The sequence below is a fragment of the Amblyomma maculatum genome, chromosome 9 (genome assembly GCF_055883805.1).
Source record: "Amblyomma maculatum isolate TAMU_Amacu chromosome 9, ASM5588380v1, whole genome shotgun sequence".
In the NCBI taxonomy this organism is placed as follows: Eukaryota; Metazoa; Arthropoda; class Arachnida; order Ixodida; family Ixodidae; genus Amblyomma; species Amblyomma maculatum.
This window is the reverse complement of record NC_139352.1, coordinates 68,849,464-68,993,642: the sequence shown is the minus strand read 5'-3', so window position 1 is coordinate 68,993,642 and position 144,179 is coordinate 68,849,464. Positions and strand designations below refer to the sequence as shown.

Genomic DNA, 144,179 nt, shown 5'->3' with positions numbered 1-144,179 from the left:
ACAAAAACACGCCGCCACCAAGGAATTCGAGTTTGTGAAACTGCGGATGCCATAGAAGATGGCTTCTATTGAGACTATAACGTTAACTAGTTATAATATTCTCACTGTGTAGCTCGTGTGAACATCCAAAATCAGGTAAATGGCAAAGTAGCAAATTAACACGCTCGTAGCTATGTAATTACGTGACGCGATTAGCTGTATTCGATACACAATTCCAGTTCCGTTTAGAGACGAAGAAAAGAACTAAAATAAATATATAACTACGTAAGATAAATTTAAATAGCGACACCTAGCGTTTCTTCTTGCATTTTAACCCAGAACAAAACATTATTTGTTTAAAAAAGATTCACAAGGAGGAGATTTGGCACTCTCTGTAGCCCACATTAAAATGAAACGCACCTGGGCGCCGCTGGCCTGGTCCGGTTACATAAGGCCCGCAACTGCGTCGACGAAGTGGCAAGTGAATGCTTGACAGCTCCTGCCATGCTTGTTGCTGATACCAACACGAACTGCACATGCGCAGTAGACACCGGTGGTTTCTTTTTAACCAACGGAATAAACGGAGACGAGGCATCCGTATACACAAAGATCCCTGGGAAGAAGTGTTAGAGGGGACCTAGTCTTGACAATCGAGTACTATGCGAACATCATAGTCAACAAAAATACGAAGAAAAAGATCAGGAAGCGCAAAAGAAAACGAAGGAAAAAGTTTGGGCAAGAAAGTTCAAAACAGTTTTCTTTTGTGTTTGTGTGAAAACGGAGGACGCGATAGAATCAAACTGCTCTTGCGTCCACGTTTTTGAGGGCAAAAGAAAAACTGCGGAGATGGCTAAGGCTTGAGGATTATTGTCGATGCAGGCACACGACACTTTAACCCCCCCCCCTCTCCCCTGGCCTAAATTTAGTCTATCAGCGCTTCACCCTGAGGAAAACATGAAAAAAGTACCAGTCTGTGAGATAAGCCACTGCTTGGTACGAGCCAACATAAGACAGGACTTCACCAATACGGTGGTATTTTATTCACACAACCTGGCGTCCTCCTATAAAAGGATGAAAGATAAATGAAGAATGAAGTTTAGATGGAAACTTCCTGGAGAGCTTCCTCTACGAACTGAGGACAAGTAGTAGAGATACATATGCCACCGAAGGTGAAACTATAGGCAGTAGTGCGGGCTTCTATCCGTGTTTACCTAAAACTGCACAGGCGGCGCGCAGTCAAGCTAACGTTTGCGCGTCCTGTGTTGAGCAAACACTTCCGGCTTCGCGTACTTCCGCATCTGCTATGGAAGCGCTGCCATAACAAAAATGTACAAACACGTGCGTATGTATTGACGTATTTGGTTTTTCCTTTCTGTCCTCCGTGACAAAAACATACGACCACAGGTACAATAAAGGGTAGCGGCTGACGTGATCTCTGCAATGGTGCGCCCTCCAAGTAAATGTTGGGCGTCGTCGGCACTTGCCCTCATTTCACATTCATTCTATTCCTAGACAAAGGCCGCGGAGAAACAGTGGCCCTCAGCCAGACTGGACCGCAGGCTTGGCTTCGATGGCCGCAGGAGCATCGCTTTATATACATTTTCAAGAGAACCGAAGACTGTAGTCACTCTATTTCAGGGCAATTACAATAAAAGATACTAATATGTTGAACGCCTTACAGTTAGAAGCTGGAGCAGAGGTCTCACTATTTATTATTGCATGCTTTGTCAACAGTTGTACATACAATAGGTTTTTAAAAACTACTGGACTGCGCTTAAGTCTACATAAAAGCAGAAATAGCGTAAGCCACTTTACAAGACTGGTTTGTCATTGTCAAGACTGTCATTGTCATCCCTACAATAATCATCATTGACAACACTATACTACTACTACTGGTATCAACTAAATGCGCCGTCATTGGCATCGCTACTGCCATCATTATCATTATTATTTAATACAACGTTATCATCAATAACCCTAACCGTATCGTCATTTTCATCGCTGCTATATGATCCTCACGCCAAACAAGGAGAATTACAATCGCTTCACCACGAGCCTGGCGCGGAGTAATAGTTATGATGGCGACCAAGTTTCCTTGTGTGAACATTTGATGCGAATATTTTTGCACTTCATTAACTTAAAAAGACTTTCGCCTTACAAAACATCAAAGATCGTTTCTGCTTGTGAATGTACAGCTCGATGTATCGACGTAATGTTCGGAGGCGAATGCAATATTCATTGCCTTGCAGAGTTCGGGTGCTCTTCGTTCTCAATATTTTACCTACTCAGTGGAGCGCATTACTTCTGTAACCTAAGTTCTTTGATTGTACTTTGAAAACTCGCCATGTGGCAAAGAATGGAGCTGCTAATATATTACAAAAGATCATAGAGCCTGCTTTCGTCCGGCACCCCATTCACACTCAGGTTCTCAGTGTTATCGGTCAAGTTATGCTTCCTTTACTCACGTTGTTCACGAAATGTGTTTTCCAGGAATTGTCCACAGAAAATGGCAGTTCTTTTATAATTAGTGAGTACTCAAAATCCTGACATCTGCAGAAAAAGGGAACTTAATCTGGACAGTATTGTAGAGAAATGTTTTAATGCTTATCCTGTCGAACCCGCAAAAATGTTTCCACGCAAAGTTTTTCATAAAAAATTGTCTGTTGACGTTTTCAACAGTATTTTAGTTTATTTGTTTTTGCTACGCCATAAAAGGCGCGTTTTAACATCAATCGAGCCTTAGACGGGCGCAAATATGTCTGCACAAACTAGCTTCAGTTATCTCCCAGTGTGCTCCCAATGAATTCGCCGCGTTTGTTGCTACAACTGACAGCTAGCGTTATTTAGTCGTATTATGAAAATATGCGCCATCACTTATGATATGCACTAGCGTGTACCGTACCTTTATCGTGGTCGCGTTTTAACGTGGAAAAGTTAAGTATATTTAAGTATATTTCACCAACTCGCCGGTTTGGCTAGAATGTTAAAAAAAAAGAACATCTCATCCTCAAAAAATGCCGGATAGGCAAAGACGTCCGCTATTACTTCTCATTTCCGAGACGTCCCCAGGCTTCACACCGTTCTAAGATGTGCACTTTTGAGCGCGTGCAAGTAGAATCCTGAGAGGTTCAGGCTGAGGTTGTGTCAAGCTGCTAGTGCGACGAAACTTGCGGAATCTCCCTGCAGTTGTTCCACCGCAGCAGCGACACTGAGATGGCGCACTAGTATCATCATCATTAGAGTTACTGTTTATGCTACCAAAGGTATACAGTAAATCTAATAGTCATCATCACCAGCTGCAGCAGCAGAAGTCGGACTAACTATACTCACTGCAGGGCAAAGATTTCTTTCTCATACTCTTCAATTAACTGGGTTCTAGGCCAGCTACATTCACTTGACCCCTGTGAACTTAACCTCATCCGTTCACATAACAAGAATATGCAAGGAATATTCGGAGCTTAACTGCTAGAGTTACAATGTAATATTCTGGAACACTGTGAATAAAGTGGTCCGTAACACCGGTCAGCGAGAGGGTCTTTTGTTTAGAGCAAGAGGTGGGAGAGTATTTTCACTTGTACCAGAAACAGGAAACGTGCCTAGCAGACTACAATACGGACAAAGTTTTCTCTGTTTCTCCTCCGCACATGGGGTCCAGCCTTTCACACGCCCCAAAGACTCGTCTGCCTGCACCGGCCGAGCAGCAGCGCACGAAGGTGCCAAGGGGGACCGTGTATTTTGAGAATTCACCCTATTCAGGCAGCCATCGTGACGCACTGGCGCCGCCTGGAAACTCCATTGTCCCATTGTGTATCTTCCGCCTGCGCGGAAGCAATTAGGCTAACGACTTTCCCGCCTTCGGGGGAGCGGTCTTGTGGAATCGCCCATAAAAGGAGCGAATGGCTGTGCACTTCTTCTGGGGGACTGGCGAGGGAAAATGCGGCTGAACTTACGTGCACCGATTGCCTGAAAGCGTTTCTTCTTGTTATTCAGCTTGAAACAGGGTAAGGTCATAGTATAGTTCACGCCTGCGAACAATGTCCCTTCGTACTCCGTTATGTTAAACGTTGTGCTTGTATTTCACTTTTATTGCGTAAGGTCGCGTAACCCTGGCAGGTAGCCACGTTTGACCTATAGGGCGACAGCAGATCGGGCCCCTTTTCAAGCCGATGGGTAAACGCGGTCGGTAGCCACGCCGTGAAGAAGAAGAAGAAGAAGAAGAAGAAGAAGAAGAAGAAGAAGAAGAAGAAGAAGAAGAAGAAGAAGAAGAAGAAGAAGAAGAAGAAGAAGAAGAAGAAGAAGAAGAAGAAGAAGAAGAAGAAGAAGAAGAAGAAGAAGAAGATGAAGAAGAAGAAGAAGAAGAAGATGAAGAAGAAGAAGAAGAAGAAGAAGAAGAAGAAGAAGAAGAAGAAGAAGAAGAAGAAGAAGAAGAAGAAGAAGAAGAAGAAGAAGAAGAAGAAGAAGAAGAAGAAGAAGAAGAAGAAGAAGAAGAAGAAGAAGAACAACAAGAAGAAGAAGAACAAGAAGAAGAAGAAGAAGAAGAAGAAGAAGAAGAAGAAGAAGAAGAAGAAGAAGAAGAAGAAGAAGAAGAAGAAGAAGAAGAAGAAGAAGAAGAAGAAGAAGAAGAGCTACGTCGGCTTTGCTTACGCTACCTACCGGATTTAACTAAAGCTACACCCCGACTAATTTTTAATTCTCCTCTATATCTGCAATAAAGTAGATTTCAACGTCTTATTGGTATTTATGTTCATTGGAAATTTACGCGTGTAATTACGAGTAGGCACGTGCGTAAACTGGGATACCCAGCATACATGCCACTATATCTCGAACGAAATCTAAAATAGGAAAAACAATTTCTTTGAGATGCAATAATTAGACCCACGAGCCAGTGTACAAACAATAAATGCGTAGTCTCTGCTTAGTAACATTCAACTTCTTCGTTACTGGTGAATAATTATTTATTTCAAATGTCTGCACTCAAGCGGGAAGTACGATCAATTTTCGGAGTTGAATTCCCTAGAAAAGTTTTTTCAGGTATTGCGCTCATTCTTTCAGGGGTTAAGTTGTTAATTAATAAAAATTATATTTTACTTCATTACGATCCCGACAGTACAGTAAATAAGGTGCCTATAATACGTTATTATAAAGGGGACGACTCTGTCGCTGCTGTGTCAGCAACCCTTATTATACAAATATAAAATAAATATAGTCTACGACTCGACTTAATTTAGTTAGTGAAGCATTTAGTAGAAAGAACAGTAAACTAACACTGACCACGTCAGCAAAACAAATGAAATTTCGGAGCTTCGGAACCCGTACGAGTTCCCTGTTTACAGCAAGGCGATGCAGAAAAACTCGAAAGAACTTAAGTGTGAAACGTATGACGTAGATGTAGATGGCATGTCGATAGATGGCATCTTTCCTCTTTTCGGTTCTTCGCATTGAGAGTCGTCTGGATGAATGACGATTTCAACAAAAGATGTGTCCTAAAGTTACGTTCATTGAATAAAATGGCTGAGTTGTTCCAATCAATGATGTCCTGGAGCTCGTGCGCCTGCTAGCCCGTAGCGTTCGAGGCCACTTTTTGTTTTGTGAAATTGCGTTCACAGACAAGTATTACCCACTTGCTAATCACGTTTCTTCTAGGCAGAGACACAGGAAGTAAGCAATTATGGCCAAGAAGTATCATCAAACAGCGTGGTGAGATGCGGTGCCCCCCTGTCTTTCTGCGAATTCCAGATACAAATAGCGGGACGGGAAATTTTCAATTTGTCTAGCAGAAGACAAAGACACAATGTTACCCTCAGCGCAGCAGAGGAGAAACAAGACGGAACCCAAACTTTTTCTCAACAAATGCCAAATAAGAAAAGATAAAGACCTATGCATCTTATATTTGGTCTCGCAAATGAATCTGAGATAAAACGAGCGACTTGAAGTAAGAAAACCTCAAAACTCAACACGAGGAATCAACTAGAAAACAAAAACCGTGCGCTCTTATTTCGCATCAGACCCGGCAAGCCCCAAAATCAACCGGCTGATTGTTTGCGACAAGAAAAAGAAGGAAAATTGAGTACAGCCGCGGGATGTGTACTCAAGATGAGCCAGAGTAAAGTAAACAGAACAGGCTCATCACAAGGCCCGCCGAACTCTGTTCACGTAGACAGAATTTACTTTGCTAGAAGGGTGGGAGAGGTACGCAGAGGAGAGCTGTCTTTCACAGCTGCGCCTGTGATGTACAGCTGACGTTCATTTTGCAAACAGAAAACGAGATGACATGGAACTTGTCTGCGGTAAACAAAAAGCAGGAAACCAACTACCTAAGAACAGGGATAGCATAAATCTCAAAGTAAACGTCTATCCTGTTTTGTAACGAGACCTCCAAAATATTTAAACATGAAACCACATTTCAAGAGCTTTCGCAGCTATTTTGGATTTGAAATTTACTGCATTAAATGCGTCATCATGAGAGACGTCTGACAAAGACAGAAGAACTCTAAACCCATGGAGGTGCAGCGCGAATAAAACCCACAGGCTGCTCCCTGGAAAAGGCAATAATACGTCAGAAACAGGGGATTTCTTGTTGCTTACACAACTAGGCCAAAAATAAATAAAATACTGGAACACAAACCTATGAACATTTCTCGCACAAAATAGACACAGTGTGATCTCAGCAAGAATATATTGCGATAAATAAGCATTAGCACAGCTCTACGATTTTTGTAGGTTGGAAACAAGAGATCACGAAAAAGCGCGATATCTGGTGACAATTATCTTAGATCAAGAAGATGTATTTTAGCCTTTATACCAAGCTGTGACTACAGCTGTTGCCCTTTTTACATAAGCATTCTGTTAATTTAGTCCGTGCTCACAGGCACCCTGAATGCTGGCACGATGAACAACCTGTATAGGAGATTTCGCTTATTTGTAGCGGCACAGGCAACGTAACTAAAATCTTGAAAAGTGAAAGTGCGACAGCGTACTGAAAAACGATCTCGTCTTATTTAATTAGTGTTCAAGGCACGTTGCAAAATCTAATCAGTTATCGCCGCTTCTCTTTCGCTTTCAACATCACCCACTCTTGCTTTAGCGCAGAGATCCGCTCTTTCTGCATGTCCTGAATATAACATACAAATTCCTGCTGCATGGAGACTAAAACTTTCCTGTTCCGTGTTTAGCATAAACAAATGATAGCGTTCTCAAAGTTCGCCTTTGGATTGCTATGCGGCGCTCAAGAGCTCTGACGTTGTACATTCCTAGTTAGAGCTATATAAAATATTACGCCAGACGCTTTGAACTCCCTTATTATGTTACGGCGAAAGACTAGTTGGCGTTTCGTTAAAATTCTTGCATCTTTTATTGACACTCTGTGACATCCAACTCTCCCAGTACACACTTCAATCAGCCCAGTACATATCTTACACATCTAGTCCCTGAATCCGGTTAAAACGAGCGGCCTTTGAAGCTGTGTTAGGCTCTTCCGCCGTTACGTACTTTCTCGGTCTTCCCTGCTCGCAACTAGGGTCTGATGCGTCGTCACCCAAAGCGACATGAAATGAAGCTCTGAGCCTACGGGACGAGCTATACAAAGCGGGCGAGCGCACTGCCGCCGCTTCAGAACGCTCTATGCCAGTATTGACATTTCTCTCCAGTGGTAATACCTTCCCGCGCCATCACTGACATCTCACCTCCTCCTTCTCGGCGCCGCTCTTGTCATTTCCCTCAATACCGCGCTTGGAACTAGAATCAGAACCCGTGCGAAAGTACTACAGTACCTCACAATGCCAACTTCTTCGCTACTGCATCAAACGGTAGCTGCTTTCGCTACGTCATTTGCTCCTGTATTTTATCATCTGACTGAGCCCAGTCCCACTATTCAGCCAGTTAGCGGCAATTTCCGGGACAAAGACAACCCGTCGTTTTCAGCTAAAAGTGAATTTTAATCTAAGAACTTGGCGTGCCCCTGTAGTCTTGTTTCTTTTTTTTAACCTAAAGTTCCGAACACTTCAGATCTGAAATGTATCTGCCCACGCACCCCTCGACGACGAAAAATACAGGGCCCAATGCCAATGCGAAGCTGCATGGAACGCTGTAAAAGCTTCCGGGGAAAGGAACACGCCTTTTGGCTGAACTAAGTGCTGCTTCCAAGCCCGCTAGAAAAAAATTACATTTAATAGTCCCGTTTTTTGTTGTTGTCGTGTTTGTTGTTGTCGTCGTCGTCGTCGTTGTCGTTGTTGTTGTTGCTGTTGTTGTTGTTGTTGTTGTTGTCGTTGTCGTTGTCGTTGTTGTCGTTGTTGTTGTTGTTGTTGTTGTTGTTGTTGTTGTCGTTGTCGTTGTCGTTGTCGTTGTTGTCGTTGTTGTTGTTGTTGTTGTTGTTGTTGTTGTTGTTGTTGTTGTTGTTGTTGTTGTTGTTGTTGTTGTTGTTGTTGTTGTTGTTGTTGTTGTTGTTGTTGTTGTTGTTGTTGTTGTTGTTGTTGTTGTTGTTGTTGTTGTCTGAAGGCTTAACTGAAAGCGACACTGTAATCGTTTTTATACCAAATACAGGTAATATCGATTTTGGTGGAGGACTTCAACGTTGGCTTCCTTACTGTTAGAGTATATATGTGGCAAAGTATAATTTACAGGGCGGAACTGTAACGGCGGGTACGGACAGCATAGCCGTAGCGCAAGTTCAAGTAGATGTCTGAGAATAATAAGTTCCGCCCTGTAAAGGGTATTTTGCCACATATATACTCTAGCAGTAAGGAAGCCAACGTTGATGTTCTCCACCAAAATCAAAATTACCTGTATTTGGTATAGCAACGGTTACAGTGTCACTTTCAGTTAAGCCTTCAGACAAGTGCAAGAAAATCTAAAGAAAACAGGACTATTAAACTGTGTATTTTTTTTTCAGCGAGCTTGGAAGCAGCGCTTTGTTCAGCCAAAAGGCTGTATACAGGGCAGAACCATAACGGCAGGTATGGATAACATAACCGTAACGCAAGTTCTAGATATGCGAGAATAAGTTCCGTCCTGTAAAGGGTACTTTGCCACATATACACTCTAACAGTAAGGAAGCCAGCGTTGATGTGCTCCACCAAAATCAATATTACCTGCACTTGGTATAGAAACGATTACAGCGTCGCTTTCAGTTAATCCTTCAGACTACAACAAAAGCTAGAGAAAACAGGACTATTAAATTGCGTAATTCTTTTTTTCTAGCGGGCTTGGAAGCAGCACTTTGATCAGCCAAAAGGTTGTATACAGGGCGGAACCATAACGGCAGGTACGAACAACATAGCCGTAGCGAAAGTTCAAGTAGTCTGAGAATAAGTTCCGCCCTGTAAAGGGTACTTTGCCACATAAATTTTCTAACAGTAAGGAAGCCAACGCTGATGTCCTCCACAAAAATCAATATTACCTGTATTTGGTATAGAAACGATTACCGTGTAGCTTTCAGTTAAACCTTCAGACAACAACTACAACAAAAAAAACTACAGAAACAGGACTATTAAATTGTTTAATTTTTCTTTTCTAGCGGGCTTGGAAGCAGCACTTAGTTCAGCCAAAAGGCTGTATACAGGGCGGAACCATAACGGCAGGTACGAACAACATAGCCGTAGCGCAAGTTCAAGTAAGCATGTCTGAGAACTGACTGAATACAAAAACTTGCTCCAGCCAGAGTTGCCCCCGCGTATGCAGCAATTAGGCGCATACAATTCCCTCTACCATCAGTGCTTTTTTCGGAGTCCACAACGTTGGCACGCAACCCCTCATGTGACAAGGCTGCCGATATAAAACTCCTAAACGATATTGTCAAGCCTTCCTAGAAGACAGCTACAATATACATCATCTATAACAACGCAGTAATGTTCTCGGTTCTCGGTGCAGTTTCTCCAGTTTCAGTTTCAAATTGAAGGACATCTAAAGTTCTGTAGAACTAACAATGTCCTAATAGTTGGTTTGTGGTTGGTTTGCGGGTTTTAACTTCCCAAAGCGACTTAGGCTATGAGAGACGCCGTAGTGGAGGACTCTGGAAATTTCGACCACCCGAGGTTCTTTAACGTGCACTGACATTGTACAGCACACGGGCGCCTTGCTTCTCGCCTTCATGGAAAAGCTGCCGCCGAGGCCGGGATTTGATCCCGCGTCCTTGGGAACAGTAGTCGAGCGCCGTAACCACTGCGCCACCCCGGCGGGTTACACAATGTCCTAAATGTGTCGTCTAGCTCGCGGATTGCTCAACGGCTATACCAACGTGCAGAGATGATTACATTAGACATTTGAAATCAGTATCTTATATATGCAGTGTATTTGCATTTTCCTATATAAATGGCGAATTATCGACGTTTCTTGCATTTTTTCACCGTCGAAATGCACCCGAAGCGTCGGCATGGAACGCTCGAACCAAGGCACAGGAAAATGTAAATATCCATTACGTACCATGCATTCGCAACAAAACCCACAAGAAAAACAAGACATGGAACAAATCTACAAAGAGCAAAGCCTAACTATCAAGAAGCAGGGCGGAATTAGTTCTGACTGTTTAGAACGCCCTGCTTGGATTTGAAAGAGAAATTTTCAGATTTTCTTGCTTTGAAGATATGTTTCGAAAGAATGACATGGCATTACATGGGAACTAGAAACTGTGCCGCTATGGTATTTAAGCAAGAAAAATTATTAGAAACGTGAGAAAGGTACTCTAGTAGAGAATATCTTCTCTCTGTGTTTATAATTGTGTATGTCGTATATATTGGTTTCATTCGTTTTGTGAGGTTTAACGTCCCAAAGAGACTCAGGCTATGAAAGACGCCGTAGTGGAGGGATCCAGAAATTTTGACCCCTTGGGGTTCTTCATGCTCTGACATCGCGCATAACACGGGCACCTTGCTTTTCGCGTCTCCAGCGAAAAAGCACTCGACGCGGCCGGAATTCGATCCCGCGTCCTTGGACGCAGTAGTCGAGCGCCCAGACCACTGCACCACCACGGCGGGTCCTGTCGTATATTTGGCCGCATTAGAAACACATGATGACAATGTTTTTCTGAGTCAATAAACTTGGAATAAATAAAGTGACCTAATTCAGGACTTAAAAAGCAGTATAAGTCACTGTCTTGAAGCTAAGGAAGCGAAAGCGGCTATATTTGAACTGGATGCATTTTCAGGTGCATTGTACCCCGCAGAAGTTGATATATCTGCTGAAAGTTAAAAACACACTGAATCTTTTCTCTGCAATCAATGATAATATTACTTCATGATTATTACAATGCCTCTTCCGAAAGACAAATATTATATTATCTTCATTGCTACTTTTTCGCAGCCATAAAACGTGAGAAAACCACCGTACTGTGCGAAAACGTCTTCTCAATGTGTTTAGTTATGTCTGTCATATATATGTCAGCATTACAATCAGAGGACAGAAATGTATTTCTGTGTCATTAAATTTGGAATGAATAAAATGACCTGTCTGATTGCTTCAAAAGGACGATCAGTCACCACCTAATAGCTGATGCAATGAAAGTCACTATGTTTGCACTGAAAGTCTTTCGGGTGCATTGTATTCCAAAAAAAAAAAGATAATATATTTGCTGAATAAAGTTAAAAACTTGCATATTTTTTCTCAGTAATTAACTTTTTATTGGCTGAAGTTAGCGTGCATATTTATATTGAGAACTTGGATGCAAATGCTTTTTAGGCCTATTCCATATTGTAGAATTTCAGTAACGCGGCTGCGTCCTGAGATGCGCACGTCTAAAGTTTTGACCCAGTTTGTCTAATTACGCATGCGAGACGGCGGTTCTCGGCGTGAAGTACCTCCCACGTGTGACGCAGCTGACGGCAGAGTGTCTTAACTATTTTAATCTTTGGTACTTTCAAATTGCGCGCCAATCGCAGTATCTGTCACTTGCGGAATCCCGCTATCATCCTCACGGCAGACATGCGGAATTATGAAGAGCGCTTCACGGCCCGTGGCGTGGCACAGCGGTAAAGCGCTTGGCTGGGGATCCAAGGGATGGAGGTTGGATTTCCGGATAGAAACTTTTTTTTATTTAATGAGGAGGAGTCACACACCTCTTAAGACTTGCTAGGCAATGCCGGCAGAGCTTGGCGAGGGGGCTGCGCAGTTGGTCTTGGCTGTGACGTCACGGCACACGGCATACGGCATACGCGAGGCTCGGCTCTGACCCTCGTAGTGAAGCTTTTCTCTTCAATGCACTCCACGCGAGAAGGACAAAGACCTGTCCCCTACCCTCTTCTGCCTACCACTCGCTGCACAGCCACAGATATCTGTCTCCAAGAATAAGACGAGCTCGCGGGCACGAGCACCTTCGAATGCTTTAGAACAAGAACTTTGCTTTCTTTCTTTCGGCAAGCCTGTCACAAACTCCCACAAAAACCAGAGCAGCCTTGAACAGACTGCCCTGCACGTCCGTCGTTTCATCGCTGAAGGTAAAATTATTGTTATGTAGATTATGCGGAATGATTGGCTCATGGAAGCCTGCTTGATTTATTTTAGATGCAAACCCCGCAGAAGCTAAGGTAAGGAGGTGTCTAGCCAAGGAAGAAGCTATGGAGGTGTCTAGCCAAAGACACCTCCATCTCCTGAAAGGCGTCGGGGGGGTTTTGACGAAAATAGCATAGAGGCAGCGGACATTTTACACGTGTTGATGCTAATACATAGCTAAGCACTGGATAGCCCGAGCGATCGTCACAGAATCTTGTTTTACCAACTGTCACCCGTTAATAATTATGAGGGTATTATTAACGATGCGCCCTTAACGATGTACACACTCCCAGACACCCTTAGAGGGAGGGGGGGTAGCTGTTCCGGTCGCAAAGGAGATGCCCTCGACCTGCGTGGCAAGCTCAGCCGGAATTCAGCTACATAGTAGTGACAGAAGGGGGTGGACGTTTGGTGCCCAGCTGTCGCCAGTTCAAACCAGAGTCAGAAGTAACAAATGAAACACAATTTATGTACAGCAAGAGATGATACAAAGGAACACACAAGATCACTTGAAATACGCAGACGAGAGGTTCACAGAATACAAACGCCAATCATGCGATTACAGAGGTATTCAATAACATAGAGGCTTTACAACACAGATGAAACACGAGACAGTTACATAAACAAACACCAAATTGTTCACCGGGCAGTGTTGCAGTCCGACGCCTCAAGATTCACGATGTGGCCGCCATACAAGACGAGCGCCGCTCCCTTGCAGGTCCGTTGGCTTGCCAGCAGCGGGTGATCCCCGGAAGTCCAGCCGAAGCACAAGCGAACACGTCGCAAACACTGACTAACTGACTGACCGACTGCACAAGCGGCGCGGTCTCTTTAAATAGGACGCGCCGCGTCTGTCTGTTAACACGCGCCAAAGCTAGCGCGTAAACACACTTAGCTTCGCTGGTTAGAGCGCTCCCTTCTCCTCCCATCGAGCCGCGCGTCGTCATTGGTTAGGTCCCATGGAAAGTTCCCGAAAGGTCTGGCACATTCCAGGCCGATGAACCACCGTCCTCCCCGGGCAATGGGAAAGAGGGCGACGGTGACGCGTACAAGGCTACGCGCTCTCTCGCACGGGGAAGGAGGTTTTTCTCTAGCCTTCCACGCGACGCCGCGCGGGCCATGCGCCGTGCCGGCTTGATGAAAATGTGCGCCGATTTCGTGACACCAACCACATGGAAATCGTGACAACCGCCGACAACTGAGCTAAACTTATTTAACCATGCACCTGGTTCCATGAACATGGGAATACGTTGCACAAATCTGCACATCACTGCTGAGAACGATTCCAAGTTTTACTCTTAAATCAGGACGCATATAAAACTTCCGCTGAGTTCTAAGAAAGCCCTATGCGTGCATCCCTTGAAACAATTTTGTGGAAACAAGGCGAGACATAAAAGGTGTTCACTGTGGCTCGCAGGCCTCCTTGGCAGCTGCTGGTAATGCCACTTTTGCAGAGTGTCCAATCACAGACACACACGACTGCAAATGTTTTCCTCTGTCTTCACACAGGTGGAAAACCTGCCGCTGCATGGTCTGTCGCTTCTAATCCAGACTCCCGAATCTCAGTCGACGTAAATACAGAAAGACGCAGCCGCTGATTACGCGTTTTCGTGAGTGCATTTGTGATTCGATAGAAGCGCGCCCGTTCATAATCGCATTTGCGAGCGTAACAACGAAGCCAGCGCCGGAACGGGACTCGCGGACTGCCAAACAGGTTGTTCTGGGTGGTCGAGTTAAAAGTACCGTAATTTCCTAGTGCTGCCATGGAACGGATTCTCATTCTCTGTTCCCTACGCCGGCAAACTTCTACAGCCTACAAAAGAGAGAAATAGCACCAGCACGTGCGCTCTTTGCATGCCTGCATCCCAAGTTCTTTTTCGGGAGATTAGAAACTGCGTTTCGGAGACACGCAAAAGCTGGTGTGCTCAGCCAGGCATGGCGAGCGGTTCTCGCTGCCTCTGCACGCTCGGAAATGATGATAAATTCCGGACAACTCTCTTCGCATCTACCTTCTGGCGTGAAATTTTCAAATTTAGGCGCGCAAACAGAATTATCTCGCATTAACCCGGTTCAAGGACTCAAAAGTGGAAAAAAGGTTAAATATGAATGTAAAGTGATATTCAAGAGCTCTTGAAACACCAGAAGTAAATAGAGCTCAAGGCTTCCTTGCTATTCTTTCCTCCCACTTTTTCGTTCGAATTTCTCCTGTAGAGAAAGCATTGCCGTAGCGGCGGTATTGTAACTGAGCTTGCATAATTACATAAAATCTCGCGGTAACAAAACCAAAGGGCTCTGATACATTCGTGAACAGTCATTTGCGCATGCATCTAAAGAGCATCTGGGTGAAACAACTATCGGCAGAAAAGTCGGTGTTTTGCGTTCATTACTTAATGATGGAAATAGTACTGAAACGTGTTCGGTAGAAACCCAATTATTGTTACCAACAGGACAGCATAGAGTACCGTGCATTGTTTACTTGAGCAGATTGTGATCAACCAATCCTGGTCAAAACATTCAGGAATTTTCTGGTTTATCATACTTTCAACACGCTCACAAAGATGTGCAATCTCGGTCATATTCTCGGTCTTCTCGCCTCATTTTTTACGTCTACAACATCCCATAGGTTTAATTTCTGGTTTAATTGTTCACAGTTAACTTCAATGAACGTATTGCCGAAGTTGGTTGTAGTACCTGTTGCGGATAGCGGGCAATGTAAAGAAATGTTTTGGTAGTTTGCCCGCTTGCTACACTACTAAGATGACCTCTGTTATTTAAAATTTTACCGTTAGCAATCGTACTGACTCTACTTAGTGATGTTTGGACTATTAGTAAACGGCATCTGCAGCATGCATTTGAAAGAAATTTAAACTTTCTAAATTTAAAGCTGAATAAAATCAGGTTGGCTGTTGCCTAAAAACGGACAACAACAGTTATCCAACTTCAAAACACAGGGAGAATAAAGACCAAAGCATGTATTGTTTTCTAACTAGAAATACCAAGATACTTTGTTGGACGAGTTGATACTTATTCATTATTAATTTAAACAGCGCGAACACGAAGACAAAGGACAAGCGCTTGTACTGTGGCTTTCTTTTATTTTGTCCTTTGTCTTCGTGTTCGCGCTGTTTAAATTAATAATGTCTAACTAGAAAGCAGCGTAATTCTCTTACTCGCAAACATTTGTGTAGGCGGAAGAAATCACATTGGATTATCATGAGAAACTGAAACATGTATGTACGGTCTGCTCACTTCGGGCAAGTATCTTTCACTGCAGTATGAAGCGATTGATCAAATTGTTTACAAACCACATAATATATCCAGATTAAAAAGACCGGTAGAATGTCTGGAAACATTCCTGGAAACAAGATGTCTGAGTGCTTCCCTCGCAATCTAAGAATAAAGTGCAAGCGACAATTATGGTGGCTAAAATTCGCAGTAATGCGGTATACGCGCGGTGCCGTTGTTTGGGGTAAAGCCGCAGGGATCTGCGTGTCACAGGAGTGGAAGTGGCACAAAATAACGGCGCACTCTGCATGTTTTCCGCTTTCCGAGGAGATACGTAGGAGAGAGATCAAAGGCGGTGATAAATTGGACGTTCTTAACTGAAAATGCGTGCCAAGGCGGGTGCAGCGCGTTGCAGCAGCCTAATAGTGCAAGGTTCTGAAGGCGCAGCGCACTGAGGATTTTGGTCTGTAGGGTTTAACGAAGGGAACATGCACCGAATTAAATGGGAGGTTAGCCTACTCTAACTCCGCGACAACTGGGTTCAGCTATAAACATTTATGGGCTAAATACCCACGGGCATTGTATTAAAAAATACCTTGGCTCAATACTACACCAAGTGAATGTGAATCGGATGACAATTGTAGAGAGCTGTAGGGCCTGTTATGATATACATGCAAAAGGAGCCTACGGCCACTTTCTATGAAAGCATAAGGGATACTTTGTGATGTCGGTCAATGTGACATAATGTAATCATGGAGATAATGGGTTAAAATTGAGAAGAACAATAACCGAATCAAATGTAGATGAACCCAACTGGCAGCACTTTTTGTTGTTTTTTCATTTCTACTTTTAATATCATATTTTATCTCCTTCGTTAATTTACTGTTTCACTTTGACCGTCATCACACAAATGCCTATGCTATCCTTGGTGTCAGTGAATGCTGGCTGAATTTTACACAGGTAAGATGTCAATCCTCCACTATTTATTAATACAGCCCGTGCGAGCAGAAAACTAAATATACACAGGACACCTAAGACTGATTGCATGCGGTGAAGGTGAAAGCCTGAATGTCTCGTTGTGTGATTTTATGTCGTCGACTGGAATCTCTCTCGCGAGCTGATATGAAACTTGTGGTAAAAACGTAATCCTGCGGTAAAGACGTAATTATGATTTTATATTTAGAGCTCTCTGTCTTTTTCAAAAAAACATGAATGAAGTAAGCTACTGTAAAGCTCAGTCCTTCTGAGGGCGAACTTTAGCGGAAAATAATGGCATTTTTTACGAGCTAAAAAATAGAGTAAAGAAGGAGAATATTGCGAAAGTCTAGAAGGCCACCGGAAAAAATTGGCTAGGGTGTAAGCGATTTAGGAACGATTGGAGATGTCCGCGTGTTCTCGAGCAGAGCGTGATATCTGGAAGCGAGAAGTTTCTACATTAAGGCATCCGATTCGTCTTAGGCCTTCACATGAAAACCGGTTTAGACGTTACTGTAATGGAAGCACGGAAGTTTAAGGAATGTGAGTATTCAGAAACCGCATTTCCCGGCTCTAAATGTAAACTGCTGCTTGCCGTCACTTTCCTTCCTGTATGTGTAAGTGAGCGGTACACATGTCAAACTTTAAGCAGACAGTTTTTGCAGGCGGGAAATTCTGTAAATGAGGTTTTCCTTCCAATCTTCAACCCCAGCAAGAAGGCGTGATGTGGCGCCTAGCCTCGGCTGAGATTTCTTGCTCTTCCTTTCGACGCACCGCACGGCCATAGAAGCATCGGAAATGCCTCGCCAGACTTTCTCGAAGGCGAGCGTTAAAGCTGCACCGCCATTCGAGCTGAAAGTTTTACAAGCATGCCGATCGCAAGCGGCTTAACGGCGCACGAAAAACTACTTTTCTTTTCCTATTTCAAAAACGCGAAGAGTGCTTTTTTCTTGAATGTCTTTCTTCTCTTCTTTCTTGCAATGTGTATTAAGCGTTGCCACCGTATGATGACGCGGAAGTGATGTTTTCATGTGTGCAGATTTTTATCTTTTTCAACTATCCGTGGCGGTTGGCTCGCGAGTAAGCGCAAAAAAAAGTTAATAAAATGGCGACGCTGCCAAGTCTCGACAGAGGAAGGACTCGTAAGCTGTTTGATGTGTACGTCACGTTCCGATGCCAAATGGCCGCTCACTAATGTCACAGACATTGCCAGCGCGCACTCTCCGCCAGCTGCGGGGATGCGACATATGGCTAACATTGATTGTTCAAACTGTTGAGCTTAGATCAGAGTAAAAAATCGTCGTTTGAATTGGCGCGCTATGGGTAGATTAGAACTTTTCGTGTACTTCTAAATTTTTAGCATAACATCTAATATTGGCTTAAATTGGGAAACCCAGTTTCATAACCAAAGTTAAGACTACAGCAGCAGTGAACTATCATCATTCCTTGCGTCAGGAAGAGGATTCGGTCTCGATGAATGCATAACTCAAAGTTTATAGATCGATCGATCTTATTGTTAAAAAAAAAGACAGTATATTCATGCGTACTGCTACAGCCGCATCCTGCAGAATATCAATGTATTTTAAGTGTGATGTGAGGCTACTTCGTGTACCCTATAGAAGAAAAATTATTTTTAATCAGTGCAATTCGATATGTATAAATTACCTTTTTTTTTTTTGTTAAGTGATAGCGCTAACTTATCTGATTTACTGTTAAATTATGCGCATTTAGTGAGATTGTATTTGTAACTATCTCCTGTGTTTGTTGTTGTTGCCGTCTTTCATAGCATGAGTCGCTTTGCTACGTTAAACCTTACAAACCAAACCGAACCTTTCTATGCGTGCGTTCGTTGCAGTGCTATATATAACTATAATTGGTTTAGAGGAAAGGAAAGGTGCTGTATCTGTCATACTTTCTCTGAAAGTGTGGTTTTGTGGTTTTATGGTGTTTAACGTTTGAAAGCGAATCAGACTATGTAAGAAACCGTAGTGGAGGGCTTCGGAAATTTCGACCACCTGGGGTTCTTTATTGTACGCTGACATCGCACACAGCACACGGGCGCCTAGCTTTTCCACCGAAAAGCGGCCACCGAGGCCGGAATAGAGTGGACTGTACACCGTCGCTCCTGTCGCGTGGCGTTCCTTTGCGCACTTTCGTTGCAGTGCTCATTCAAGTGTGTGATTGGCGGTACGGCGTCGCTCCAATCACGCCGTTTTCTCATAACCACGTGACGTTCTGACGCAAGCCTGAAGTGCCTGAAGCAGAGGCGACGCGCACGAACTTTCTGTTTGATTTTTTTTTCATCGCGCCACCGCTCTTCCGAAGACGTCATCACGCCGCCACCCTCTTCCTTGACGCCACGTTATTGCTATAATGTACTATGACGTCAGTGGCTACAGCGTATAAAGAAATCTTAGAACACTACAGACTTAGCAGAAGGTCCCTGCCACCACCGGACCGAATGCTAACTAACAAGGAGGCCGTCGCTTGGCGGCGCCTGCAAGCTGGGAATTTCCCAAGTCCCGTCTGGCTTTTCCACACGCAAGTGGAGGAAAAATGCGAAACCTGCGGAGAAAGGGGTACTCTGGATCACATAATCTGGCAATGACTTGATTCCCCTGGCGCAAAGGAAAACATAAATAGTAGAGAAGCCTGGGACCTGCTACTGCGGAGGGAGTCCCGCGCCAACCAGCAGCAAGCTATCCGCCTGGCGGCTGAAGCCGCGAAAAAACACTGCCGCTTCGTCTGTCTTTAGTCGCGGAGGCACCAGCCTCCATCCCATAGGCCTGCGTGCCGGCGGGCGGGGAGTAGGGGGCCTCCTATATCAGTGGAGAAATAAAGTTCTTAACAACAACAACTTTCGTGGCAACCGCGCTGGCATGATGTCCCCACGAGCGCCCAACTTTTCAAGGCGAAAGACTTTAACAGCAGAGACGTCATGCTTTATAGTGCGAACGTTATAAATAAATAAAATTAAAAAACACTGCAGAATCTGCATTGGAGTAATGCGAAAGCACGGAGGCTGCTGTTGGTTGCTTCTGGTTGCTTCTAGTTGCTTTATTCACTTCTTTACCCATTTTAGTCTTTGGTACTTTCAAATAGCGCGCCAATCCCTTCATATGTCATCTTTCGGCTCTACTTCCGGTTGTGTGACGTTACATCCTTGGCGTCACATTGATTCATTTCTTGTTTGCCAATTTAATCGTCGGTACTTTCAAATTGCGCGCCAATCGCTTCCTATGCCCATTTTCGGCTCTATTTCCGGTTGCTTGACGTCACATCCTTGACGTCGCCTTAATTGACATTTATTTGACTACTTTAGTATTTGACACATTCAAATGTTATGCCAAGCCATTGGATAATGAGATCATTTTCGCCTTCAACCTTTTTTGCTTGTAAAATATTACCTAATTAACTTATTGGCCTAATTATTTTTTCGGACACAACATTACGTCGCTTTCTATTGATTGACACCACTCATTAACCTCTACCGCTTCTCAATTACTCACAACTGCGTACAACTTTTACATCTTTGCTTGTAAATAATTACCTAATTAACTTATTGACCTAATTACTTTTCCGGCAACAACATTACGTCACCCTCTATTGATTGACACCACTCATTAACCTCTACCACTTCTCAATCACTCACAACTGCTGCCAACACGATATTGCTTACACGGCCTGCGGACATGGCCTACGGACACGGCCTGCGGACGCGATCTGCGGACACGGCCTGCAGGCGCGATCTGCGGACGCGGCCTACGGACACGGCCTACGGACACGGCCTACGGACACGGCCTATGGACATGGCCTACGGACATGGCCTACGGACACGGCCTACGGACACGGCCTGCGGACGCGATCTGCGGACACGGCCTGCGGACGCGGTTTGCGGACAGAAATCTGTGAACATAGCGAAGTAATGCTCTCGCATTTATAGACCATATCTCCGCCGGCAATCGAACCTCCATCCCTTAGATCAACAGCCCACCACTTCTGCGACACGCCCCAGATCGTGAAATGCTCTTCATAATTCCCCTTGTCTACCGTGATGATGATAGCGGGATTCCGCGGGTGATAGATACTGCGCCTTTCCTTTCCCGTAGACGAATTATAGAACGCCAGTGAACTTTGATGCGTTCAATGAAATGCTGGTAGTGTTCGACAAGGGGCGCGCGCTGTACCGCCACGACAGGTCATGACGCCACCAGGCGATTCATGCATATATGAAGCTGACCCCGCCGAGCGTCCGATCCAGGCACACGCCTTTCATCTGCCGCTTCCTCGAACGCCGCACCACACAGCAAACAGACGCAGACCAGAGGTTTAGGAGGCGTTAGTACAGCAGGCATTAGCGGCGTTTGAAAAGAGAAGCAAAATGGTTCAGAGAATAATGTTATCTAGATATTCTAACTGGTATGCATAAGAAACAGGCATGGCAGAGCATGTAGTGTGAAGGTACCATAACTGATAGTCGTTAGAACTGATGGTATAAAGAAAGCTGGAGAAATTAGATTAGGATTTCTGTTCGGATATATTCGGCGAAGCTGGGCGGAGGGCTGAGTTCACTGAGGGTTAGGGATTCTGCGTTTCTTCCTCGTAGTTAGACCGTTTTTTCTGCTGCTGATGATGATGACTTATACTTTTTGTTTTGAACTATCTGCTATTGATTCCGAGTAGTCGTTTACTTCAACACTGCCCTTCCTCTGCACCTCTTTCACTTTCATGTTCAAAGCTTTAATCATTGTTACACATAAAACATATATTTACCATTCTTGTGGCACTCCTATTCAGTATATACTTTTTTTCAATTCGCGTTATTTGGTTTTGCTGTCGTGCTCGTATTTTGTACCGCACATTTTTACTAATCCAGTTCATTTTTTTTTATTATACCACTCGTCACAGGCTCAATGCCTATATAAACAACATTACCTATTGTTGCTGGCCGTCTTTCCTCCCTGCCGCTTCCTGTAACTTCCCCCGTATATAGATATGCTGAGCTAACTAGTTTAGTTATAGGCTTTTCAGGTCAACTGTGTCTAGCCTATATGCCTTCCCATCTGTTGCAGCCTGGACAAGTTTGTGGAGTAGTTCATGCCTGACACCTCATCCCCTTTAAAACTCTACACCCTCCCCATTCTACGCTTCGGCGCGGCCATATTTAACCATTTCCAATAATAAAACCATCTCCCAAATAAAGGTAACACTTTCTTCGAAGCATTGCTTAGCGGCGTGAGGTTCTTCCTGATCATTTGTTCACACTATGTTTTGGGCTGGAAAGAATCTCATCATGCCGTCTCTCTTGTCCAAACAATGTCATCAATTTTCTTGTGACCTAACATTGTTGATATACGCTGAGTTTTTCAAAACATCATAAGAGTTAAGACTGCAACACTCGGGACCTTAAGCCGAAAATCCCATCATACTTCCTCAGGCAGACGAGCAGTCTCGGTGAAAGTGAAATCATGTTCGAAATTGTCGTCTTGAGGACAGTGCACAAGAAAACGAAAGGCACTCATGGGTACCCGATAGTTTTAGGTCACGACATACCTCACCGCCACAGTCGTATTTGGACATGACTCCTGTGCAAATGTGAAGAAAATAGCTTGCCGCGTCTCTGTTGTAAAACAAAAAAAAAAAAAATCTCGCAGCCCCTTTAAGACGAGGAGTTCAGCTTCCTGTGATGTTCAGCAATCAACGGTGAAGCACCCTTTACAGGGTGCTTCAACGATGGTTCAAAATCACCTCAATGTGGCCTTAGCTCACTCTGCACCCCAGGAAATCTAGGCGCCACGCCTCAGCCCGAGAACTGGTTCAATGTGCAAGAGAAATTATTGGGCGATATATGGTGTTATAGTCCAGAGAAAGCATCCAAACTTGGCCAGAAATCAAATCACCAAGAGAACTATCGTGGGTCGTTGATCAAAATTCGAGCGAACGCGTGGCAGCGGTTGCAAAAAACTAGATACCTGCAACCGCTTCTATTCTCCAGTATAAACCCCGATAGATGTACAACATGCAAGCTGGGCTCAAAGCCAGCCACACTTCCCTTCTTTTGGGAATCACCACAGCCGAACAGCACGAGGCAGCTGCGTACCTCGAAACACTTCGCTCAAGAAAGGACTGTCAGGCTGCGCAAGCCGTCGCAGTATTAAAACTTGAGACCGTCTGATCTTCAGAACCCCCTCCCCACTAAAGATATTATTTATGGGACGTCATTTGCACAGAGCGACTATGCTGGCAGCCAGTGCGCGCAACAAGAAAGAGAAGGAAGGATACTACGGCAGCTGCATTAATACAGAGTTGCCACCCCCACCCCCCTCCCTGCCAAATCTGTTAGTGAATAGGGTCTGTAATCTGAAAAGATAAATTCATTACTTGCCTACCTCTGAGCAGCAGCGCATACAGAAAAAAACTGAGCCGAAGAGATCGGTTATTGTGACTAATTAGTTTTTAGAGAGCACGCACTTTATTTTCAACATGTTTCGGTTTTCACGAACCTGGTTACAACAAATTATCACTTACCGCGGAATATATATTTGTAGCAAAATTCGGCCCTGCACGTCTGCAACAACTATTTATGTTTTCTCCCCCCTCAGCAATGCTTCATAATTACGAAACTGCCGATCATGGAGCCCGAATAGATCACCCCACCAGTTTTGAGGATCCTACCATTATAAGGAGTGATGCCTCCAGCTTCCACCCTTCCCAATCTCAGCTTTGGTACGTGAAGAGTAGCCGGGCGTGCCAGGCGATTGGAAGTGCGACTAACTGTACACATTCCATCTTCTACAATGTAGCAACAAACGCTGATATTTTACGAAGCCTACACAGCTCGTCCTGTGGAAAAAGCCGTCGCCGTACCCCAGTTTCAGGGCGGGAGTTGCCGGAAGTGTTCGTAACGTGACATAAAAACATGGAGGCCTGTAATTGATCGATAAATGCTGCGTAAGGGATAGGAAATGTAATGGGGTATTGTTGGTTAATACAAACGTCATAACTGGTTATTTAGCAGAAATTAAATACAACACAAATAATCTTGATATGATGAAATAAGAATGAAAAACAAAAATGTTAAGAATGCAAGATAATTAGAAGAAAATAGCAAGAATAACTAATAGAAAGGACTGTGTTCCTGCCTCGCCTTCTATCGTTGCTTAAAAACTGAAAACGCAGTGTCGTCGTGTCGTAGTGCGTCACAACTAAAATATTGAAAACGATTAGTCACTTCGTCGTAGTCGGTCATACTACTTTGCGTGCTCCGCTGGAGTATGGAGAGAAAGTGGTCATAGTTGTGGAGTGAACACGATTCAGTTATCTGCGTTACTTTCTTTCTCACGAAAACACACCTGTCCACACCTCGTGGGGACGCATCCTATCCACGCCACTCAGGAGGCAACTAATGCTGTCGCATTAATAAAGAAAAAAGGAGGGTAAAATCTTGATACCGCTGGGCATGCAAAAAAAAAAACGGGAAAGAGTTAGGTGCTGCGCACAGAGAAAAGCGGGGCCAAGGTAGCGCGGAAAGATCACCATACGTGAGGGGAAATAAAAACGAATAACAGCGAGAGACAACGCAAGTAGTAGTTTTTGAGTATCGTAGGAATTGTACATGTTTTATGGGCGTTGATTATGCACAGGCTTAGTTTTTCCACACATTTTCAATGCCCCTTCAGTTGTGTACCACAGAGACGAAGGTGCAAAGGACGAAGAAATGGGGTAGTGGTAAAAATTCTCATCATGATGCACGTCGCCACGTGATTCAACAACGTTTCGAAACCCCGAGCTTTGTACTGCACATAGAGCAAATAAAGAATGAATTCGCTTGAGGGAAGAAATACTTGATTTTTTTTTTTGTCTGCGCTTTTCACCTATCATATTTCTTTGGCCACCCTTTCTTGGAGCGGCCTTATTTTCTCGTCATAACACAAATACATTCTGTATTCCGCAGAGTGAGAACGAGCGCTTCCAGAAAACCACTCTGCCCAGCATGAACAGTCTGCGAGCGCTTCCGTGTTTCATTACGTCCGGATAGTGGGTCCCGTGAATCAGCCATTGCTTTTCTCGAGAGAAAAAGGGAACTTGAAAGAAATAACTGTAACTAAGACAGATGGTAGTCAGGTGCAAGAACTTTTTGTTTAGATTTGTTTTTCTCTGACAGTGTTGTCCTGAAGCTAGCGATATGGAAGTGCCCAAGGCTTATTCTCCGTAAGAATCACATTCCATTTTTTGCTTACATATTTGAGAAGCCACTGTAGAAATGACGCACGAACGAAAAAGCGGAACATTGAAAAACAATACCTGATCTGTTTTACAAGCAGTAACCATTTATAAAACAGGGAACTAGACTCAATGTTATGGATGATACTCGAAGCGATGGTTGGAAACTAAGCCCAAGACAGCGGCACCCCCTTTTCTTGTATACGTGTCTACAAGCTTCTAATGCGCATCTTATACAAGCGTTGCATACCTCACGCAGAGTAGCATCACCACAGGCTGATGATGAATGGCGTGCCGTGGTTTATATTCCACCAAAATATGCCCCACGTGGAGAAACACACAGCTCTCGTCGTTTTCTGTCGTGTTTTCTAAAAATATATAACCAAAGAAAGACTTAATTCGGTGCACCAAAGTCTCAAGCCTTACGTGAGAGAAAAAAAAGCGTGTTTTACAAAAAATGGATGGCTTTTCTTTCGTTGAGTAAGTTTCGATTTTACATTGCTTCGTGTGTGATTTCTCGTTACACTGAGTCCACAAAACCTGGAAAAAGGGATAAATTAACGAACGAGGAAACAAGGAAAGGGGATTATTATTATTATTATAAAAATGCAATAACAAAGGTTTGCATCATTGTGTGTGCCGTTTGGCAGGCGGTGAAAAAATATATTCTAGCTCTAATACGTTGCTGGCGTGTTCCCAAATAATGAAACAAGAGTCCCATAATTATCTATACAATTTTGTGCATTCAATATTTTTCCAGGTTTTCCGTGATTTCAGGGTTCTCTAGGCGCTGTTTGGAACTACAAGGCGTGAAGAACCCCGACAGGCCTTGTCCTTAAGTCTCGAGGAAAGGGAACGGGGGATTCGGGGAGCGTTCGCTAATGAAGCCTCGGGATTCAGAGCGAGAAAGAGTGAGCATCGTCAACTACCCCGCTCTAAAGAAAGCCGAGGAAAATTTTGTCTTTATTCCCGGTATAAAGGAACTAGCGCCCTCATTTTCTTTACAATGGAAGCTGTAGGGCATAAGTGAAACCAAATATGGGTGTGTTGCTTAATTTTTTTTTTTATTCCAGAGTAAAAAATTTCGCTTCCATTTACGTGCAGAAGCCACTTAAATAAATTGCTCCCACACATTTTAAAGAAAAATTAAGCTTCTTTAGCGGTAGTAGCCGCATTAAATATATGAGAGTTCGTACTTTGAAAATATAAATATAAACCTCGGCTAATTGGCATAGTTATATTAGAAGCAGCAGCGAAACCTGGAATACAAACACTAAAAATATTGCAAGTTTGATTACTAGCTGCAGTAATACAAGCACTGGAATATGAGTGGCTGCGAAACGGTAGTCTAGTACTTTAAAATAAGACGATCTATTATTCATAGTGCTCCAATCCTTTGGTAAAGGTTTTACTCTGTGCACGCATGAGCGCAAGTTGAGATAAGCGTTGGAAGCAAAGAACGTCGTGACTTTTTAACGCGACGTTCACAGGCCATTGTCTGTGGCGGTAAATATATATTTATTGTTAATTACCTGCCTTGTTATCTTTCTTCTAATTTGTATCTTACATTTCTCTATCTGTACTCTGTGCCGTTTCCTCTACTCCGTGGGGTTGCTCAGTTCTACCGACATATCAGCGGAATCGGTTCATTCTCAAGTTCGTCAGCGCGCCCACGGTGGCTGAGCACTTTTCATTCTTCCACCATGGCCTTGAATACGACGGTTAGCATCGCTTGATTTTAGCGCCCATGACCGGGCATGGATAATATAGGAGGCAATGGTAATAAAAACACTGAACTGGAAAGCGGAAGGAGAGGAGAAAAAGGTGAGAACAGCCGATGTGCCAAGCTGACCGAACACCGATCGAATCAACCGAATATAGGTACGTGGCGCCCTCTTTATTCCGCACCGCCAACTGCAAGTTGTTCTGGCTGCCGCTCCACAGCATTGCGGCGTCCCCGGTGCCGAACACGATAGGGAGCCATAGCGCAACATATAGGCTCCCTACGGACACTGGAATGACGCGATGCGGGCGAGATAACGGTTAGGGTGCATCGATGCCGTTCGCCCGAAAGGCATCGAGGCACCCTAATAGCTCTCACTAGTGTGCGCCGCTGGTGGCAGCACATTTTATTGCGAAAGCAATACTGCTAGCACTTCGAGCCTTTGGCGTGTCGTGGCGCTTCCATATATGACATTTCACGTGACCGTGTGACGTCACGCCAGACCGAGAGACGGGGCCCCAGCTCGCACCATCGGATCATCGGATGGTGGCGGTGAGTCCTTACAGGAGCCGCAGCGGTGACGTCACGCCATTTTCACGTGACCGTGTGACGTCCCGCCAGACCAAGAGACGGGGCCCCAGCTCGCGCCATCAGATGGTGGCGGCGAGTCCATACACGGCGCTGTGTCGCAACCGAGGGAGGGCGCTCGCTGTTTGTGACGTCACGGTAGGAGGATAAATGGGGCTGTGGCTCGGCTCCTCACAGTAGTCGGGGCGCAGCCGCCGAACAAGGCGCAGCCAAGGTTATTGCTTTCGCAATCTTCCAGGCTTAATCAAGCTAAGCCTTCAGCCAACTTTTTTTAAGTTGCTATGCTATCCGTCGATTCCGCTGGCCTTCCTATAGGGCAGCAGCACACAGGATATTTCATGACCTCTGTCAGCAGTAAAACTTTGCAACATAAAAAAATGCCTGTTATATTTTTATTTAAACGCCTATCGAGATGCAGTTAGGAACTTTCATGCCGCTTACTGTCCAAATAATCTAATTTCCGAACGCAGATACACACATTGTCTGCTCCAGCAGATATGGAGGCGGCACCACAGGAATCTACTGTGGTAGGCTGCCTCGTCTGACAAAGAACTGTTCATAACTTCTTGTCGCGTACACCGATTTCTGCTTGTACAATGGGCAGCTCAGCTGACTGAGGAATGACTATGTTCAGGGAATCACTTCGCATAATTCCCTTCGATGCAACTCCACTGGACTGGAGACTGGAGCCTTGATCCGTTTTTTTGGATATTTTGTGAATTTGGAAAAGACAAGAACAGTAAAATTAGGCGCTCCATAGAAAAAAAGTGATTTCTACGTTTGTGCAGCCGTGGACAAGCGCCATGCAGAGAAAAGGTATCACTATCCGGCGCTCCTGAGGACGCAATTTGTAGCGCAGGTCTGTAGTCGAGGGTTCGACGGCATACCGTCTGGTCAGGAATCATGGTTTGGTGATCGATTCAGTGGTCACTAACCATGGTCAATTTTAAAAAACAAATGACGTTTCGGGAGCGCTACGGCTCCCTTGTTCACAATGAACAACCGGCCGGACGTCCCGGGCTTTTTGTAGCAGTTAGTACTGTTCTTAGAGATTTCGCGTAGATAGGATGCAGTGTGCCATCATTCTTGTTTATTGTGTTAGATGTTGTCTGGATGATTAGTGACTCGAGATTTCGGCGGGCTGATACGTTCTTTTCCGTTGTCATTATTTCTGCTTCATCCCAGTTAATTTCATGGCCAGTCTCTTGCGCATGCTCTGCGATTGCATTCGTTGTCACTTTTCCTTTACGTACATCGTACTGATGATCTTTCAGGCGTCTTGTGAAATCTTTCGTTTCGCCTACGTAAACTGCTGAACAGTCTGCGCAGGAAATTTTGTAAACCACGCCGGGAAACTTCGCACGTGGGAGCTGATCTTTCACATTTACAAGCTCATTTCGTAGGCTGTGGCACATGTCCCGACAAGCAAGATACGAAATGAGCTTGTAAATGTGAAAGATCAGCTCCCACGTGCGAAGTTTCCCGGCGTGGTTTACAAAATTTCCTGCGCAGACTGTTCAGCAGTTTACGTAGGCGAAACGAAAGATTTCACAAGACGCCTGAAAGATCATCAGTACGATGTACGTAAAGGAAAAGTGACAACGAATGCAATCGCAGAGCATGCGCAAGAGACTGGCCATGAAATTAACTGGGATGAAGCAGAAATAATGACAACGGAAAAGAACGTATCAGCCCGCCGAAATCTCGAGTCACTAATCATCCAGACAACATCTAACACAATAAACAAGAATGATGGCACACTGCATCCTATCTACGCGAAATCTCTAAGAACAGTACTAACTGCTACAAAAAGCCCGGGACGTCCGGCCGGTTGTTCATTGTGAACAAGGGAGCCGTAGCGCTCCCGAAACGTCATTTGTTTTTTAAAATTGACCATGGTCAGTGACCACTGAATCGATCACCTAGCGCAGGTCTATTGAAACGTTCCTCCGACCAAAACAAAATCGTTTCAAGTAGGCGACCAAAATATGTGCATCGAAATAATGCGTCTGTGCGAAGCGCGCCGTAGAAACGCTTGCGAAAATTGCGACAGGAAAAGGACCCCAGTAAGGTGCTACCTCTGGCGGTAGCGATTCGTAAATGTCACACTAATTAACTAGCTGAGCCTCGCGGCTCTGTCGGATCGGCTTGAGCCTGAGTGGGTGGATGGGAAGACGATGTTGGAAGCGTCGTATCACGGCGAATGCCAAAACTAGGGGCTTCGCTGCGTTAAGATTTTCCAAAACGCGGCGCTCGCATGGTGAGGCTTGTAGGATGCCTCGATAGCAGCGCCGCCATTGAACGGAGAGACACGGAACTACCGAGGCAACCTAGAGGCTTGCTCTTTTGTGTGGACAGTGGGGAGTCCTCCTCTATATGATGCATCTATTAGCTGCGCTCCATATTTCACAGCCGTTTATACGTGGGAGCTGAAGAGTGCGCACTAGGTGGTGGTAGAAACATTTTACTGCCATTGAACAAATAGTGGGGGCGAAGCCCCCTGCATGGCACTTGGGTGCTCCCTTACTATGTGGGATACACCCTTATAAAGCAAAAGAAAGTCCTTGAACAGCAATCCTCCTCATAGCACTGGAGATATTGTCACGTAGTGGCGACAAGGTTGGCGACACAAATGAAGGGGGTCGATGATTGCACTAAAGAAACTCTTTATTTGGGCTGACTTGCGCCCGCAAAAGAAATAAGCAACTCGGCGGCGGCGATAGAAACAAACGTGCTCGTCGATCGTCGAACAAAGAACGCTCGTCACACTCGGCAACGCTCAATTTAAAGGCTGCACAGAAGAATCTAGATAACGTCGCAAACAGCTACCAGCACGGGCTGGAACATTGTGGAAAGACTTGCGAGTGGCCGGAACCTTCGAGACAGATCTCGGTGCGTCTTGCGCTACAACAAAACTGATAAAGGTGTGACTCGCGACATCGAGCAGTAACAAACAAAAATTACGGAACTGATACGCGGTCCGGATTCAGAGTGATAAGGCTGTATGCCGGCGGCTGTTAAAAAACAACAAATACTGTTTTGAAGGTTTCGCGGCATTACTCCCCCCTTAAAAAAAACATCGCCTCGATGTTTCAAAACAAATAAACCTAAACATAAACACTGCAAAGTTTAAACACCACAGATTCTTTAACGCGCGTAATATGGCTTCAGTCGTACAACATGTACAATTTCTGGGCGTGCGCGTCGCCGTTGTGATGCTGATGTTCCGTCGGGAATGACTTCATAGTCCAGTGGTCCGACGCGGCGAAGGATTTTGTATGGCCCAAAGTATCGACGCAACAACTTTTCACTTAATCCGCGACGGCGAATTGGTGTCCAAACCCACACTTGGTCTCCTGGATTGTACTCTGCGTGGCGTCGTCGTAAATTGTATCGTCGGCTGTCGGTGCGCTGTTGGTCTTTAATACGGAGCCGTGCGAGTCGTCGGGCTTCCTCTGCACGCTGCAGGTAGGCGGCGACGTCAAGGTTGTCTTCGCTGGTTACGTGCGGCAGCATTGCGTCGAGCGTCGTCGTGGGCTCCCTGCCGTACACAAGCTTAAACGGGGTCGCTCTGGTCGTCTCCTGGACTGCCGTGTTATACGCGAAGATCACGTACGGCAAGATGGCGTCCCAGGTCTTGTGTTCAGCGTCGACGTACATAGCGATCATGTCCGCGATCGTTTTGTTCAGGCGCTCCGTAAGGCCATTGGTCTGGGGATGGTACGCAGTTGTTCGTCGATGGCTTGTGTGACTGTATTCCAGGATGGCTTGCGTCAACTCTACCGTAAACGCTGTTCCCCTGTCCGTGATGAGCACTTCTGGGGCGCCGTGTCACAAGAGAATTTGTTCGACAAAAAATTTGGCGACTTCTGCCGCGGTACCATTTGGTAGTGCTCTTGCTTCGGCGTAACGGGTAAGGTAGTCAGTGGCCACGATGATCCACTTGTTACCCATAGACGAAGATGGAAAGGGGCCGAGGAGATCCATCCCAATTTGTTGAAAGGGCACGATTGGGGGCGGAATAGGGTTTAGTAGTCCTGCTGGTCTGTTCGGCGGCGTCTTGCGTCGTTGGCACTCACGACACGTCTTCACGTAGTGGGCAACTTCGGCAGGCAGTCGCGGCCAGTAATACTTCTCCTGGATTCGACGCAATGTGCGCGCAAATCCGAGGTGGCCTGCTGTGGGCTCATCGTGCAACGCCTGCAGAATTTCTTGCCGAAGGGTTTTAGGCACTACGAGAAGCTGCGTGGTCTTGTTAGGTGCGAAGTTCTTCTTCACGAGGAGGCCATTGTTTAACGTGAAGGATGATAAATGTCGCCTGAACACACCAGGAGGGGAAGCGGTCTTTCCTTCCAAGTAATCGGCTAGCCCTTTCAGCTCAGGGTCTGATCGCTGTTGTTCTGCGAAACTGCTGGCGCTTACCGGTCCCAAAAAGGCGTCGTCGTCATCGTCCTTCGGGGGAGCATCGACCGGAGCGCGGGATAAGCAGTCTGCGTCGGAATGCTTCCGGCCCGACTTATAGACTACAGTCATGTCAAATTCTTGAAGTCGTAGGCTCCACCTGGCAAGGCGGCCGGAAGGATCTTTCAAATTAGCCAGCCAGCAGAGCGCGTGATGGTCGCTTACCACCTTGAATGGTCGGCCGTATAGGTATGGACGAAACTTAGAAGTGGCCCAGATGATTGCAAGGCACTCCTTCTCGGTCGTCGAGTAATTGACTTCGGCTTTTGTGAGGGATCTGCTAGCGTAGGCGATTACTTTCTCCTGTCCGGCACTTTTCTGGACAAGAACGGCTCCTAGGCCCACACTGCTCGCGTCGGTGTGAATTTCGGTCTCGGCGTTTTCATCAAAGTGGCCAAGTACAGGAGGGCATTGCAGGCGGCGCTTAAGTTCGTCGAAGGCTTCTTCTTGCGGCGCTTCCCATTTAAAAGGTACGTCAGCCTTTGTAAGCTGCGTCAACGGTTCGGCGATCCGCGAAAAGTTTCTGACAAATCGTCGATAATAAGCGCACAGCCCAAGGAATCGGCGCACAGCTTTCTTGTCGGCAGGCGGTGGGAATTGTGCGATTGCAGCTGTTTTCTCCGGGTCTGGGCGAATACCGTCCTTGCTAACGATGTGACCTAGGAACCGGAGTTCTTCGTAGGCGAAGTGACACTTCTCTGCTTTTAGCGTTAGTCCCGATGAGTTGATGGCTTCCAGCACTGTTTGTAGTCGTTTTAGGTGGTCTTCAAAGTTTGACGAGAAGACAACAACGTCGTCCAAATATACCAAACAAATTTGCCACTTCAAGCCTGCCAGGACTGTGTCCATTACTCGTTGAAACGTGGCTGGTGCGGAGCAGAGGCCAAATGGCATCACCTTGAACTCATAAAGGCCATCCGGTGTGATGAATGCGGTCTTTTCGCGATCTCTTTCGTCGACCTCAATTTGCCAATATCCGCTCTTCAGGTCCATCGATGAGAAGTACCTTGCATTGCAGAGCCGGTCTAGAGTGTCGTCGATGCGGGGAAGCGGGTAGACATCCTTCTTCGTTATGCTATTCAAGCGGCGGTAATCAACGCAGAAGCGAAGTGTGCTGTCTTTCTTCTCGACCAAAACGACTGGTGCCGCCCAGGGGCTGTTCGAGGGCTGGATTACGTCATCACGTAGCATTTCCTCAACTTGATCGCGAATGGCCTGGCGTTCTCGCGGCGATACACGATAAGGGCTTTGGCGCAGAGGTCGGGCGTGTTCGTCCGTTATAATGCGGTGCTTGGCCAGTGGTGTTTGTCGTACCTTCGATGATGACGAGAAGCACTCCCCGTAGCTTCGAAGAAGACTAAGAATCTGGTCTTTCCTGCTGTGGGTCAATGCCGGGTTGATGTCAAATTTGGGCTGACGGAATTGGTCCGGTAAGTCTTCCAGCGTTTGGTCGTGGAGGGCGAATACATCTTTGAGGTCGGCTAATTCGTCGAGAAAAGCGATCGTCGTGCCCTTGTTGAGATGCCGGTATTCTTCGGTGAAGTTTGTTACCAGCACCTGAGTTTGACCTCTCCGGAATTTCGCGATGCCTCTTGCGATACCGACACCTCGTTCTAAGAGCAATTGGATATTTCCTTCAACGATGCCTTCAGCGGTTTCGATGTTTGCGCTACCTACGCAGACTGCGATGCTTGATCGGGGCGGGACGGTCAATTCTTCATCGAGGACGTTTAGAGCGATGTGTTGCATCGACGTCGTCGTAGCAGGAATTGCTTTGTCTGCAGAGAGCTTGATGAGCTTGGATCGCAGGTCGATGACAGCCCTATGTTCATTTAGGAAGTCCATGCCTAAAATCACGTCGCGGGAGCACTGCTGCAAGACCACAAAGCTGGTGGGGTAAGTACGCCCATTTACGGTTATTCTTGCAGTGCATCGTCCCGATGGAGTAATCAGGTTGCCACCTGCTGTGCGAATCAGCGGGCCATCCCAAGCGGTGGTAACTTTTCTTAGCTGAGAGGCTAACGGTCCACTAATGACTGAATAGTCAGCTCCGGTGTCTACTAGGGCAGTGACTCTGCGACCGTCGACATCAACTTCAAGGTCACTTGTTCGCGTCCTCGCATTGCACGTGGGCCTTAGTGTCCGATCCCGGCTGCGTCGTTTCTTCAGGTCATGGCCGGGGCATACCGTTGTTACTTCGCTGGGCGGCGGTCTCTGCTTGCACTTTGGTCGTGTTGTCGTCGATGACGTCGTGTGGAGCGGTGGTGAAACGGCCGCGTCGTCGTTAGTGGTCGTCGGCGGCGGAGGATCTTCGTCTTTTCGCCGTTGAGCAACCTCACCTCCAAAGGTTGCTGCCTTTAGTTTCCCCTACGGGGGCTTGGGGACCTTCCGCGCACACTATCGTCATAGTTACGTCCTGGCGACGCAAAGCGGGCCCTGTACGGCGATGGAGACCTGAATCGACGGCTTGGTGGCGCAATCTCACCGCTACGCAGATAGTTGTCGATTTCTTGCGGTCGTTCACCAGGGCGTGGTCGTGAAGCGTCGACTGCAAATCCGCGGAGACCGATTCGTCGGTACGGGCAGTGCCGCAGAATGTGGCCGGCCTCACCGCAGTGGAAGCATAATGGCCGGTTGTTTGCAGTCCTCCAGGCGTCGCACTTCCTGGGGTTTGGGGGTCGTTGGTAGGCTTCGCGGGCGGGGGCCAAGGGGCGGTTTTCAGGAACAGGACGGTTGCGGCGAGGGCTCGGAAAGTCATCACGTCGGGGCGGAGGGCGACGTAATGCACCAGCGTAGTTCATCGCTGTTGCCTCGTGTGCTGGAACAGTCGCAGCCGTCGCTTGAGGAACGCCCAGCGCCTGCTGGACTTCTTCACGGACGACGTCCGCGAGCGTCGCCACCTGCGGTTGTTGCGATGATGGCATCAGTCGGCGGAGCTCCTCTCGCACGATCTCCCGGATGAGGTCCCGAAGGTTCTCTCCGCTTGTAGATGCGCTGGGGTAGTGGATTGAGCAGTCCGGCTGAAGTGGTCGCTCGTAGTGGCGCGTTCGGGTGGCCAACGTCTTCTCAATAGTAGACGCCTCCGTTTCAAATTCCGCCACAGTTCTTGGCGGATTTCGCACAAGACCCGCAAAGAGCGACTCTTTAACGCCTCGCAATAGAAGTTTGACTTGCTCACCTTCGGTCATATTAGGGTCGGCGCGGCGAAAGAGGCGCTTCATCTCCTCAACATACGCCAAGACAGGCTCGTTAGGGAGTTGAAGTCTTGACTGAAGGAGAGCCTGGGCTCTTTCCTTTCGGACGGCGCTTGAAAAGGCAGTCAGAAACGCTTCCTTGAAAATCTCCCAATCCTTCATAGCTGCCTCATGATTTTCGAACCAAACTCGGGCATGTCCTTGAAGAACAAAGTAGACTTGCCTGAGTTTCGCGGCGTCGTTCCAGCCATTGAATTCTGCAACACGGTCGAAAAGGTCCATCCAGTCTTCTGCATCTTCGTCCGGTCGTCCATGGAAGCAGGGGGGCTCACGGGGTTGAACGAAAACAACCGGTGCTGTAGGCTAGGCCATTGTCAGCGTCGATGTCTTCCGAAATCGAATGGGGTCAGGTAGCAGACCGTGCTCTGGCTGTAGGCCTTGAAGTCGGCGGCTGGCTCGGTGACCTGTAGGCTGGTCTTCCAGGGCGACAGGAACACGGCTTGGCTCTTCGCTTGAAGGATAAAAGGCAGCACCTCCACCAGATGTCACGTAGTGGCGACAAGGTTGGCGACACAAATGAAGGGGGTCGATGATTGCACTAAAGAAACTCTTTATTTGGGCTGACTTGCGCCCGCAAAAGAAATAAGCAACTCGGCGGCGGCGATAGAAACAAACGTGCTCGTCGATCGTCGAACAAAGAACGCTCGTCACACTCGGCAACGCTCAATTTAAAGGCTGCACAGAAGAATCTAGATAACGTCGCAAACAGCTACCAGCACGGGCTGGAACATTGTGGAAAGACTTGCGAGTGGCCGGAACCTTCGAGACAGATCTCGGTGCGTCTTGCGCTACAACAAAACTGATAAAGGTGTGACTCGCGACATCGAGCAGTAACAAACAAAAATTACGGAACTGATACGCGGTCCGGATTCAGAGTGATAAGGCTGTATGCCGGCGGCTGTTAAAAAACAACAAATACTGTTTTGAAGGTTTCGCGGCAATATACTTCCGCTGTTCTTGACTTGAAGTGCTCTTCATGAGAGACTCTCAGTAGGACTCTGCGACGTTCGGTGATGGGGGATGAGGAAAGGTGGGGCATGTAAGAAGGATGTGTATGAAGTGTCCTCGTTTGCCGTAGAGTCTGCATGATGAGGAAAACTGGTCTGGGTATCGGGCGTGTAGAAGCGGATGGTATGGAGCAGTTCGAGTCTGCAGGCTTCGCCACTGTACGGCCTGCGCTATGGTGAGAGAGGGAGCTGGGGATGTATATTCCCTTCGTTTGTCCCGGTAGAACAAGAGAATATCACGGAAAGAGAGAAGGCGCTCCCCGGCCTGTAAAGAGGGCTCCGTTTTATGTATACGTATATGCATGTATATGCCACGCATGTTTATTTTATTTATGTATATGCGTGGTAATGCCGAAGCATGGGCCGATGAGTTATCTTTACCGACACCAAAGCTTCCTTGTAAAGCAGCCCAACGTGTTGAAGAAAACCAATCATCAGCGTGTTTTCTTGAATTGACATCGGGTATTAAACATTAGTTGCTACTTCCGCAAGCCACTGCATAACATTGCCGTGGATACCAGCTCACTGTGGCATTCTTGCCAACGAAAAAGCAGATGAAGAGGCCCGCAAAGGCCATCGTCATTAAATTTATATATTCGGACATTTTTCACGAAATCTAATTAATCTCAAATGGCTAAAAGTTTCTTTCGAAGAAACGTATAGGCTCTGAATCAGCCGGCACATCATTACCAATTTTTTCACTCAGTCAATTCACATATAATATGAAGACTCCACCCAGAATTCCTTGCCATCTGAAAACTCTTTACCACCGATTTCGTCTCAATGCTACATTCACAACCGACTTACGATATCGTTTCGGTCAAATTAACTGTCCGCATTGTGACAACTGCGTTTCAATAAAAACTGCGGAACATATCCTGCTTGAGTGCCGTGTGCTCATGAGTGTGCATATTACGAGCGTTGAATGGAAGAACTCTCCCCAGTTTTCTAACTAGGGGGAGTGTTTTATGTTCCTTAGCCTGCCTTAGAAAGCAGTGACATGTAATGGTCTTTTTATTTGCATTGTAAGAATGGGGGGTTTATTCAGCAGATCAACAGGACTTGGTCAGCAGGACTGAGCAGATCAGCGGCGAACACAGCGGCAGCGAACACAGTCAGATCCAGCACGCGCAGCGATCACGATGCCACTGACTGGCATGTTCCTTGTGCACTTCTTCCTCTTCACAGTTACCCGCGGGACGAAGAGGATACATCCTGGCGACTTACGGCGTGAGCAAGACGGCAGGGTCGTAATAGGGTTTGAGGCGCTGGACGTGAACAATCTCGCGTTCGCGCCGGCGTAGATCATAGGACGGCGTAACAGGTTCCACCACATAATTAACTGGAGAGGTGCGCTCCAGAACACGGTATGGGCCATGGTACTTAGCAAGAAATTTTGAAGACAGTCCAGGGGCATTGGAAGGTATCCATAGCCACACAAGAGCGCCAGACGAGAAGTGCGGTGTCGAGTGTTGGCTGTCATGGTTGAATTTATGGCGGTACTGGGTGTTAGCCGTGAATGCGCGGGCGATTTGTCGACAGTCTTCCGCATGCTGGGCTGCTTGAGACGCAGGTGTATACTCTGATATGTCTGGCTGGTACGGGAGTATGGTGTCGATTGTTGCAGAGGGGTGACGGCCGTAGAGGAGAAAAAAAGGAGAGAAGCCAGTAGTAGACTGCGTTGCGGTATTGTATGCGTACGTGACACACGGAAGGACGAGGTCCCAGTTTGAGTGGTTGGAGGAGACGTACATAAAGAGCATGCCGCCAAGGGTACGATTGAAACGCTCAGTGAGTCCATTAGTCTGAGGATGATAGGCGGAGGTGGTTCTATGAATAATGTTGCACTTGGTGAGCAAGGCTTTCAAAACGTCACTCAGGAAAACACGTCCTCTGTCGCTGAGCAGCTCTCGAGGTGCGCCATGGCGAAGAACAAATCGCTGCAAAATGAAGGAAGCTACTTCTGACGCTGTGGCAGATGGAAGTGCGGCGGTTTCTGCATACCTCGTAAGATGATCAACGGCTACGATAGCCCAGCGGTTGCCGGCCGCAGTGTAGGGAAGCGGCCCGTACAAATCAATGCCAACGCGGTCGAAAGGACGTGGTGGGCTGGGTAACGGCAGCAACTCTCCAGCAGAACGTTGAGGAGATGGCTTGCGACGTTGACAGGTGAGGCATGAGCGAACGTACTTGAGTACAAAGGTGTACATACCCCGCCAGTAATAACGCAGCCGGAGACGAGTGTATGTCTTGAAGACGCCCGCGTGACCGGATTGTGGGTCAGCGTGGAAATAGTCACAAATTTGCGAACGTAGCTGCCGGGGAATAACTAGCAACCACTTGCGGCCATCTGCGCAGTAGTTGCGGCGGTAGAGGAGGTTATCACGAATGGCGAAGTGGGAAGCATGGCGGCGGAGAGCACGCGATGGAGAAGCAGCTGTAGGATTGGAGATAAAATCGATGATAGAGTTTATTCAAGGATCTTGCCGCCGCGCTGACGGCACGTCATTGATGTGAAGCGATGGCGGGGAATCGTCGGAAGGGGAAAGGCTCGCGACCTCAGCTGTAAGGGGGCAGCGGGAAAGTGCATCGGCGTCGTGATGTTTGCGGCCAGAGCGGTAAAAAACGCGGACATCATATTCCTGAAGGCGAAGAGCCCATCTTGCCAGTCTGCCGGACGGGTCTTTCAGTGAGGAAAGCCAGCAAAGCGCATGGTGGTCCGTCACTACGTCAAAAGGGCGACCATAGAGGTAAGGGCGGAATTTAGTGAGAGCCCAAATAATCGCTAAGCATTCTTTTTCAGTAACAGAGTAATTGGATTCAGCCTTCGTGAGTGTACGGCTAGCATAGGCGACCACGTATTCAGTATAACCTGCTTTGCGCTGAGCGAGCACAGCGCCGAGACCAATACCACTGGCCTCTGTGTGGACCTCAGTAGGCGCTGTGGGATCGAAGTGACGTAGGACAGGCGGTGCCGTGAGGATGTGTCGTAAAGCATTGAAGGCATCGTCGCACGCTGGTGACCACGACGAAAGGTCGGAACCGCCGGACAGAAGTTCTGTCAAGGGGGCAGCAATGGAAGCAAATTCCTAATAAAGCGGCGAAAGTAAGAGCACAGCCCGAGGAAGCTACGTAGATCTTTGATGGAAGTCGGTTTGGGAAAGGCTGTTACGGCACGAAGTTTGGCAGGGTCTGGAGATACACCTTCTTTGGAAACAACATGGCCGAGAATGGTGAGCTGGCGGGCGGCAAAACGACATTTTTTCAAATTCAGCTGCAGTCCGGCATCAGATAGGCAGGTCAAAACGTGCTTCAGACGGTAGAGGTGTGTGTCAAAGTCGCGAGAAAAGACGACAATGTCATCGAGGTAGCAGAGGCATGTCTTCCACTTTAGGCCACGCAAAATGGTGTCCATCATCCGCTCAAATGTTGCCGGAGCATTACGAAGGCCAAACGGCATAACTGTGAATTCGTACAAGCCGTCGGGAGTTACAAAGGCAGTTTCGGGGCGATCAGCTGCTTCCAAGGGGACTTGCCAGTACCCGGAACGTAAATCTAGGGAAGAAAAGAGTTCGGCGCCTTGCAAACAATCGAGAGCGTCGTCAATGCGTGGGAGAGGATAGACGTCCTTTTGCGTAATCTTATTAAGGCGGCGATAATCGACACAGAAGCGGATAGAACCATCTTTCTTTTTTACAAGGACAACAGGTGAGGCCCAAGGGCTGCTTGAGGGCTGAATCACGCCATTCTGGATCATTAGGTCGACTTGCTCTTCAATAGCCTGGCGTTCGGTTGCAGACACACGATAGGGGCGCTGTCGTAGTGGTGCGTGGGCGCCGGTGTCGATGCGATGAGTGACTGTAGAAGTTTGACCCAAAGAACTTTGATGAGAGTCGAACGAGGAGCGAAAGTGATGTAGTAGGTTCAAAAGCTGAGTGCGCTGCTCTGGAGGAAGATCGGCATCGATGGAACGGAGGAACAAGTCTGTAGAGGGGGGAGCGGGCGCAGCTGAAGGGGGGCTGAGCGCACTCACGGCACAGTGCGGCGCGTCGTCAGGTTCTTCAGAGATCAGAAGAGATGCGATTGGCTGGATACTTCCGAGGCATTCACCATGGCGCAAAGCAGTAGGGGAGCTAAATGGGTTAGAGACCCATAACATGGAAAGGCCAGCGGAAATAGCGAGCACTGCGTAGGGCAATGGAAGGCACTTGCGGCGCAGGAAAGTATGGGCTGGTGTGAAGAGAACGGTGTCATCGCTAATAGATGCCCAAGCGACACGAACAAGCACTGAAGAGCAGGGAGGAAGGTCGATATCTTCGGCGACGAGGGCTTTAGCACCGGAATTTGATTGATCAGCGTCTGGTAAGGCATCGGGCACAGTCGAGAACCCCACTTCAGCTCGAGCACAATCGATAATAGCAGCATGACGCGACAGGAAATCCCAGCCTAAAATTACAGCGTGCGAGCAACTTGGCAGCACGACGAACTCAATCGTATAAAGGGAATTCTGGATAACTACTCGAGCGGTGCACGCTGCTAAAGGCTTGATATGCTGAGCGCTGGCCGTTCGCAACGAAAGTCCCGCAATTGGCGTCTTCACTTTCTTTAAAGTGCGACATAGTTTTGCGTCCATAACCGAAATCGCAGCACCAGTGTCAATTAGAACCATGACAGCAACACCCTCGACGAAAACTTCAATTAGGTTTGTCGGCGACAGATGAGGACTTGGGAAGTTCGACTGGGTCGCAGTTCTCGCCTCAGGAACTGCGGCCTCTAGTTTTCCTCATGTGAAGCGTTCTGTCGACGTCGCATCGGAGAGATAGAGCGGCGTCGCGGCGACGGTGAACGGCGGTCGGATGTGGCTGAGCGGTCTGGGGAGAACTGAGGGCGGGCTGGAGGCTCAGTAGGCGCAGAATACTGAGGCGTCGGAGACCAGTATGCAGAACCATGAGTAGGTGGTGCCGACACCGGGAGACGGTTGCGGCAATAACGAGAAATGTGTCCAGCAAGCCCGCAAGTGTAACAGATTGGCCGGTTATCCGTCGTGCGCCAGGGATTACGTGGTCTTGGAGCCGGTCGCATAAACTGCGCAGGTTCTCGCGCAGGCGCAGGAGGCGGCTGAACGTAGGCAGGTGGCGGTGGAGCATATGTAGGTGGCGGTCGGGCCGCAACAGCCGCATATGTTAACGGCGCTGTAACAGGCATGGGTTGAGGGGCTGGAGGAAGAGATTCAGCTACCTGTTCTTGAATAATGTGGCGTAAACTGGGAGCTAGGTGTGAGGAAGGCTCTTGATGGCAGGATATAAGGGAGAGCTGTCGAGCAACTTCTTCCCGAATGAAGCTCTTAATTTGTGGCAGGAGCGCAGAATGTTCGCCTGCATCTGTCAGGCCAGCAAGGGACTCAAAGTGCATGGTTTTCGCGCGCGTTATGACCCTTTGTTTCCGCAGTTCATCATAACTTTGGCACAGTGTGACCACTTCCGCGACGGTGCGGATATCTCGAGCCGACAGCATCTGAAAGGCATCGTCATCGATGCCTTGCAGAATGTGCTTGATCTTCTCGGCCTCTGACATGTGTGGGTTAACGCGCTTGCACAAGTCGACGACGTCCTCGATATAGCTCGTGAAATTTTCGCCAACTTGCTGAGACCGCGTGCGCAAGCGCTGTTCAGCGCGGAGTTTCCTCACAGCTGGTCGGCCGAAAACTTCAGAGAAGCTGGCTTTAAACGCGGACCATGATGGAATGTCCGCTTCATGGTTTCGAAACCATAGATTTGCTACGCCGGTGAGATAGAAAATGACGTTGCTTAACTTTGTTTCCGCGTCCCATTTGTTGTAAACGCTCACATCGTCATAGGATGTGAGCCAGTCCTCGACATCGTGGTCGTCCGTGCCGCTGAAGATGGCGGGGTCTCGCTGGCGGAGGGAGCCGGCACAGATGATGGCCGAGCCAACTTGTACAGCTTGGTGGTTGACGTCCTCAGGCATCGCAGGAGGTGGTAATGTACGGCTGCGGAGTTCCAGGGCGAGAGGATAGATCTTGACCGGCACCTCCACCAAATGTAAGAATGGGGGGTTTATTCAGCAGATCAACAGGACTTGGTCAGCAGGACTGAGCAGATCAGCGGCGAACACAGCGGCAGCGAACAGTCAGATCCAGCACGCGCAGCGATCACGATGCCACTGACTGGCATGTTCCTTGTGCACTTCTTCCTCTTCACAGCATATTTAAACGACATTGAACATCGCTACAAGCTCTGATTTCCCTTTTCATGTTACCCTGATGCCTTCCCCGCACACTCAACCCTGTCAAACAATTTGTCGGAGTATATGCACTTCATGTTAAAACATTACTGGCCGAGGCACCTTAGTACGCATTTCTTTCCCGCATTATATCTTCTTCCCCTTCTTTATTCGCTTTGTTTGCCGCACCGCTATACCGTACCACTTTCTCCAATTACCTTTTAATGTAATCGCATGCCAGAGATTTATAAACAGGCGTACCAACGCAACTTAAGCAAAGCACCACGGAAACAAAATATTTCGGTCGAATGAGCAAATAATCGAATTAATTAATTAGTTATCCTCTGATTGCAAGATTAAAATATCAGAAGGTCACAATTTCGCAACATTATTCACTCATTGCGCAATTTTATCGGAAAGAAATTTAAGCATAGCAAGGTTTCTACATTTGAGTAGATGCTTTGACCATCTATGCGTAGTTCGGAGCTTCATTTTTACAGGCGGGAACCAGAAGGTGCATTCACTGAAAGATGCTCTAAGAAAAGGCCTCCATGAGAGTTTTAGTTCAGATCCCTACCGCTATGGGCACTGTTACTCTGCTGATTCCTCACCCATCCCTATACCCCGCATGGTCATTTGCTCGCTCTGAGAGCGGTGGCTACGCCGCGAAGGCTAGTTCCTCCCCGTGCCGCTCTACCTAATGCTCATTTGCCCTCCGGGTGTTAACCTTTCCTTCTCATGTATTTTATCACACTTCTTCCCTCAGGCCTAAACACTGAGCTGACAGCCAGTTTTCATAGATATGTGAGTCTAAGCTTACGCAGTAAAAACAAATGCAAAAAAAAATCAAATATAAGTGCACGCAAGTTGACTGGCGAAGAAAGCACTTGTCGGCAATAGCAGCTCGGGTGACCGAGCAGCTCGACTGCAACACTCGCATATACATATAAGACGGGTCTCTCATATATAATATCACGGCAGCCGACTAAATAACCCGCATCGATGGATTCATGTGTACCACATCAGCGTCCAGCATACATTTATTGGCAGAGTGCCATGACACGATCAGACCTTCCTGCGGCTGAACCAAACGGCAGATCAATGCTGAACGCGCATAAATACGATGAGGAAATATGTGGTCACAGTCACTTGCAGAAAATGTAACGTGGACGCCTATCCAACGGTGAAATACATATTGTGCGACTTCCCTGGTAGCCACGACGCCGTAAGAAAATAACTTACAGGTCATTTGACAAAATGCAGTGTCTGAACTGCACCGAGCAACGATGTTTGGGCCCAACCCGCACAACTAGCCTTCCGGGATTTCCTTGTACCTATTTCCCCTCTCCTGCGAATACACCTACGTGCATTTTCTATTTAGTAAATATTACTCAATCAATTAAAAAACTGGCATTGGTTTAGCTCCGGTTAAACCTAGATGAGTTGCGAAAGCAATAGCGACATGGCTACGCGCTGAGCAGCGGCCTTGGCTCTCCTTCTCCATAGTTGGTCGATTCTGGCCAAGTGCTCCTAGCTATATATATATATATATATATATATATATATATATATATATATATATATATATATATATATATATATATATATATATATATATATATATATATATATACCACACGCACCTCTCCTCCGCACAACCAACTGAGGGAGTGATGCGCAGCTGGCGCCGGCTGTGGTTATGACGTCACTTGGAGAGCACCGAGCCTTGCGGCGTTCCTTTACTTCCCAGGTGGACAGTGGGGGATTCTAGGTCCTGAAACTTTAGTTTCAACGTCCTGTTTGTCAGGAAATCCATTACGTAATTACATGTCCTCTCGCCGATTCCTAATTTGGCGCTCGACTACTGTTCCCAAGGACGCGGGATCTAATCCCGGCCTCGGCGGCCGCTTTTCGATTGAGGCGAAAAGCAAGGCGCCCGTGTGCTGTGCGATGTCAGTGCACGTTAAAGAACCCCAGGTGGTCGAAATTTCCGGAGTTCTCTACTACAGCGTCTCTCATAGCCTGAGTCGCTTTGGGACGTTAAACCTCAAAAACCAAACCAAACCAAACCAAACCAAACCTAATTCCTGCAGTCCCGCGAGAATTGCCTGCTGTTTTACGTTGTCAAATGCTTTTGTTAGATCTAGTGCTAGAATTACCTTCGCGTCTCTGGATTTCGAGTCAATTATGTCATGTTGTAATCGGAGCATTACGTCCTGTGTGCACAGGCCCGGTCGGAACCCGACCATCTCGTGCGGCCACAGGTCGTTTTTCTCCATGAAATTAGTTAGCCTTGTTTGGATTACGCGTTCCATAAGCTTTCCAATGCATGAGATTAGAGAAATAGGTCTGAGGTTTTCCAATTTCGGGGGCTTGCCAGGTTTTGGAATTAGCACAACGTTTGCAGTTTTCCACTGCTGGGGAAGACGACCGCTACTCCATACTTTTTGCATGTAGTTGGTGAGTGCCGTTATGGAAGCGTCGTCTAGGTTTCGTAGCATTTTATTTGTTATTCTATCGGGGCCGGGAGCTGACCGCGTCTTTAAGCTCAGGATTTCGGCTCTAACTTCCACTTCTGAGATGGGCGCGTCGAGGGCCTCGTTCGAAGGGCCCGCGTATTGCGTAAGAGGAAGGGATGTTGTATCGCCGACATATTTGTCTGCAAGTTTAGTTATTAGTTACGCGTCAGTCCCCTCGAACGCGTGTCTTGCCTTTGCTATTGTGTGTTTGACTGTGTTTTCGAACTGTCGGGATCAAGAATATATCGCAGCAGGCTCCACGTCTTTGAAAGGCCCATGTTGCCCTCCATTTCATCGCACCTGTTACACCAGTTTTGCTCGCAGAGTTTAATTGCATAATCCTCAATTTCCTTATTGTGCCTGGAGGCCTTCCTGCCGCTCTTAAAGTCATAAAAGACCCAAAGTTCAGCATTTACGCGGACGATGTTAATCTCTGGCAGCGATGGCAGCATAGAGGAACGCCTACAGGCGGCGGCGGACACCATTGTGTCCTACCCGGCCGAAAGGGGTCTTGCGTGCTCTCCGCAAAAATCCAAACTTTTCATATAGTATAATCCAAAATCAATGAGCTGCAAGGCCGATTTTAACGTAGAAATTAAGGTCGACGGCAAAACCGTACCAAAAGTCCAGCAAATCAGAATCCTTGCACTTTTTATTCAAGAGGACGGGTATAACGACGGAACGATAAAAAAACTCACTACCTACGCGACGCAAGTAACAAGGATATTTAGGAGGATTGCATTCAAAGGCAGAGGCCTCAAAGAGAGAAGCCTCTTGAGACTGATGCAGGCGTACATAATGTCGAATATGCTATGCCACACCGTTCCTCAACATCAGGGCCAATGAAAAAGATAGATAGAGGCACTCATCAGGTGTTGTGTCAAGAGGGCGCTGGGTCTACCCATCTCCTCTTCTACGGAACGCCTGATAGAAATGGGAGTGCATAATAGCTGGACGGAACTTGCTGAAGCGGTGAGAATCGCCCAACATGATAGATTAAGTAGGTCGAGCACGGGTCGAACCATCTTAGAATGGGTGCGTCGAAAAATAGATAGGGGCACAGCCGACAAGGTTGCCCTGCCGCCACAATGTCGCGAGAACATCATTGTCCGTCCTCTTCCCCGCAACATGCACCCAGAATACCACAAGGAGAGAAGGGAGAAGAGACCAGAAGCACTGGTTAAAAGTGCAAAAGAATTCAGAGTAAAAGAAGTTGCCTACGTAGACGCTGCAAGCGGCCGATCAGGGGCGGCAGTCGCCGCGGTAGTCGATGGTAGCGGCGCACCAGTCGTCTCCGCCACCATCCGAAGCAGAAACATAGACACGGCTGAAGAGGTCGCAATAGCGCTCGCTTGCGTCGGAACGAAAGCTAGATTGATCTTAAGCGATAGTAAAACTGCTATCTGGAATATAGGAAAAGGCAGGGTCTCGCAAGAAGCCGCCCGAATTCTAAAAGCTGCCGCTAAATCCGATCGCTAAATCACCCTAATTTGGGTCCCAGCACACATGTCCGTCCCCGGCAGCAAGGCGGCCCATGATTTAGCCCGAGATCTTTACTTCCGGGCAAACGCGGAGCCGCCCGACTGCCAGGCGATGGACGAACGTTTGCAAACCTATAAAGAAATAATCGAAAATTATAGATTAGAAAGACGTCTGATGCCGCCACCGGGTCCTAGCTTAAATAATAAAGAGGCCATAGCCTGGCGGCGATTACAAGCCGGAAATTTCCCGAACCCTCGACCATATACTTTGGGAATGCCCTAAGTCTCCGGGCGCTAGGGACAACATTAAAAGTAGAGAAGCCTGGGTAACCCTGCTGCGAAGCGACGTCCCCGCTGACCAGCAGAAAGCCGTCCGCCTGGCGGCTGAGGCCGCGAATAACCAATGTATTTTCGCCAGTCCTTAGTCGCGGAGGTTCCAGCCCCCGTTCCTCAGGTCTGCGTGCCAGGAGCGGGGAGTAAGGCGCCTCCTAAATCGGTGGAAATCAAAGTTTTAATCAATCAATCAATCAACCGGCGGAGCGCGCAGCGAAGCGCTGCCAATACGGCAGCTCCGACACACCAGCTGCTGCCTCTGATGTCACGCGGCTCCTCGCGCATGCGCAGCATTGCCCCACGCTGTGCCACGAGAAATGGCTCGACGACAACCGTAGTGTTGCCAATAACCAATGAAATTCTTGCCTCTGCGGTCTGCAATACTAGCAGGGTTTTTTTTTTTTATGTATTCCGAATGGCCATTAAGAATTTGCTCAGCTCTATATTGCACGCATGGTGCCTTTTATGCCAATTAGATACTGCTTAATGTTTTATTCTGCTACCCCTAAATTTTCCATTCAGTCATTTATACATTGCACGATGCCTTATCTTGAATAATCTTGCCAGTTCGGGAAACAATTTTAAGATGAGATTTGAACTCAATGGCACCCTTGTGCCTTACGGCCCCCTACTCTTATAGCACGAGTCATGTTCGTATGGTTTCATTAGAGCGGGGCTTTGTGTCCGTATCGGGTTTTCTATTACATAATATAGTGATTATGAGTATTCGAGCGGAAATCGAGGCAAATACCAAAGTGCCAGCGTGCTTAATTCGCATTTGACCAAACCACACTAAATCAGCCATCGTTTTCTTTTTTAGCCCGCTGTGTCTGGCTCAAGCAATCAAATTTATTGATGCGAACAGCTTCAAGAGCGTATCGAACGTTGAATTTACTGCTCAGTTACGGCCGAATCCCCTTCAATACTCGTTAAGTACAACCCCATCATGATAGATTCTGATTTCATCGAAGATAACCATCACAGTGCTCCCCTCTAACCTTAGCAGAACAGTAAAAAAATTTGGCGCTCTAAACCGTCTTCTTCAAAAAACAACCACCCGCGCCAACGCGGCAGGATTTGAAGCTGATTTGACGCCTTAAAACACGCTATTTGTATAAACAAAGCTTGTTTATTTCTTTTGTTAAATTAAGTTCCGGCCGCTCACGTAGCGTGCGATTCTGTTTACACAAGCGGGCTCGTATAGCTGACTAGTATATTAGCATAACTATTTTTGTCAAAATTAAAATTTTGTTGCGTTCTGTTATTGCAGCGACACAATTTTCTGCTTCTTCTTCGTGGTCGCTGTTGGTGACATATGGTCGCCGACGGTCAACGCCACTTCCTGCTGCGTCGTCACCTCCTGCGTGAAGACGGACGACTCTGAGTCCGCCACTGTCTCCTCCGTGGTTGACTCGTGGTTGGGTAAGACGTCCTCGCGCGCGTCCCTTCCCATGGAGTGCCGCTCAGGTCCGCTATTCTCCGAGACATCGTCATCCTTAGCGTGCTGCTCCTCTTGAATCCCGTCACCGTCACTTCCGGATCCGGTGGGTTTTGTCACCGTGATGACCAGAAAAAAGAGCGACAGTCCTCCGATCACCGTGACAAGCGCGTAGCGACAAAGGGCCACTCGCCAGCGGGCGTCGTCCTGCCATGGCGGAAACCAATTTCCTGCCGCTGCTGCGCTGGGCACACGATGTCTTTTGCGGTCGCGGCGATGGTCCCGCTTCTGGTTGCTACTGGTCCTATCGTCACCGATTTTGTCCACGTTCAGGCTACCCTTGCGGCTATCCTGAGAGACACTGTCTGAGCCCTCGCTACTCCCGTTTCTGTCTAGGCCTCCCTGTCCACCCTGGTTAGGCGGCCCAAGGTAGGGTTTCGAGCTCTTGGAGAACCACGAGAGGCCGGCCTTGTGTTGGACGCCTCGATCTGTGGGACGCAGGGGTCGCTCCTGGCTTTGCGAGCTACTGGCTGTCTGCGAGCGGGACGACAACACGCTGCTCACACTATCCTCGCTGCTCTCCAAAAGCTCGGTGCTGGCGGTCGAGGCTTGGCTGCTGCGTTCCGTTTGCGGCGTCCCCTCTGATCCCTCGATGTGTCTGTGTTCTCCCTGAAACCTCAGTGTCTTCGAGGGTTGCAGTCTCTTCGCATCGAAGAGACTTGCGGGAGTCTTCAAAATCCCGGGCCGTTCGAGCTGTGGAGACGGTGCATCTGACTCACTTTGCGACTCTTCCATAACCGCAGACATTCCTTCTTCCTCTTTGTCTTCTTACTCTGAAATAGCGCGTGCCAATCGCGCGATTCTCGGCAACAGCGAGGGAGGGCCCACTCCATAAATATATGATACCACTGACCACTTATTTCTTTATGTAAAGTCTTCTTTAATTCTCTTCCGCTTGTTCGGCAGCACAAGGCTGTTATGCTGCACAGCAAATACTCAGGAAACCCTACATCCAGAAGCCTCTCAATCTGGCATAAAAAGCTTTCTCTGATACAGTGGTGGCACTTGTTAAGAGCCGACGTCAACGCAGTCCTCGCAACACCTCTTTTTACTGTCTTTGAATGCTCGAATGTATATGGAACGAACTGCTTATTCGCTCTAGGGTGGTAACTCTAACATAAGTGCTCTGGTAAGAATTCGAGACTCAAATCTAGGAAGCGCTAAACACCATCTTTTGGAAGCTCCCAGGTGAATCTTAGATCAGGGCAACTTTCTTCAAGCCCTCCCAGTGCTATGTCTCTTAGTTGATCTGTCGCCTTTCCTTGCTCTAGATCACACAGCACCAAAAAGTCGTCAACATATCGAACAATTTTTACAAAGCCTGTCTTTCATTGCTGTTTGAGTCCTTCTGTAACATGCGGCGATGTACACTTCGCTCAGTGCAGATACAACCCTACTGAAAAACGAAAAGTTCTATGGGGCAATAACCACATAAAATCCCATATAATCGCACAGACTCTCATATGGTGCACATCATTACCATAAAATATCGTACATAATTTATCATAATGTACAAGAAACTACGCGACCTTATGCAATTATATGCGACTGATTTCTTATGTGAATTGAGTGAGATTGTGTGAGAAAATGTGAGGTTATTGCCACATACAATTTTTTCAGTAGGGAACCATCGAACCTATACATACACCCCTCCTTTGAACATGCAATACTCCTTCATGGGAAGCAACAGTTCAGCGTAAGCAAAACACGACCCATACGCGACACCTGGTAGCGCATCCTTCATTCGCTGCTGCCATAAAATTTTGGAAGCGCCCGGAATCGGCCTAATGTATTGACTTCGGAGACTCTTTTATTGTTGTTGTTAAAACCAACGAAGTGTGCAAACGTCCTTTTATTGCTAGGAAGGCAGAATTGCTTGCTTACAGTATAAACAATCAATAACTTATGCGAAGTCTAATCCGCTTCTCTGTCCCTTGTGAAGCACAGTTAGTGTTTTGATCATACCGCACAAAATGCATTTCCGCTCTTAGCACGCACCTCGGTTACACATACAGCAGGGGGAATATTTAAGGTGATCGAAAACGGGAACGGTTATTCACCTGTTGACGCAATGGCTCAATAAGAACACAGGTGCAACCTCGTCCAGGTGTTCATGCATGCCTCCTCTTCATCTTAAAACAAATGTCAATGTCTGCACATCTTATGTGTAGCCAAAATATCCCACGTCTAGACGATCTCGTTCAAAACGGAGACGTAGACATACTCTCATGCCTGCTGGTGCCGAATGCATTTTTCACGTGTCTGTGCTTGATTCGAGACGCCTCGCTGATTCCAGCACCAGGAGTCTGGACTCTTCGTGTATCTTGCCCGAGACTCCAGCGACTTGATCGACAAGCCAGTCGCACTTGTGAAGGAGCCGGAAAGCTTTCAGTAGCTCCGCGTCCCTCGAGCCACTAAGCACGCACTCCACAGCCCGGTTCAGAAGGAATCGGTTCCTGTTGAGAACATTCAAAACAGGCAGCATTTGACTGCCTTCCGGCGCATAATAGAAGTCTAGAGCAAGTAAAACGAAGTTTTCTTCAAGTGCTCGCGACAGCGAACGCGCATAATTGCCCTGCAAGTAATGAGTGAGGAGTTTAAGACGCAACAAAGTTCTATTTTGTCGAAACAAAAAGGCCAGGGCTTTGACGACTTGGACGTTGCTGAGAACACAGCCGATCTCCGCTTCACGAACAGTCTCGTTACGGGCGAGGCCCCGCAGAATGGCAGCCAAAATGCGAGGCTGACTGTCGAACTTCTTCACAACTACTTTTTTTTAACTCTTTGTGGTCTCAAGAAACAGCGCCACTGCTACGTCAGCCGCCGCGCACGTGACTTGCGGAGTGGCAATGACTAGCTTAGTAACGTAAGAGACGCCACAGATAAAAACTTCACAACTCCAGCGGGATCCACAGTATGCGTGAACGCAAAACTCAGTCGACCAGAAGAATGATTTTCTTTAGCCAGGCAGGCAGCCCACTCTTCGAGTCCTCGTGTGTTCCACGCCACCCGCAAGCGGTTGTACACGTCCAATGCGAGTGGCAATGACGATGTCCACTCTTCGGGGACGGACAAGTTTCCAAGGTTCACGCATTCAGCCGTGCAGTTTTTCGCCAGAGCTTCTGAAAAACGTGTCACGGACTGCGCACTGAGCGAACAATTGGAGATGTCCAGGTGGCGCAAAGTAGAATTCCGCTCAAGAGCATCGGCCAAAGCGCCAGCACCGCTGTCGTAGAACGGATTTGAAAAGAGGTACAGTTCTTTGATAGAGTTGTTTTTCATCAAAACTTTCGCGATGACCTCTGCGAGAGGACTGATCAAGAACAGTTTGCAAAGCTTCAGGCATTTCACTCCAGTATTAGTGCTCAGCGCTGAAATTCCGTTTAAAAAACTGGTATCGACAAACCTCTCGCGGAGCTCATTGAAAGCTCTTCAAGGGTATTGTTGTTCTTCAAGGCTCTAAGAATTATTCCAGGCACATGGTCTTCCGGTTTGTCTATGCTGAGCCTTCGTAGAGTTTTATTTTGACGTAGAGCGCCCGCCAGAAGGGGAGCGCGGCTCCGCGAGAACATCATGTCGCCATCAAACTGGAGATCGGTCACGTATCAGGAAACGTTCATGGCGGCGAAAAAGCTCTGCACTAGCCTTACTAACATTCCATTGTAGAGAACAAGGTCACGCACTTTGTTTCCACGCCCTCCATCGATGATGTTCATCGCAGCTTCTTCGTCCAAGACATAGTTCGTTGTGTCCAGAGACTCGAGTCGAACAGACAGTTTCGCAACGGCCGACGACACAACAACAGGCACGCGAGGGCAGCGAATCCCGTCGAAGGCGTCCCATCCGAACCTCTGTGAGGCCGTTACTGTCTTCCGGGGCTTTGCTCAGCCAAGAGGGAAAGCAGGAAGCCAGCAACGCTCCATGTCCCAGATCAAGCCTCGTGACGCACCTGTGCCTTGTAAGTAGCCAGTATGCCAGAATAGCACCGTCCAGCATGTCACCTTCCGGACGATTCTTTTTGGCGTGCCGAGTTGAGCAGCGCAGAGTGAAAGCGCCGCAGCTGTGTTCTGTAATGTGCATACAGACCGTCCACAAGACTTCATTCATTTTGAGCAAGTGCCAAGCCATCCAGCAGCTCCTTGGGGACGCCGGGTCATGTCTGCAGGGCTCCAGTTGGTCCATTTCGCGGCCTGTACACTTTTCCAACACACTTTTGAACCTTGTCGAAAGATGTGCAGTGCTCAATACATGATGTTCATTTTCGATTGTATCCGAAGCAATGCGCTGACACGTCATTTTTCTTCTTTTTTCTGAAACAAAAGACAGTATAATCTTGAAACAACCTCACTGTATTTTGTCATAAGCCAAACGCAGATGACTAAATAGGACAGCGCACGCTGGCTCTTGTATATCAGCGAAAATGTAAAAGATTCAGTGACACCGCAAAGCCCTCAGCGAGATTCAGTTTCAGTTTCAGTTTGTTTATTTTCCAGTTTTGCTGGAAGGTTTCCTGGATAAACGTTGCTAGAGCAGCTTGACTAAGTCCAGGAAACCGTTGCAAGGCATGGCGTACACAGCAAGCGGGTCAACAAAAATGTAACAATGAAATAATACAAACGTAATGAAAACTCGCGATATACAACAGAAAAGAAACATCAGAAAGACTCACGTATATAAAAAAATTTTCATACAAAAATAACAGAGCTGCAAGGTAAATAAGAGAAAATAGAAGATTGCTATATTAATGCAAATCAAGTAAATAAGAGAACCGTACAGCCATCTGCACAAAGATAACACAATACATACGGAAATAATGCATAAATAAACAAATCAAAGCAACATATATTTATTTCATAATTTAACAAATAAGCTCAGTAGATTTTTTTTTTTTCCCAGCAGTCTGACGATGACCATCTGGGTTTGTCTTTCAAAAGAAAATAGCGATATTGTGCGAGTTTTGCTTTTTTCAATCAGCTCGTATTTGAACACGAATTTAGCACACAAAAAAACATTCCGCGTAAGCGTGTGAAGCTTCTACCTTCAGGCAACTTCCTAGTCTGCAAGTTGCATCAACAGAAAACGAGTGCAACTACGCCTTTCCCTTCCTGTGAACCAATTTATTTATTATTATTATTATTACAATGCACATGTGCGATGTGGAAACAGGCATAAGAATTTAGGAGCAGCTCAGGGAGCAGTAAAAAGCAATTTTGGAATAGCTTTGGAGCATCAAACCGAAATATTTAGAGCATTAAAGTGATGTTGCGGAAAATGTTTCCGGGTTTGAAATATTTTAATACCAACACTCCTCTACTGCCGACCAAACAAAAACACAGTTTGGTTCGTTTTTATTCTACATTGAATGATTTGATGACTATGCGTGCTTCTTTGACAAAACAATACAAATTTTAAAAAGTATATGTAGTTCCAATGTTAAGGGAAGCGCCCAAGGTTGAGTAGATTTGTGGTAAGGGAATAGTTACTTATTATCGCATGCTAAAGCGCAGCAAATGGCTACAAAGGAAAGCTATAAATATGTCTCAGAACCGTAGTCACTGAAGTAAAATTCATCCTACAGGAGGTTCGAACCCGGGACCCCTTCCTGTCCAGGGCAGTCGCTGTACCAAATGAGCTAACCAGAGCGGCCAGCAGTGAATCGATCATTAATGCCAAGTGGGAACGCTGTTGGTCCAATGTTTTGCTGAAAAAACTTGTTGATTTATAGGAAGGGAAAGGCGCGGTAACTGTCTCACTTGTTTTCTGTGGAAACCTAAACCGCGCCGTAAGGGAAGGGAGGAAGGTGGGAGTGAAAGTGGAAAGAGAGAAAGAGGAGCCGTAGTGTAGGGCTACGGAGTAATTTCGACCACCTGGGGATCTCTAACGTGCGCAGACATCGCACAGCACACGGACGCCTCTTCGTTTCGCCTCCATCGAAACGCAGCAGCCGAGGTCGGGTTCGAACCCGGGTACTCCGGCACAGTAGTCGGGCGTCTTACCACTGCACCACCCCGGCTGAAAGCCCCCAAGGCGCATTGGATTTGTGATTAGGAAATATTTACTCGTCAGCATTCACGAAAGCGGTGTCATGTTACTATAAGCGAAAGACTTCCTCTGTAGCCGTATAGATGCGTCTGATTCGATGCGAATGAAAAATTCCCTGCCGCTGTGGGCAGTGGTTATGGCGTTCGACTGTTGTGCCCAAGGATACGGAATCTAATGCCGACAGCGGCGGCCGCTTTTCAATGGAGGTGAAAAGCAAGGCGCCCGTGTGCTGTGCGATGTCAGTGCACGTCAAAAAAAACCATTTGGTCGAAATTTCCGGAGCCATCCACTACGGCGTCTCTGAGTCACCATAGGACGTTACTAAATAACCAAACCAAACAAATCGGTTATTGCTCCCTTACTAAAAAAGAAATTGCAGGCTTATCAAGGTTAAGCACAGTGGATGCGAAGCATGTTAAGGCGGGGGTCCCACTCCGGCAGCGCGAATGGGCCATTTTAGGCAATGTTTGCGTGAGCATTCTGCGCGTTGTTCTTTTTCGAACATCACAATGTAGGCATCATTCGAAAGCTTAATATACTCTCTGTCAAATGATGTGCGCTGCTTTAGTGTGTCAACGTTATCAACTGCATGAGAGGTGGTTTTGCAGATGACAAATTCGCTAGCGTCGTTGATATACCCTACTTCGGATTAGTTCGCTGAAGAAACTGCTGCACTTAGAACAGTTTCCTTTGGCCTACACATAGAATGGGTACTTATATTATGAAACCTGAAGCGTAATTAGTTTTAATTTAATCAGTCTTTGATCGGCAGCCTTTTAAACATGGTAAAGTTTGGCTATTTTGGGCACGAATATCTGCGCTTTATCAACGTGCACAGCAGTAAAATTTTTACCACTTCGGGCGCACATTATAATAGTTGAGTGTACGAAGTTTCATCGAAATTTATTCGCTAGTTCGTTTTTAATTACCTTTCCAATTTGAAGATTTCCGTAATACTGCCTCACATCGCATAGCTTGACCAGAAAAACCGCTCATTCTACAGCCTAGGAATCATGCATGGCGAAACTAGAATAGTCGTTATTTGTGAACCCTGATCGCAAATTGCGCTTTATACAATTAGCACGATTACACTGAGCCTTCAAATATAATCAATTTTTCGTACACGACATTCAATGGAGAAGGCCGTCATACTCAACAACGTGAGCCTTGTTTGAGTTGGCTTTTTTTTAATATTGTATTACTGTAAAATAAAGTTAAAATAAGAAGCACAAACCATGGTGATAATTAGTATTTGCACCTGTATTCGGTCATTAAAGGTTTTTCACTGCTAGCGCCATCTAGGTAAAAGCAGCAAAAGTGTGAGTTCATTCAATTGCCAGGAGAGGCGCGCGTGACTACACTCCTTCAAAGTACTGAAGCTAGTCAAGAAACCTAGAAGTCAGCTTCTCTGCAGTGCAAAAACCCCTTCACCATGGCGGCCAAACCTGTTTTGGGGGCACAAAACAGGTGCAGTGCAGGAGACGTCTATTGTGGTAATAATGGCCACGTACATTTCCTGCACCCCTCTTCTTCTTGTCGCAATTATGGGATTAAGAACCCCTCCGTTTGTGAGTGCCATTCATAACACCTCCCCTGCCCCTACCTCCTCCAGGCTCTCAATAGTGAAGGAATTCTGCTCAACACGTTCGCGCATGACATCAGGCTGGACATAGAAGTATTCTGCGCTGCACCCAACTTCTGCCCTCAAAACAGGTTTGGCTGCCATGGTGAAGGGGTTTTGCTCTGCTGACTTCTAGGTTTCAGGAACCCACCTATACTACTTTTGTGCTGTGAAGTGTCTTGCTTGTTGCTATTTGCATTGCTGTTTGTGAGGCGAGTGTCACACTTTTCAAAAATTCATTGCCTGTCGAAACAACTTCTTTCTGCACCAGATCCGGTTTCAAACATCCCATAGAGGAAGAATTTCGACAACTCTCTCACCTGATGCAGAGGCTACAATTCATGGTATAGAGGAAAGCAGGGAGTGTCAGTGGAGTGAAAGGAATGAATGGATACCTGGAGGCACCACTCGATTGAGAACGTGGTGCGAGACACCGCTGGTTCCTAGCACAAGGAGACGCATCTACTCAAAGTGGAAACACAAACAGTTCATTAGGGAAGGACCACAGAGTGAAAGCTTTTTTTAGGTGACAAGACATGACACGCACACTACGTGCGTGCACATGTTTTGCGCGCATACACTGTGGTTTATGCGGGGGCTATTCGCTCGCACGAAGAGCCTGCACATGGTCACCGCATCACCCTTTGCACCCCTGCATTGTGTGCGAACAGTGGACGCTCGCCTGCAGTGCTAAGCCGCTAACCTTCACGCCCAATCGCTGAGGGGCTTTGCGCTATTTTGTGCTTTTCTGAATATGCTTCTGGCCCTGTACTTTTCCCTCACGCATTCATATTTCGCCAGGCGCTTCAGGCTCGGATAGCAAGTGACACGGCTAGCAAAATCCAAACAGAATGCGCAGAATCTTCCGATAAATTTACATGTATCGGGCTTGCTTTTCGGCTGGCGACAAAAGTGCAAATTTATCAAAATTAAGACATGCCTTGACAGATTGCAGGTTGCTTGGACGAGGTTCTTCATCCGTGCGCGCAGCTGGTCCAGTGGTATTTCTCGCAAAATGTAGACATTATGTGTTTGACAGCGAGTGCTACGGATATCGCCACGTTATGCTGCATGGTGTGCTGGCAAAATGCTCGCACATGACATCACGATACGCCAGCTGGCATACCACGCGTATGATCCACCGTTTAGATGCTATGTGCGTCATGCGACTCTCAAATATTGGTCGAAAAAGGAATAGGACAGTAGACCAAAATAAATAGTTTCGGCCGGCGGTATCGACTGGTTGTCTCCTTCACATCTCCGTTGGTGCGTGCTCTGTTCCCTAGAGCTTGCAGTGGCACACGTGTGCTTAGGTGCAGCTGTCCTCTCGGAAAGCACCGTTTTGAATGTAGCTTCGCAGCCGCTACAAGAAATACAACTGCAAAAGGACGACGTTGCATACGGAGTACAGATGAAAAAAAAAAAGAAACGAAGGAATTCGACGCTGCTGAACCGAATGTCGAGCGTTAGCTGAAATGAGAATGTACACTGTTTTGGTTCAGTGCTTTTCATGCTTATAAACATTACAAATATGTGCTCATAGATAATCAAAAACCAGACGTCATCACCGATAATCACCGTAATGAAACGTAACAGCCGTTGTACGTCTGTCTAATTGTATTTGGTCACTTACGAAGCGTGTATGGACATCTTCGCAAAGGTGGGACAGTTCACCACACTACGCTGCGTGGAAAGAGAGAAGTTTCGACTGCAGACAGCGTAACATAAACAAAGTGACAGCGAGAGGGCAGCTGGGCGCATTTCACTGTGACAAGAGAAAAGTGCTTGCCTACATGTAAACCGAATTACCGGATTCCTTCGGCGCACACGCAGTGGCATTAGTGGGGCCAAGTAGGGCTAATGCGCGTGCACAGCCGGCACTCTCTACTTCTCTGTGCGTCTACGCTATGCTCAAAATAGTAAGCCTCGAAGCCGTGGATTCATGTTTCAAGGCCAGGGGTCTGTTTTAATATTATTATTATTATTGTTATTATTATTATTATTATTATTATTACTATTATTATTATTATTATTATTATTATTATTATTATTATTATTATTATTATTATTATTATTATTATTATTATTATTATTATTATTATTATTATTATTATTATTATTATTATTATTATTATTATTATTATTATTATTATTATTATGCAATGCACCGTAAACGCTTTCGCGGACATTTAGTGCATGTGGTGGGTTGACGGAATGAAGCGCGTGTCTGTATCGGGCGGTGGTGCAGAACAGAGTACTGATGTTTTTAGACTGCCGCAATGAAAAAAATCGAACGTATTTATTAGCACAATGACAGCCTCCCTTTACAAGCGCACATGGTCATCCCCGATTAGTCATCGCAGTGAAATTCCAAGCTTTTTGGGTGTTTCTTGCACCTCATTCCGGTTTTGTACCGGAAAAAAAAAAGTAAATAAACGTCGCGTTTGGTTTTGACATAGGACATCGTTTTCTTCACACCTTCGAACACGTCAGTTAGTTTTAGTAAAGTAAGTAGAGGAGGCTCAGAATTTTTGCCTCCGAATGGCTGAATATCGATTGACACCACCGAAATGAAATATGCGATGATGTGTGGAGCGGAAATCACATGACAGTTTGATTTGGCGCGCAGTTTTGACGTCGAGGTCACCAGCGGCATTTTTTTTTTTACTGAAAGCATTTCCGATAACAAACATGCAAAGCAGTAAAAGAAAATAAAACGAAAGACTAACGCTAGTTGTAATCCTTACTGCTTAGCATCAAGGAGCCACGTGGTCTTACTCAAAAAGATTCAGAAATATAAGCATAGTAGCACAGCTAGCAGTGCGAAAGCAATTCCAAGCAAACACGCAGAAGACACGCGGCAATATCTACCAAGGCAGCAGTTGTTGCTTCCCTCAGGAGATAGGAGCCTGAGTCTTGCACGAAGGTGCATTCACGAACTGGGCTGAACCTGTTCAATCCGTTTCGAAATGATTTTTGATAACAATACCAAGTCAATTCGATGTAGACAGCTGTATGTCGAGACCTTGCGGTGAAACCCACAGTTGACCGCGCCGAGTTATCGCTATAGCTTCGTTCCCACGTGTAGCGAACATCACCCATTTTTGCTGTGCACAGATAACAAATGGCGACCACGCCTTGCAGACAACTTTTTTTTTTTTTTTAGTGATAGGAAAACAAATTTCCACTCCTTTGCAATGATAAAATCGGAAATAAATGGGAGAGAATGGAAACATAATGTCCAAAAAACAAAATGACTTGAAACAGCATCGCCGCAGAAGAAACTGCATAAATATTCGCAGCATCTGCCATTTTCTTGGTTTAGAGAAATTGCTTCAAGGGTCTATCAACTTGCATCTTGAGCATTCGCGAGCATACTTCAGCCGACTGATTGGAAAGTCATTCTAAGGAGTTCTTGTGTGGACAAAAAAAGGAGGATAAGGGTTAGGTGCAACAAGGGGCCCTGAACCAGCTCTGCCATTGTTCAACTCTAATCCTGCTGAAACGCTGCATGGCATAGTGAAACAACAAAACATTGGGGTGAGGTCAACGAATTGCCACCATGATTTATCTCATGATAGAGGAAGAGAGAAGGACAGGGACTGGTCATTTTGGGCAAGGGCTAAAAATATACAGGCACGAGGGACAGGCAAAGCGCTTTGTCCCATGTCTCTCGACCATCCCTGCCTCTTTTTTGCGCTTTGTCAAAATGAGCAAACTCCACCAACTAGCCCAAGAAACAGCATTGCAGAGAGACAGTGTGCCTAAAGCTCATAGCCGCTTTTTGTAAGCCTACAAAAGCTAGTAAATTCAGACTAGATTGACCAAAATTGACCAAAATAATCTGGGCATGCACTGGGAAAATGTTTTGTATAACATGAAAATGAATACATTCCGATGCCTGTGCTGCTTAGCATTCGTCAAGTTTTTTCTCTCAGTGTGGCTATTGAAGAAAGTATAAAGGCATACCACTTCCCCAAGGTACATCCAAAATTGCGTCATGTTGGGGGTAGAAGTGGCGTGGGGTGAAGGGAACTACTGGAATACATAAGCCCCGACTCCAAACACACATGCGTCATGCACTGCCGCGCTAACGTCGTCGCACGCGTCAGCCAAAGCCGGTCTGCGCATGCGTGCATCGCGAGCTCTGATGCTCTGATCTGTCCCTGCCAGATATCTGGCGCGTGCTACACGCGTCGAAAACTAGCGAGGGGTTGGGACCGCGCGGCTGTCCCCTACTCCGTTCTTCTCGTCCTGAAGTCCACTTAGCTCCCCCTGCTTCTTTTCTTCACAGAATAGTTTTCTTCACGGTTTTCAAATTTTCTCAGTCCGCGCGAGAGGGTGAGCGAGCCAGCACCACGAACATGCAGGTGCATTCCCCTTTTGCGACGCCTGCCGTGACGGCGGCGTTGACGTCGCGGCGCATGGAAAGTGCTTTGGAGTACCCGCTTTATTTATGGCAGTTACGAGGGTTTACCTACAGAAGGAATGTGAGGATTGACAGCCATGTTTGTCAGTTCTTCGATTTTCCGTACTGTTTCCTCGGGCTGTTTTTCTTTTTTCCATCAATGATGAAACAAACCCTTCACACATTCGTGGGGACAATGTTTGCAAACGGTGTAGGTTCGCCAGTACTTGTCTAAATGGGGCGATCCCCCCCCCCCCCCTTCTTCATTGGAACCGCAGACGAACCAAAAAGGGCATCTTATTGTACGATCCCCAGACATGTCAAAAGAATTCCGGGGCTGGCAAATTTCAAATTATGAAATCATTGTCAAGAAACACATGTGCTAGTTGCAAAGCGGCGCATATTTAGATAACTGCTCGTGATGTCGCTCTTTTCTGGTCGTCTTATTGCTCAGAATATCTTTATTTATTTATTTTATTTACATTACCCCTCAGGGAGGCATTACATATATTTTGAATATATTTCAGAAATATGTTGCACTCACGCTCTCGAGTGCTGCTAGTATGGCAGTCCGCTTTCTCAACGCACCTTATAGCTAAAAATGTCGCAACAAGAGCGCAGACTGACTTGAAACTAGAGCTCGCGGTAGTTATTGTAGCTGGAGTACCATTACCAATGTACGCTTACTACCAGCGCTGGTGCATTCGCCTTCAGCCCACCTGCTCATGTTGCTGTATATAGCACAAGGAGCTCAATCTAAAACATCAATCTATTCGTTGTGTCGTCTTCTGACCTTGTGCTCCCGTCCACGTTCCGCGCTGTCACCTCAAGATGCATAAGCAACACGCCCAAGCTGCTATTCTAAATAAAAACAAAAAATGGAGGAGGGGGAGGGGCGGTTAGCTTACCGTCAACACTATATAGCCTCGTGTGTTTCAATGGAAATGCCTCCACCCCCCCCCCCCCCCCACCCCCACCAGGGAAAAAAGAAAGCGGTCAGCGCGTTATGAAAAGGAAAGTACGCACACCCACATATATCAGCGCGCGCGTTTTTTTTTTCTACTTTTATTACAACAGAAAAATTACCGACGATTACGTTACTTCCTAATGCGAAATTTGAGCATATCTCATTGGCTGTTCCAGCTTTTCGATAGATTGAGGCAAAGACAACTTTTTTATTTTATTTTTCACACGTATTTCTTCAAGAAACACTCCACTAACAGTTCTTGACTGTCATGAAGGAAGCTTTGTGGATCAGGAGTTCGCGTAATGCAGCGTATGGACCTGTAGGAGCGTTGCGCAGCGAAGAGATAGCAGCGACTGACTGATGCCGCTGACGCCGCTAGCGAGTCAAGTCAACGTGGCTCTGCGTTTCGGCTTAGGATGTATGCACCGCGATCCACTTACACCGGAAAACACCGTCGCCGCCACAAAGGAAAAAGGTAGGTGGGGGGGGGGGGGGGGGACACGCAGCGGCGAATGGTGGCAGGAGCGTGCGCTGCCCTGGCTGCGGAGCTGGTTACGAGGGACAACGCAGACGGCGACGCGAAACGCAGGAACGGGCGCCAAAGAGCTGGGCTCCAAAAAAAAAAAAGAAAGCTGTTCAGCACGCCAAATGGCCACATCAGGGCAGCGCGAGGAAGTACATGTCCGGACAAATTCTAGGGGCAGTAAGTAACCGAAGGGCGTCTTGCATTATTCTTTTGTTGCACATAAGACCACAGAAACGAATCCTTTCACTCCAAAGAATGCCTCAGTGGCAGCCAGTTATGCATTTTACCGTGGTTAGCACGAGTGATTGCCGTTCTATTCTTGTTATGAAAGCAGGTGATGCTGGTAGTGAATAAATAAATAAGTAAATAAATATATAGAAAGTACACTGGATTCGCAATGCAGCAAAGACGTACATCTAACCAATGAAGAGTACAGAGGAGATTCAAAGGGGAAGGGTCGAGAAGGAGCGGTCTAACGCGCTTGCGAAACTAACCCACTTCTACTGGCGACGTTGCCTCAAAACTGTCTGCTACCCTCCCCTCTCCAATTCATTTCCCCCAAAATTTAGCCTGAATGCATTGCGGCAGCTGCGTGGTGCTTACCCTTTTGGTAGGTATTTCACACCTATTTCGCAATGCCGACTGTCCTCTCTAAGGTAAAATGAAATTGGCCATCGCCCTTTTCTCAGCTCATTAGGTTACCAACGTCAGTTTCTATGGTTAGAAAAGCCCGAACTAAAAAAAAAAGAAAAAAGAAAATGATTACTGTTGATTGAAACCGACTTTATTGCAATTTTATTATGTGCAATAACGTTTGATAAAAGCAGCTCTGCACCAGAGAGCTCGCAAGAATATCCTACTATAAATGCCATAACTTCAAAAGCGATAACAGCTCAAAAGATGGGTATCAAAGGAAATACAATACAGGTGTCGATTTCAGCCAGAGTTCATGACGAAACCACCAAAGATGTATACTTCGTCTCACAAAATGTTTTTAGTACTGTGAAAGGCCTGGGCGCCATGGACCAAGAGCACTTGGACACTTGCGCGCGAGCGAGGCAAACGCGTTTCCCTTTTTGTTTTTGTACTTTGTAACTAACGTACAAAGCTCCCCCTGTAATTTCTTGTTATAGCTCCCCTCTGCACTTCCCCTCGCTTTCCTCTCCCCATCATTTTGCTTTCCCGCCGGCTGCAGCTTGGGCGCTTCAGATTTTAGATAGCAGTTGAAGGGGCCGGCAGCACTCTTTTCCTTCCTTTTGTTTGAATAACCACTATCCACACCACCTATAATAGGCAATTGTGCTCCCACTGTCGCCCTTGCCGATTCGAGGGGTGCGTCGGAGCACAATTACCTATTACAGTGCGCATTTGAATGGGCCAGGGAGCCCCTGCCTTTAGCAGTGGTGCAAATCTTTTATGAGTCAAAGTATAGTATACAAAGGCCACATAAATATCTTCCATCATATCGCACCTTTCCATTTTTGGTATACACTTGAGCTATCCTGAACATATATCGACTATGTATCATCAACTCGCTCAAGCTTCCACTCTGTCCAGAACAGTGAACAACAAAACGAGGTGGTACTTTTCATTTACGTTACGCACATTCGGTCATGGCCGAATCGAGCGGCGGCGGTCCGCGTCGCCGCTCAAGTTCAGCCGTGGTAAGGCAAGCTAGCACCCCGCAGTCCTGCTATCCGCAGTAGTCAAGCTAAGAACAGGTGAACGCTTCCCCCTGCGCACGGCTGGGAGAAGAATGGGGCTTTGAAAACCCACCCTCCAACAAAAGAAAGCTTCTCTACAAAGCAATGGTTGGGCCCCTCGGCCAACTGGGGGCAAGGCCGATAGGCACTTTCTCAGTCCTGAATCAGTGGCGTAGCCTGGTGGCAGAATTTGAACTAATTCCAAGATGGCCACCGTGGGACCCCCGCCTCAGTGTGGATGGGGCTAAGTAACGGAGACGTGGTTTTAGGTTAATCGTCGTACTTTATTCTTTGCAGCCCGACAAACACACTCTTATGGTCCGTAAATGCATGACTCTTGGTTTGCACGTCACTTACGCATACACGCCCGGCGCAAAGACGCTGGCGCGGTTGCGGGCACAGAGACTGACGCGACGGCGGGCGCGCGCCGCTTCATCCTTGCTTCATCCCTGGCGTGACGTCACATATCACGTGATGCAGCGATGGTGGCGCCGCCGCCGCGTCGCGCGCGACGGCGCGAACCGAAGCGTGGAGGCCTCCGCCGGGCGACGTCCGACTATAGTCCGACGGCACGATATGAGGCCCCATCTGCAGCCGGTGTGACGTCATCACGTGACGTCACATCATGTGATCTCACTTCAAGGTCAATGGTGGCCACCGCCGGGAGGCGACCGACGGCGCGATATGAGGCCCCATCTGCAGCCGGTGTGACGTCATGTGACGTGACCCCACTTCAGGGTCAATGGTGGCCACCGCCGGGCGTCGCGCGAAGGCCCGAAACCTACATTAATATGCTTCACATAAAAAACATGCACAGGTTTCTAAAATAAAAATTCGCAAAAAGACTACCAGAAAATTGTATGATTGCATGCTTGTGCACTTCCCACCTGCACATTCAAGTTTGAGACTAAAAGCTTTTGTCCAATGCCCCGCCGCGGTGGTGCAGTGGGTTTGGATGCCCGACTACTGTGCCGGAATACAGAGTTGGAATCCGATCACCGGCGGCTATACGTTTCGATGGAGGCGAAACGGAGTGGCGTCCGTGTGCTGTGCGATATGTCAGTGCACGTTAAAGAACCCCAGGTGGTCGAAATTTTCAGTCCTCCGCTACGGCGTTTCTCCTAGCCGGAGTAGCCTTGTGACGTTAAACCCCACAAATCAAAGCAGCCAAACATTGTCTAATTTTATTTCATAGATGCAATGAGTAGGCAATAGTACATGTCCTTTTCACACTTCGTACGTTTCCTTTAATCCTACGTTTTGTGCTGATCTTCAACGAAGAGAGGCGGTACCGAAGGGTAGTCTTTTCCTCTTTCAGCTTTTTTTCAACAATAATTATTGGTTCAAGGACGGGAAATGTGCAGTGTTCATCACACTTTTTTGTGGGCCCCTGAACCGCGCTATGTTTCAGTTTATTTTCCTCCAGCGCTTCTGCCAGTGGCTCCTCACATTTTCGCTCGACAGACGCTGGGGCTTCCTCAATTTCAGCATGTTGTCAATAGGCACTATACAGGAAATGGTTTCCAGTAATTGGCACCTTCTTAGAACACTTGTGACAATAATATAATAATAATAATAATAATAATCAATCAATCAATCAATCTTTATTTAATGTGCGCAGGAACCATGTGGTCTTTGTGCTGCAGCACAAATAAAAAAAAAGAAACAAAAATGAAAAGCACGAACATGTTTACACACACAGAGAGAACACAAAAAAAAAGAAATAAATAATACATGAAATGAAACTGAGACGAAAAGTATCACGGAAAGTAAGCAAACAATGAGTAGCATCACTTATATACACAGTGAGAGAATTTTTGAGCACACCAGGAAAGAAAGAAAAAAAAAAGAACGGTAGATTGAAGAGAAAAAAAACAACAACAAATAACTGACATTGATTATAGTAATATAGAAATATACATAAAATAAACAACCATTCCAGGCGCAACAAGTGCATGGTACTTAAAACACAGGCTAGAAATACATAATAATACAATAAAGAAGTAAAATTGAACAAGGAACAGTAAGATTCGAATATAAAGTTTAAAGTTGAAATATAAGTAGGAAACGGATAAAAAGTAGTTCACGATACAGACAGCATTGAACAGGAGAAAAAGCAAAAAGTGAAGTAAATACAATTTAAGGCTAGAAAGTGGGAGTTATATGTGATAAAGTACTATTTAGAATACAACGCTACGAACATCCAATGTAAATGAACAGAGCGAGTTTTGGAAGATGTCAAGGTGAGGACAAAAAGAGTTAAATAACCACTGCATCCTGTCCAGAGGGGAGTGGGAATGAAGAGGAGAAACCTGAAATGGTCTGAATCCCCTCATGCTCTTTCGCGGAACGCGCAGTAGGATGTACTCTAAGACCTGAGGGCACATAATGTGGCCATGAAGGAGTTTGTACAGAAATATGATATCAAGTCTGATACGACGGCAGTGAAGGGAAGGAAGATTCAGTTGGGCGCTCCTGGTGGAGCGAGAGGGGGAAGTTGCGCAAGGAAAGCGATAATGAAATATCCGTAAAAAATTTTTTTGTACTCTGTCAACCTTGTCCAAGTTCGATTTGCAAGTGCCATTCCAAACAACCGACGCATACTCCAAGACCGGCAAGCATATGGACAGGTACAGTTTTAGGAACGGAAGTGGAGTATGGAACTCTCTCGAAAGTCTGCAAACGAATCCGAGTGTGCGCATAGCCCGCTGAGCAATGCGTTTAGTGTGAGAGGAGAAGCTGAGGGTGCGATCAGAAAGTACACCAAGGTCATTAACTTCATCAACCCAATAAAAATAATAATAATAATAATTGGTTAACAGGAAAGAAAAGGCGCAGTATCTGTTACACTTGTTCCGTGGACATCTGAACCGCGCCGTAAGGGAAGGAAGGCGGGAGCAAAAGTAGAGAGAGAGAAACGGGTGCACGTAGTGGAGGGCTCGAGTAATTTTGACCACATGGAGATCGCGCTGACATTACATCACACAGCACACGGACGCCTTTCCGTTTAGCCTTCATCGAAACGCAGCCGCCGACGGTCGGGATCGCACCCAGGTACTACAGTAGTCGGGCATTTTGACCACTACACCACCGCTGCGGGGCAACTTCAAGTGTGTTTTTGCCAGACGCAGGTTTGACGCGTTTGCTCATGCACTCGTCAACGCCTGCCGCGGTGGTGGTTGTTGTTGTGGCTGTAGGAAGAAAGAAAAGAAAATGCACGGGCCTGCTACTGGCTCTGTAGGTGAGCCACCTCCGCTGCCTCGAGCGGATAGAAGAGTGAAAGTAAAGAAGAAAGAAAAAGAAGAGGGAGAGAAAGACGCGCGCCGCAACAGCCATCGTCCACCACCTAAGCGGTGGCGAGTGCTATGACGGCCTACAACAGATAAAAATTCAGTGGCAGGCCCCGCCGGGGTGGCGCAGTGGTAAGACGCCCGACTACTGTGCCGGAGTTCCCGGGTTCGAACCCGACCGCGGCGGCTGCGTTTCGATGGAGGCGAAACGAAGAGGCGTCGTGTGCTGTGCGATGTCAGCGCACGTTAAAGATCCCCAGGTGGTCGAAATTACTCCGTAGCCCTCCACTACGGCTCCTCTTTCTCTCTGTCCACTTTCATTCCCACCTTCCTCCCTTCCCTTACGGCGCGGTTCGGGTGTCCACAGAGCAAGTGTGACAGTTACTGCGCCTTTCCCTTCCTGTGAACCAATTTATTATTATTATTATTAGCCACCGCCGCAAGCGGCGTTGACCTACCAGTCCCTGCCCTGTAGGGCCAAGAACAGCCACCCCTCCGCTTATATATAGGAGCCATCATGCCATGCCCCCCGCCATGCGAATGGTGTAAGGTAACCATATCAAGATAAATTTATGGGAGCCATCATGCCATGACCCCCGCCATACGAATGGTGTAAGGTAACCATATCAAGATATATTTATGGGAGCCATCATGCCACGACCCCCGCCAAGCGAATGGTGTAAAGTAACCATATCGGGATAAATTTATGGGAGCCACCATGCCATGCCCCCCGCCATGCGAATGGTGTAAGGTAACCATATCAAGATAAATTTATGGGAGCCATCATGCCATGCCCCCCGCCATGCGAGTGGTGTAACCATAATAAGATAAATTTGCCTGCCGCTAGGACAGAGGTCACAAGAAGAAAGGCGAACAGATTTGACCGACAAATGTTTGACACAGGTAAGAGTAAAGATCCCACCGGTCGATCGTAGAAAAATATTTTGTGCTGTAATGCCGGATATGTACGTGAAATACTTCACGCGATTTTCCCTGCATATTTTTAGTCAGAACTTTAGAAACAGCGACCGCGCTGTGCAAACAACACGTTCCTGTTTAGCCGACCTGCTCTCAGCCGTAATCATGTGAAAAGCTATTTTGGAATTGAAAAAATTAGTTGTGGTTTAACTTTGGTTAACCCCAGTTGAATTGTGATAGCAACGGCGGAAGCTTCCCGCTACATTATTCCCCTATCAGTGTAAGGTGCCAAGTGTAAGTGCAAGTGTAGGGGGCACTTAAGCTCATCCTTTAATAAGAGTATATGACTCGAGAGCGTAAGTTACCAGTCCTCTTATTATTCTTCTTTCTTTTCTTCTTCAAACGTGGCCTCCGCGCGGGAGTACGCGGACTCAAAACCTGGCGCAGTATTGCTATCGAAATAAAACTTCTCCCTTGCGAATTGATAATGTTGCTCGTGATCCTATACGGTTCTCAGTTCACAAATGAATTGTTACCACAACCTTCTTTCGGCCAGCAATTCTGTCAGTGAAGACGCTCAAGACATCATATTGGCTGAAAAGATGCGAAATTCCTGAGCACGATTACATGGAACGAGGTTTAAACTAAGCGTCAAATCATCCGCAATAGTTACTGAGCATGCTTGTGAGTTTCTGGTTCCTGAAATCGCACCTGACAAGACCGAGGGACGCCTGACTCAGTGTAGATGCTGAAGTCCATCCGTATATGCAACAACTACTACTACACGACGCCGACAGCTTTTCGGCCGAACGCGAGACTTAACAAACGAGCCACGAAAGAAAAAGGCCAGAGAGAGTGCAATAAAGGAACACTCACGGGAAACAACTGCCACGAACCAGGAGCTTCCACAGGTATGTTACGGAAGATGGCTCAAGCGCTCGCCAACAAAATCGTGGCACATTCGTGAATGCACGCGCACAGCAGCCGTGCGCGGGCGGTGCGCACGCGCTGATTGGTCCCGACGCGGCAGGTCTAAACCAGTCCGACCGGATGGATGGATGGATGGATGGATGGATGGATGGATGGATGGATGGATGGATGGATGGATGGATGGATGGATGGATGGATGGATGGATGGATGGATGGATGGATGGATGGATGGATGGATGGATGGATGGATGGATGGATGGATGGATGGATGGATGGATGGATGGATGGATGGATGGATGGATGGATGGATGGATGGATGGATGGATGGATGGATGGATGGATGGATGGATGGATGGATGGATGGATGGATGGATGGATGGATGGATGGATGGATGGATGGATGGATGGATGGATGGATGGATGGATGGATGGATGGATGGATGGATGGATGGATGGATGGATGGATGGATGGATGGATGGATGGATGGATGGATGGATGGATGGATGGATGGATGGATGGATGGATGGATGGATGGATGGATGGATGGATGGATGGATGGATGGATGGATGGATGGATGGATGGATGGATGGATGGATGGATGGATGGATGGATGGATGGATGGATGGATGGATGGATGGATGGATGGATGGATGGATGGATGGATGGATGGATGGATGGATGGATGGATGGATGGATGGATGGATGGATGGATGGATGGATGGATGGATGGATGGATGGATGGATGGATGGATGGATGGATGGATGGATGGATGGATGGATGGATGGATGGATGGATGGATGGATGGATGGATGGATGGATGGATGGATGGATGGATGGATGGATGGATGGATGGATGGATGGATGGATGGATGGATGGATGGATGGATGGATGGATGGATGGATGGATGGATGGATGGATGGATGGATGGATGGATGGATGGATGGATGGATGGATGGATGGATGGATGGATGGATGGATGGATGGATGGATGGATGGATGGATGGATGGATGGATGGATGGATGGATGGATGGATGGATGGATGGATGGATGGATGGATGGATGGATGGATGGATGGATGGATGGATGGATGGATGGATGGATGGATGGATGGATGGATGGATGGATGGATGGATGGATGGATGGATGGATGGATGGATGGATGGATGGATGGATGGATGGATGGATGGATGGATGGATGGATGGATGGATGGATGGATGGATGGATGGATGGATGGATGGATGGATGGATGGATGGATGGATGGATGGATGGATGGATGGATGGATGGATGGATGGATGGATGGATGGATGGATGGATGGATGGATGGATGGATGGATGGATGGATGGATGGATGGATGGATGGATGGATGGATGGATGGATGGATGGATGGATGGATGGATGGATGGATGGATGGATGGATGGATGGATGGATGGATGGATGGATGGATGGATGGATGGATGGATGGATGGATGGATGGATGGATGGATGGATGGATGGATGGATGGATGGATGGATGGATGGATGGATGGATGGATGGATGGATGGATGGATGGATGGATGGATGGATGGATGGATGGATGGATGGATGGATGGATGGATGGATGGATGGATGGATGGATGGATGGATGGATGGATGGATGGATGGATGGATGGATGGATGGATGGATGGATGGATGGATGGATGGATGGATGGATGGATGGATGGATGGATGGATGGATGGATGGATGGATGGATGGATGGATGGATGGATGGATGGATGGATGGATGGATGGATGGATGGATGGATGGATGGATGGATGGATGGATGGATGGATGGATGGATGGATGGATGGATGGATGGATGGATGGATGGATGGATGGATGGATGGATGGATGGATGGATGGATGGATGGATGGATGGATGGATGGATGGATGGATGGATGGATGGATGGATGGATGGATGGATGGATGGATGGATGGATGGATGGATGGATGGATGGATGGATGGATGGATGGATGGATGGATGGATGGATGGATGGATGGATGGATGGATGGATGGATGGATGGATGGATGGATGGATGGATGGATGGATGGATGGATGGATGGATGGATGGATGGATGGAATATAGGAGCGTCCCCATTGAAACGGGGTGGTAGCAGTAGCTATCTAGCTCATTTTTCTCCATATATCTTAATTATTGATTTAGAATGGTTAACTAAACTATCATTCTATTTATTAAATTTTTGTTCCTACATTACTAACATTATGTCACTTATCTGCTTTTAAGCCACCAATCTTCCAGTCGTTTTTTGCTAGTTTCCACCGCCGGTTTATTCACCCGGCCACTGGTATCGCTAAACCCCAGAGCTTCAGGAACAGTGATTGCGCCTGCATCAACTTCCGGTTGGATACCATTACATTCGAGTACAATATGGTCAATTGTTTCACTGAAGTTTCCACATATAGCACATGCGTCATCTCCATTGTTAAATTTCTTTTTGTAGCTGTGTGTTCTAAGGCACCCTGATCTAGCTTCAAAAAGTAGGGCACTGTCTCTTGAGTTATCAAAGAAATCTTCCTTCCTGATCTGCATTTTCCACTTACGGTATAATGCCACACTCTGTTTCTTTTCCATCGAATTTATCCAATTTTCACCTTCTGTGTTTTTCACGTGTTGCTTAATGCTCTTTATTTCTCCGTCCTTGTGACTAGCATACTTACTAGTTAGTTTCCTAGTTCTTTTTCTCCATTGTGAGTCCACGCTTTTTAAGTACAGGTATTTAAATACTTTAGCTGCCCATCTGTTACTGTCCAAATTCCTCAGGCGTTCCTCATATAATATTTTAGTCTGGGCTTCCCGTACTTCGAAAGATGCCCAGCCCATATCTCCCTGTACCGCCTCATTTGTAGTTTTGCCGTGGGCACCTAGTGCTAATCGTCCAACGGATCTCTGATTTGTTTCTAATGTCGACTGTACCTCTGATTTTAGGCACAAAACCGCATTTCCGAAAGTAAGTCCGGGCACCATAATTCCTTTCCAAATACCCCTCAATACCTCATACCTATTGTATCCCCACAATGCCTTATGCTTCATTATCCCGGCATTCCTTCGCCCTTTGGCCTCAAGTGATTGCTCATGCTTTCCAATGTATGCCAATCCTTCGTTTATCCATACCCCCAAATATTTATATTCTGCTGCTCTAAGTATTTCAAGGCCTTGAATTTTAAGACCCTGATCAGTTGAGCCGTTGAAAATCATCAGACCCGACTTAACTGCGCTGAAACTGAAGCCCAGAGCGTCCCCTTCGTCTCCGCAATACTTAACTAGAGTTTGCAATTCTTCCAGGCTCTCAGCTAGCAGCACGATATCGTCTGCATACATCAAACCGGGGAGGCGCTGCTCTACCGCCTTTCCACCTAATCTGTATGACAGGTTAAAACCTAGGTTACTGTCTTGTATCCTCCGTTCCAGGTTTATCATATAAAGCATGAACAGCACCGGTGATAGAGGACAGCCTTGTCTTAATCCTTTGCATACTTTGACATCCTCCGTACTTCTTATCCCTTCCCACGTAATTTATACTTTGTTATCCCGGTATATTTCCTGTAGGAACTCTATTATCTCATAACCGATACCTTCTTCTTTTAATATGTTCCACAGGAGTTCCCTGCTTACGTTGTCGTACGCCCCGTTTATGTCCAGGAAGGCCAAATACAAAGGTCTATTTTCCACTCTAGATATTTCAATGCATTAGGTAAGCACGAACAGGCAATCATCTAAGCGCCTACCATTTCTAAAGCCGTTCTGAAGTTCTCCGAGTATCTTGTTACTTTCAACCCATGCTTGCACCTTTAATTTCACCGCCTGCATGGCTAACCTGTACATTACAGATGTTATGGTAATCGGCCTGTAGGATTTTATGTGCATCCTTTCTCCTTTCCCTTTATAAATCAAATTCATTTTACTCTGCCGCCAGCTGTCCGGAATTTGCTTATTCGCTATGACTGTTTCCAAAGCTTTTAACAACGTTTCCTTACTCTTTGGACCGAGTTCATTAATCAGCTTGATCGGAATTCCATCTATTTCTGTAGATGTGTTTTTAGGAATATTTTTTTCTGCCTTTTTTCAGTTTAGATTGGTCAGTTCTAAGCTGCTTTTATTCTGCTACCTTGTGTTGCTTCCTGATTTGCGGAAATTACCCTATCGTCGCTCTTAAATGACTCGGCTATAACTGATGTAATGTAGTTCATTGCGTTGTCTCCCTTTAAACAATTTCCCTCGTTATCTTGAATCCGATCCTGCTTTCTTTGATCCTCTTCCCTAGCCAGCTTATATGGTTCCAGAATTTTCTTGCTCCGCCTCTAGAGGCATCGTGTATGTCAGCCATCCAGCGATCGGTGGACTGCTTTATTTTACTTTGGACGAGGGCCTGTACCTCAAGTTTCTTTTGTCGATATTATTCCCATTTTTGGTCGATTTCCTCCTGAGATACCTGTGCTTTCTTTACCACTCGGTGTTCCCTTGAAGCAGCCAGTCGTTGTTCAATAGCTTCCCTGATTTCCTTATTCCACCAGCTCCGTGGCTTCCTCTTTCCATTCCAGCGGTTTGCTACTTAAACCTCCTGAATTTTCCTCCTTATGAGTAGTTCTACCTGTTCAAATCCCAGTCTTTCATGGGGCTTTTCTCTGTTGCTTCCTCTATGTCTGCTGCTATCTGCGCTATTTGATCATCGTTTAATTTTGCGCTTACATTTTGTCTAAGTTCCATTTCTCTTTTCATCAAGGGCCCCATCTGCAGACTAATACGTTTATGATCACTTCCCAGACTACACTCCCCTTCTTCGTCTATTTCCATTTTTGTGACCTTGCTATAAATTTCCTGCGACATTAGACAATAGTCAATGGTCGTCTGCCTGTTGCGGAATTACCACGTGATTTGGCCTTCACATTTTGTTCCTCTACTTACTATAACCAGATCGAGTCGCTCACAGAAATCTAGCATTAGCTTCCCGTTACAATCCGTGTATCCATCCAGATCGTCGATGTGGCCGTTCATGTCCCCCAGTAGAATAATATTGGCCCCATTTCCAAACTGGCTTATATCGTTACTGAGACATTCAACAAGATCCTTGTTTTCTTGCCTGTATTGATGTCCTGTTCCTAAATAAACTACCCCTAGCCATGTCCTTATGCCGGCAATTGTTCCTGAAACCCAGATATGTTCTTTACAAGATGATTTAATTCTTTGCCAATTTGTTCCCTGGTGTATCAACATACCTACCCCCCCCCCCCCCCCCCACCCCTTTTTCCGTTCTCGTTCTGTTGCACCCTTCCCAGACGTAGCCTTCTATAAAAGCCGGATCTTCTAGATCCCTGATACGAGTCTCGCAAAGAGCGTACACACCTATTTTGTCATCCTTCAACTGCTGTTCTATCTCTAGCCATTTCGCTCTTTTTCTACCTCCTTGCATGTTTATGCAGCTGATCCTATTGCTAAATTTCTTTTTTGCACTTTTCTTTCTCGACCTACTCTTTGCCATTTTGGGGGGCTCAGCCTCCATTATTACACTTTCTTCTGCTTCACTTCTAACTACCTCTGTGCACGGAGTCCTCGCGGACCCCTAAAAAAGCTACAGCCCTGCCTGCCAGGCGCCAGCCGATCTCTGCTCCCACCCTTCTGTTAAAATGAATGCCATCTCGCTGAAAAGCCCGACCAAAACCTGCTTTATGTACCTCCCTGTTTACCTCAACCACTTTTCGGCCGAACGCGAGACTTAATAAACGAGCCACGGAAGAAAAAGGCCAGAGAGAGTGCAATAAAGGAACACTCACGGGAAAGAACTGCCACGAACCAGGAGCTTCCACAGGTATGTTATGGAAGATGGCTCAAGCGCTCGCCAACAAAATCGTGGCACATTCGTGAATGCACGCGCACAGCAGCCGTGCGCGGGCGGTGCGCACGCGCTGATTGGTCCCAACGCGGCAGGTCTAAACCAGTCCGACCGACTTGCAGCACGTGACGCCATCTATCGACGTCAAGGGGACCTGGGCATGTGCCGTCACGGCCGGTCTCGAGGGAGAGCGCACGGCCGGTCTCAAGGGAGAGCGCGCGGGTGCGCTCTCCCTCGAGACCGGCCGTGGAGCCGTAAAACAGTATCTGTCTCATATAGTACGATGAATCAGAGGTGCGTTCCTAAATGCAATGCTACACTGTAGTATCTTCTTGCTACCCCTGTAATGAAGCTTCCTGAAGACCAGTTCAGCCACCATGGGCGCTGAAAGGCCAACCGCGGAACACAGTTGCTCGCGGTTCGACTGGCTGAAGAGGCCGCTGAGATGAGCCAGCATCTGAAGCGTATTCTCACCTGCTCCAAAGCGCCTCTCCTCTAGAGGGAAGGACCTGGAGTAGAAAAGAGCCTTTTCTGTCGATCGGACAATAATGTTGATTCACTCACTCACTAAACATCATGGTACTAAAATGTCAAGGGGTTTACATGGCATGAATGTACGAATTCATTCATTCATGTCAATAGCGTGAGAGGCTACCTTCCTGCTGTGCGCCTACAGTATGGTTCCTGGATTGACTGCATAATTGATTGATTGATTGAAATATCTATTTTCCAACACATTAGGATGGAGCTTGGAGCTCTTGAGTCCGGGCGGCCTCTTCAGCCAATTGGATAAGTTCAAGTTATGTTTTTGAGTGCGAGCTGAGCATCACAGCCTCTCAGAAGCCTCTGTTCCTTCTTCCCGGTATATTTGGGTTTTGTTCGACGCTGGCAACCTCCCAAAGACCAATAAAAAAGACGCAAACGAGGACCGCTGCACCTGCTGGCACCATATGACTCAAGCCACCCCCCCCCCCTTCCCCCCCAAATCGTCCTCGCCTTTCCCTACAGGCTACAAGCCTCGTGCCAACCCAGAAGTATCGAGCTCCGAAAGATCGGATTTCTCTAAAACCAAAATCTGATGGCTGGAGATTTTTTTTAAGTTTCACTTCAAGCAAATAAAGCGTGCGAATTCGGCTGGAGCTCAAGCTAGCAAACGTGACTGGTGGCAAGCCTGTGAGATGAGCTGTTCAGACTCCCAGCTGCACAGCAGAGAGGTTAGGCTCTCGGAGGGTTCTCCTGTCAAAGAATCGAGCCTTGCCATTGTTTCTAAAGATTATACCTCGGCTACGGGTAGCGAGGCTTGCTATGCATGCATTCCTGGATCAAATTTATATCATAATTATTAGTCTTATCTCCTAGTTAGGTATGCTATACCTAGGTGTCTAATATAGGCCTTTGGCCTCTCACACTCATACATAACCCAGCCTTCCAAAGCCGAATAAAAATATTGTCCCGCCGGACGTCAGTCGTGCTTGAACGAGCGGCACAGTGAAAGTATACAGTGCTTTCTTGAAACCACAGTCAGCCACTCTTGATCCATTTTTTGTGGACGTGCTCATGTGATGCTACATCACTAACAAAAGGCAATAAGCACCTGCCGTGGTGGCTCAGTAAATCGCTTTGCCGTTCAGCTGCCAATCCTAAATTAAAATAAGGTAGCCTGATCGAATTCTGACCCTTGCTCCACTATTTGGTGGAGGCTACGGTCACAAGACGTCCGTGTTCTGTGTGATGTCAGTGTACATTAAAGAACCCGACAGGATTTAAATTATTCACTCGATCTATAATGACATCTCTCCCAGTCCACCTTTAGTGTGCCTAACCCCACATACTGCTACCAAAGTTCCCCTTAATGACAAACATGCCATATGCAAATTATAGCCTGCTGTATTCCCAGCTGCACTATTATGCATGCTACTAAAGGTCATACAATTCCCACATGAAGTTCCTAAATGACGCCTGGCAATGCAACCCCATGCACAAAAGGATGACATCGCATGCTATGCAACCTTCGGCATCTACGTCGAGTGAGAAGTTTTCAATTTTGTATTTGCCTTGTCCTTCCCTGGAATAGGAAAAATTATGATCATGAATTGCAGCCAGCATTTCAATGACATATTACTCAAGAAGTGTCTTGGTAAATACACTTTAACAACAGACTCATGGTCTAATCATTATTTTAGTTTGTTGGAATTCACGTGTGACAGTGTGTTTTGCAGAAATTAAGGGATTGGTGATTAAGGAGGTGTCAAAGAGCATGCACACAAAAGCTGCGACGGCAGCTTTAAGATGGAGGCAAAAAGCAATGCTCCCGTGTACTGCGCGATGTCAGTGAATATTCATGAACCCCACCTAACAAAATTTCCCGAGCCCTCCAATACTCAGTGTCCCTCACAGCGTGAATAGCTTTGGGCCGCTAAACACTGTAAACCACGGGTCTGAAAAGTCATTTTGCTATGGACACAGCATTAAGATATATTCCCTTGTAGACCAGGAGCATTAAAATTACAAAAAATAGATACAATAAATATAAACAATTGGAAAATTTAAAAGCCAACAAAGTAAATCACTGGAGAGATATTCAACTTAAGCATGGCTTGCAGAGAGCTGCTGAAAGGGCGCAGCAGTCAATGAATACCAGTAACGTATTCTCAAAAGAAAGAGGTAGACTTGAGATAAAAGAGAGGGAAAATGAGCCTGGTGGTACAGTCAACTCGTGAAGCTTGCACCACTTTCCAAACGAACGCCGATATTTTTGGAGCCGACAAGATGCATTACACAGCTTCACGAGCCAAGTGTTGGAGACCACTGTTATAAACCAAACCAAACCATCTTTTCAACGTGCAGCTGTAGATTTGGTCGAATTTAGCTCCGAAAACTATCACGAGAGTATCAATTCAAGCCTCATTTATGAAAATAACGTCTAAAAAGCATCAATATTTGAAGGAGGCATAAAAGCGATCAGATCCCTTAATGTGCGCATTCAGGGGCATTTGAGCACTTCAACACAACAGTAATGTGAATGGACGCAACAACCAAAACAGTGCAAGCTGATAAAAACAACTCTGGATGGACTCACTTTGATTACATCATCAGCCAGATCTGAATAGTTTTATTTGCTACAGTATTTGTGCGCAGGCTTTTGAAGCATTCCGGGCAATTTCTTTTAACAATTTTCAAAAGAAAGGTAGGTCTATATGCTCGCCCTTACTGCAAAATTTAACTTTGTTCAGTTTCTGGATCTTGCCAACTTCATGAACTCTTGCTTTTTCGTGTCCTTTTCTACTCCATTGAGGGATTTGCTTTAGAAATTAAGAACCTTGGAATGTAACATTTCTTTTACTTTTGCTTTATTATTTTCTTAAGTGGGCCTTAACATATGGGGGAGACATCACCAAAACATTTCGTCAAACATTAGATAGTGTCACCACAAGTTAACAATAATGAAAGTATATTATGAAACTAAAAGATCGCCTTTTAAATTCTCTTATTTGCCCACGTGGCTCAAAATATCAAATGTCAAGAATATGCATTTGAAAGCCTGTCTAGTTGTCTTGCATGCAACACACATAAAATTACATCACTGCACACAGTATTATCACCAAAAATCATGTCAACTTCTACAACATCAAATACCCAAATGGCATCTGTATTTGATGCATAAAAAATGCGCCGCCAGTTTATGAATTAGCAATACATTGAAGTCCACTTATGGCCTTCCAGATGAGTGTTTTGACGTTGAGAGGGACAGTCTACTTATATTTAGTGCGTAGCACTTCTGGCTGCAATCACAGATTTTGATTGGCATCGCTATGGATGAAGACGGGCTGTCTGGTAGAGCGATGTAAGCAGTGCTATGCACCCACTTGAATTTGATTAAGCAAATCGGCTGTAACTGTTTTCGAGAAGTGTTTTCTTGGATCAAGTGAAAGTTTCTCTAACAAATATCTGAGTGTGGCACTGAGAACATGCAGCGCGACCATTTAAAACAATCCTTTTATATGGTAGTCTCATATTTCTCAATGGCAGACTGCATTTGCAAACCCAAACTTCGGTGCCAGAATATAGTTTGTACAGTAACTTATTATGCAACTCCATGGGCACGGCAACTGCCACACAGTTTAGGTGGCTTGCAGTGGCAATATTGAGGATGATATAAATGAAGATGTACAGACTTTGTTTAAATTAAAGTTGAGAGGTCTAAGGTAGCTTTAAATAACATAGTGAAGAAATGAAATAAATGAAACTGGCAATATATGTCACAAGTATACCAACGAGCATTCTTGCCTGTAGCAGTGCATTAGATAACAGCACCAATGCAGTTTTTTTTCTTTAAAGCATGTTAAAAGTGGATCAAGCAAGATTAAACAATGAAGGTAGCTGCGCTTTAGTGAAAAAGAGAACAGCAAGCTGCCTTAGGCTGATATGTACAACTGCCATGTCATCCACACTGAGAGGACATTGCATTACATCACTGTCTGCTTAAATTTGACTTTCGTGATCAAGTTCAAATTTAACTTTGTGCCTTAACTGCGATTACTGCCCTCATTACTGTCACCAAGTGGTCCGATCTAACAGAATACGTCAATACAGCAGAACCCCCGCTATAGCAAACTCTGACATAGTAATGTGAAACAAATCCCAGTTCACTATATATATGGCTGTACATTTTCGCCCCTTTATAGTAAGGTGATTGGCAAAAATCGCTTATACTAAAGTGCATCGGGCTGCGGCAAAGACTTGCCACGAAATGACATCGCCGTGCGCACGCTACCCGGGGTCGCGAGAAAAATTATTTCTCAAAACCACAAGGGGGGGGGGGGACTTTACGTGTCAAGGAGCAGCGAGGAAAAGCATGCAGTGCAAAGAGAAAAAAAATGTACAACTGGCTGCAAACATAGAAAGAAGGCGGCGCAGTTTATTTAAAAAGTAAAAAGAAAATGTCCAGTGAGAAAAAGGGAAGGGTAGAAATGGCGTAACATTCTGCAGCACAAGGCACAAGCCAACAATGGCAAGAACTAGAGGCGCGGCATACACCGTGTTTCAGTCCTCGACTGTTGCACGCATTTCTTAACTATTGCCTATTCTAATGACGACGCTGTGTTCATGCAATGCTTTGGTTTTCACATGAAATGCAACTCGATTGTATTCATATCTGCGTTGCAGTGAAGCCAATTTATGTGCACTGATGTTGATCAATGATTGGAAGAGGTCCTTCCATGCAATGTAAACAAAAATATGGCGCGAAGATATGATGAGAAAAATGAAAGGTATTTTAATTTTATTTTTTTTTTTAATTAAGCAACAAGACATGTTCAGTAAGTAGTCATTTAATTACCAGACAGCATCTTTAAGGCCACCACCAACAACTGATACAGTAAAGACCCTGATATAGTAAAGATTTTTGCCGGCCCCAGTGGCTTTACTACAAAGGTCTTCTACTGTACTACTGTCCCTTTAATATGTATTTCAAGCAACATTGCCGATTAAGAAAATTTAGGAGAGCTCCCATTTGATGCTGGCTGCCTTTAATCTTGCAATACCGCGCCTTAAAGTCAAGAATTCGTTTAATCATTAAGCAGTATAACATATATGTCAGCCTTGCTGTAAAGCCCCCCATCCAGACAGAAAATAACACCTGGGATAACAATATGCTATACACCGTTATTCATCTTAGCAGAAAGAGATAGCAGCAGTATCATGGCATTGTAATTATTCCACATACTGAGTTACAGAACACTCCGTAATTGGACTACAATACGGATATCGCAATTATAATTCTATACCGATAGTGCAGGGTTGATATGCCAAGAAACGGCATAAGAAGCCCAACTGGCGGTAAATTCTCAACTAGTAGCAAGTAAAGATTGACCATTTTTATTATCACTCATAGGAACGTAATCATACCACCTCACAGAGGTAATATACACAGTTTAACACGAGACAAAAAAATGCCGCAACGCAGCTACCTCCACGGCTACTCCAGTAAAAAAATGCTCATTCAACCAGAGACAGCAGGAGGAATGGGCGCCTCAACTGTATGGAGGAGCCCCGTTTAATAAACACGGGTAGGGCTATGTACAGAAGGGGGTCCGTGGCGGTCCCGGTTGCGTCGTCAGTGACTGGACGACTTGGAGTGCGAGATAAGCCACTGGAGCGTGATGTCTGCAAAAGAGACACACCCAGAACAACAACCTGCATGTAACATTTCATCAACAACAACAACAACAAAAACGGCTACCTAGTCTACTCAGCCTTCCATCTACTGTTCCACCTTCTATTATACGCGAATCCGAACAAATTGCAGCCTAAATTTGCAGTTCCGGCCTCATTACTAATTATCGCTATCAGCATCAGGCCTCCAGCGAGAAGAAACGTTATCTAGTAGGAGCGTCAGCTGACTGTTTTGATTTTGCCATGCTGACCCCCCAATCCTCGCGACCACAATGCTCGCAATACACAGGTGACCGGAAGGAAGTCAACTGCACATCATACAATATAGAGAAGGGCCACTCGGCACGTTGCATGAATCTTTTATGGGCCTCTCCAGCCACACTGGCATACCCTAAATCGTGAACGCATTCCCACAGAGCGGGTTGGTCGCATTTTTGAGAAATGCGTAATACCGAACACGTTTAGAGGTACGGAAGAAGAGTTCCTACTGAAAGACGTCTCTAGCAATGATTTCGGCAGATGATACACGTACCGGACGACGACGAGAGCTGGTGGTGGCCTACATGATTTTAGAACAGCTAGAGGTTCGTGAATGTAGTTTCTATGACTGACAGAGCAAATATAAGCCGCTCTTCTCCTCACGATGACGTGAAATTCTCCAATTAAGCATGTCGGCACGAGAATGACAGGGAATTAGCACCGGCACATGAAAAAACGTGGTCCCCTAGATGCCTAGTGTGGGGTTGGGCAGAACGTGAAAGGCAAAAGTGCGGAACGCGTACGATACGCGGGGAGCTGCGAAATGTAGTGCAAGTAAATACTTTCGCTGATATCTTGCCTCACTCACATTATATGCGGATGAAAACTTTTGTTTTCTGTTTTTGGTATTTTGAAAATGTACCTAGTATTATATGCGGGCTATTACAGTATGTGTGAGCCCGGTCGCCACCAATACCAGTTAGCACAACGGTTTTTAATGTATTGAGTGCTTCTTCTGCGTATAGTTTTAGCAATGCTGTCAAGGACAAACGATCAAACCTGGCTAACAGCTCTCCAGGAGCTGCAGTAAAATAAAAAAAAAAAAAAAAAAAAGAAACATTTCACATTTACCAGAATAAAAAAATGAGGCTAAAGTAAAGGACCTCAATGTACACAATTTTCAAGCTTTAATAAGGTAAACACAGGGTAAAGTGGTGACGAGTACAGTAGCCCACCGATTTTTCAGACTCCAATAATTCAGGCTTTATTCAGGAACCGCCACGTGGCCCATAGGAGCGTGTATATTTTCACTACCGATATTTCGGACCCTGTGGTGTCCAAAATGCTAGCAGTACTGTAAAGATTGTTTTTTGGCCGAAGGCCCAATGTTTTGGCATCACTCAGACACGAGCAGGCGTTGTTTTCGCAAACAACTGGTTTTTCATGGCCGTAAAAGCTAGGCGAAGCAGTCATTCGGATGGACTAGCTAGGTACTTTGTTCATCGTCACCATTTGGGCAGTGACAATAAGCGAATGCTAGACCTTTTCATTGCGGCAGCCTACAAAGAGCGTGCGATTGGAACGTGAGCGTGAGTACTGTCCGCCGCGGCTCGCTCTGACGCCGCCACCTGTGGGAAAAGGGGGGGGGGGAGGTGTCCAGTGAATTCATGATTCATGGAGGGCTCTTGTTCCACTCGCTTTTCTGCCGCAAGTTCCATCACGCGGTCTTCCATGGAAACTGTGTCGACTACGTCGCAGTACGTCATGAAGGGGCATGGACATGATGAAAGCCTGACTGGCAGAGATATTCTAACATGAGGGTTATAGCGGTTACAGTTTAGCATGATCTGCTTCTGCGGGGCACCACTGCGCACGCGGTGATCGCCTTGAGCGAGTTGCGTGCTTCACGGCAGTGCGCACACCTTCTGCGTAAGTCTGCACCAGCCAGCGAGTGCACTGGAGGCTGAGCCCGCTATATCGAATAATATGAGCGCATGGGCAGCGCGCGGAAGCCAATCACAGTAGCAGATCGCACTATGCTATGGCTCCTTGTTATCTGCATACAAATGAAACATGGGGAGCGGCGAAGTTTGCAATTTGGAAAATAATTTTTTGTAGAAAATGTTTTTTTCGAGGTCACATATTTTTCAGACTGTTCGATTATTCGTACCATTTCCCGGGGCGCGTCAAGTCCAAAAAGAAACGGTCAACGACCGTATAATGGTACAACTATCAACTATCAACAGTGACCACATTCGATTAATGTGCCACAGCTGGCCACTGAAGGCTGCTTTGCATGCAATTGATCGATTGACAAATAACTGAAACACTGCGAAAAATTTCCGAAATGTTGGAACTGCACTGCTCCAGCCGTTCAAGCCACCGGGACAGCTCACAAAAAGGTTTTTGTGTTGCAGCGGCAGAAATCGCGAATGTTTTCGCTTGCATTATAGATTAAGAACGTTACAGAATAAAAATCTTAGTGTTAAGCTGTCTGAAGACACAAGTGATCTTACCAATGTTATCACGCTCCTTGCACGAAATTGAGTAGCAGCAAATCTCTCGGTCTTGAATGGCCGAAAGGTTCCTGCGAGACAAAGCACTTCCAATTAGCCGACCAAACTGATCATCTCGTTAGGTGAACATGCCATTTTTATACAGAACTCAGTTTCACCTCTAGAAAAGCCAAGCACAGTGATTACTTCAGCACCTTAGATGCTGGCACTGACTTTAAGGAAAATGATGCAAGAGAGGAGGATGTCTACCCTGCCTAACAATGTACTGCAGAAGTATGGATGAGCACGAGAGCAGAGGACGACACACAAGTGCGTTGGCGGTTGTTTAACTACACAAAATACCATGAAGGACAAATCTGTTGCCCCATCACGGTAACTCAATGGTTAGGGTGCCCTACTGCTCTACCCAAGGATGATGAATCGAATCCTGACCTCGGCAGCTGCTTTTCGACGCGGGTGAAAAGCGAGGCTCCCGCGTGCTGTGCAAAATCAGTACACAGTAAAAACCTCACAGGTGGTCGAAATTTCCCGAGCCCTCCACTACGGTGTCTCTCATGGCCCAAGTCGCCTTGCCACGTTAAACCTCACAAACTAAACCAAGCTGCCATAATGACAGTCAGATGAGAGACAAATTATATGCTGTGAGCAGTGACAATGTAAACAATGTAGAAGCGAGAAACTTTAGAAAGTGCCAATAAACTGAAATTACTCAGCGCCATACCAAGGACAATGATAATTAGTTAGTTGGTCACTAAGAATTATGCATGTCGCTCACACTATGAACGAAGTCGGCTGAAACCAAGAAAAGCATAGCGGGCACTTTGTTTTGTTTTGTTTTTTAAATTAAAATAATGTCAGTATGCACAGCTGGCTGAGTCGCAGCTGTTTTAAGGTAAGGGTGTTTTTCAATATTTCTGCCATTCAATTACTTTTTCTTTTCATGTCTAAAAGTGGTAAGTTGGGACGGTTGCCTACATCCCCGTCTATCCTATATTCCGGTTCTGGAGGTAAGCGTGCCCATAACTGCTCGCATACAATTTATGTTTACGGTGAACCTCTGGACACATTCAGAAGCACTGCATAGAATTTCACTGCAACGAAAACAAAATGAAGTCTGTTAAAGCTTCTACTGTTTAGAAACATAAAATGAGCCCTCCCCCAATTCTTTTCAGAGCGATATCTCGAAGAGATGGGCACAAGAAAAAAAATTTATTTGACTAACAAACTTGGCAAACATTTTCATCAAACTTGAATGCAGATCGGCTAAACTTCAAGCCATTGGCAGACCTAACTTTTTCCGACCTCCGTTATGTTTCTCTAGCAACCGAATCAAAACCAAGCAATGCATGTCCGCAATGCGCGTGATATCTGCCGAGCACCGCCGGCATACCAGGCCCACGTAAAAATACCGTGATAGAGTTATCGACGGCCTTTGTGGTCAGTATTCAGCACTCTATGTCGGAACACAGCAACACATGAAGCCCGAGATTACGACTAAAGTTACTTTATAATCACCCCATGCCACCTCAAGACTGACAGCTACCGCTCTATGAAAGTGAGAAAGCATGCTTGGCGACCTTGGATATGCACTCTAGCTTGAAAAAAGAGGATGCTTAGATCTGTACGCAAATGTGTTTTAAAAATTTATTCTGAGAGAATAGGGGACTTAGGATCAGGGAAAGCTTAGGTTCATGAAAATATGAATATATAATAGCTTTCATCTGAAATGATAAGTGCCTGTAAGTTTCACTTTCCTCTCAACGTAAAAAAAAAGAATGTTCCTAGATGCTTTCCCTTGGTTCCAATGACTGCAGACTTTTTAATGCCAAAGCATTACCCCGCCCCCTTGAAACGAAACCTGGCATGGCCTGGCGTTTAAAAAGGACGGTGCTGGAAAATCAGGATCGGGTCAAAAGTGCACAGACTGGTACTCAATTTCCTGGGAGGTTCCCACAACCAAAGGAAAGAAATTGAAAAAAAAAAAAAAAAAAATTTCCGCTAATCTGAGTAGGGTGGGAATCGAACCCAGGACCTTGCGAAGCGGGAACGCTACCACCCGCAGGCCTAAAAGATTAGCTCGATGGTCCAAGCTGAATAAAGATGAAACTAGTGAGTGTACAATGCAGTCAGTAGTAATAACAATTAGTGGTTTAGTTTGGTTTGTCGAATTGAACGTCCCAAAGCAACTCAAACTATGAGAGAGGCCGTAGTGGAGGGCTTCCCAAGTTTCGACCACCTGAGGTTTCTTAACGCACACTGACACCGCACAGCACATGGGCACCTTGCTTTTCGCCTCCATTGAAAAACGACTGCCTCAGCCAGGATTCAATACCGCATCCTTAGGCAAAGCAATAGAGCGCCCTAGCGACTGCACTACCACGGTGGGAGTAATGACAATTAGTGACAGTGAAATTGGGCAGTAATGGCTTAATAAACACTTGTTCAGAGTAGAAAATTTTAAACGATTGATGCAGTATGATGGAGAATGAGCTGTAAGTGCTTCGCATTCACAACACATAAGCAGTCCTAAAGTGCCCCTGAGGTAATATTCCTATGCAAGAAATCCTTAGAGGTGGTCCTTGCGAGTATTCGGGTCAAATATAAATGCTCTGCATGGAACCTCTCAAAATAATGTGTCATAATAAGCCCCTCATCCCTTTCGCGTGCTCAAGAAAGGAATACTGGTATTTCAAACTGTGCCAAACACTCGAATGGAACCTACCAGGACTTGTTTGTCATTCTAAACACGGTTCACTAACACACAAAGCGGAACAGTGGGAAAGGCAAAACTGCCACGGATTCAACGTGACAAAAGTGCGGAAAAGTACTTTATTTACTTGAATGTAACGAGAGTTTTTTCATGAATTTCGGTTCTCAAAGTCTAGACTCTCGTTATAATCGAATACTGCAATACGGTTGGCTAAAGCAGTGCAGGTATGCAGCCATATTGAATCCGCCACCACTCTGTTTCGGTTTCCGCGGTTTTATGATGTTATGTTGGCAACATGGGTACCAGGGAAGCCAAATCAGCCAAATCCCAATCCATCCAAAGACAAAACGATGCACTTTTTGTTTGTGGGCTCAGATGCACATTGTCCCCTTGATCACGTGCTTGTCGCATCATTCGCAGTGGATTAGCCGCATTTCGCACGATGGCAACGTGCTATGCATGGTACGACGCACGCCTCAAAAACGCTATTGTGATAACAGAAGGAATCGGAAATTCTATGGCAGCTCGACAGCAAGACGTTACTAATCTACCTTACGTGGATGGCGGATGTAGCGGGAGGCGATTTTTAAATGTGGGTCTGGCCGCAAAGGCTTCCAAATCATCTGGGAGGACGAGAGTGAAAAGGAAGACTGGGTTTCCGAGAACTCGGCCTCTGATGACGACGACGAATTACCGTTTATGGACATAATGTATATCAAAGGTACTTTTTCAAACACTTATCTTGCGTTACATTCGTGGTTTTATTTTTTCCCACTGGGCAGTATGGAAAGTTGCCCCTCATGTTACGTTCGCGGTCGCGTTAAATTCGAGTAAATAAGGTATATAGCACTTATTTTTCAATGCAGGTCTCGAAGCCAATCTTGGTTGCAACATATAACGGATTGCATCAATGATTTTAGAGACCTCGACACTGTTAAAAAAGGTAACTCAAAACACTAAGACCTAACTGTCCTCTCAAATTATTATTGTATTTTTATTTACTACCTGCCTTTTAGCGCAATCCTATTTGTTACGGTGTGTTACACTTCTCTCAATACCACGTATAACTGCTACCTCACCACTGCTGTCATACCTCATTTCGATAGTTGAAGATGCCCCAGTACAGTGCTTCACTACGAAAACTTTTCCCAAACTTACTGTCCATGCACTAGTCATATCATTACATTATATAGTGAATATCGTTAATTCGAACCTCAATAACCCGGTGTAACGTCTCGTGTGTTACGTCACAACTGCTGCCGAACTGTACTTAGAGGAGGGGACCAGTCTGTCAAGCCGCACTTAAGCGGCTTGTACCCGTCACCCCCTTTTCTCCTTGAGAGACAAAAAAGTTTGATTTGATTTGAAAAAATTGAAGTCTCTACTCTCATGGGTTAAGAATGACTGGATTGGTACTCAGTATCACCGAGGCAAACACCCCATCACAAAGTCCCCAACCAATGAAAGCGTCCTCAGGGTTCTCACATCTGGTCGATGAGGTCTCGCTCGTCCAGAGCTCCCGGCAGGTCACGCTTGTTGCCAAGCACTAGCACGGGGATGCCGGCCAGCTGGGGCTTGTCCAGTAGCTGGTGCAGCTCGTTGCGGCTAGCCTCCATCTTGTCACGGTCGTGCGCGTCCACCATATACACAATGGCGTTGACGCCCCGGCAGTACCGCTCCCACATGCTGCGGAACCGCGGCTGGCCTCCAATGTCCCAGATCTGCAATCCCCCATACAACCCTCAGTGACCCTCCGAGAGACAGCAAAAACGTTCCAAGCAAGAAAATGCAACAAAATCAAGCTAGAAACCATCCTCCAGCCTTTCAATGACTCTGTTCAGTCGTTCCGGCCACAATAAAAAAAAACAGCTGCACGTGATGGAAATTGCTCAGCTCCAGCCGCATAATACAGAGGAACACATTTGCTTTCAAACTCATTTCGCACCAAACGCAACATCCCCTTCACTAATTCTGTTAGTGCACTTGCATACAAACCCAAGATAACTAATTTTAGTGCACTTGCATAAAAGCTCAAGGTAACTAATTCTGTAAATGCATTTGCATACATACCCAAGATAACTAATTGTGTAAGTGCACTTGCATACAAACCCAAGATAACTAATTCTGTTAGTCCACTTGAGTAAAAGCTCAAGGTAACTAATTCTGTAAATGCATTTGCATACAAACCCAAGATAACTAATTCTGTTAGTGCATTTGCATACAAACCCAAGATAACTAATTCTGTTAGTGCACTTGCATACAAACCAAAAATAACCAATTCTGTTAGCGCACTTGCATACAAACCCAAGATAACTAATTCTGTAAATGCACTTGCATACAAACCCAAGATAACTAATTCTGTTAGTGCACTTGCATAAAAGCTCAAGGTAACTAATTCTGTAAATGCATTTGCATACAAACCCAAGATAACCAATTCTGTTAGTGCACTTGCATACAAACCCAAGATAACTAATTGTGTAAGTGCACTTGCATACAAACCCAAGATAACTAATTCTGTTAGTGCACTTGCATACAAACCCAAGAGACATTAACATTTTTTTTTCCACTGCAAACAAGAAAGAACCGCTTGAACAAAAAGTTTAATAATTTATACACTAGAATACCAGGTCATTCCTACACACAGCCTTGAAGTTGCAGTGGAAGCTGATGCTATGACCTTCCCAGTCCTCTTTTTTATTCTTTCTTGCTAGACCTTTCCCTTTCCTATTACTGTTCTGTTCACTCTGTTAAACACCAGCAACATTCATTTCTTGCTTGCTATTTTTGCCGTGTTTTCCATGACTTCCTTGGCATTGAACAGTGTGTTGCACTTACTGGTAGAAGTAAAAAAAAAGAAAAGACCATAAATGGCTTCACAATTTATCATACCATGCAACAGTTAAGTATGCCTTCTTTAAACACGAGGCTGTGGACCTTGGTAGTTTGTTAACTTAGTTGAAGTGTTAAGCCTGTATGCACTAGCTTCCCATTTCAACGTTGTTGCTAAGAAGCTAGTCAGTTCACTACTTTCTTGCCAGCTTTCTGACTAAGACGTGGTTATGAGTCAAGCGGGTGAGGAGATAAGTATTGAACAGTTTAGACACGCGGCTCTACAATGCCCCATCCATCTTAAGGTCCGTCACTGTCGAACACAAACAAAAAAGGTGCTAACTCATCCTGTAGATGTGGACACGACAAAAAGCAGCTGACATACCTTCACCATGAAACATATCTGCACTTAATATGCCGCAGCATATGGCACCAGGCTAACTTATGCGCACTATTTCCTACATTGTTGCAACAAATGCTGCTGTTGTCTTTCTCCAGAAGTCAACAGCCTAGCACATTCAGTTTGTAATCTATAGCAAGCTAGTACAACATAATCCCTGTAAAGCCCTGCCAGTAAGTTTGCTTCAGTTTGTTAAAATTGCTCCTCAAATTGTCCGACAAGTTTTGCAATGGCTTCAGAAGTTATCCCACAAATAAATTGCTACCTTTAAACGCACTGTAATTGGGTGCAAACTGATGCACATATTTAAAACAATCTCCCAAGGTGAAATAAATTCCAACAATGGCAGCAATTACTGATTCACCTCTATCTAGGCAGACTCATCCATAAAGTTAGAGAAGAAATTACACCAAGGATCAATTTATGGGCAAGTTGAATCAGGTGGTTAACGGCAGGTAAGGCACAGAGTTATTCATGCGCATTATACATTTGCTTGAACTATCTGAAATAGAAGAAAAGATCAGCACAGTTTTGATTAGATAATTTCTTGCTGGTTAAGGTACCTACCTATACCTGGGTTAGATTTCAAATCCTTGCAGCTGAAATTCAGTCTCTTGAGCAGATAAATTTCCCCAAATGATTTCCGCTGACTTACGAGATAAAATTTCCTGACTAGGAGGAATTTAACAACACGGCGATTGCATTTAAGTAAATGTTAGCGTGGAATATTTGCTCCTGCAATTCAAACTCTTCATTTCCGCTAACAGCAACATTCAACAAAGGACCAACTAATAAATTATTGGCCCTTTATTCAGCATACGCCCAGCACAAGCTGTGTTGCAGGTGAATATTTATGCCAAAGCTGTTTGCAAATAGCTTTCACAAGGCTACCCCACCAAAGAGCACTGCACTCTTGTTATGTGCACAACAACTCATTTACAACTGCAACAACTACACAAACTTTGCTTTGGGGGCTAATTATAAAGTTAGAGAACCAAATTAGAGCCCATGCCAAAGTAGCCCACTGTCAGATGAAGTCACTGTAGAAAAATGACAAGGGTTCAACGTTGCTGAACCAAATACTGAGTGAAAGCAGTAGCTGCGGGTGACTGAGCGTTCTCTTTTTCTGCTTCCTCAGCCCACATATAAAGCGCCGCTTTAACAAAGCCGTATGAATGTGCCTTAGTGGCCTATGAGGGTAAAGTGAATGCCAGGGTCCTAGCAGACTGATTCTGACATAACCGTCCCATGTGAAACGAGAGACCCAAGTTGGCAGCTCCTGCCGACTGCTTGAGTTGGTAGCCCAGCTCTCACCCTAGTGTCACGTGGGGTGTGACGTCACAGCGTCGCGTGAGTAAGACGTGGCTACCGGCCGCGCTACGCTGAAGGCTCGAAACCTAGAGTAGTACTGCTTTTGCAATAAAAGCAATGAAGCCAGGTGAATGCTGATGTGGATTGTGTCTCACAGAACTCCATAACAGCTGCAATGCATCGGCAATGCTTATTTTGAGGAATTTTGCAGAATTATTTTGTAGAACACATATCACAGCATTTTAAAGTCTTGTTAGATGCAGTAACCAATACACCTAAAAGCAATAGCTGCAAATGCAATAACCTTGTCCACGTATGCAGCACAACATTTTGCCTAAAGCTGTACTTTAATACTACAACCAACATGCAACCAGAGCAACAGCTCTGAACAAGTCACCTCCAACTTCCCTATTCTAAGTTAGCTGCGAAGAAAAATGCCTGCTCTAATTACAGAAGAATGAGGTAACAGCAAGATGCTGAAGTATGGAGGATGCCAGCCATAAATTTTTACAACATAGGATAAAGAAAGCGAATGCAAAAGTAAGGTAGCGAGAGGATCAAGCATCCACATGCCGATGATAAGACGAAGATTACTCCCGCTCCAAAGAATGACCATCAGTTTCTGATAATCCCAATGCGCGGGTGAAATCCAGCTTTTTGTTCACGAACACAGCCGTAGAAGCAGCTTCGTCACGTTTTAGGGCCACGGAGCCTTATCGGGAAAAAGTCGTGCTGATAGTAGAGAGAAGCAAATAGTCAGCTGGTGCGGGTCGATGGGTGGACTTTGTTTTTGGAGTGCACGTCCCCGCTGGCAGTACAGCCTTGCTTATGTCAAAGCGACCGAGGACGATGTAAACAAAGTGCGCAACACAGGTGTGTCCAAAGCCAACAACACTGGCCGATCCGACGCTGCTGGTTCTGAAGGGCCACTGTTCTGACGGGTTGTACACATCGTCCATGCAACATAACGATCGAGTACGGGCGCCAACTTTTTTTTTTCCTTTGTCTCGTTACAATAACGCGTTCAGTAAAAAACTCGCGATCAGCCCAAAGTTACAAAGCTCCTGTCTTCTGCCCAGTGCCTTGACTGCGCCGATATCACAATTAGGATCTGGGCGACCTGCATAATCACCCGCGCTCCTTACGAAGCGAGCCATGGGCAGGTTTGACAAAAACCCGCTCCAGAGCGATGGTGCGATTCGGGGGTGTTTTGGAGAAAACTGCGGTCGCGATAAAAAAAAAAGTAGGCAGCGGGGCTGCAGGTAGACAATGAGCAGCGAGAGCTTTCGGGGGTAGAGATAAGTTGCTGTGGCCGTACCTTGATTGTGACGTTCCCCTTGGTAACCTTGCGCATATTGAACCCGACGGTGGGTATCATGTCCTCGCAGAACTGGCCGGACTGCAAGAGCAAAACGTCAAGATCAGGTGGCCCACCGATACAAGTGGGGAGGGCCATGGCGGCACAGCGCTTACGGCAATGACGTTCACGAAGGTGGTCTTTCCCGAGTACTGGAGTCCGACCAAAGTGAGCTCCATCTCTTCTTTCCAGAAGAGGCTCTTGAACCAGTCCAGGATGCGGTTTATGAGGGACATCATATTGACGGCGGGCGGTTCAGCGGTCCACAAGCGGCTGGATCACTTGGCAGCGCCGATGACACACCACCGCAGCGGCGAAACCCAGTCGCCGCCCACGACCAAAACCGCCAGGGCGCGCCAGCTGCCGCAGTCGGTGAGGGTGCGCTGCTGGCGCTTGCGATGTAATGTAGACTCTCCACCAGAACGTTGACCAGCACGGTTCTCTACTTTCCTTTGGGAGGGAGGGCACGTATTCAGAGCAACTATTTTCTTGTAAATCGTGCTGAACTATCAACAATGGTTTCTTTACAGGTCTGGAGCACGGAAGCAATGATTGATGTGCTGACGCTTTTTTTTAGGTGGCGCAGGGCTTTCTTGCTGACGCATTTGCCATCCAATCTTACTATAATCTTATACTTCTCGCGCGTCTTTTGAACATGCCTGCGTGGAACTGTGGGAAAAAAAATACGACCAAAATCGCTGTCATTATACATGCAAGCAGAGGCCTTGTCAAAGTAATCGTTTGCTGTTTTACAAGCTGTTTCAGCACCGATCGCTTCAGCGAGGAAATTTTCAATTACAGAATGACTGTACGATACCTCACCGCAATGCGCTTGATATTATGACATTTGTGCACAACTTTACAGGTGTCCGTCAACGTCGGCCATTGGGTGGGGCAATTTGATCTTGAAGCCAGGAACTTACACTTTGGTTTAAAGTTAAGCAGGCCGCTTGGCTTAACACTGCATTGGCCAATTAACCCAACGACCTTGACCTTTTTAATTCCAAGCCGAAAAAGACCTCTCGCTCTGTATCTAAATTTACCTCCATAGTTTGTTTTTTTCTTGTCATTTTCGCGCAAGTGAGTAGGGCGTGCGCAAAAGATTCTTCAAATAAAAAAAAATGCTTTATCCGCAACACAAAACCGTGCACTGGTACAGCTGAAAGCCGGTTTTGGACGCAAAGGCCGCTGCAGTTGCATCTATTCACAAATATGACCAAATCAGGCAGTTGATGTTAAATCTGTTGTACAAAAGAAATGTAACAAAATCTTATATACCATTCAATTTACGGTTATAAAGGGTATTCATCTGATAGTGCAGTGTTTACACTTCTTTCTACAATTCCGTACGGGTTGTTGTCGCTGTAGGCAGAAAGAAAAGAATATGCACGGGCCTGCTACTGGCTTTGTAGCTGAGCTATAGCGCTCTGCTGAGGCTGATAAAACTTTATTCACAATAAGTGGGAGGAATAGGGGAAGTCAGCTAGCGTGCCGCAGGCCGTGGAGACATTTGGCAACGCCGGCCCATTCGACGGCCTTGAACTGAATGACAGGGTCATCGCTGGACCTTAGCTTGTCCAAAGCTTCTTTAGAGCGCTCTAGAACAGCTGAGCCCTCCGCTGCCTCGTGCAGACAGAAGAGAAAATAGACAAGAACGAAAAAAAAAAAAAAAGATGGAGAGAAAGACGCGCGCCGCAACAATAGCCGTCGTCCGTCACCACCGAAGCGGTGGCGGGTGCAATGACGGCCTACAACAGTTACAAATTCACTGGCAGGCCATCCCCCGCTGCAAGCAGTGGTGAACCACCTGTCCCAGTCCCATCAGGGGAAGCCTTTTTTCCTTTCGCACGGGTACAATAGCTGTACAGCACCCAAACCCCCGCCTTACAAGCGCACTCATGGACGCACCCTTATCATTGAAACATCGAAACTGCTTTATCACCCATATGGCCCACAGAGTAGCTATATAGAAAACGTTTCCTTATCCTGTGAAGGTATAGGAACCACTCTTCAGAGTGCACCCTCCCGCACGTCGGCTTGAGATAAAAAACCCCGAAGATTTGATAAGGTTGGAGAAGTTTATGGTGAAAAAAAAAAAGAAAAGGCGGGGTAATAGCCGGAATTTATAGTGCCTAATCTGTACTGAAACCTCGCTGAATCCCAACGCGAGTGGTGCAGTGGTAAGACGCCCGACTACTGTGCCGGAGTTCCCGGGTTCGAACCCGACCGCGGCGGCTGCGTTTCGATGGAGGCGAAACGAAGTGGCGTCCGTGTGCTGTGCGATGTCAGCGCACGTTAAAGATCCCCAGGTGGTCGAAATTACTCCGTAGCCCTCCACTACGGCTCCTCTTTCTCTCTTTCCAATTTCATTCCCACCTTCCTCCCTTCCCTTACGGCGCGGTTCGGGTGTCCACAGAGCAAGTGTGACAGTTACTGCGCCTTTCCCTTCCTGTGAACCAATTTATTATTATATTATAGAGAATTGAGAACAGTAATTTTCCTACACAACCCCTTGTTTTTCGGAAAGCAGCATCTTGATTTGGCTTATGGTGAAAAAACCTCATGACGTCGCAAGTCGTTCCTCAAGCGTAGCGTGATGGGGCTGGGGCAGGTGGGTCGCCGCTGCTTCTCCACAGTATACCCTGTATTGATGTTGGCGTTATAAGGAATTACTGTTTAAGCGAGTGGTGAACTTCGTGCACGTGAACGAGGATCCGTTAGGGAAGCCGCAGACGAGAGCCTTTCACTGTCGCGACATACGCTTGGCGCAGCTTAAGTGTCCCTCTTTTTCTTTTTTTTCGTGAACCTGACAGGCTTATACACCGCCGCTCACTCCGAACCGACGGCAAGCAACCATCTGTGCAGATGGGAACGTCAACATTTCTAATCGACAGGCAAGAATATTCTGATAATAGTTTTTTTTCTCAGTTATAATTGGTCCTTTTTTGCTTAAAAATTAATTATTTTACTGAGAATAACAATTATAGAGGGCGTTCCCTTCGCGACAATCCTTTAAAAATTCCCTTTAATTCGAACTTCGCCGTCGTTATAATCATTTTCAGGTGTCCTTTAAATTCGAAATATCGAGAGCCGGCTACAGTAGACGCTGAAGTTTATTATGCGGTTCACAAAGCGCGCCCTTTGCAGGAAGGAAGGAAAGGACTCACTATTACATACGCCAGCCGCCGACAGTCACGTCTGATCGGCTTACGGCATCACGCGCAGTATCGATTACTTGCTGGCTTGACCTCGGCCCACCCAGACTGGCCAGCCGCCCACGTGCGATCACTGTTTCTCGCTTGTGTGCAGCCTGTCGTGTTCGCAGGGGCCGAAAATCAAGACGAATGAACTGCCATCAGCTCCTATTTTATCACATGCGCCAACCTCGCCGTCATTCTCGGCACCCATATACAACGAAGTCTGGCTGCACCGTATGTACCGAGTGGTACACGCGTTAATTTTTGTTCAGCAAATCACAACAGCTGGAGCTAATTAAGCAGGACCGTAGCAGCAATCGATTAACGTATGAATGTCACGCAGTAACTCTACCCATCGTATTCATTTAGAGGGATGCGAATGACTAAACCAAGGGTGGCCAACCTGCGGCTCCTCGCGGGTCCAAATGCGCCTCGCGGCTATCTCCCCGCTTCCATCTAATTAACTGAGCTGCTCCGGACTGCAATCACGTTATCCGAGCCAAAATTCAGCTTCACGAATGGGACAGCGCGATGCAGATGCGCAATGCATGGACTCTTACTATAGTTTACTATAACTCTTACTAGATGAGTGGCTTTCTCTTTGTATGCCAGCGTTGTCGGACTAAATAAAGAAAAAAGCATGCCTCTTTAACTTCAACGGCGGGTGCAGGTTATCCTAATGATGGACCCCAATTTTATTGTATTTTACTATCTATTACAACCGTTTAACCGCACTCAGAAACGCGGACTTAATGGAAATTTCGTATCGTAATTCTCCTTTCCAACGGTTTCTATTCGCATACATTTTGAAGGCATGCTTTGTATCGACATTATATACGGATAACAGAACAAATACACTTAATGGTGCATGCGCATGCCACACAGTCGGTGATGCAGTACGCGAATATTTTGGTCGCAGACTGTTTTGGCTACGCAAATATACGGTAGTCACGCTCGCATGATTACGACATGCATGGTCAGACATGACGGAATCGTTTGCAGCGGCTGACCAGTTTCAAGGAGATCAGAAGAATAACATTTTATTGCACGAGCAATACGAGGCTCGTCACTATACGAAAAACATGTCCAGGTTCTGAAACTTTGGCTACTTGCCAAAAAAGCGGCGTCATTGATCTGAAGACACTGCTACCTTCCACAAGATAAGTGGCAAGAGCCACATTTGGCAGTACATGGTAGTACACGGTACAGTCACTGCCAGTGTTAACAGGTGACAAAATGGAGAGAAATTTTCCCTTTAATTTTGTAGGAGAAAGCGGGAGTGACAAAATACTTCGATATGTGCGTGTTTTATAATATCGGGTATTTCAATGTATCGATGTTTTCCGCTATATCTAAGTGTTTCATTGCGTTTAAGACTTTCATCATAACGAAACACAAAACAAACGAAATATTCATATTTTCGTTTGTTTCAATGCCCGTTACAATATATAATGAAAAACAAAAGCATGGATATAACGCAATACCCGAATTTACAACGGATATAAAAATCGAAATACTCAAATCCAAGGAAAGACAGTGATATATAAGGAAAAACTCGCTGATAGGTGAAAGCGCGGCATCCTACACCGAAGAAGTTGAACGGGCATTGTACTGATATGACGTAAGTGCCGTATGAAGGCAAAGGGACTAAGAATGAAGAGGAAAAAGAAGAGAAGAAAGAGGAAGGAGATGACTTAAAGGTGAATATGCAGATATTTCATAATCACAACTTTAATTACCCCCATGATCTCAATCGTCGCAGTTTAATTGTGCACATATCATAAGCACACGGCTAACGCATAATTCGTCTCGTGAATATGACCCCCAGAATATCAATATCATGTTAGATAAAGAGGAAGAAAGGAAAAGAAGTAAACAAATTGTGCGTTCTAGACTACATTTACAGGTTCAAATTTTGCAATGAATTTTTTACCTGCTCGACCAGTTCAAATCAAATTTTCTTTGAGTAGACCAGTTTTAGAGCGTAAGTTACGGCTCCCATGAAAAGCATCAAGGTAATCTTGCTCCAGACATTTGACCTTGAACTCTCGTGCTGTGCAGCGAGCATCGTTATATATCTTCATAAAGCTCCAATTGCAACCTTCTCGCGCTGTGCAATGAACACCTTCGTCTTCATGAAGTTTCCTCTGCGCCGCTCCTTCATTTAACCAGGTGCTAGTGATGACGAAATTTATTAAGGAAAGTGAACCTCAGTTGTAACATCCTATAGTGATGAGATTGCTCTTATGCGTGTCGTAACCGGAAGGTGATGCTTCCCGGAGACTTGCAAATCCCAGTTCACCAGCTGCCGTTGGGCAGCTGCATGGGTCAGAATTCCGCAACCTCTCATCGCTGGAGGTCTCCGAGTTGCCAATCGGTTGGTGGAAGGAGCTCAGAGCAAGAAGAAAGAATGTGCGCAAAACCCGCTTTGAGAATGGCGTGAACAGTCCCGGGCGAACCAGGGTTATGTACAGGCAGCGGAGAGGAAGGTTCGGAATCGTAGCTGCAGAGCCACGCCACCTGCTGCAATTTAGATAGAGATTTGTGCGGAATAGAATACGTAAGATGTTGCTCAAAGTAGTACAGAGTGATTTCGTTGTAGAAGACATCTCCAGCGTCTCTTCAGGTGTCGGCGGCTCCTGTTCGGCTAACAAAACCCCGAACCAAATTTAGAATGAGCCGTCTCGTTACTTGGGCGGCCGGCGTGGGCTGCTACCCAGAGAAGCTGAATAGGTCGGATAGGGACGGCAGACCGGCTTAGAAGCGAAAATGCGGATTTGGAAATACGGTCTTTCGCAAATTTTCGAACTACTGTTTTCAAGTCAGTGAAAATATAGGTCGCCGATGAAGCGATAGCTAAGGCTATTTCCGCCTTCTCCGCTTCCGCGGAAGTGGATGAGATGACAGTGCCTGCCGTAAGTAAGGTATCTGCCCAAGAATATGCGTTTTATCCACCCTAGCCGGCCGTCACATTCATTTAGCTTGGGGAAAAACGCCATACACATACTCCATTTGTGCAAGTGCGGGCGAGGCCCGCGAGCGTATAGTATCGGGAGAATTAATCAACCATGCGCCTCGGCGTGACGCAGAAAAAGCCACTCTCGCTAAAGGCAGAGGCCGCAGCTATACCATACAGGCTGCCGAGACCATCGAACAAAGGAAAATCCAGACTAGTCCATTGCCGAGAGCTTACCGAGCGCGGAAGCGGGCCGAGGCCGAAGTGCAGAAGCGACTGCGGCTGCGCGCTCGATGGATTTCGCTCATGAAATTTCGTTCGAGCTTTGTTGAACCTCCACATTTTCTTTTTAATTTTTTTGCACGGTGGTTCTGAGCTTTTCAATCTATTACCCCGAGTCTTCAAACCATCACAGGTGCCGCGGGCTTTGTCCATAATGCTGTTGCTGAGAAGGGAGTCTTGACGGAAACGCGCGCTCCTTACAAAAGCAGGGTTAAAAAACGATGAACACATTTTAGCGCAACGGTTGTGCGTTAAAACGTTAGTGTCGCCTTTTAACCCTGGTTTTGTAAACCCAAGCAGACACGTATTTCTCAAGACATGTTCTAACCAACCCAATCCCATCCAAAAACGTCTTAAGGAAGAATGAACAATTTTTGTACCTGTACTGTCGAGACTGCAGCCATGAAATTAGGAGACGCCTGCTTCTGGGAAAGAGAGCAATGGTTAGCCTTGACCGCCTAGTAAAGAGCAGAGACATTAGTCTGCCAACCAAAATCCGTATAACTCGTGCTATGGTCTTTCCAGTTATGATGTATGGATGCGAGAGTTGGACTGTGAAGAAGGCTGACCGCCGAAGAATTGACGCGTTTGAATTGTGGTGATGGCGGAGACTCTTGAGAGTTCCTTGGACTGCCAGAAGATCAAATCAGTCAATATTGTCGACCATAAACCCTGACTGCTCATTGGAGGGTAAAATTCTAAAGTTAAAGCTCAGCTACTTTGGTCATCTGATGAGAAGAGAGGAGTCGCTGGAGAAAGATTTGATGTTGGGAAAGGTTGAGGGTCGCCGGAGAAGGGGTAGGCAGCGAATGCGATGGTTAGATGGCATCCTCGATGCACTGCAGATGAAGTTATGTGATGTTAGGGGTCACGAAGAGTCGGACACGACTGAACGACTAAACTGAACTGAACTGTCGAATACACGTCAGAAACCCGCGCTTGTGCGTCATAGTGGTTTTTCGCTTCTCTGCGCATGTCTGTATTTTGTTGCTTGTACTTTCGTTATTCTTTCGTGACCTATGTACAGTCTTTGTCAAAAGTGTAGAGTCCAAGGAGTATGCTTCTGATCCACTTCGCGCGGCTTGTAATGCATTTCCAATGTTGCGAATCTCTCGATGATGAGAAGCTTTTTTGTCCTACCGTCTCGAATGGGAAGGACCTCCACTTATGCTAAATCAGCGCCACTACACGGCTCAGAAGCAGACCCCCTGGGCTCAGAACTTTTGACAAAGGCTGTACCTGCAGGCTTCGCTACTTTTGTGCTTTGATATTCCTTATACTCACTTGCCGCCATACGAAGCGGGCACCAGCTAACGGTTAAGAATGGGGAGGCTGCTGTTTATGTGACGAATGTTAATAACGTACCAAATAATTACATACCCATTATTCAATAAATTAAACCACTGGAGCAAGGTGGAAAGCTTCTTTTGGAAACTTACAGAGGATTAGCATATGTGTCGGCCGGAACTTTTAATATATGCAAAAGCATTTCTAGTCTAGTGGCGTGGACAGGAGTTGTGGACAGAGCGTGCCGACAGTCAGTGTCCGCATGAACTGACATTTAAGAAAAGACAAACAAAACATTGCTCGCGACTGGGTTGAGAACCCTCGCCAGAGCGAACAAATCAAATTTCCGGCCCATGTCAAGAGGACACTTATATTTACACCTTTATTATTTATACATATGCACAAGGCTGCTATACTCGGCCATAGCCAAGAGCACATATGATCGGCAAAATAGGAACTGAGAGCAAACGAACATATATAATAATTACAAAGAGGGGGCTGGTAACAAGGGGATACGAAATATAAGTCACCTAGACATGCTTGCCTGCGATACGGGCAACTAAGAATTCAAGGGAAAAAAATCAGGGAGAAGAGGGCGGTAACTTTGGGCGGGTTGCCGCCAGTGGTGACAATCTCAGCGGCACCCGTACCACTTGCAATGTCGACCTGTCGAGCCTTGAAAGAGACTGCAGCGCGGCAACCGCGCAGAATAACTTCCAGGGCCACACGTTTCGAGTGTGCTGGCTGTCCATTGTTTTCTTCTGTTTTTTTTTTTCGCCAGTGTGCCTTCGCAATGTGCCGTCAGGAAGTATATAGAGTGAGATCTGCAGGAGTAATTAGGTCATTTTACTCTTGCCACTAGAGTTTTAGTTCTTAGAATGTTGGTTGAGGGCCACGAATGCACTCCACCACATCCTCATGCGTACGCCAGAGGGCATGCAGTGCGAGCATTTATGGCCCTACATGCAGTCCCGAAATACTGTACACGCGAAGATATATGAAGTAGTAGTGTTCTACAACTATGTAGCATTCTCCTGTATATACATTGTAACTAGACGGTGAACCAGTGAAATGAAGACAGATGGCGATGAGAGATGGTTTTCCAGTTGGCACTTTCTCTCCAAAACCAAATAAATAATTTAATCTCAGCAATAGATAAGTAAAGCTACGTATCTGATTTCCTTAGAAGACCATGGTAACAATAAATGCAGGTTTACAAAGCGGTACACTAAACTGCGATGGTTCACTCTATTTTCAATTTTACGCGAACACTGAGGGGAAATCGAAGATCACCTGCATCAATAGATAAATGCGTTCGATCTATAGCCACAAAGAGAACACTTTCGCTGAAAACGAAGATGAAAAACGGTAAGGAATGAAATACGGTCGCCGCTTGCGGTTTTCGCAAGGAAAGTGAAGGGATATTAAAACAGTTTTTTCGCGGATCTTTAAGGCTATATGCCACACTGCCAATCACGCTCTTAAACGGAGATCAGGAAGTCTGCGGCGATCTTTGACGTGTCAAACGATTGGCGGGGATAATATATACGGCCCATCTTTAAATTCATTTCTCCCAGCAATAAAAGCCTCTTTTAATTGCTGTCGGCCCGGACATATATTATTGTTTGGTTTGTGGGGTTTAACGTCTCAAAGCGACTCAGGCAATGAGAGAAGCCTTTATTAATGTAAACAAGAAGAGCCATATAATCGAATTTTACTGCAAGCGAAAATTAGTTGCAGTTCTTACCAATGGGGGTTGTGCACTACACTTTACTGCTCTTACATGTACATCATTGCATGCTTCTCTTGCTATGGCGCATATGTTTCCTGGCGTTCGAGCTATGTATGTAGTCTCAAACAAACGATATAAAAAACTAAGGGACAGAAATTTATTCTGTGCTTAAATTCGCCTAAAGTTGGCTGTACCCTCGGCCCCCATCGCTCGCGTTCGCAGGCACCCCCTAGTGGAGATCAGTGGCAGGCACACGAGAGCAGTATATAATGATGATGATAACATTTTTTAATGAAATAAAAGCTCGTGATAAGACCCTTTGGGTCGATAAGTGTTTCGTTACTGTTTAGTATTTCCTTGCAATCGATCGAACGCTAAATACACACGTAAATCGTATTACAACGGCTTTTTCAGAGGAAGTGGCCTTTCTGTTCTGTTCCTTTCACAGCCACCAAAATAGGCACTAAGGAAATTATTGACGCGATGATGCTGGAGTTTTTTTAGCTCACATGCTTATGCGATTCATTAAAGCGTTTCGTGTTTCCGTTACCTTGCCTCGTTTTTCCCCTCCTTTCCGACTACCGTGTTTCCGCCAGTCCCATTTTTCATTCCGCCCATAACGCCTTGATTCCATATCATTTCTTTATAGGGCTTAATGGTGTACAGTACCAAGTAAATATTACAGCGCCGAAGCTCAGAGCGCGCATCCGCACAAATAATCCTCAATGCGCGTTTCTTTAATTGATTGGCATTCTTGTCTCTGCGATAATACGAAGACGTACTACTTAAGGCCCGTACACGCATATTCAAATATCATGCTGGCAAAACAGTCCTATAGGTAATCACTTTCCCCGAGTCATCATACGCTTCGTACAACTATATAGCTCGCTTTGTGAAATTGCTCATCGATTTCAGTGAGCCCTGTATACATTCGTGAACTGCTTTGACTTTTGCAACTTCGTCTCGAAACTTCTGTCGAAATTAACGAGGCCGTGGGCGCCATATTCGCTGTTTTAAAGAAAACTGGCTCCGGCCCAACTCCCTTCTCTGCTTCTTCTGTAAGCAGCCAATTCTTACCGCTCGATCGTTGATTTCAGCAAATTAGTTAGGTTTCGCTCAGTTAGTTCCGAGTTAACTTAATTATCATTCCTGTTTCGGCACAAAGATCGATCTGAACGAGTTCACTAAGCTGTGGAGGACGCTGCAGGTAGTCGGTGAAAAACATTCCTCACTCAAAGTATTGCCTTTTTATTGGTACCGGGTGAGATTTGCGACCTGGTCAGATGACAGACAGAGAGAGGGAGAGAGAGAGGAATGGAAAGGGTTGGAGTTTAAGCCCAGCTGTGAACCGAATCATTATCATCATCATCAGCCTAACTACTGGCCAACGCCTCTCCATATCTCTCCAATTCACCCAGCGGTGTGCCACGTACTGCATCAATGGATAATCCCCGCCAACTTCCTATCTCATCCGCCCACCTAACTTCCTGTCATCCCCTGATACGCTTGACTTCTCTTGGAATCCAGTCACCCATTGAATCAGTCACCGTTAGCGACCATTGCTTATCTTGCCTTTGCATTGCTCGTCCATATATATGCCTGCTTCTTCTTGACAGAAAGGAAAAGAAGAATAGAAGGGGGGGGGGGGGGGGGGGGGTTGAGTATAAGGTGTGCTGGTTACATTGGAAATTAATTATGCACCCTATTGTTGTAAAAAAAAAATTACAAAAATATAGTGGGACCGCCCTCCTAAACCGTCACTTCCGATAGTGACTCTTAAATGCGCCTCTGGAAAAAAAGGAACGCCGAAAGTTTTGCAAGTGCCCGAAGAGCGCGCTCTTAACACATTGAAATCAGACCCGAATCGTTTAATGTAAGTAGCACTTTCACTGCATATGCTTTTTCCTGAGACGAACATAGGGCCCGTGATTAGTCCATCCTCCGAGCGGCAAAACGATATTTGCTTTCTAACCAAATATATATATATGACATCGATATTGTCATCACAAAAAGGGCTACGTGGATTTTGCGACATATGACCATCGACGCCACTTGTTGGAGAGAGACTGTTCGCGAGAAGCATCAGCAGCCCTTTCATTGTGTTTTTCATCCGTAAGTTTGTGGGATGTGTGCATGTAATAACGAAGCGTAACAATCGGCATCGGGCGAACCATTTCATTCGGCAAAGCCATATGGGTTATCTTTCGTATGTTATCAGAGACGATATCGCAGTCACCTGGCCTGATCCAGAACTTTGTGATCTCCCGATACAAAGGGGAATGGCCGCATCAGCATCAGCATCAGCATCGAATACCTTCAGCGAGTGTAATATAAAATATTCAAAGGTACTGTCGAGTTTTAATAACCGCGCTGACCGCGCTGCACGGACAGTGGAGTACGCGGACACCTCGCCCTGAATGTGCAACGAAATAACAGAAACGCGAAACCAAATTTTCTCAGCAGTGTATTTGCGGGAATAAGAGAGGATTGAGACACACTTTTATGAAAACTAGATACTTAACATACCTGCGAAGCTGGCCTAGATGAGGAAGCCGAAAATAAAGCATTGAAAACGGGCGCCACAGCGTTCTGACATCCTGGCGGCGTGTACAAGAACCTGAACGAACGCGCGTGCTCGCCAATCCAGCAGCGTAGCCGCACTTCCCCTCGTCTCTCGGTTCGGTGGCCGGTTTCGCCAGTTTCGTGGTTTCGTTACGCCTGCTGGCAACATGTTTCTCCGGCGGCCGTCGCTCGTCGTGTCAGCGGCGTTGCTAGCGTTGTTCTTCTGGTTTTGATTCCCGGCGCTTGTGTGTGTGTGTACGAAGGAGCGCGCCGTGGAAAAACCATGTCTTCGTCGGCGGGCCAATGGAAGGTCGTGAGCGGCAAATCGAGCAAGAACAAGGCTGTGGCTGGTGGCGGCGGCGATGGCAAGATGTCCAAGGCTCAAAAGAAAAAGCTCGCCGAAAACATGCCTCGCATCGAGCCTCTAGGTGAGCAGTCCACGTCACCCACGTGTGCGGAAAAGACGTGGTCACCAGGCAATGCCGCGCTGGCCGATCGCCTCCGTGCACTGCGCACAAATTGAATCTCCATGACCACTACGGTGTGGGGCTTCAGAACGTAGCAGGAAACGGCAGCATACCCCATGCTGCTGCTCGGATTTTGAGTGCGTACGCATGTAGCCTTGATTGACGTTGACCTGCTGCGAGCTGTCCTAAACCAACTTACGGGGGAAGGTGTGAGGGGAGGAGGGTGATCAATGCGATGACAGAAGCTGTCGCGATCGCCCTTAAACAGAAGCTGTCGCGATCGCCCTTAAACGTTTTACTAACTTCAAGGCAGCGTAGTGAAACGCTTGGAGAGCAAGTTAAACATTGACATGAGGTGATCCGACTTGTAAAGCTCAGCGCCTCTATAAACAGAGCATTTGCATGCTGCACTTTATCTATGCTGCTTAATTCGTAGACGTGTGCTAGGAAATAAACCCACTTTGACAATCAATACTGTTTACGAATGGTGCTGTAAGTGGACGACTAGTAAAGTTTCCTGTTCCCCAATTACTTATAGAGACTGTGTATATATCGCTTGTGACTTTGAGGCTGTACAGTACATATCAAAATGCAGTTAGAAAGCTGGGCTGTGTGGTTATATATGTGCTTTTGGTCTCCGCAAATGCATTGCAAATGTATCGTGGGCTGCATAACCATAAGCACCAGATGCTGAATGTATGTGACTGAAATGTAGGTCAAGCGTTCTGTAGGAAATATGAAGGGGTCAGGAAGTTGTCCCTTTTGCTTGTTGTGCTTTCTGTATTCATTTGCATACCTCTTATGTTCATGTCATGCATAGAAGAATGTTACATAATGACTAAGTGTTCATGCACAGAGTCGCAATCACGCTTGTAATTTGAGCATATTTATTTATCTTTTTTTTTTTCGAGGTACATACTAGACTGATATTTCATATTGGCGCATAAACGAAACTTTACAATTCACACATAGCACATGTCATGACTACATTGTCTACATGAACGCTTTAGTAAAGTTAGCTGAAATACAGCCATCATTCTTTCATGTCAACTCAAGATTATACTATGTAAACAGGAAGGAACATCCCATAGCCATTCAAAATGCCGTGCATGTAATGTAGACTTCATGCCATGGCACAGGAACCTAAGTCAAATGTAGCAAAAAAGCCTGGGCTGGTTAGTGGTCCAGGTTATTCTGAACCACACTGCACGGCTCTAGGACATGAACACAGAACTGAGTGAACAGAGCTTAAATTTACCACTGTATTGTTACTTGGAGGCTCTTGTATACCTACATTTGAAGACAAAGACCAGGAGCTAAGCATTTGATAATGCAGGTGAAGGAATTACTGAGGCATGAAAACATCCAGCTTAAACTATAAGAGTTCGTCATTTATTGCAATGAAACTGAGGAAAAAAAGAAACAACTGATGTACGACAGGGAATACTCAGATGAACTTTTTCATATGCAAACAAAATGTTTAATATTTTATGGAGAAATCTCCAAAGCTCGCACTTCAACTTCTCTGTTCCGAGTTTGTGTCCAATTACATGGCAGTGCATTTGAAGCTATCAAACACTATGCACATGGAGGAACCACTGTGTACGAATGGTGGAACGAATGGACCACAGAAATGTATCGAAACCTTGAATGCAATAGCATTAAAAGCCTTGTGCAAAAAATCCTCTGTTGTAAGCATAGGCAACATTGGCATTGTGAAACAAAAATCGCAGGCATGGCTCTGGCAGATGGCAGGTGATGTGGCCGGACAATTATTGGTCACTGGGTCGTGTGACATCATGAGACCATGCGACATGCCAGGAGCTGCCGACTCGATGGCACGGAAAGCTATCAAGAACACTCATAGGATACAAGAGCAAAGCAATGACTGGAATGTAGATGACGTCTCCTCATTTTAAGACTCTGAAAAAAAAATAAAAAATTGGCAGAGGCTTAGCATGGTTAAGCCTAGAGGTTTGCTAAAGCAATACTCCTTGGCTATGCTTAGGTTCGGCTTGTGGTTCACCTTGGTGGTACTTTTGGTTTCCCCTTTGTGGTAAAGCAGGAGTCAGACATGGGTTCCACTTCTCTTTTTCTTCTTCCTCAGCCCACATATAAAGCCCCACTTCAACCAAGCCATATGAACGTGCCTTAGTGGCCTATCGGGGCAACGTGAATGCCAGGGTCCTAGCAGGCTGATTCTGACATAGCCATCCCATGTGAAACGAGAGACCGAAGTTGGCAGCTCCTGCTAGCCCACACCCTAGTGTCACGTGGAGTGTGACGTCACAGCGTCACGTGGGTAAAACGTGGCTACCGGCCGCGCTACGCTGAAGGTTCGAAACCTAGAGTAAAAAAGAAAAAAGTCTGGTGCAAAGTGCATTTTACCAATTAGGATGCTCTCTTTAGCTAGATTACTACAGAGATGTGGTTGTATGGGCTGAAATGTGGCATTGCCATTGCATACTACTTGTGCTTCCTGGTAACTATTTCTCAAATAATTTGTTGCATTGCGTTAGCTTGTCTGCATGAAGGTTTTGGGCACAGTTGATTTGAAGTACTGGATCTACCACTTGGGTAGCAATGTAATCCTCCAACTGTTGTATCTGCTAATGTCTCAACACAGGCTGGTTAGTAGGTTTTCATTTTGATTCCATCAGTGTTGAGAAAGCATCACCAAAACGGGAAAGAATGGACAATGTAGGCACTGCCATCGTGGACAGTGCTGGAGTTGTCATTTTTTTTTTTTTTTTGACTGTAGTTGTGTTGTCCATTGTTTCCTTTGTGGAACTTTGACTCTTTTATTGCGGTAGTTGGAAGCCTCACAGTTGTTGTTGCAGCAACTTTTGCTGACGTGAAGCTTGTGCCTTTTTAAGCTTCAGACAATTTTGGTAAGTTCATGCTATCTTTGCTCACAAAACTTTGCATTATAATGGACCTTTAATGAATGCTGTGTGCAGCTTGAATCACTTTTATTCCAAGTTTGGATAAAATTCTCTGCATAACACATTTTACGGAAGCGAGCTGATTGTTTACATTGTGTTTGACACTCTTTGGCACCAGCTTGACTTGCGACATAAAAATCTGCGATCACCATCATCATGAACAATATTGCTGACACCAGCGATGTTAGCATCATCATCACACTGCCTTTACTTCAGTAGTGTTGTTGTTAAACCACAGCTGCTGTATCTGAACAGTGTGCATATGTACGCCAATAGAACAACTTTGTTTCATACCGGGTATTAATGTGAGTGCCGATGTATGGTGGGTGTAGGTTCTAATGCCTCTCTCTATGTGTCACGTCTATGCAGCCCCTCTGAAGGAGAGCACCACACTGTACGATGCCCTGCAGGAGAAAGAGGAGCAGAAGAAGCCAGCTGTTGCCCCCCCTCCACCCAAGCCAGCTAAGAAGCCACCCAAGAAGAAGCCAAAGGAAGCCAATGCGCAGCAGGCCTCCAATCTCAAGGCCCTTCTCAACAAGGTTGGCTGAGCCTGTGCAGTCAGGAATTGTGTCCTCTGTGCATACTCTTTTGAGTGTCCCATAACTGTTTTTTGGTGATCCGAGCGCTTTTGCACTCTTTGCTTGCACAGTTGCTTGTAGCTGCTGTGAAGTCACAGGTTTTGTGGAAAAAGATTTCTCCTCAGTGTATTTTGGGCTTTTAAGATGTGGTTTCTATCACTGGAAGCACTAAGCCGATATTGAAATATGTTGGCAATACACTGGCCCTATATTAATCCAGCCATTGCCACTATAAAACCAATATTGGGCCTACTGTTTGTGCTACTTGGGATATACTGGGCACTGAAATCTCCATGAGTGGCACTGGGTGAACTGAACTACAATGCAACCAATTTCTGTGATGTTAAAAGGAGAAGAAAAAGGAAAAAAATATATGAGAGAAAAAAAAACAGCGGTGTGATGTATTGGGCAGAGCTTGTTAATTAATGGGTTTGTAGTCCACATGGAGTAGACAGCACTTGCTGTTTTCTTCATGGGCTTGCACAAGCATCATTTAGCTCTTTATTTGTACCCTGTCATTGAGTGGGAACATACGTCGCTCTAGCTGGTATTATTCTTCGTCTTAGTTTAAAGGTACCAGGTTTGCTTACGAAACACGTGGAATATTTGCACACATGCAAAAGACACTGCACCTTAGTCAAATAATTCTTTAATGTGAAAGTTCAATCTGAGCAGGTTCAAAAGAAAGGCTCGACAACCAAAAAAAAAAGCAAGCTGTTCACCTAGTCAAGCATTGCTGTTTTATCGACCAGCTTTGTATTTTTTAGCAGAGCTGATGCACTCTTCGTGATCCTTGCTTACACGGTGTGGCAGGGTGCCTCTCATAGCCTGAGTCACTTTTGGACGTTAAACCCCATAAACTAAACCGTGCCTTCTTCCCCTCCCTTGCAGGTCTCTGTGTCTGAGGTCTCTCAGCTGGTGTCGGGGGACAAGGCACGCTTCCCAACCAACCCTCTTTTGTGGGCCAAGGATCTGGCTGCCTACCTCAACAACCAATTTGAAGGGGCGCCCGCTGCCGAATCATTGCCTCCCTTTGAGGGCAAGCCATCTGGTTGGTTCTGTAATTCTTGCTTGTTATAGTGGCTTTTTGGCTATGAAGTTTAGTTATTTCTATTTGCTGTTGGTACGGCTGCACTCTCCAGGCTGCAACTCCCAAGTTTGCCAGGTGTTAGCAAATGATCTCAAAGCCTCGCAAGGTCGAACTAGGACTTAGTAGTTTCGATGGGGATTTAGCTAGACTGCATGCAGTGCTTTTACAGTAAAAAATTAAAGAAAAAAAGTGCAGTGGTTTAGCTTGTGGTTAAACCTGGAGTTACGCGAAAGCAATCTGCGTGGCTACGCTTAGATTCGGCTTCAAAGTAAAGGCATGGCCTATGCGCATAGTAGTTTACTCTATGGTTTAAGCTTTATTTCTGCCATAGGGGAATCACTTCACATATGAGCACCCCTTGCTTCTCGTCTTTGCCCATTATCATTCGGGTGTACATAGAAGACTTCTAGTGGTATGACATCTCTACGTCGAACTCCAGGGCACATTGTCACGTTCAACACATGTCACATTCATGACACATTCATGAATGTGTCACAGTGGTCACATATGATTACGTCAGCATGGGCAGCATTAACTTTCTACGATATGCTTCGTAGCACCCCCAAGGCATTTAATAGTGTATCACTGGTAGACTACATTGTGTTACAAGGTGGACTGCTGTTGAAAGTACTTCACTGGAAAGGTACAGAACTAGAGGCATGGAAATGTTTGAAATCTTCTTATAGTGCATTGATTATCATTGCATGTGATTTGTAGAACAAATATAATAGTAGTAGTGGGCGTTTATAATTTTTCAGGACAGACCAAATTCATTTTCAAGCTTTTGAATAGTTTTCAATTAATTTCTGCAAAATTTGCAGAGTAGAGTACTCCTTTTTTCAGTGACTGTTTAAGCCTGTTTATCAAACCCTGCGTTCATGCCCAATATTGAAGGTCTTGGCTCAAACTCCCACCGACCCCTCTCGTACAGACTTCATATGCTGCCTTCGTGTTGTGTTTCCTTTGGCGGAGACCAGCGAGGGCTATATTTCAGTGCTCAAAATGAGCATGTGTCATGCTTTTGGTGCTGCATTTTTACATGTTGCTTACGAGACAAGCATGTTCCGCCCATCCTGCTTTGGTTCAGTCTGCTCGGGCGGCGGAAATCGCCAGGTGCGACAAAATATAATTTCATGGAGCATCCACCCACTTAATTGATGGTACATGAGTGATGGGCTAGATGAAAGACAAATCCTAGGCATTGGCTTGATGTGTCGTCTTTTCCCATACATTGTTTCCATACATACATTGTCTGGAGGTTTAAGAAACTAGGGGCTATAATCCGCTGTAATTTGTAGTCATCATTGCTCTTGCCATAAGCAGTTATTGCACGCAGGCATTGGACTCTTCATAGATCATCAATTCATCGCTAACTGATATTCTCTCATTTTGGTTGTCATGAAATGTTTTGCAGGTTTCCCTTTGAACGAACTGCCGGCGGGCGTGCGGCGCCACTTTGAGGATGTGGTGTCGGCGACCACGGACGAAGGCCGGGCCTTGCTGTGGGAGCACTGCCTGAACGGGGCTCTGCAGGCTTTTTCAGCTCCTACCAGTGGCGGCTCAAACACCAGCGTAGGTGGTGGCAGCGTGATGGGTTTCTTACTAGGCCTACAACTGCTGGCCACCCGGTACCCGCACGTCGTCACGGAAGTCTTGCCCAAGGTGATATCCGTACACCTTACTATGGTCTATGGCTGGCCATAGTGACTATGGCCCGTCAAAGTCACTCGGTGGCAGTAGAGAATGAAACACCAATTGAAATTAGAGAATTTTACTGTTTGTGCTACTGTAACCTGGATGCGGTGAGCCTCTCCAACATATCAAATTCTCTATGGCTGGCCATAGTGACTATGGCCTGTCAAAGTCACTCGGTGGCAGTAGAGAATGAAACACCAATTGAAATTAGAGAATTTTACTGTTTGTGCTACTGCAACCTGGATGCGGTGAGTCTCTCCAACATATCAAATTCCTCAGTATTATGAAGTTTCTCAATTCGCTAACACCATCCCCATTTAAACTTAAACTTGTGCATTTATGAGCTCCATGCAACGAAGGTGTCTAGGCAGTTCACCTTTATGTGACGAACCCACTGTGCCGGTTATGTATTACTTAACTAAACTTTATCTTACTGAAATTCAGCGAAGTTTTGTTGTGGATGCTTACCAAATTGCCTCCTTATGGCAATTCTGTTGAGGGACAGTATAGATACTGTTCCCCAATACTGTTCGCAAAACAATAAATGCCTGGGCACACTTAGGAAGGGACGTGTGAGAGGAAGTCCAGTAAAAAAACAGAACTGCACAGAAAAGGCGGGACAAGAGAAGAACATAGGACGAGCGCAGTTTTACAAGGCGCATTGCTTTTCGAAGGAAAGGGTACATAGAAAGGAGCCCCATGTAGAAAAAATGAAATCTAGTAGAATGCGATGGGGGGCTAACTGGTAAGGCATTATTGAAAAAACAGAACTGTGCAAAAAAGACTGGACAAGAGAAGAACACAGGACAGGAGATAAGAAGAACACAGGAACACAAGACAGCACACTTGTGTTCTTCTTTTCTTGTCCCGTCTTGTTTGCGCAGTTCTGTTTTTTCAAGGATGCCTCACCATTTAGCCCCCCATTGCACTCTATTAGATTTCTTTTACATGGGGCTCTTTTCTATGTACCTTTTTCTTCAAACAGCAATGAGGCATCCTGTTCAGCACTTCCGCTTATCAAAAAGTACTGCACTGTTAATAATAATAATAATAATAATAATAATAATAATAATAATAATAATAATAATAATAATAATAATAATAATAATAATTTATTAGGGCTGCATTCCTCGTATTCTGATGAACAAATTTAAGTGCGCTTTGCGACTGTATAGTGAAGAGTTATTTTTTTTTGGCACCTGGTGGATCAGCTTTGGGTAAATAGTCGTGATGATGGTGTCGTGTGCTCCGTTTCTGCTCACACCATGATACTTTCGAAACTGACTCAGGCCGCCGTTCTTTCAGATGAGCCAGCTGCGTTCTCAGAACCAGGGTCGTCCAGTGGCCTGCCTGACCCTCCTCTGGGCGGCCTCCCAAGCAGGACTGACCAGTCTTGGACATGGACTCGCTGGTCAGTAGCATGAAATCTGCATTTTGATTACATAGAACCCTGTTTTATTTTGTGCTGTCTGTGTGTGTAGAAGGGTTGAGTAAAATCTGACTCTGTAGTTTGTGGAGGTAAATCTACTCTCTTTGTTAAGTTTTCTGAAGTTTTTGGCGGGATGGTGGATACATCTGCCGCTCTAATCTGGGGAGTCATAGTATCTCGTTTTATGATGTCAGTGGATCAAACTGGTTCGACTGTGAGGTACATCTGTCGGGGTCCCTAGAGAGACAAAAAGCTCGGGCTGAGTTGTGCGCCAATTTGCTCTCCTCTATACACTGGCGGTCAGGTTTTTACACCAGCTGTTTAATATCAGCGTGGCCTAGATAAAGTTGATCTCACTCGGCAGAACATTTAACTTTATCGGCAAAAGGACTACTTTCGCCCAAAAAATCGACCCTTTGTAATGAAAAAAAATCGTAAAAATGAAATTAGGGTTTAGTCACCGCTGACAGTTTTCATGTGTAGACTGCGGTCCATCGAGGCAGTTTTGCTTATGTAGACTCCCAAAGCTAGACTACAAGGCCATTGGTTTCAAAAAGGGGATCACGCCTGTCTGTATAAATATCGTGAGTTTACGTTGAAAGATGGAAAAATTAGTTACTAATGCATTTTTCTTGGCAATGTGTCCTTGGCTACATATCCTAAAATGGCCACAAAAATTGATTGGTCTCAACGAATTTGTCCCCAATTTGTTCTAGTATCATTTGCTGGACACTTCTTTTGAGTGCAGCAGTCTCTTGCGTTGGGATTGCAAAGGTTTTTGAATGAGTTAAAACTGGAACAAATTTGTGTTGCAATTCAATATAATTTGGCCCTTTGGGTTTTCGCAGTTGCACTGAATAAAAAGGTCAATTTGATAGTGCTGAATCAGTGGCTTTTAGTTTTGTGTGCTAGTCTCTTTAATTAATTTATGCTCCATGAATCGCTGCTGTACTCACTCAGCTTGCCATTTTTTCAGACCCGAGATTTAACTTTACCAGTTTTTCCCATCCACTGCTCACCATCACAGACGTATTAGGGCACTTATTTATTTATTTATTATTTATTTATCGACATCCTCAAGGCCAGTGGAATTTTTAAGGGGAGTGTTAAAAAAATTTTAGAGGTTATATAAACTAAAATGAAAAGCAAGACTTGAGCTCCTGGTTATACATTTCTGGTTAAACTAGCAAGCACACGGAATGCAAGACCGAAATAACATTGGTAATTTAGAACAATATTAATTTGTTATGAGCCTGAGCATACAATGTTAGCTAAATTGGTACGTAATCGCAAGTTGTCTTGAATGCTAGCTGTCGGTCTGGGAAGGGGATTCCAATCTGCTGATGTGTGGGGAATGAATAACTGCAAACAAGCTTTGGTTTGTTATAACTCTATGCTGACTTTGTGAGCACGGTCAAATGGAGGTGAGATGAAAGGTGGAGCAGATATATAATTTCATATTGTAGGATTGGGCAATTGTAAAACATTCTATGAAATGAGCATGACCATGAGTATTTTTGATGGAAGGCTAAAGGCTGAATTTGTGCACATACGCCCATCACCAAAGTGCACTACCAAATTACATTGTCTCTAAGTCTGGGTACTGGGGCTCTTTATATACATCAACACAGACGGTCAGAAATGACATCGGCCAAACTCCGCAAGGTGGGGGACCAGATAGGTCGCATGGTTCGCCGAGGTTCTAACAAGCGCGGGGGGTTACGATGCAAAGATGCCTTGCGGCTGGCGCATGGCTTTGTAACCAGTCGAATTTTTTATTTGACTCTGTACCTCCACCTACGGAAGCAAGACGAGGAAACACTCAAAGTCATCCTCCGCAAATTATTAAACGGGCTCTCGACCTCCCCATGAAGACCTCCAATCAGTGTCGCCTGGGGCTAGGCATGATGAACACATTTCGGGAGCGGCGGGAAGCCCACCTGACTAACCAATATTACGCGTCTCTCGAAGATATCATCGGGTCGCCGCCTCCTTGTCCGACTACATATCCAACATAACACTCTCATAGAAGAGCACGTACGCATTCCATCACAGTGGAGATGCGCCTTTCACGTACGCCCTTTTCCCGCGAACATGACCCAAGAGGACCATAATGGCTCTCCTGGATCTCCACTATAAATTAAAACCTTCCGTATTTTATGTGGAAGCCTCCGGCCCCCACCATAGGAGATGGTATACAGCTGCAGTCATCCACCAGTCAAAGCCATTAAATGGGCTTACTTTCGAGCCCAGGACATAATACACGCGGAGGAGGTCGCCATTGCGTTGGCTGCATCTCTATCAACTTCCAAAACAATAATTTTCGATTCGCGAGGGGCCTTTCGGAATGTCAAGCAAGGCTGGGTACCGTACCTAGCCTACCGCCTTCTACAAAACTGCGTATATACCGGTGACCCTGCTCACTGGAATATTGCTTGGGCTCCTGCACACATGGGACTTGAAGGAAATTAGGCAGCTGACACTGTCGCTCACGCACTCTCTCACCGGGCATTCCCCTCTGACCCCGACAATCAAGAATTACAATTCACTCCTGCCTACTCTTTCAAAGATATAATTCTTCACTGCCAATCTGGCCATAGTCTTTATCCTCGCCCATGTAAAGGTCTCCCAAAGGCGGTGGCGCGGCTTCTTTTCTGTCTTTATACTAATACTTTGCTGTGCCCGGCAGCTCTAAAACACTTTGAGCGTTCTTTCTCGGGCAGCTTTCTGCACTGTGCGGAGAAGTCTTCAGACATCTACCAGATGGTGTAGGCCTGCCCATCCAATTCTGCTATTTCCCCTAACCCCAACACCACCTGGGAGGACTGGGAGGCGACCCTGCTTGGCTGCTCTAACCTGCAGGCCCAAAAGGCCTTTGTGGAGCGTGCCCGGGCAGCGACCGGCGCCACTGGAGTCCCTTACTAAGGACTCCACCTAGTGCTTGTGAGGACCAGCCCCTTAAAGGTTGATCCAATCAAACCTCATGTACATGCTCATTTCGAGTTATTAATTGTCTGTTCCTCCTCCTACTCTGCATGCCCCTGCCACTCAGTCCCATATTGCCCTTATTGCTCAGGCCCTGGACAGAGACCCTTATTGAAGCGAAAGCTTCGCTGCATTAAGTAAAGCAGTAGTCACATAAATCTCAGTCTTGCCTTCAAGTGACCTTGACAGATACGGCACATTTCCTTTCTTATAAATTAATTTGCAATTGGAGAAAACTAGCATAGTGAAGCTTAATTGAAGCAATTAAGCTTCACTATGCTAGGTAGAGCCGGTTTTTGCATGGCACTAAATTTGCCCTTCAAGTGACCTTAACCTAATCAAGTGTGAGTGTCCATGATTTTGTGGTGTTTACCCAAATGTATTGTGCACCTTCCTTTCCCCAGAACCTAACTTAAACGGAGAGGCAGCCCTGTGCTGTGCGATGTTAGCACATGTTAAAAGGCCCCCAGGTGGCCAAAATTACTCCGTAGCCGTCAACAACGGGACCTCTTTCACTGTTTCCACTCTCACTGTCACCTTCCCTCTTCCCTCATGTGACAGATACTGCGATATTTTTTTCTTATAAACCAATGTACAGTACGAAAAAAATAATACGAAAACATGACCTTTGACCTGGTTAAATGTCCACCACAGAAACACCGTTCTGTGGTGCCCACCAAAAAGTATAAGGTGCCTTCCTTTCCCAAAAACCTAACTTAAAGAAAAAAATTCTGAAAAAACTGCAGACTGAAAACGCGATGTTACAGGGGTATCGCTGTAACACTCACAACTTTCGCTTCATCACTTAAGTTCAAGCCATCCTTAAACCCTCACAATTTTATGCAGTGTGGCTGGAGCTGCTGATGCCCGTGATGGGGACGCGTATGTGCGCCCCCTACGCTGTGGAATCCCTGTCAGCACTGCTCGCACGCTACCCCGCCTCCGAGGACGGGGACGCAGCAGCCGGTCAGGCGTGCAACCTCGGCATGCGGTCACTCTTTACGTTCATGGACGTGGTGTACGGTAGCGGGCCCAGGCTACCGCTGTCGTCCGAGCAGGGACGCGTCCTGCGCGACCAGCTGTACCCGCGCTTGCGCCATCTGTGCTACGCAGCCGAGACCAACCGTAGTGCCTACTTCCCTTCGTACCTGCGCCGTTTGGGAACGGGTTCTTCCTTGCTCAACGCGGAGGTGAGTCTGCAGTGTGTGTGGCCGGCCCCTCTCTCAAAGGAACTGTGGTCGGATACAACCGAAGAATGCAAATGCTCCTCAAAGAAAGCCCTTGAGTCATTGTTGTCTCGAGGGCCCTCTTTGTGCCTTTTTAAGGTGTCTACACCTGTATTCTGGGGTTGTATCTGACTGTTTAGACCATACCGTGATGTTTGGTTTAAACTCGGATGATTACTACCTTTCTTATGTACCTATGAAAGGAGCCAGCTGCCATTGATGCAAAAGAAAGCATGAGGAATTTTTTTGTTGTTGCTGATTAATGTGGAATACTAATTACAATGTAGAAGAAGAAACAACCGCATGTTACCGGTTGGGTCCGAATAGGCAACCTCCGAATATCACTTAGAATGCTCTGCTAAGTGACGTACAGTGATGGCTGTTCAGTCTTCCACTTTCTTAAGCGTTTATGTTTCTTGTAGCTTATCCTTGAGTGTGTTTGTCAGTGCCATTCTTATTCGTAGCAATGGACAGGGTGTTGTCTGTGTTTAGCATTCTCTGGTTGCAGATGTGCGGACATGAGTTGCGATGGGTAGCCGCTGACGGGTAGACGTGCCTTCTCTCCTGTCCTGTGCTGTGCAGTTGCTGAGTAGCCTGGAGGAGTGCCTGTGCCGGGACCCCGAGTGCTTGTCCGTGTGGCGGCAGCTGTTCGTTATCCAGGCTCCGCAGTCGCTGCGGCTTCTGCAGCACCTGGAGGCCAAGGACGCCTGGCGACACTTGCCCAGGCCCACTCAGCGGCGCCTGCAGGCCACGCTGGTGTCGTGGCGCTCCACCACCGAGGCCAAGGAGCCAGCCCTCAGGGACGCCCTCGCAGTGTGCCAGGTAAGCACACCCCCCATGCTTCTCGTTCGTGGAGGTCCATTGATTAACCTTGGCATTGTTTGAAAATTTTCTAACAATGCTATGAGGGTGGCGCGGTTTGAAAAAAGAGAGAGAAAAGTTTAGATTTTTCAATCCATTTCCTGACTTGGCTTTAGGAAGCCAAAGTAGTCACCACTCTGCCCGAGAAGAGTAGTTTAAAGGCATGGAGGAAATAGCGAGCTAGCTGATGGTTGAGGGTGGATGTCTGCTATAGCTGCCTTCTTTATAAAAGGTATGCTTCCGGAAAAGACCGATCGAGTCATTGTGTTCTTTTTGAAATGCGGTCGTTGGGCCAACATGATACCAGTGCATGCTAGGGCTACATTGATGTTGTGAACTGGTGGAGTTCAGGCCAACGGCTCTGAAAAGCTCGACCTATGGAATTTCTCCTGAGCGCTCTTGCAGATTGCAACGGCTCTGAAAAGCTCGACCAGTGGAGTTTCTCCTGAGCGCTCTTGCAGATTGCTGGCAAAGCAGGAACCGTAAGCTGATATAAGTCTTAGAGCTGAATACAGCTATGCTTCTCTTTATGTTACCTGTGCCTAAAATGACCAACACAAGCGTCTCCATTTGATATGTTCGTAATTTGAAACTCATCAGTGGCGAGCAACTGCCGAACCCTTTTAGGTATCTCCCTCAAGAGCATTTACCAGCCAGCGGGACTGACGAATTTTCTGAAATTTGTGTGTGGGACAAGTGCGGATTGTGGATTCACCGATTATCACGGCTGGAAATAATTCGTTAGTGTTGTTTTCGTAACAGTCACCCAAATTTTACAACTGTAGTAATAACATCGCAGTGTGCTTATGGAGTATAAATGAGCAGCGAGGTCGGTGAGTCAGCAGCCTCTTGGCATTCCTGAAGGTGGCCAACAGCGCTCTTCATTGATGCCATTTGTGGGAAACATAAATTAGGCCATTTTGCTTAATGCTTGTTGTCCTTTTTAGCTAAATCGATTGCAAATTAACAGGACGCAGGTACGTTGGGGGAGACGAGCTGGTGCAGTATATTTGCATTGGCTTTCGGGTTTTTCTCAGGCGGGCAGATATGCTGATTGAATTTCTTGCAGCGTTTATCACAGTGAGCAAATAAGCTCCTGTCGTTGATGCAGGAGGCAACAAATTATTTGCCTAGCATGGCTTGCACTTTACGTCATAAGGAAAGACAGCAAAACAGGCAATACTTTCCTGCAGAGAAACATATGCACTTGAGAAACGTTTGCATGTGATAGGCAAATAGCTTCTTTGGTTATTTCTTTTGTCAGTTGATGACCTGTCTGCAAAATAAAATGCAAAAGAAAGCGAGCATCAGACATTCAAATCATCACCTACACAATGCGTATGGAGCTGCAGGACCTGTGTCAGCACACTGGTGTGCAGAGCAAAGTGCAAATGGTAATTGATGACGGTCGGCCAGAGCGACAGGTGAGGCGCAGTGATATTGTAGTCCTTGCCAATGACTACATTTTCATGCCAACTGCTACGCTGCTGCTGGCATAGCTCTTCCAGTCGCATCTGTTTGTCACAGTTCAGTTCTTCGTCACTTGCATGGTGGTTCTCGATAACTGCGTGACTTACTTGGCTGTAACAGCACCATTTGGTAGTTTTCCACGCATGGTGGAAAGGGCCAAGTGCAAGTCTGAACAGATATATAAATTATAGAACGGCGCTCAACTCTGCAGAAATGGCAAAAGCTACTTTACAGGACTGTTTTCACTAACCGTATCGTCATTTTCATCCCTACTATCATAACTATCGCTTTCACTACTGTCATTATTATCAATCTCACTGACTGCATCGTTGTTGTCAGATTTCCTTGTCTTCCCTTTTGCATGGAGATTGAACACTCAGGAGCGGGGAAATGAGGCACTGAAATGAGAAAGGTTCTTGCTTAATGGCTTGTTCGATCTAGTTCTGTGTGGCTCTTATGGTGCAGCAGCGTGTTCTGCATCGGTCATTGTGATTGGCGCAGCACTAACGGACACTCTCAAGGTTAGGCTACACTCAGCATACGAGGTAGCTTGAGACAGGGTTTGAGACACAAGTTTTTTTGTAAGATGCCAACAGAGGACAGCATAAGGCTTCCTGTACATTCACAGGAAGCAGCAACCTTCTTCACTCAGCGCGTCAAAAGCTATTGCCTTGTGTATGTCATCAGGAGCTGTTCTGACTGCATGCATTACCAAGCCTGTGATTCTGTCATGACCAGTATGTTAGGACACAAAGTGAACGTGAAATCCTGCGTGAAACTGCGCAAATATCACACAGAGACTTTGGCATGGTTTGGCAAAATTATGGTGATACGTCATGCAAGGTATTTTCAGTAGCACATGCTGTTCAAAGGCAACAAAACGTCACATGAAGAGGACGAGGGATCAGGAGGACCAACAAGCTCGGCCTCTGAAAGTGTAGAATCCATTTGACAATTTGTGCATGAGGATCGCCGGAGAAAATTCACAACATTGTTGCCATTGCTGATGTGTCCATACCGAGCTGTGCAAACAAATGTCATGTATGATTTTAAAATGCACGTTGTTGCTTCAAGTTCATCCAGGGGCAGAAGGAACACTGTGTGCAAGCCTGCCTAAGAGACTCTGTCATGGTGCCGGTGATAACTCCTCCTTCATGAGTGCTAGTGATGAAATTTGGGTACAGTCATGAGACGAAGCAACTGTTTTCACAGTGGAAGAGTCCACAATCTTTAAGACAGAAAACTGTAGAGGCTCAACTATCCACGAGCCAAGCTTCACGAGCGTTAGCCATTGGTCACAGCTGCAGTCGCGGCTGCCAAGCAAAGCAGTGACAGGGGCTAGTTGGTTGAACATTTTGAGAAAATTGCACTGCTGCTGCTTCAGTCTTGCTCGCTTCTACACTGGTAAGCTTGTTGGCAATGGTCTAGTCTCGCTTTTCGTTGTTCAGTGGTTTCGGCAGCCTTTCTGGCATGGATGCGGTCTCTGCCTTTAGCGACAGTGGCGTATGTGTAGAGCATATTTACCTAGGTTAAATGAAGGAGCAGTGTAGATGAATATTCATAAAGACGACGATATTCAATGCACAGCACGAGAGGAGTTTGCAGTTAGAACTGGGTGTAGGCGACGGTGTTTACTGCACAGTGTGAGAGTGTGTTGCAGTTTTACACAAGGCTTAATCGATGGCGGTGATATCACGGTGTTTTCAAGCCTGTACACGATGATGGAGACGACGATGTTTGTGCTGCACACTGCAAGATGAAACAACAGCGCAGGAGTGCGTAGAGCCATCTGTGGAATGCATGAGGTACTAAGGAGTTGGAATAATACGAAACTCTCGAATGCAATAGAGCTAACGCTTTAAAAAACGAGGCAGATCTGCAGCTCAGCCTAAGGCACACCTGCTGTCATTTTTTGGGATCTGCAGTGTTGTGCATCATGAATTTGCTTATTGTGGTGGTGAAATTGTCAAAAGTGAGTTCTGCTACCAGGTTCTAAAGCATGTGAGGAAAGGAATTGAGTGAAGGTGTGACATATTAGTGGTAAGTGAAAAACAGATTGCTACGCGACGACAGTGCACACTCCTGTCACCCAGCTCTCTTCATATGGAAGTTCATTGCCTGAAACATCATCTCGCTTCTTAGATTTAGCTTTTGCTGGCTTTAGCCTCTTCCCATAGATGAAGATCCGGATCAATGGTTGAGGACTCTGCAGCCCTGTGTGGAGATTCAACGTGAATTGCAGAAGGTGCTTAGTGTGCTTCACAAGAGCTACTTCAAGGACGCATTCCAATGCTGGCAAGAATGCTGAGAGTGCCGTGTTTCTGTGCAAGAGAATTATTAAGCATGAAATGCTTTTTTAGAGGTTATACCATGTAAGCGTAGGCAAATAAAGCACTTTCATCAGCATACATACCTCTGGCAGGTGGCACGGCCGGGTTGGTCGGTGGTTTGTGTAACGTCACGAGACCACGCATGACCTGGCTGAGTTGGCAGATACTGCCAACTTGGGCAACTCTGTTGAGATGGGAGAGTGAAATGGGAACTGAACCCCTGTTTGTTCTTAATTAAGCCATGCCTTTCTGAATTAGCTATGCTGCTATAGTATCTGGTAGGTGATCAGTGTGCACATTTTTCATAGGAGTGTTTAGTGTAACATAATTTGTTTATAGTGTGAAGTGCGAGCTTGAGATAATTGGAGTCTAGTTTAGGGAAGTTCAGCTTAAGAGGAACTATCAGGCAATGTGAGAGTTTCAAGCTAGCTAAGGACGAGCTGATATGAATAAAGCATCCTAATGTGCCTCTACAAACAAAATCAACTAACCGGGAAGAGGTTAACTTGATGCATAATTACTGTTATGTTTGATACTGTTTGAAAAAGCTCACGCTTCAACTATATGCGACATTGTAAAGCCCCTTAAATACTCTGGCTTGCACCAGTGTCTAATTTTTTAATGTTTTAAGTTCTTTCTAAAAGAATTTGGCTTTCTTGGGAGCACATTTATGTTTTCACTTACAGCTGTGGGCAGGAGAGCAGTTGGGTTAGCAGTGTTTGAGGCTGTTTTTGTTTTTTAACTAAAACGACTGTTCTAAACATGGGCAAACACAGAACACTTGAGACCTTGAAATGCAGTTGGCACGGCCTTAGCATAGAGGGCGGTTACTTGCTACATCTCATGTCGTCACCGGCTCTTCAATTGAGCTCGCACAGATGTCTTCATTGTTAGTGCTGTGTGCATAGACTGAATGTGGTGGTGTGTTGATACGTTCCATCTACTCAAAGCAGTTTTGGGATGCTTTTTTGAGGAAAAAACATCGCAAAGCATTGCAGTCCGAGACCAAGAGAATGCGAGGATTTGTGCGTGCAAGCTGAAATTCGAATGCGTGGCCGCTTTACTGGCTACTAGAAAGGGCTCCCGAAAATGCCATCGTTCAAGCATGCAGCAAATCGCACGAAGCACCGGGAGATTTGGCAACATGAATTATCGTTGATGTTTATAACTCGGTTAATATACCTGATGCTCTGATATTAGTCAATTGGTAGTGGTAATTATGAGACCGTACATTTTTTCCCACTTTGGTCTTCCCTCATTGTACAGTGCGGAGTCACTACATAACGGAAGATGAAAGCTGCTGAAACAAGATGAAATGTGTCGCCATAGGATGCATAATGTGGTGGTTATCAGTAGAACTAAAGCTGCTGGTATATGCTGATTATCGGTTGTCACCTGATAACTAGGGATATTTGGTTGGCTTATCAAGTGGTACTTCCATCAGTTGCCCAACATCCTTGCGGTGTGTCAAGCATTGATAAAATTGTGTGCTCAATGGGACTGTGTACGTGCAACGTTGGAGGGCGAACAGACCTGACAAGGGGCAGGGTACTGAGCGAAGAAGTGGCGTGCAATTTCTCTGAAAAAATAGCGGTGCATATATTTTTTTAACATAGTGGTGTATATGTCTGTGGTTGCGCTGGTAATCATTCAGACAGGGGACAGGTAATTAAGGACTTGTTATAGCCGACAGTCACCAAAGTAAAGGAATGCATTGGAGAACTGTTCTTTCTGTGTGTGTGTGGGGGGGGGGGGGGGGGGGGGAAATATACTGTTCCTAACTACTTTCACATGCTTTCACGCAGTCTTAAGCAGAAGTACAGCACTCACAGCCTCAACTGTTCAATGTGCATTGGCAAAGGTGCTAGTTCTTTTAACGGCTGCACATTCTCAGCATGAGTTCTCGTCGCTTCAGAGTGGGGATTCGATTTCATTGCAACATAGTAAGAAAAGAAGTGGCAAAAACAAGGTTCTTAGAATTCGGTCATCTTTGGTCGAATAGACAAGGTACATATAGAGTTGAAAAGAGTGAGAAGATGCCATAGTCGAAGGCTCTAGGAGTTCCGACCACCTGGGCTTTCATTCCAAGTTCGTACATTACCAACTAGCCCCTCATCGTACACTCCGCAAATTAACGTGCTGATTGCTTCATCTGTGTGACATCTTGTCTGGCATACTTTCTGATCTTCATACCGTAATCTCTTACTACTTCAACATGCACACGTGCAGTACAGTAGCAGTACAGTAGCGTGAACTACGCTCCTGAGCTTCTGGCACATTGAGATTGAGGCCACAACGCTGATTGTTGTGCTCATTCGCGGCCGTTATTTTGGCTTGAGATATGATTTGAGTGACCTATACTCCTTCAGATGGGCTTTTTGTTGGGAGCATGCATATGCCGGCCGGCCTATGGAATCAGTCGTAGAGGTTTGGAGAGGCCAGCAGATAAGTGGATAACCTTAAGCATTCCTATCAGCTGTCCCTATCAGCTGACGCTTCTTGCTGGGCAGCCTGAGTTGCTGGCGGTAGCGTAAGAGGTAAGCAAGCTTTAAAAAAAGTGTTCCTTTAGGTAGTGTCGGTCGTTTTACGTGGCAATCTGGCACCTGCAAGAAGTTATGATGCACTTAAATCTCATGTATTTTATCACGCATATATATGTGTGCTACTCTGGTAAACGAGAATACAATGTAGAATCGAAATGTATTGAAGGAAATGCGCTCAGACAGAAGGAAAAGTTTGTTGTAAATGATGGTTGGTTGGTTTGTGGGGTTTAACGTCCCAAAGCAACTCAGGCTATGAGAGACGCCGTAGTGGAGGACTCCGGAAATTTCGACCACCTGGGGTTCTTTAACGTGCACTGACATCGCACAGCACACGGGCGCCTTGCTTTTCGCCTCCATCGAAAAGCGGCCGCCAAGGCCGGGATTCGATCCCGCGTCTTTGGGAACAGTAGTCGAGCGCCGTAACCACTGCGCCACCCCGGCGGGGTTGTTGTAAATGAGGTTGCAGCCTTGATATTGCTGAGAAAAGCTGTCCCAATTAACCGGATGTTGTGTTGAACAGACTCTTCGGTGTTCAGTTTAAATGGTGTATTCTATGCTTATCGCGAGTCGTCCGTCACGTTTGCGAGGTTAGTCGCCATTTCTGAACTTTGTTTTTCTCGTTTCGGAGGAGGAAGGTGACGGCCGAAGCAGCGGAAAGCTAGGCGGACGTTAGAAAAAAAAAAGAAACACGAAAAAGAATAAACAGACGAGCGTGCGGCATATAGTAAATCCGCCCCCGCATCCGTCTGTTTTTTCCAGCGCTTGGGCTGCCTGGGTTTTAATACGCGTATGCCGACGGCGAGCGGTTTTTTTCGTCGCTGAAGAATCGACCAGCTCCTTCGTTTCATATCAAAATCCTTGCCTCATGTAAGGTCCGCACCTTTCTACTGGCGATGCAGAATGCGCACACCCCCGACTGATGTTGCCTACGCCGTTTGCGGCGACAGAACAGAAACGACGACCTGTTGGTGCGTTGACCCGATCAGCCCCCGCACAGTACGCTTTTGCACGCAGTGTTTTTGCTGTATTTTCCTTCGCGATTATACGGGTGAGGGTCGCCGGCTAGTCGGCGTCCGTACGCGCCACATGTTCAATCACGAGCGACTTGTCAACAAACAACAAGCGTCGCGCGCAGATGGCAGCAGCGTCGCCTGCTGTTGGTGTGTTCGTGCGTTCGTCTGCCGCATGCGCGGCTCTGTTCGCGTGCGGTGGTCGATAGTGCACTTCGGCGGCCTTCTTTTGGTGTCCGCGGAGCAGTTTTTATTGGCAAAGTGTCGGTGACCGCGTTGATTGCGTCCCCGCGGCACTGATGACTGCTATGAGCGGCATTCGCGTGCCCTGAGGAAAGGTCAGTATGCACCGCGATTGCTGCCGCGACCCGTCGTAGTCTTGCGGGTGCAACGCAGCCGCAAAGCCCACCTTTGCATTCTTCGATCGCTCTAATTTTGCGCTTTGTTCCCCGAAAGTGCTCTGCACGCAAGCTCGCGCCGGGTATTTGCTCGAGGCGTAGGTCTGCCGGCTACGGAGGCACCGCGCGGTCATACGCGCCGTCGCTATCCGGAAAGCCGCAGTGGCTTCTCCGCATAGCTTAAAAAAAAAAAAAAAAAGAAAGGAATAGAAAGTAGAGGAAGCGCTAGCTGTACAACTCCCCGTGGCTCCAGAAAATAGCTCGCACCGCTTCTTCCCTGTCGCGTCGCTAATGTCGGAACAATCAACGTCACGGCATGAGGAATAAGCGCTCCGTGAACGCAAATGCGATTGTTGCATTCTCAGCTGAAAGCCGCAGTTTCGATTAACGTGTCGCAGCTGTGGGGTGCGAGGTCACCGGTTTTGTATCCGAGGCCGCGTATCATTGTGCGCAAATGAAAACAACTCGGCAACAGGGAAGTGTGTGCCACCTATGTAGCCTAGCAGCAGAGTTTTGTAATCGCTGGTAGAGAACTATGGCACTTGCGTAGCCGTTTAGCTGAAACAGATGATTGAGCACAAAGGTCATGTCCATAAAGATTTTTTTCTCCAAGACTTATATCTTCATAAGCAGCTCATTGTGAAGCACTTAATAAACCAAGTCTTATTTTCACACAGGTAGGTGTAAACCTGCCTATTATGCGTCATTTTTAACAGCAAGTTAAAAAAAAAGGAAGCATGAGCCAATTTGTGTAGCAGTTTCTTCATTTTACCATTGCAATGATTAAGCTCGGAGAGTAAAGTTATGCTTGGCAATGCTAAAGGAAAAAAAAAAAAGGCCATATATTATACATAGCAGCACTCTTCAGATTGAGAAAAAATTGAATAAAAAATAAAACTGTATTAACTTTATGTCTTCTTCGAAAAGATTGCAGGAACTGTAGCCAAATTCAGTGTTGTATCAAGTAACCGTGGAAACTGTAGTCCCATGACTAACCATGATACATTCATGGTGCGTCCGTTGTTGCTGGTTTGCTTAGCTGTTGTTTTAGAATGCAAGCTAGGCAGCTTGTTATGACCAGAAGGGTCAGAGTACAGCCAAAGACTGCCGCAGCGGATGCGTCGAGGGTAACTGTGCTCGAGGGATTTAGTATGGAATGCGTTTCAGAGTTGCTGTCCAAGGTTTCTTTTCTGCTGGTTTTGAACAGATGGAATGCACCTAAATCAAAATCTATCTCCATAAATTTTATTTGTATCCTGATCTGATGATCCAACTTTAAAAGGACTTACTACACTTATTACTTTTTAAGCTAATTTAGGATGATCACTGCTGCCCTTTATTAAGCGAGATAATGTTAGATTAAGGGCTCCGCCAGGGTGGCGCAGCAGTTAAGGCACTCGACTACTGTGCCCAAGGACGCGGGATCGAATCCTGGCCTCGGCGTCCATGTGTGTGCGATGTCGGTGCACGTTAAAGAACCCCAGGTGGTCAATATTTCCGGAAAACCCCACAAACCAAACCAATAATGTTAGATTAAGGTGTATTAAGGTGGATTAGGGTGACTTATACTGGAACATGGTAGTTTACTTGGGATTAAGGATGATTACTGTGATCACTGCCTATGATTGCAACTGGCATGCACCACGCGTTTAGGTGCCTGGTCTCTGTATTCGTGATAGTGCTTGAATGAAGTGCATTCCATAAAAGACATTCAAAGCAAATGAGACTGCAATTAACTTTTGTATGATTAATCATTACCTGGCATAAAATTGTGCTAATATAGACATGTATACCAACATAAAGAAAATAAAAATATGTTTGTACTCGCTAATCCGTCTTCGCAGTGATTTCACGCCAGTGCTGTAGCTGTTAGCTGACAGAATGACTTCACTTTACGCATTCACATCCACCATGCAGGCACTTGAGCGTAAGATGGGTGGGCCGGGCTTTCCCTGGGTTCGGCTACTCTTGACCACCGTGGTGCTCGGCGTGGGTGGCCTTGTCTTCTGGGACGTGCGGCTACAGCACGGCGGCCGCTTCGAGCGTAAGTCTCGGTCTTCTGGTCCACAACTGAGTTTGAACTTTGGCTCTAGGGCGAAAGCAGCGACCTCTGTCTTATGCACCTCCTCTCTACATTGTTGCTCTCAGTGTTGCCAGCCATTATGGTGACACCTCTTGATGGTGAGCCACCCATAGAGGGTGGCACGTGCAAGGATTTACGCTTGCTAGATCTGGAGATTTATACCAATCCTTTGGGGGTAAATTTCACTTCTATGTCAGTTGAAACATTCTCGTGTCATTGCCTTGGAAAGGGAACTGTTTTGCTAAGGAAGAGCTGTTGTTATAGAGTTTATCAAGGTCTCTTCATGATGAAATGAAACTGGCATGAATAACCCTCTCTCCTCTCCCCCAACCCCTCTGCCCGCACTCTTTTTTCTGTGCATTTGCTGTGGGTTCCTTGATAAGCATTCTTTTTCTTGCAAAGAAAAATCGCCCACACACAAGCCTGTGCATGAGACGCTTGCACAGAGGTGTGCGTTTTAAACCGGTACAAATTAAAAAGAGTCAATAATTAGTATTCATAGACTAACATGTCATTGAGGTCTGTAGTAACCCTTACTGTGAAACAAAGTGATTTATTTTGGTATTTGGTTATCCTTTGAGTAAACTGATTGCCTTTCTTCCCACAGTGGCAGATTTGAAAGGCTCAGTGGCACATGATAAATTGTGGCTACCTGTGGTTCATGAGGCTGCTCAGTAGCTGTGAGTGACACGCAGAATCTAACCGCGTTGTAGAGACTGACCAAGCTCTGCCATGCAGAGCTGAAGAAAGTTCTGCGCAGAAACTCTGGTTGCTCGCAAGCAGGGCATTGGAACGTGAATTTTCTTGTGTGCATGTGCACAGGTTCTGGGACGCACGCTCTACTGAAGGACACTGGCCTGCTGTCGGCCTGGCAGAAAAGCTCAACGCAGGCTGCCGTATACTTAAACGAGGGGTCCACGTGAGTGCGCTTTGCATTTAGTGCACGTTAAGGGGGGGGGGGTGCGCTCCACGTGAGTCCACTCTGCTTTAACACTTTTCTGTCCGTGCCTATATGCAGTGTGGGATTAAGGAATGTTTTACAGTGGGAAAGGCTTTAGCCAAAGAAGATTGTGTACTTTGGATGGCATGTAAAAAGAGGTGAAAAAGTGCCCTCTCAGCCAGTGCTCCGTTCTACGATTCCAATCTATTTCACCAACAACCTGTTCCCTTAGCTGTGAGCTCGTCGTGCCGAACTATGCCTGCGAGGCTGAAATGTTTTCTGCAAACATACTGATTCCACGAATCAAAAGAGAATTCATCAACTTCTCAGGGGATGGCACGTGTCATTTCTCTTGTAGTTGGGCGTGAGACTGGGAACTAAAAAAAAAAAAAAAAGGCGCATTCACTTGTTGCTCCCGTAGCCAGAGTGACAGCCTATCCCATATCAAGGTGAGGTCATTGTTCAAAAAGAGCACTTCGGTATTTTCACAAAAAGCACATATTTGCTTGGTGCCACACAAGGCTCCGGCTGGGGATTTTTTTTACAAATTTGACTCAACTGTGATTGCTTCATCATAATCTTTCTGTAATTCGAGACAGCATGACCTGGAGAAGAAGAATGGCCAGAAGGGGAAAAGGCTAGTCTTTGGCACAGTTATTTGTAAAACTTGACGAACGATGGATGTGTGCGCTACCTTGGCCTTCGTGAAGGCCACTTTAGGAGCCTTTGATGTATGCCGGGAGTTTGGGGTTCAAACTTCACGTCACCATTTTACAGTAGCTTTAGTAGTAGTGTGTATCTTTCAGTTGGCCTGTTGTAGACATTGTCATGTGGTCATTTTGGAAGGACGAGGCCTAGGATGCCTAAAAAATGCTGATTGTTCGGATCGCAATTTGTTGTATGTGTGGAATTGGTCAAAAGAGTCATGATGGAGACCCTGAAGCTACAAGGTCTAGATAAAAGTTGAGTAATTAGGTGTCTAATGATAATTTTTTTTGCTATGCAGTCTTGGCACTTTCCTTGGATATTACTAATTATTGCCTCTTCCTGTGTGCAGATGGGCGGCCGAGAAGCTTCCCGTGTGGTACTCCGAGGCTAGCCGGCGGCTAGGTCCACCTCTGGAGGCAGCCTGGGAGCAGCTGGCAAAGCTAGCTGTGGCTGCGTGGACCAATAGTGAGCCGCTCCGAACGCAGGTGCTCCGGCACACGCACAGCCTGCTACTGTGGGTGAGCACTGCAGATCATTTCACAGCACTTCAGGGGAGACATTGTCACCATGACAGTTTGGGAGGAGACACTGTTGCCGTGACTTGCAGGGGAAGGTATCTGTGCTGTGGGAGTCATTGTGAAAGGGCTGTTGCTCAGCAACTGCCAGAACTGCAGAGGACGGCAATATATTTGCAACATTGGGGAGTACTTTTAAAAGTAAATGCCATTGGGTGGGTTAGGTTTTCTGCAGGCAGCCATTCATTCTACTACAGTGTGCAACTGTGATGGGCACTTGTATATATTATATATTGTTGTATATAGCTCCTTTCTGATATAACTGCCAGGCTTCCATAACTGCCAGGCTTCCCCGCTTTGTGAGCACTCCATGCTCAGAGGCTGAATTCACGAGTTTTCAAGCTCGAAAATTGATGCTCGAAGACCTGAATTCAAGAACACTTCGCACTGTACTGAAGTAGAGGATCCCGATGCAGCAGTCAGACTTATTGAGAAACGGGGATTTGTAAAGTTGTAAAATTTAGCCGCAGAGGATAGCAGTCGCAGGTGGTGTTGGGTAGCGTGAGTTTAGCTGTGATGGTAGGTGCATTCTTTGTGAAAGCCCAGGGAATCTGCTTCTGAGCCACACCATGTGGCTTTTAATGCATTTTTGATGTTCCAAATCTCCTGAGGGTTAGAATATTTTTGTGCTGCAGTCTCCGAGTGGAAAGACCAGTGAGTGCCAAAGAAGGTGCCACTACACTTCTTGAAAGCAGACCTTTTGGCCTCTAAGCTTTTGACAAAGACTGCGCCACATGGCATGGCTGGTCTTGGGTATAGCGCACGCTCTTTCTTTGCAATTGCCGCACAAGCAGCGGTACTTTTGCTTGCGGAGTTAGGCCCTCTGCTGCCGTAGAGAGCGAGAAAACCTTACTGCTCACTTCCCACCTGCTTTCGACGCAGTGGGTGGTTTTCACCTACTTTTGCACAGTCGCTGAGTGCAGCACTGAAATAAAAGAAAACAGGAAACGAAGACAAATCATTCTCATTCGTTAAATGTGTGATGAGCTTGACGACATCATAGTCGTAATGCAGAAGCTGGTATTTTGACGCATTCTTTGCATATGTCTCAAACTAAATCACGCCAGACTGACAAGTGCTTAGAAATAATGGGAGGGAAAAGAAATGAAAACTTAGACTTCAGGTATGGGCTCTTGGACGTCAGCCCGTAAATATTTACTTGCTAACTTCCTCAAACGGGTTGTTTATCTCGAGGAGATATGCGCCGATGAGCAACAAATTCAAGTTTCTTGTGCTGGCACAGGTAAGGCTTGTACAGATTATTACAACCTCAGCAGTTGAATTATAAAATATTATTTTTGATTTGTTTATATAGAACGAGTGTCCATATTGTGATCAAGCTTACACTTGAGTGTGCCATGCCCAAATCTTTTCCTAAATGGTGGCTAGAGTGTAAACATTGCAAAAGCTTGTTTATTTTTCATTGTTAGCTGAAGATGACAAATGGTGGCTAGAGTGTAAACGTCGCAAATGCTTGTTTATTTTTCATTGTTAGCTAAAGATGACAAATTGTTTCGGTCAGGTTAATAAAGCTTTTATTAGAGTGCGGGAGGACCTTTTTGTCTAGCTCATTTAGATTTTTAAGTAGTGTAAGGAGAATGGTCTTTCTTTATGCCACTTTGTTAATTTCTACAAATTTATTCTATCGTTTTGTCTGATTGGAAGTTGCTGCCTCCGATCCACTTCGGAACTTTCAATCAGCTTCGAAGTTGCAGTTATTCGGAACTTCAGAAGCAGTTATCCATGTAGCATTATGACTACATCTGTCATAACTACTGATCATTTGCGAGACTGCTTGTGTATACAGTCTTTTCAGCCAACTGATGTGTTTCTGAGTGTAAACCAAGGCAATGAAAAGAGATATTGAGAGAAAATGCATTCGATAGCTGAAATTTTAGCAGTGAATAAATTTTTTATTCTTTACTGTGGATCCAAATGGACGTGGGCATGGTATATAACCTGTGATTTTGTGAACTGTAATATGCTTCTATCGGTTAAATTGCTCGCTTATTCGGGCTTAAATTGAGCACGCAGATAACATACAACCATCTATCATTCTTGATACCAGTTTAAATGATGATGTATACTTGTCTAATTCTGCAAGAATTTATTCGAAATCCACATCATCTGCATCATTGGTGACCCAAAAGAAGGCTTCCTATGGGTCACGAATGCTGCAGACGACACAGATTTCTAATGAATTCTGTTCGGATCAAGCGAGGACATCATCCAAATTGGTATTAAAAACGATAGACGGTTGTATGCTTTCTTTGTGTGCCGAATTTTAGCGCGAATAATTGAGCGATTACACTGATCGAACCATATTGCGGTTTACGTTTAGCATTGCAAAAGTCGTTACGAAGCGTGTGCTTCACTCGAGACTGGCTGTGTCCATGGATCAGTACTGTACTGCGACTGTACTGTGCAGCCTAAATTATTTCCCTGGTTTCAGGTACAGTGTAGATCTCTGGCACAATGCATCGCATTTTCACGCATACGCATTCTCTCGGTGATGAGGTGGACCGCCGCATTCGCAGGGCAACGAGTGGGTTCCCGTGTGCGTGGAGAGCGTCCTGGGAGTGGCGCACGAGACGTGGAGTGTGGTGGGCGGGTGTGTGGGCTGGCTGCTGGAGCACGTGGTCCACGGAGCCCGCCTCTCGGCGCACTGGCTGACGGACAACTTACTCACGTATGTAAAGTTTGCATGAGAGATGACTATCCTTGTGTGGCATTGCTCACTCACCTCGGAACGAAGGAGCAATTCCTGCGGAGACCGAAGTAACTCGCTCGGCTCCCGACAGCGCAGCGCGATTCTTTCGTTTCAGAAATTGGGGCGCACATTTCATTTGCAGATCGAGTACGACGACAGCAGTGGGATTCATTATTAATATAAACAGCGCGAACACAAACAGCGCTTGTACTGTGGCTTTCTTTTATTTTGTCCTTTGTCTTCGTGTTCGCGCTGTTTATATTAATAATGAATAAGTACCAACTCGCCCAACAAAGTATCTTGGTAAGCAGTGGGATTGTTTAAGGTGCCTCTACGGAGGAACCGGAAACAAGGAAGTGTGATGAGTCTTCCCCCCTTAGCAAAGCTGCGGACCATTCCTGGCCTTTCACTGGTGCATCAGTTTTATGGTCATCACATTGACATATTGGAGTTTGTTGTTTTGAAAATATTATCTTGTGCAGTCAGTCGCTTGGTAGCGCTGGGGTGTTTTCAAGCCTGGCGCTAACTTTGTTACTCCTAATAGGTACACATTTTGCAAAATGCTTGGAGCCCGAGAACTTGCTCCTGAGTAGTGTTGTGTGGATTCTGACGCATACTCAGTGTTGTAAATCTCATGAAGGTAAGGAGATTTTTGGGGTCCTTCCAATAAGCTGAGTTTCCACAAAGGCTGCAGGAGCCTCGCTATGCAGCACAGACGTAAGCCTGGCCTCTAAACTTTTGACAGATGGTGTACCTGTGCGTTTTTCATGTGCAGTTAGCCGGAGGTGTGTTGCCTGAATCCACTGTTTTCCCACAAGAACTCACAGGCTCACACACCTGGCAGGTGCATTGCTAAATTCCTTCAAGCAGGTACCATATACATCCAAGAGCTGCATCTCCTCAGTTTGGCAGTTGGTAACTTGGAAAAAGAAAAAAAGTTGTTGGGATACTGAAGCTTTCCCTTTATAGAGCTACTTCCTGTGGTTTTCTGGCTATTTTGAGTTCGTAATCACATTACATTTCTTAAAACTCCACCTTTCTGTTATGTAATGTCGTTTTTCAGTATATCTAGTAGTAGTATTTATTTTAGAACAGCAATAACGATGAAACCAAAACTGGATGTAGGTTCTGGTTAACCTATGACTTGACTACAAACAGTTATGACTTCTGATGTATGGCCGCAAAAAGAATCGGACATCTATTGGATTGTCTTAGGCATTTTAACTGAGTCCAGTTGTTATCTCAGCCATTCAATGCACATTGAAGGTTGTTTTTTTTTTAATGTCTGCGATGTCAACGCTGCCTCAATCGGAGCATCACCCTTAGCCAAGGACTGAGTTTTGGTTTACTATTTTAAAGCTTTTACTTAAGCCAAGGTCGTAGGCGCGGTAAATTTGACCTCAGGTGCAGCACGAGAAGCTGACGCCGCCCAGTTTTAAGTTAGGTTATGGATGCATAGTGTACGGCTCGGTGAGGCCATACTACTTAAAATGCCTAGATGCAGTTCACATTCTTGGTTTACAGTTATCATTCAGTGCCTACAGAACATCCCAAATAGCCAGCCTTTATTTAGAAACAAATGAACCTGCCTTAGAGGAACTGCACTAACGTGTACGTTCGTCCTCAAAATCCATTCTCCGCCAAAATATGTTTGTTACTCTGTAGTCGCGAAATGCCCATCTGGAATGCTCTTTAGCAGCAAGCCCCGGGCAGTAAAGCCACTCCTCTTTTGTTTCAAAGAAAAATTTGACGACTTAGACGTAGTCAGTGAAATTCCAAGTATTTCCTCAAGATATGGACTGTAGTACATCCTCCTAGCAGTTCTCGACCTGACTGTTACAAAATTTCAGAAAACGCACACGCCGCAAATGCACATATTACAAGAATACCTATAGAAATTATACCGCATTTTATACAGAAGGCTCAAAAACTGATCACTTATGTTGGAAGTGCAACAGTACATGAAAAAACAGTGAAAGTAAGACTCCTCAGTGTGCATCAATTTTTACTGCTTAATGTTACGCTGTGTGTGTTGCTTTGGAGGAAATAATTAATGAGAACATAAAAGAGAACATCATTCATACAGATTCTGCGTCCTCACTGCAATAAACTCCAAAAATGTGATTGAACTCCTGATGGGAAGCATAATACACAACGTAGCAAAGATGATGGCTCAAAAACATACTTTAATATTCTGCTGGGCCCCCAGTGATGTTGGGATTAGGGCTAATGAAAAAGCAGATGTATTTGTTGTACAAGCGAGAAAATTGCAAATAAATCAAGTAACCGTGCCCCACAAAAACTGCTTGATGTTAGTGTGCAAGAAACTGAGAGCTGAGTGGCAGGCTGCATGAAGCAGACAGCAAACTGCATTCCATACAACACACCTCAGTAGAATGGAAAACATGTTGCCATGAAACGTTTTATTGAAGTAAATTTATATCGTCTACTTAAGGTGTACACGTGTTCTTACTAACGAAATAGGACAAACCTGTATGTGAAATCTGTGGTGATGAGCTCACTCTAAGTCGTATTTTAATCACATGTACGAAACTCGACGAACTGACAAAGGAACATTTTACTTCATCTTACAATCACCACATCCCATTTCGTTCAGCTTTGCTTTTAGGCGAACAAGCAGTGCACTGTTGATTTTTCGCATGTTTTTATGCTTCTGAAGAAAGCCAATTTTTAAATTTGATATAGATATTTTAACAACTAGACACTTAATACAAGAGACGTGTAACTATGTGTTTGGTGCATGATGACTGCAGTTGCCTATGCGCCATAAAACTCTCATGTAACTAACTAGCTTTTCCTTGCATGACCTGGCTCAGCCAAGCCACAGCAATCTTTCTTGCTCATATAAAACATGGTACATGGTATTTTAAAAAATCGCAAAGTCAGAATAGGGGCCTTAGTTAAAAAAGTTTAGCTTTAACTAAAGCCGATATTCTGACGCATGCATTTTGAAAATCGCTTTCAGCAAAATGTGGCTGGCCAAAACACCAAAAGCAGACGTGGAAGTTGAGATTTTCGACATTTGTTTCTGGAATTTCGGTGTATAAGATGCTGCTGAAAGGGTTATTGTCAAAAGAGAGACAAGCTAGAATACCGGTGATTAAAAGTGCTACATCACTTCTGCAGCATATTTTTCTTTTTGAATTGAATTCTGGGTGATGATGATATGATGCACTTTGTTTGGCCCTTATACACAGGGGCTCATGGTCTCCAGAGAAGCTTCAGAGCCATGCTGTGGAGTTTGCGTCGGCCATGCAGAAGCAGGCTCAGGTCGCTGTCCACTGGCTTTGGGAACGGCTTGGCTCGGCTCAGTGACCCCGGCATCCATGCTGCTCCCCCTGACATCATTGTTCTTGGGACCGGTCGTCCTTTCAAGCACACATCGCGGGCATGAGTTTCTAGCACAGGCCTTAACAGATGATCTTTGCCAACGGAGTCCACCATTACACTGCACCTCCAGCCTCCAAGAGACCGTTGCAGTGTGTGCGTGTAATGGGCCCCATGCATCGTGTTTGACTGGACACACTGACACCACACGCATCTTTACAGCAGTGTGGTGTGAAAAAGAAAGAAAAAAAGATTCACACTGGAAAGGAAACGGGGTTGTTGGTTTGGGGAGAGCGGGTAGGTAAAGGCTGTTGGTGCTCTTGGCGAGGTCAAAGAAAAACGGTGACCTACATTGTTGTGGCCTCTACACCGCGCGTTTCAGGAGCATGTTGTTGCAGGCGTCACATCACTTAGTTCAACTGACCTGGCATCAAATAGCAGCGTGCTCACTGCAGTCGAGCAATGTTCCATAGCTGTGCACATGTTGTACGTGACATTCTTTTCCGGTGGTACATTATTATTAAGGACCCTGAAGTGCTCCAATAAAAGATGTTTCTGTTGGTGAAGTCTGTTATCTTCTAAAGCACTTCTTGAAAGCTTCTGCTTGAGCTGCTCTGCTTTGACTGGCGATTGTGGTATAGGTATGTAAACACACATGCCAGAGAACTTTTTTTATATTAGTTTTGTGCACTTCCTGATATATACATTGTATTATGGGTCAAACGTGTGTCTGGAATGCCACAGCTAGTACGCCTTGTGCGAGTGAAACAGCTCCAGCGTGGCAAACTACTTAATAAAAATACTTATTACACTTCTTGCCATGGTGCTCTCGATTTGTGATGTAAAACTGCATTACAAAAGAACTGTGAGTTGAGCTAGTTGGTGCATCATTTTTTTAAAATACACAGCGCAACAAACATAGGACAAGCGAGTAGACGGGAACAGCGCTGTTCCCGTCTACTCGCGTGTCCTATGTTTGTTGCGCTGTGTATTTTTAAAAAACTGCATTAACTTGCTTGGAGCTTTGATGTGTACAGAGGTAGCTGCAATGTATGTGAAAAAAGTCACCAGACAGACACTGTAGTAACTAAACATTCAGTGGTAGCTTTTCAGGTATTTTCATTTCACGGGCATATTAGATCAAACGATTCAGGAGTGCGCACATGTATATAATTATGGAACGCCGCTCAATTTTCCACATTCTGCAACTACAGTACACTGAAGTCCGCTCTTCTGGGTGCATGATGCCACTGCATAACCAGGCAATTTAAATTATGCCAGTCCCTTAGCTCATGTGTCACTTTGAACATTAAACCACAGTCACAACTCTTGAAAGAGTACCCTCAAAATGGTGTATATTTTCTTTAATGTGGTAGCATGAAGAGCTCTGTTGGTAAAAACCACGGCCGTATGCAGCATCCTCAGTCATAAAGTTAGCCAATAGATGGATGGGTCATGCCATGAAATGTGACGTGACTAAGCATATCTGATTGACGGGGTTTGATGTTTTGAGGCTACCTGACATGGCTGAACCGGTAGTGGACAGGGGGGCATTTATCATATAGTGCACTATAGACGATTTTAGTTTCGATGCCTGGGCGCAGCCATCTTAGTTTGATGGTGGCACCCCGAATGAGCGAAACTGGGAAAGTCTGCTCCGGATTCCTCTTGACGCCATCTTGGGCTGTGCTGTTGATGCGGCAGCGCAACGGTGCTGTTTCACGGTGCTTCTGAAAGCTATCCGACACCTTGGTGCTATTTTGTGTTTTGTTTGAGCGCGCCAGCAAACCATATACACCATCCCTTTGGCACGGCGGCAGCTGCACTAGCGACCGGGGCGACTGCGAAGCACTGCGCTCCGCTTCAGCAGACCGAACTCGTCAGAGTTAACTGTGAGGATGTATCTGTTGTATCTTTCACAATACATTCATTTTCAATTATGTTTCATAATCGAGATGCTAACTGTACACACAAACACATGAACCATACGGGCAGTTACCGAACGCGGAATACAGATACTACGAAAAATGATCTCTAGTCATCGCCGCTTTGATTTAACGTGAAGTGAGACCAATATCATGTTGTGTATTTCCTCTAGACAGTGCATATTTATATTCGATGTTGCGCTTCTTTCATTTCGCATTGAAGGCACGGGCAGCGTTCACCGTGGTTACGCCGCTAACCGCTGCTATCCCGTGCCGAGCTTGGCCAATGCATGCGTATGTGTCTTTGGTGCGCTGGCGACCTATAGTGCGAAAAGCATATGATCGATCTATCTGCTCCAACAATGTATAGACCAACCAAGATCAACACCCTGTTTACAAACGAAGGGGGCTACGGCTCCGCAGCCGACTGGGGGGAAAAGTAGGGTTAGCGCCCATCGGAATGTATGGCAATAAAATATTTCAAAGCAGTTTTCTCACTTCACAGAGCACCTGTGATGTCGTTATTCGGTGCAAAGTAACCATGAACATCCCAGAACAGATCGTGAAAGTATGAAATCTCATTACCTAGGCGAAATATTTTTAAAGCACCACGAAACGTATGGGGGTGCGAGTTGGGAGGGAACCCATAGAAACATCTAAACAGAACTTACCGCAACGTTTTTCTCGTTTCGCAGAGCACCAGAAGTAGTGGCCGGTAATTAAATGTTGGGCAGCGCTTTGAAGAAGTGTGTGACAAAGTATGCTGCGTCATTTCGGAGGCAGTCAACTTTTAAAACTCCCCAAATAATCACTGTTGTGAATCCGGACATCCCCAAAAGGCTCACTGCAAGTATATAGCTAATCGGGCAGTTTATTTTACAGTCTGATATACTGCCCCATGAGGTAAATTAGCTTAATACTGTCGATCAAGTGATAAATCCTAGACAGAATTACATTTAAAGAGCAGTTGTCGAACGCCATACGATATATGGACAGAACGAGAATCGCGCATTGCAGCAGACGACGGCGCAGCCGGCAATACTCGCCGCGGCTATACCGCGGCCGCCTTCACTGCCTTCACCTCCGGAGCGTCTGCTAGCGATGACGCCGGTGGTGCATGTTCGTCTGCAACTGTGCGCGTTCAGTTTATCGTGCTGTGAACAGTCCCGTAGATCGTCAGACTTGCACTGCTATCAAGGGAATGTAGCGTGCTCTGCAGCAATGGTGGACTACGTGAAAAGTTTGTCAGAATGGGATGAACAGCGCTACAATTGAAAGCTGTACATTGACGCCGTTGTGCAGCCGGACCCATATGCTATGCCTGAAACACATTAGGAAGTTCTCCGGACTGACGCGGGCACACTGCCACCATATAGGGCATGGCAAACATTGTAGTGCATTTGATTTTTTATCCGAGTCGCCTCACTGCAGAGACCGCATACATGTTTGCGCAGCGCTCACGAAAGCGGCGCCGCCCGCTGGCGCGGCGGACGACGGCACTTAAGGCGAGCTTTTTCTAGTCGTCGCTAAATTGTTTCGCAGCGAAGGCATATATCAGACGGTGCTCAGCGCTATGAGTAAATGATCTCTCGTGGAACTGCCTTACTGCCGATCCCTTATATCAGTAAAAGAAATATGCATATTTCGGTGACGTCTTAGCAGCGGAGCCAGCGTGCATACGATGAGTTGGCTTACCGTTTAAGTGAAGAACACATTCCAGATGGTCGAAATTTCCGGAGTCCTCCACTACGGCGTCTCTCATAGCCTAAGTCGCTTTGGGACGTTAAACCCCACAAACAAACCAACCAACATTTTAGCACACTCTTCTGGCGCTGGTGGAAGAGATTCACCGTATCATTGGCGCGGAGGGTTTGCGGGAGGCACGACCTGCCCGGCGTGCGTGTTTACTACAGCGAGGAAATAAAATGGGTATCATATTCGTGAGTCCGCCATTGGTACTTACTTCAGCTAAATGTTCAGTGTAACTAATTAAAGCTAATTAAGAAGTATATTTAGGCCAGCGCTGTTATACTGGGCGCCGCCACTGTCAATGTTGTGTTCAGCGCCCCACGCGGCCGAGGCCTCGTCCCTGTCATGAAGGCTCCCTTCGTGTCTCCGCACCGCAGACGAATTGTACTACGAATTGTGTCTGCGAAGAATTATAGAAGCAGGAATTGGAGTTAGTAATGAGGCTTGAATAATTCTTTCAAGGCGCAAACATCGGGAAATGAACGAAGCTACTTGAAGCAGGCCATGTATATGCTACGAAAGAGATGGTATCATGTGATGCGGTCGATTGATTGATTTAAAACTTTACTGCCACCGATATAGGAGGTTCCCCTACTCAGGTTAGCCGGAATGCGTTAAAGAAAGTAAGAATTTATCTACTGGCTTTTTAGCATCCTAGCTCACTGTAGCACTGCTAACTTTATGCAATATGTACCAATCGGCCCGGATTACCACCATCTTCTTACAACATAAAGTGATGCCCGTGATAACAAGCGAAACAACAACTTCCACTTGCTCTTTGCATGCTGAGGGGAAAACACTTAGGTATCTTTGGACGGTTCGATTTTGCATTTGCCACGAAATGGCTGCTGCATATCTTGGATTTTGCCGAAGGCACCGAATCCTTGCCATCTTCGCTGCAGACGTAAACAAAAAAATAAGCTGCATACTCTGCTAAGCGCATGCAAAGAACCATCTACAGCGCCGTTATCCAACGTCATGTATGTGCAGCATGCACGGTAGATGCTAAGAAACGTCCCTTGTGCGTATTTTAAGGCTCAACAAGTGCCCTTCTACAGCGTGGAGTACGTAAAAAAAAAAAGAAGAAAAAAGAAAAAGAAACGGAGCTTAAACTTTCTTTTCGCAACTAACAAGGTGAGTCCAACGCGTTGCCGTCGTTCAGTTTCCCAATGCTGCGTTGAGAAGCCGTATAATTTTGTATCAGCAGTCTGCAGCCTAAAAGACAGCAGTGTCTGGCTGTCTTTATGCGACATTTGCGATCGAGAAAGAGGCGCAGAGCTCATTCGTGACGACGCGCACAGCACTGCGAGTGCAGTCGTCTGCTCTAGCCTTCATGATAGGGACGCGCTTGCCGCCGCAAGTGGCGCACATGTCGCTCCGGAGTTAGAAATTTAAATTTTAAGCAACTAATTAACTGTAATTACGACGTGTAATTAGTAAAGCGGCCAGTTAATCATTTGGTCATGAACGGTCAATAGCGAAGAATATAAGGGACCCTATTGGTTAGGGGGTAGGCAAACTAATGGCTCAGCAGTAGCAATTGCGAGCGGGCTAGTTGGCTATACGACTCTGAAGACCTCCGGCGCTGCATGGTTATACAGTTGATAGCGAGCGCATCATCTGTGTTAACGTCCTGGTTCAATTCTCTTGTGTGTGTATTGGTTGTTGTTTTTTTTGTGTGTGTGTGTACAACCATGCAGCGCCGGAGGCCTTCAGAGAAACTAATTGCGGGGCCACAATGCGCAAGCGAGGAATGCTGCTATGAAAGGGCGGGGGTTGCGCAAATCACTACAGCACGTGCACAGCGCCCAGCTGTTACTCTATTCCCCTAACCAATAGGGTTCCCCTTTCTAAACCTGCGTGGTCATGCACCACTTCGCCACACTATACTAAGCAAGGCTTGTGGCTAAGCAGGCTGTTCCAGTTTGACCTTGGTTGACTTGAACGCCATCTGTAGATACCGAGGTAGTCCCCGGGTTTGTATACCGAGAGTAGCATAGACGGCGGACCGAGTTGTGCATAATTCGGCCCAGGTAATATCGAAACATTACAGAATATGTGGCATTTTTGTTTTGGCTCAACATTTTGATGTTCTTAATGTTTTTTTCTAAAACTTCAGCTGTGTTACAGATAAATGTTAGCATCGCCTATATACAAACATATAAGAGTTCAACACTAATGAACATTCTTAAAAATGGTAAAGCTACCCTAAAAGCATGTAGGCCCACGACTGCAAGGTGACGGTACACCATTAAATTGACACTTCGTAAGGACCAACAATGGACATGCTATTACCGAAATTTGTAGGCATAGATGGCGACCTAAAAATGACGTCGTGAATGCCTCAACAACTATTGCTTCCTAAATGCCTGTCAGCAGAAAGTGCCGCAGCAAGTCAGGAGCTTATATCTGGGTGGCGGGAACTATAGCCAGTCAAGCGAATTATGCAGTAGCGCGCATGTCGATCTCTAAATATGCAGAGCATAGCCCCCGGAGTGCACATATAGCCATCACTGCGACGGAGAACAGAACGTAGATACCGACGCACAAAGGCCTCGACTTCGGAGATGCGAGGTGCATGCAAAAGAAAATCTAACGCTGAATTCAGCCCTTCAAGCAAAAAGTTGGAGGTCATTCTGTGAAACGCTTGATCCACGAAAGCCTCTATCACGCATCCGTTCCTGGCCTTCGAACATCCCCTCAACAGCTCTTCCCATTAAAATCTCTCGCACTCTACCAAACACGTGGTGAAGTCGAGGTAGCAGATTTCTGCGCTAGGGCAGCAGGCCAATCGACCGCAACGGCAACGCTACATTTCAACGATGCTCCCGCTTCTCGGGATTCACGAATTGACCTTCCATTCTCCGTGGAGGAACTTGACGCTGCGCTGGCTGTTTGCAGACGATCATCATCTCCGGGTCCCGATGGTGTGACATATTCTGCGCTTGGAAACCTTGGACAAGAAGCTAGACATGTTCTTTTGGAATCTATCACAACAGATCATAGAGTGAGGGTAAAGTTCCATAGGAGTGGAAGTGCAGTCTTCTAGTTCCGCTCCTGAAACCAGGCAAATCACCTCTGGACTTTACTTAATACCGTCCAATTGCACTGGCTAGCTGTGTCGGTAATTAAAGTACTGGAAAGAATGCTACTTACTCGTTTTGAATAATACCAGGAGCGCTACCGTATATATCTGGATATAATGTATCCGGTTTTTGACGTAGATGCTTTACTATATATATTTGCGATGTTTGTTACCTCGGGACATAAGAGGAATGTTATGAAGGATGAAGGGTATGGTCAAATAAATGAAAAAAGGTTGGCTTATGTAATGAAGTCTCGGAGTGAACGATGATGCGATCCTTGCGTCCAAGCGACATATGATAATGTGTAGTGGACCTGGTATTATATCCGTAAACAGCGTCAAAAATTTTTGAAGCTCTTACCTGCGGCTTTGTTCCTGGATATAAATGGCACATATGACAACGTCACACACCAGACCACTTTGGATGGAAGGTGCTGAACTTGGCGGTCGCGTATTCTGCTGGATACGGACAGCAACATCGCTGGGGTCACCAGCACCCAGTGCGGGTGACGTTAAAATGGCGTGGAGTCTCTTGCGTAAACTAAGGCATGTGTTTTCAAGCTCCCCTCACAACAGAATAATTCGTTCTACAAGAAGATCACACTCGGTAGCCAGTGTCTCAGCGTCACCAATGCGGGTATTTCCCCGGCCCCCGCCCCTTCCTTCCTCTCATTACCCACCTGCATCTCCCTGAGCACTGCACCCGGTGCAGACAGCACACCCCTCGCGACGCCACTGGATACAGAGTTTTTTATACAACAGATCTCTCCTTGTGCACACTGAGGATGGCTCAACATCTTCCCATTTCACTTCCCATGGAGTCCCACAGAGTGGAGTACTAACACCAACGCTTTTCAATCTTACACTTACCGGGCTTGTCGACTTAACACCTCAGTCGGCACAACTTTCAATCTATGCAGACGACATTTGCATCCGAGCCTCAGAAGTTACGCGCCCAGTAGTTTTAAATAGGATTCGTGAGGCGGCAAATATAGTTTACGTCCTACCTCCATCTGCAAAATCTGCAGATTTAAACCGAAAAGTGTTCGCTCGTTGCGTTCATACGGAACAACATGTCTCCTTACACTGCAAGTATAAATGGTAGAGCAACACCCTACGAAGGCGACCATCGCTTTCCTGGAGTGATCATCGACCGAAATCTTCCTTGGACTCCTCATATTTCGTTAATGAAGAAGAGAATCACAACGATTGCTCACGTACTTGCCTTTCTTGGGGAAAATCATGGGGAGTGTCAGCGCAGTTGATGCTCCAGCTGTACAATGCATTATTCATTAAAATTCATTCGGTACAGCCTACCTGCACTTGGAAACATCAGAAAAACCAACATACAAAGTCCACAGAGTGTTCAAGCTCAATCACAGAGAACCTGTCTGGGATTGCCGAAATGTGCCTCTACGGCCGCTATCGTATTGATTGCCCAGGAGCATCCCACCACTACCTACTTACCAGTTGACGCTCTAAGTGCACATTTCCGACATATCTACCGCGTTCCCTTTCATCATTTGGCTAGTCTTCTCATTACCATGCCGCGTACGTCGTTTACAGACACCGTTGTAGCATATCGCGCTATTCTGCCATCCCAGTTTACACCCACCTCTAGACCGTCCTCTCCACTATTTAGCCTGCACCAACCCCGTGGGCTTCTTTGAATATCCGGCATCAGGAAGAAGGTCGAGTTATCGCTGACGAAGCTGAAACAAGTCCCTCTTGAATGCTTTCATGAGCGCCAAGTAAGCCGTCTGCACATATACTCCGACAGCTCAGTGAACGCGTGAGTTCTTGAGGCTCCATGGTAATCCCTGCAAGGACTACACCTCTGCTAGACGGCGTTAACACAGAACGGCATAAATAAAGACTGAGATCAGGAATTCTGTAGCAAAAACGTGATGGAAAGCTTGCCTTCAGCGCTGCAAGAATCTACAGCCGTGTCAAAAGTATATAGCCCAACCAGTGGCGCATCCAGAAATACTTTTCAGAAGATGTTACACCCTGCCGATCGGGGAAAACAATGGGCGAAAAAGGAGCCGAGAGGAGGGAGTAAGGGGAGACGCATGTAAGGCGGTTGTGCTGAGTGTTTCAGCATTCGAAAGTGTTTGTAGGTGGAGCCGAAAGGAGCACGTGCATGGAAGTATTGCCCCGTGTCAGCCAGCAGCCTGCCACCGAAGACGATGTCTTCGCTGGTTCTCGCTCGAGCTCTGCTCGTGTCGCCACCGCTTGAGTTGCTGATCTGCTCTGACTTCAAGAAAGCGGTGTGGACTTTCTGTACCCTCAAGGCGTTCCTGAGGTAGTGACAATATGATCTGCGTTTAAAAGCTTCTAATACTGCGTTATCAGTCTGCGTCTCAGTTGACAAACCGTTATGAATATAATGCGAATGACGTTTAGTGATGAAATTCCTTCTCCAAAGTTTGCGCAGTAATATCTCAGTCATTATAAAAGGAGC

At 46.0% G+C, this 144,179-nt stretch overlaps 2 protein-coding genes across 2 annotated transcripts; one reads left to right on the top strand and one right to left on the bottom strand.

Moving 5' to 3' along the window:
* Positions 1-79,587: 79,587 nt before the first annotated feature.
* On the bottom strand, positions 79,588-91,897 carry Arl8 (ADP-ribosylation factor-like protein 8). The gene is made up of 5 exons (XM_084578968.1): positions 91,666-91,897; positions 91,511-91,591; positions 87,138-87,373; positions 82,943-83,013; positions 79,588-80,438 (listed from the first exon to the last, which is right to left on the bottom strand). The coding sequence occupies exons 1-5, from the start codon at positions 91,786-91,788 to the stop codon at positions 80,389-80,391; spliced, it is 561 nt and encodes a 186-aa protein (XP_084435094.1). The 5' UTR covers positions 91,789-91,897; the 3' UTR covers positions 79,588-80,388.
* An 11,792-nt stretch (positions 91,898-103,689) lies between these two features.
* On the top strand, positions 103,690-135,773 carry Tmem214 (Transmembrane protein 214). Its single transcript, XM_084578967.1, has 12 exons — positions 103,690-103,993; positions 107,347-107,516; positions 108,447-108,606; positions 110,060-110,307; positions 111,646-111,751; positions 115,601-115,944; positions 116,563-116,802; positions 126,510-126,636; positions 127,498-127,594; positions 128,673-128,841; positions 131,436-131,587; positions 134,827-135,773. Exons 1-12 carry the CDS (start codon positions 103,849-103,851, stop codon positions 134,942-134,944), a joined length of 2,076 nt encoding a protein of 691 aa, XP_084435093.1. The 5' UTR covers positions 103,690-103,848; the 3' UTR covers positions 134,945-135,773.
* The last annotated feature ends 8,406 nt before the right edge of the window (positions 135,774-144,179 follow it).

Excerpts from the sequence above, each read along its gene's own strand:
- Arl8 (XM_084578968.1), bottom strand. The coding sequence starts at position 91,788 with ATGATGTCCCTCATAAACCGCATCCTGGACTGGTTCAAGAGCCTCTTC. Across the intron at positions 91,592-91,665 it reads CCTTCGTGAACGTCATTGCC|TCCGGCCAGTTCTGCGAGGA; the intron begins GTAAGCGCTGTG and ends TTGCTCTTGCAG. Across the intron at positions 87,374-91,510 it reads AGGGGAACGTCACAATCAAG|ATCTGGGACATTGGAGGCCA; the intron begins GTACGGCCACAG and ends GGGGGATTGCAG.
- Tmem214 (XM_084578967.1), top strand. The coding sequence starts at position 103,849 with ATGTCTTCGTCGGCGGGCCAATGGAAGGTCGTGAGCGGCAAATCGAGC. Across the intron at positions 107,517-108,446 it reads TCAAGGCCCTTCTCAACAAG|GTCTCTGTGTCTGAGGTCTC; the intron begins GTTGGCTGAGCC and ends CCTCCCTTGCAG. Across the intron at positions 128,842-131,435 it reads CGCACAGCCTGCTACTGTGG|GGCAACGAGTGGGTTCCCGT; the intron begins GTGAGCACTGCA and ends CCGCATTCGCAG.